The sequence below is a fragment of the Coregonus lavaretus genome (assembly GCF_964263955.1).
Source record: "Coregonus lavaretus genome assembly, chromosome: 5".
Lineage (NCBI taxonomy): Eukaryota > Metazoa > Chordata > Actinopteri > Salmoniformes > Salmonidae > Coregonus > Coregonus lavaretus.
In genome coordinates this window covers 19,884,306-20,006,749 of record NC_139992.1, presented here as the reverse complement: position 1 = coordinate 20,006,749, position 122,444 = coordinate 19,884,306, and the positions used below count along the sequence as shown (strand labels likewise).

At 43.2% G+C, this 122,444-nt stretch overlaps 9 protein-coding genes across 12 annotated transcripts; 5 read left to right on the top strand and 4 right to left on the bottom strand.

Moving 5' to 3' along the window:
- Window positions 1-2,494: 2,494 nt before the first annotated feature.
- Window positions 2,495-14,564, top strand: LOC311128884 (serine/threonine-protein kinase Nek5-like; the record flags this gene model as incomplete). The annotated part of the gene is made up of 20 exons (XM_084161106.1): window positions 2,495-2,623; window positions 2,759-2,855; window positions 4,549-4,646; window positions 4,928-5,011; window positions 5,129-5,199; window positions 5,398-5,484; window positions 8,718-8,772; window positions 8,879-9,079; window positions 9,676-9,769; window positions 10,374-10,498; window positions 10,660-10,910; window positions 11,029-11,107; window positions 11,249-11,365; window positions 11,459-11,539; window positions 11,738-11,845; window positions 11,964-12,170; window positions 12,313-12,529; window positions 13,505-13,633; window positions 13,903-14,017; window positions 14,120-14,564. The coding sequence occupies 20 exons, from the start codon at window positions 2,495-2,497 to the stop codon at window positions 14,481-14,483; spliced, it is 2,709 nt and encodes a 902-aa protein (XP_084017232.1). The 3' UTR covers window positions 14,484-14,564.
- A 433-nt stretch (window positions 14,565-14,997) lies between these two features.
- LOC311128885 (GDP-Man:Man(3)GlcNAc(2)-PP-Dol alpha-1,2-mannosyltransferase-like) lies at window positions 14,998-18,142 on the bottom strand. Its single transcript, XM_084161107.1, has 5 exons — window positions 18,067-18,142; window positions 17,442-17,663; window positions 16,934-17,305; window positions 15,859-16,442; window positions 14,998-15,750 (listed from the first exon to the last, which is right to left on the bottom strand). The coding sequence occupies exons 1-5, from the start codon at window positions 18,117-18,119 to the stop codon at window positions 15,467-15,469; spliced, it is 1,515 nt and encodes a 504-aa protein (XP_084017233.1). The 5' UTR covers window positions 18,120-18,142; the 3' UTR covers window positions 14,998-15,466.
- Window positions 18,143-23,844: 5,702 nt separating this feature from the next.
- Window positions 23,845-35,640, top strand: LOC311129762 (plastin-2-like). Its single transcript, XM_084162191.1, has 16 exons — window positions 23,845-23,974; window positions 26,616-26,692; window positions 26,882-27,042; window positions 27,186-27,315; window positions 27,622-27,754; window positions 27,857-27,938; window positions 29,731-29,896; window positions 30,069-30,211; window positions 30,317-30,412; window positions 30,896-31,091; window positions 31,216-31,294; window positions 31,383-31,497; window positions 34,324-34,457; window positions 34,598-34,718; window positions 34,857-34,981; window positions 35,111-35,640. Exons 2-16 carry the CDS (start codon window positions 26,626-26,628, stop codon window positions 35,241-35,243), a joined length of 1,881 nt encoding a protein of 626 aa, XP_084018317.1. The 5' UTR covers window positions 23,845-23,974; window positions 26,616-26,625; the 3' UTR covers window positions 35,244-35,640.
- A 231-nt stretch (window positions 35,641-35,871) lies between these two features.
- LOC311129763 (CCR4-NOT transcription complex subunit 11) lies at window positions 35,872-40,251 on the bottom strand. 2 transcript variants are annotated; one of them, XM_084162192.1, is made up of 7 exons: window positions 39,469-40,251; window positions 39,123-39,287; window positions 38,701-38,853; window positions 37,116-37,330; window positions 36,804-37,006; window positions 36,607-36,703; window positions 35,872-36,373 (listed from the first exon to the last, which is right to left on the bottom strand). In XM_084162192.1, exons 1-7 carry the CDS (start codon window positions 39,785-39,787, stop codon window positions 36,176-36,178), a joined length of 1,350 nt encoding a protein of 449 aa, XP_084018318.1. In that variant the 5' UTR covers window positions 39,788-40,251; the 3' UTR covers window positions 35,872-36,175. The 2 variants fall into 2 exon arrangements, with proteins under 2 accessions (XP_084018318.1, XP_084018319.1); XM_084162193.1 differs by having other exon boundaries at window positions 37,128-37,330.
- Window positions 40,252-40,469: 218 nt separating this feature from the next.
- LOC311129765 (large ribosomal subunit protein eL31) lies at window positions 40,470-44,969 on the top strand. 2 transcript variants are annotated; one of them, XM_084162198.1, is made up of 6 exons: window positions 40,523-40,545; window positions 41,073-41,144; window positions 41,376-41,482; window positions 42,879-43,004; window positions 43,953-44,065; window positions 44,732-44,969. In XM_084162198.1, the coding sequence occupies exons 2-6, from the start codon at window positions 41,130-41,132 to the stop codon at window positions 44,761-44,763; spliced, it is 393 nt and encodes a 130-aa protein (XP_084018324.1). In that variant the 5' UTR covers window positions 40,523-40,545; window positions 41,073-41,129; the 3' UTR covers window positions 44,764-44,969. The 2 variants fall into 2 exon arrangements, with proteins under 2 accessions (XP_084018325.1, XP_084018324.1); XM_084162199.1 differs by lacking the exon at window positions 41,073-41,144 and having other exon boundaries at window positions 40,470-40,545.
- Window positions 44,970-45,284: 315 nt separating this feature from the next.
- LOC311129761 (TBC1 domain family member 8-like) lies at window positions 45,285-63,706 on the bottom strand. 2 transcript variants are annotated; one of them, XM_084162190.1, is made up of 20 exons: window positions 63,340-63,706; window positions 59,804-59,914; window positions 59,545-59,663; window positions 59,074-59,302; window positions 58,310-58,550; window positions 57,496-57,703; window positions 56,979-57,164; window positions 56,618-56,770; window positions 55,860-56,010; window positions 54,803-55,017; window positions 54,590-54,707; window positions 50,622-50,907; window positions 50,372-50,513; window positions 50,170-50,268; window positions 49,968-50,036; window positions 49,590-49,836; window positions 48,904-48,969; window positions 48,692-48,778; window positions 48,489-48,589; window positions 45,285-46,892 (listed from the first exon to the last, which is right to left on the bottom strand). In XM_084162190.1, the coding sequence occupies exons 1-20, from the start codon at window positions 63,464-63,466 to the stop codon at window positions 46,434-46,436; spliced, it is 3,414 nt and encodes a 1,137-aa protein (XP_084018316.1). In that variant the 5' UTR covers window positions 63,467-63,706; the 3' UTR covers window positions 45,285-46,433. The 2 variants fall into 2 exon arrangements, with proteins under 2 accessions (XP_084018316.1, XP_084018315.1); XM_084162189.1 differs by having other exon boundaries at window positions 48,489-48,616; window positions 63,340-63,567.
- Window positions 63,707-66,387: 2,681 nt separating this feature from the next.
- Window positions 66,388-69,099, top strand: LOC311128863 (phosducin-like protein 3). The gene is made up of 6 exons (XM_084161082.1): window positions 66,388-66,465; window positions 66,809-66,941; window positions 67,153-67,243; window positions 67,701-67,844; window positions 68,143-68,351; window positions 68,531-69,099. The coding sequence occupies exons 1-6, from the start codon at window positions 66,460-66,462 to the stop codon at window positions 68,671-68,673; spliced, it is 726 nt and encodes a 241-aa protein (XP_084017208.1). The 5' UTR covers window positions 66,388-66,459; the 3' UTR covers window positions 68,674-69,099.
- Window positions 69,100-69,285: 186 nt separating this feature from the next.
- On the bottom strand, window positions 69,286-71,935 carry LOC311128833 (neuromedin-U-like; the record flags this gene model as incomplete). Its single annotated transcript, XM_084161058.1, has 6 exons — window positions 69,286-69,410; window positions 69,920-69,994; window positions 70,285-70,335; window positions 70,475-70,501; window positions 70,604-70,657; window positions 71,894-71,935. 6 exons carry the CDS (start codon window positions 71,933-71,935, stop codon window positions 69,378-69,380), a joined length of 282 nt encoding a protein of 93 aa, XP_084017184.1. The 3' UTR covers window positions 69,286-69,377.
- Window positions 71,936-96,769: 24,834 nt separating this feature from the next.
- On the top strand, window positions 96,770-104,117 carry LOC311129125 (LON peptidase N-terminal domain and RING finger protein 2-like). Its single transcript, XM_084161414.1, has 10 exons — window positions 96,770-97,833; window positions 99,002-99,120; window positions 99,897-100,019; window positions 100,693-100,854; window positions 100,933-101,261; window positions 101,393-101,507; window positions 101,962-102,083; window positions 102,233-102,554; window positions 102,741-102,890; window positions 103,059-104,117. The coding sequence occupies exons 1-10, from the start codon at window positions 97,113-97,115 to the stop codon at window positions 103,215-103,217; spliced, it is 2,322 nt and encodes a 773-aa protein (XP_084017540.1). The 5' UTR covers window positions 96,770-97,112; the 3' UTR covers window positions 103,218-104,117.
- The last annotated feature ends 18,327 nt before the right edge of the window (window positions 104,118-122,444 follow it).

Sequence of the window (122,444 nt, the reverse complement as noted above, 5' to 3'; positions counted from 1 at the left end):
CTGGAGACGCCGTGGAGAACGTTCTGCTGCCTGCAACATCCTCCAGCATGACCGGTTTGGCGGTGGGTCAGTCATGGTGTGGGGTGGCATTTTTTTGGGGGGCCGCACAGCCCTCCATGTGCTCGCCAGAGGTAGCCTGACTGCCATTAGGTACCGAGATGAGATCCTCAGACCCCTTGTGAGACCATATGCTGGTGCGGTTGGCCCTGGGTTCCTCCTATTGCAAGACAATACTAGACCTCATGTGGCTGGAGTGTGTCAGCAGTTCCTGCAAGAGGAAGGCATTGATGCTATGGACTGGCCCGCCCGTTCCCCAGACCTGAATCCAATTGAGCACATCTGGGACATCATGTCTCGCTCCATCCACCAACGCCACGTTGCACCACAGACTGTCCAGGAGTTGGCGGATGCTTTAGTCCAGGTCTGGGAGGAGATCCCTCAGGAGACCATCCGCCACCTCATCAGGAGCATGCCCAGGCGTTGTAGGGAGGTCATACAAGCACGTGGAGGCCACACACACACTACTGAGCCTCATTTTGACTTGTTTTAAGGACATTACATCAAAGTTGGATCAGCCTGTAGTGTGGTTTTCCACTTTAATTTTGAGGGTGACTCCAAATCCAGACCTCCATGGGTTGATAAATTTGATTTCCATTGATAATTTTTGTGTGATTTTGTTGTCAGCACATTCAACTATGTAAAGAAAAAAGTATTTAATAAGATTATTTCATTCATTCAGATCTAGGATGTGTTATTTTAGTGTTCCCTTAATTTTTTTGAGCAGTGTATGTGGGCCACTGCACTGACCCAGGTTAGGGACGGGAAGCATGGTCAAGTCTTGTGGCTGAGCCATTTTAAACAGTGGTTTATGTATTCATATGTTTCGCATCAAATAGATTGAAGTTCAAAATATCTAAGAGACGTATCAGTATGACTTCATTTTTGTTATGAAAAGGAACAGTACAGGTTAGAATCTAAAGTGATGTGCGTGTGTGTATTTCGGGCTGTACGTGTTTCCATGTTTGCATTGTGGGAACATTGCTCCCAGTTAGAGGAGGAATCTGTGAAGCGCGTATGCACACAGAGGGCTGGCCATCCACTGACCCTGTGGGAGAGCTCTGTTGATAGACCACAGAGATACTGGTAATGCAGGGGATTACATGGAGTGTTATGAGTCTGGGGATGCCTTGTAAAGAGTCACTGATCCCACATATAGGCCTTATGGCTAGCTGGTGTCCTGTCTTTCTGATCCCAGGCCTGGCTATAGGCTATAACTTACATTGACATTAGCTGGTCATGCTGCACCTTATCCACTGACTGGACTGGAGCACACACACACTCCCATGCATTTCAACTTTGGGTGTGATATAGGCTAATCTTGTAACAGCAATATGATCTCTGGGCCTTGAATAAACCTTAAAATTCAGCTGCCACACCAAGTTTTAAAAAGTGACTTGTCTTTGCACTTGCCGCAAACCCATATCAGATTACCAGTCAAAGATAAATTAAAGATAGAATTGCATTATTAATATACATTTCATCATTCATTGATGCATAACAATGTCGTCATGGTATGTATTGATATTTATAATGTGGTGTCAACCATTTCATTGGAACACATTTGTCCCTCATTAACAGTGTAATAATACCTGAATGTATGAATGATACATTTCAGGCTCTTGACACCACTAGTTTAGATGGCTCCTGTTACCTAATCCATCTCAATGAACTGTGCTTTCAGTGTTGGTAATTTTACTCAGTGCTAAACATTTGATTCAGCACTGCCAGAATATTCAATTGAAAGAAGTGTAACATTGCCATAAAATCTCTCTCTCAAATAATTGGACCTTGAAATATGACACTCCTAGTATTTGGCTACAGGTAGACAATTATGTTGAAGAAATTGCCTACAAGTCCCAGAGTACTTTGCTTTTTTGTGCATCATGACATCACTGTCAACATACTTTTCGGATAGTTTTAACTCGGTTGAGAAGCACACATCACCACACAGTGTTCCCACAAATGTACATTTGAAAGGGAACGTTTCCTCTTGGTAAGTACCACTTTTCTTTGTTTGTTTTTAATATAAAGAAAAGCCCAATACTACACCAAAGAAGGTTAGTAAACTAGCTAGCTGGCAAGCTAGCACATCGGCTCTGTGTTGCTGTCGCCATGGTAACGGGCTCGTGAGGGCCTGGCGTTTTGTTAGCTGATTTTGTTGGTATCATCTGATCCATCCTATCCCCAACCAATGACAGGAATAGCGCTAACACCCGCCATCACATCTAGCTATAAATAAATGTGGCATGATGAATTAAGCATATGAAATCCAAACCATTCTCATTTGTGTGAAATTGCATTATACAAGTTCATGCACTTAGCAGAGGTCTCTGTTGCTAAGAACACACATAATGATGAATTGTAAATGTATGATGATAGCTGTGTGTTTTCAAAACCACTAAGTCGCTCCAGCTGTTTCCTCAGGTGTGGTGTTATGAACCAGTATGAGGTGGTCCATCAGATTGGAGAGGGGGCGTTTGGAAAGGCCTTCTTGGCCCGGGACAGGGACAGAGACGGGGGTGGTGAGAGCCAGTGCGTGGTCAAAGAGATCAACCTCAGAAAGGTACCAACCATAGACTTATCTGTGATGCTCATCAAATCATAACCTGGCCTCTACACAACTGACTGCATTGTTTTAACCAGTAGACCAGTAATGTGTTATGATCATTTCCATCCCCTTTTTTGTTGTCATTCATAGATGTCACCTATGGAAAAGGAAGCATCCAAAAAGGAAGTCATGCTGCTTGCAAAGATGAAGCATCCAAATATCGTCACCTTTTTCAAATCATTTCAGGGTTTGTATCCAGTCAATATGTCTGTGTGTGTGTGCATGCATGCATACGCGCTTACAGTGGGGAAAAAAAGTATTTAGTCAGCCACCAATTGTGCAAGTTCTCCCACTTAAAAAGATGAGAGAGGCCTGTAATTTTCATCATAGGTACATGTCAACTATGTCAGACAAAATGAGAAAATATTTTCCAGAAAATCACATTGTAGGATTTTTAATGAATTTATTTGCAAATTATGGTGGAAAATAAGTATTTGGTCAATAACAAAAGTTTCTCAATACTTTGTTATATACCCTTTGTTGGCAATGACACAGGTCAAACGTTTTCTGTAAGTCTTCACAAGGTTTTCACACACTGTTGCTGGTATTTTGGCCCATTCCTCCATGCAGATCTCCTCTAGAGCAGTGATGTTTTGGGACTGTCGCTGGGCAACACAGACTTTCAACTCCCTCCAAAGATTTTCTATGGGGTTGAGATCTGGAGACTGGCTAGGCCACTCCAGGACCTTGAAATGCTTCTTACGAACCCACTCCTTCGTTGCCTGGGCGGTGTGTTTGGGATCATTGTCATGCTGAAAGACCCAGCCACGTTTCATCTTCAATGCCCTTGCTGATGGAAGGAGGTTTTCACTCAAAATCTCACGATACATGGCCCCATTCATTCTTTCCTTTACACGGATCAGTCGTCCTGGTCCCTTTGCAGAAAAACAGCCCCAAAGCATGATGTTTCCACCCCCATGCTTCACAGTAGGTATGGTGTTCTTTGGATGCAACTCAGCATTCTTTGTCCTCCAAACACGACGAGTTGAGTTTTTACCAAAAAGTTATATTTTGGTTTCATCTGACCATATGACATTCTCCCAATCCTCTTCTGGATCATCCAAATGCAAACTTCAGATGGGCCTGGACATGTACTGGCTTAAGTAGGGGGACACGTCTGGCACTGCAGGATTTGAGTCCCTGGCGGCGTAGTGTGTTAGTGATGGTAGGCTTTGTTACTTTGGTCCCAGCTCTCTGCAGGTCATTCACTAGGTCCCCCCGTGTGGTTCTGGGATTTTTGCTCACCGTTCTTGTGATCATTTTGACCCCACGGGGTGAGATCTTGCGTGGAGCCCCAGATCGAGGGAGATTATCAGTGGTCTTGTATGTCTTCCATTTCCTAATAATTGCTCCCACAGTTGATTTCTTCAAACCAAGCTGCTTACCTATTTCAGATTCAGTCTTCCCAGCCTGGTGCAGGTCTACAATTTTGTTTCTGGTGTCCTTTGACAGCTCTTTGGTCTTGGCCATAGTGGAGTTTGGAGTGTGACTGTTTGAGGTTGTGGACAGGTGTCTTTTATACTGATAACAAGTTCAAACAGGTGCCATTAATACAGGTAACGAGTGGAGGACAGAGGAGCCTCTTAAAGAAGAAGTTAAAGGTCTGTGAGAGCCAGAAATCTTGCTTGTTTGTAGGTGACCAAATACTTATTTTCCACCATAATTTGCAAATAAATTCATAAAAAATCCTACAATGTGATTTTCTGGATTTTTTTTTCTCAATTTGTCTGTCATAGTTGACGTGTACCTATGATGAAAATTACAGGCCTCTCTCATCTTTTTAAGTGGGAGAACTTGCACAATTGGTGGCTGACTAAATACTTTTTTTCCCCACTGTACTTGTGTGTGTGATGTTGATCAGTTTCTCCTGTCTGAAACAGAGAGCACTAGCCTGTACATAGTGATGGAGTACTGTGATGGAGGAGATCTGATGAAGAAGATCAGTATGCAAAGAGGGGTTATGTTTACTGAGGAGCAGGTACAGACACACACACACCACAGGAGGTTGGTGGCACCTTAATTGGGGATGACGGGCTCATGGTAATGGCTGCAGCAGAATTAGTGGAACGGTATCAAATACATCAAACACATGGTTTCCATGTGTTTGATGCCATTCCATAAGTGCCGTTCCAGACATTATTATGAGCCGTCCTCCCCTCAGCAGCCTCCACTGACACACACCACACACACACACACACACACACACACACACACAGGGTTCAAACACATACTCATGTAAATTATTTTGTTCCCACTCAGATAGTGGATTGGTTTGTACAGATCTGTTTGGGACTGAAACACATCCACGACAGGAAGGTTTTGCACAGAGACATCAAAGCACAGGTATTAAACAGCTGTCATAGTCAGACAAAAGCCACATAGATATCAAAGCACAGGTACCACTTATAACAACTTGATTTACTCTGATCATTGTTTTGTTTTTGTATTGCTTTCCTCTAGAATATATTCCTTACCAAGAAGGGGATGAAAGCCAAGCTGGGAGACTTTGGCATCGCTAGAATGTTAAACAAGTGAGTTTCTATGATAGTGGCAGAAGACTCACAGCCAGGAAAGAGACTACTGGTATTTTCTCTATGACAGCTGCTGATTACAGAGAGCTAGGACATGTTCCAAACCATGTTATTAACATTCCACATTCCACAACCATTCTGTTACATTGTGTATTACAACTCATGTATATTTATGTTGTGATGAATGTGATTGGCTAGTACCATGGAGCTAGCCAGGACCTGTGTTGGGACGCCGTATTACCTGTCTCCTGAGATCTGTGACAACAGACCGTACAATAACAAAACGTATGTACCATATTATACTCCCTTCTTTTTATTAATATTAATAATAAATAATATGCCATTTAGCAGACGCTTTTATCCAAAGCGACTTACAGTCATGCGTGCATAAATGTTTGTATATGGGTGGTCCCGGGGATCGAACCCACTATCCTGGCGTTACAAGCGGCGTGCTCTACCAACTGAGCTACAGAGGACCACTCACTCTACTCTCTCTCACTCTATCTATTGATGTCTTTCTCTCTTATTCACACACAGCCTCCGACTGGGCACAGACGTCAGTTCAACAACTAGTTTTAATTTACATTTGGTTGAGTTGTCAACTAACGTGAATTCAACGTGAAATCCCCCCAAAAATTCACCATGTCGTTGGATTTAGGTAAAGAGATTAAGATTAAATGCCCTTACGTTGATGAAATCCAATTTGTTTGTTATCACATAGACTTATTTGGTTGAAATGATGTGGAAACAACGTTGATTCAACCAGTGTCTAGACCTGGAAAAGTAAAAGCCAAAATGTCAGCGTTGTGTTTTGGTGAAATTAGCTACTTTACCTCTACCTAGCATACCCGCAGGATTTCCTGTTATGTGTTTATACAACCTAAAAATAGACCCTGTGCTACTTTCTACCAATAACATATGTCGGCGGTGTCTAATATAGTGATATTTTATCTGACGAGACACTGACTGACTGTGGGGAGAAGTTAACACATTTATTCAGTATATGGCCATAACTGTTGTGTTGCAAACACCTTGCTCCATCTGACCAACTGAGCAATCAAAACACTGTGTGACATAACATATTTCGTGTTGGAACTCGTGTGTTTGTGTAAACAGTGAAGCAAGCAGACAGGACTGTCGAGCATTAGCTAGGCGCTTGATCAATCAGCCATGTGGCTGCAACTACTCCACACATTTTTTCCATCATACTCTCATTCTGGCTAGGACAGCCTGAAATCGGTGTCCTCCCTCCATTAACAGGCACACGCACGCACGCACGCACGCACGCGCACGCACACACACACACACACACACACACACACACACACATACACACACACACACACACACACACTTTGTCTAGGTAGCTATTGTTCTGCTTTCTAGAACTGGGCTGTTTTGACACTCGCTGGGTTAGAGAGGGCGTTCCCTGGGTTTCACTGTCACACACATTTATGTGTAATTTCCCCTCTATTAGCTCCTCACGAATGGTTTACAGATCATCATATACAGTGCATTCGGAAAGTATTCAGACCCCTTGACTTTTTCCACATTTTGTTACATTACAGCCTTATTCTAAAATGGATTTAATTGTTTTTCCCCCCTCCTCAATCTACATACAATACCCCATAATGACAAAGCGAAAACAGGTTTGTATACATTTTTGCAACAAACCCCCACCGGAAATATCATATTTACATAAGTATTCAGACCCTTTACTCAGTACAATGTTGAAGCACCTTTGGCAGCGATTACAGCCTTGAGTATTCTTGGGTATGACGCTACAAGCTTGGCACACCTGTATTTGGGGAGTTTCTCCCATTCTTCTCTGCGGATCCTCTCAAGCTCGGTCTGGTTGGATGGTGAGCGTCGCTGCACAGCTATTTTCAGGTCTCTCCAGAGATGTTCGATCGGGTTCAAGTCCGGGCTCTGGCTGGGCCACTCAAGGACATTCAGAGACTTGTCTCGAAGCCACTCCTGCATTGTCTTGGCTGTGTGCTTAGGGTTGTTGTCCTGTTGGAAGGTGAATCTGAGGTCCTGAGCGCTCTGGAGCAGGTTTTCATCAAGGATCTCTCTGTACTTTGCTCTGTTCATCTTTCCCTCGATCCTGACTGGTCTCCCAGTCCCTGCCACTCAAAAACATCCCCACAGCATGATGCTGCCACCACCATGCTTCACCGTATGGATGGTGCCAGGTTTCCTCCAGATGAGACGCTTGGCATTCAGGCCAAAGAGTTCAATCTTGGTTTCATCAGACCAGAGAATCTTGTTTCTCATGGTCTGAGAGTCTTTAGGTGCCTTTTGTCAAACTCCAAGTGGGCTGTCATGTGCCTTTTAAAGAGGAGTGGCTTCCGTCTGGCCACTCTACCATAAAGGCCTGATTGGTGGAGTGCTGCAGAGATGGTTGTCCATCTGGAAGGTTCTCCCATCTCCACAGAGGAACTCTGGAGCTCTGTCAGAGTGACCATTGGGTTCTTAGTCACCTCCCTGACCAAGGCCCTTCTCCCTCGATTGCTCTAGGAAGAGTCTTGGTGGTTCCAAACTTCTTCCATTTAAGAGTAATGGAGGCCACTGTGTTCTTGGGGACCTTCAATGCTGCAGAAATGTTTTGGTACCCTTCCCCAGATCTGTTCCTCGACACAATCCTTGTCTCTGAGCTCTACAGACAATTCCTTTGACCTCATGGCTTGGTTTTTGCTCAGACATGCACTGTCAATTGTGGGACCTTATATAGACAGGTGTGTGTCTTTCCAAATCATGTCCAATCAATTGAATTTACCACAGGTGGACTCCAATCAAGTTGTAGAAACATCTCAAGGATGATCAATTTAAACAGGATGCACCAGAGCTCAATTTCGAGTCTCATAGCAAAGAGTCTGAATACTTATGTAAATAAGATATTTATGTTTTTTATTTGTAATAAATTTGAAAATATTTCTCAAATCCTGTTTTTGCTTTGTCATTATGGGGTATTGTGTGTAGATTGATGAGGGAACATTTTATTTAATCAATTTTAGAATAAGGCTGTAACTTAACAAAATGTGGAAAAATCAAGGGTCTGAATACTTGCCGAATGCTCCTGAGTGGCGCAGTGGTCTAAGGCACTGCATCGCAGTGCTAACTGTGCCACTAGAGATCCTGGTTCGAATCCAGGCTCTGTCGCAGCCGGCCGCGACCGGGAGACTCATGGGCGGCGCACAATTGGCCCAGCGTCGTCCAGGGTAGGGGAGGGAATGGCTGGCAGGGATGTAGCTCAGTTGATAGAGCATGGCGTTTGCAACGCCAGGGTTGTGGGTTCGATTCCCACGGGGGGGCAGTATAAAAAAATATGTATTCACTAACTGTAAGTCGCTCTGGATAAGAGCGTCTGCTAAATAACTAAAATGTATGTAAATGTATGTAAAATGAATGCACTGTACATCCACCATTACCACAGCTGCAAAGTATCCTTGTGCATTTTATAATGATTGCTCTATATATTCAACAGCAATTTTTGACTGGTTCTCTTCGTTCCTCAGGGATATCTGGTCTCTGGGCTGTGTCCTGTATGAGCTCTGCACCCTCAGACATCCAGTAAGCACTGCTACAAACAAACAAATGCACACACACTCACTCACACACACACTCACACAACCACACGAATGCACACTATCTCAATAGTATTTCTCTCCACCTGCAGTTTGAGGGCAACAGCCTGAGGCAGCTGGTAGTGAAGATCTGTAGGGGGCGCTATAACCCAGTCTCCACCCGCTACTCCTACGACCTGCGCCTGCTGGTCACTCAGTTGTTCAAGGTCAGCCCGCGAGACCGGCCCTCCGTCAACTCTGTCCTCAAACGGCCCTTCCTGGAGAAACGCATCAGCAAACACCTGGACTCCCAGGTAACTACTAGGGAATCCAAGAAAGGGACTGGGGGACCGGCCGGTAACCTTTCTATATGTCCCCCCCCCCCCCTATATGTGCCCCCCCCCCCCTTAGGCTTAGATAATTATAAACAGAGGGGTGACTTTCTGCTTGCAGAAATGAACATTGAAATCGTTTTGGTTGAAACGGTTCAACAAAACTTGCACAACCCAAATGTGCTAACTCCTCACACTGTAGAAGTCTTGTGACTTCTCATCAAGAACAGATATTATTAGCTTATGTGTGAGTGTGTGTTTCTGGTTTTACTTCTGGTCCCCACAAGGATAGTAAAACAAGGAACATTGTGCCAGTCCACTCAAGAAAAAAGGCTATTTTAGGCATAGGGTTTAGGGTTAGGGTTAGAATTAGAGTTAGAATTAGGGTTAGGAGTTAATGGTTTGGGGTTAAGGTTAGGTTTAGGGTTAGGGAAAATAGGATTTTGAATGGGAATCAATTGTTTGGTCCCCACAAGGATAATAAAACCAACATGTACAGTGTGTGTGTGTTATTGTATTATTGTGTTAACTTCAGGATGTCCTGTGCTGTTTCCTCGCTCTGTTCTGGGTGTTTCTAGGTAATTGAGGAGGAGTTCAGCCACACAGTGCTGCACAGAAAGAGAGCTGCAGGCCCACTGCCTAGAGTGCGGGCCATACCAGTACAGATCACCGGTACACACACTTAAGGGACATAAGCGAATAGATTGTATTGCTGTATTTCTGTCTGAGTCCAAACATCCCCTTATCATAATCGTTAGCTTTTCTCAGCATGGTTTCAGCCACACAGTACCCAACAACATAGTTTCCTACTTGCATAGGCTTGGCTCATAGGCTTGGCTTCACAGTTGCTGTGGTGAAATGTTGTCAGTTACACCACCTGGTGGTCAGTGTCATAGCATGCTCTCCAATATCCGATCATCCTCATCAGAATACATTCACTAAAACTCTTGGCATCAAAACCAGTTGCACAGAACTGAACTGTGAGCCCAGTTCAAAGATTCCTGGGCATGAAATGTAAATGACGTCAGCCGTGTCTCTCAATCTAAGAGTACAATCATCCGGTGAATGGCATTAGACTGTTGTCATTCTATTTGGAAGCATGCCAGTGCTGGCACCTGTTTTGTTATGGTACCATTATAGCAACATTGACTTGACTGGGTGTGCCAACTCAAAATCACAATGATGTTTCATCACGATCTGTTAGCTACGTACTGTATTTATCTCCTTTTTCTTCTTTTTTGTAACTTTCCATTTTTTCATCCTCTGTTGGGTCCAGAAATAGTCCCAAAAGCCAGAGTCTCAGAGAGGCCTCCTCCTCGGTCGAAGCCTGGGCCCTCGGTGAAGAAACTGCCCCCCAAACCAGAGTGGAAACCCCCTACCAGAGTCATGCCACAGCACAAAGTAACTCACCTGTCTAAAGCACAACTGTATCAGTTACTCCTACAGTAGCCTACTACTGTATAACAGCTACTACATGAAAGCATGTTCCTTGAACTGTACCACTGAAATTCCATCTTATCTTATTCCATCTAATCTTTTGGGTTTATTTTTTTGTTCCTCAGCCATTTCATCCACGAGCAGCAGAGGTGAGGGTTCCAGTGGCCAGACAATATGGTCAACAGGACCCCAGGTGGGACGGTCAGGCTGAAGTCAACCCTTATGACCACTACCATGCCCAGCTGGACGCCATCCAGAGGAGATACTCTCCTCTACCTCCTCATCCTCCTCTTCCCTCTTGTCATCCTCCAGTGGTTCATGAGAGACCTGTGGAGCGCTATGATGACAGAGAGAATCGCCCAGAACCTTATCAATTGTGAGTGTTCAGTCAAGCATAGCCATAATTATAGAATAATGAAGTGTTCTTCAAGCCTGGTCCTTGCGAGATACAGGGTTTGCAGGCTTTTGTTCATTTGTGTGTGTTCGGCCTTCAGGGTGGCTGCTGCTCGTAATGAATACCTCCAGAGGAGACAGGAGGCCAACCAGTACAAGCTGAGGGCAGAGAAACAGCTGGTGGGTCTCAGGCTGTATTACGCTGAAACAGCCAGCTATTTGCTGGCTTCTGTTAAATACTAGAAAAACTGGATATGCTGCTGATTATTAGTATTTTTATCTGTAAATCTGAACCCTGACCCTTCCCATTTTGACTCCCAGGGCCTGCGGCCCTCCACAGCAGACACTGAGCGTTACAGACAGCCTGAGCAGGACCAGGGGGTAGGGCGACCTGCACACCCACACACACCTCACGACAGGAGGCAGGATGGGCAGCAGGTAAGACGGAATGGCAGGAGAATGTGCAGAAAAGTGACTTATGTGATTTATTGTTTATTTGTCAAGCATTCAGGTTCATGTGTGTATGTGTAGGAGTATCTACGGAATTTGCAGCACATCAGACAGCAATATTATAATGAGATGAGAGATATCAGAATGAGAGCTGACGCTGAGGTAAAGACGACAACATATTGACATAAAGGTTTCTCTGTCATTCCATATGCCCTACCATTCTTTATCACAACTACGTGCTATCTGCATAACACCACTGCACGTTTCTAATACCATTCTCACTGTACCAAACACAGATTTTGCCAGAATTTAAGTCTATATAATGACATTGATATTAACAGAACAGCCATATCTTTTCAGCCCCAGCCACAAGTGAAACCAGGCACGTACCTGGTAGAGAAGCCCAGACACATAGAGCCACCAACACATAGTGGAGACCAGGACAGAGACAGACCCCAACCTGACCAGGTAAGAACAGGGGCTTATTGCGAACGTTCACATAGAAATCGATTGTGTAAAACAGAAGTCTTGCATAATAAATAAACATTTCAGCTCTATATCTTACATTTCTATCTGCAACATTTAGGACATTGAAGGAGCCCTGAGACAGATCAGGCAGGAGAACAGACTGGAGAGGAGAGAACTACAGAAGAAGCACAAAGCCAAGAAAGCTATCATGTTTGAGATCAAGTTAAATGATGAAAGGATTCAAGAGGATGAAGAGAAAGAAAAAGAGGAGGAGAAGAGGGACGAGGAGAGAACAGTGGAGGACAAAAAGGAAGATGAGCAAGAGGTAAAAAATGACATGTTACCATGTTGCCTGAGTGTGTATGTTCATTTCAATGTGGGGTCTGACTTCACTTTGGACAATGGTGGGGCTCTCAAGCATCTCACTATTTACCCGGTGCGTGTCTGTGGGTGTGTGTGTCTAGGAGGAGGACCCACTGAACCAGACCCTGAGCTTCCAGGCAGGGGAGGAGCTGAGGCACAGGGATTGGTCCAGGGCAGGATTGGGGGCAGGGCAGGATGAAGGCATGCCCAGGTCAGAGGTGAGGAAGGGGTGGGGCCAGGCAGCACCACAGACCCTACTGGACGCCCTGGCTGAGATGGACGTATCATCAATGTGTTCCACTATGGCTGTGCCTGAACTGGGTGAGTGGAAGGGACACAATGGGAGAATCTCAATTGCGAACTCCTCGCAACCTCTCCTCTCTCCTTGCCTCCTTCTCAAAACCCATTGGATGAGAAAACCAGCGGTCCCTTCTCCTCCAATGGGTTTTGAGGCAGCAAGGAGTGAGGATGTGAGGAGTATACAATTGAGATACTCCCACACACACACACCACTGTGATTTAGGCCAGGATTCATTTCGATTCACATTAGATCCGCCTTATAGTGTGATTGACATTTAAAGGTAATATCCGATTGAGCTGACATATACAGCATTTACCATGAATTCAGTCTCCGCGAACACAGGAGCATTGCCTTTAAAAAGTGCATAGCCGAAAAGGGTTGATTAGATTGAATCCCGGCCTTAGGGAGATTCTCATTTGGGAAAAGTCTGTCCTTTCCTCGACTCCTCTGTCCTCTCTCCTTCATGTCCCAGAAACCGGTAAGTGGTCATTGAGAGTGTCAATTCGTTAGTAGGCGAACCGAGGAGCATGCTTCCCTCTTCAATTACCTACTTCGGCAAAGGATCCACAAGAGTATCCTCCCGGCACCAAGTGCGGACGTGTTTTTTAATCCGCCACACCCCCATTGAATCAGCTGTCGTTTTCTTTCAGGAGAAAAGCTTAAACAAATGTAAAAACAATACGCTACTTATCCTTTAATCTATAAAATGTCTTGGACAACTAACTTCATTTGTTTTTACGACTTACACATTTATTTTGGGATTCCACCCTGTAAATATAATTTGCCTGATAACACGCGAGTGTAGAAGGATAGTCTAATTTCATACAAATGCATTTTCAACCACGTTCCCTCTCCTTGCCGCCACTCCTCGATTACATTCAACCTTTTTCAAAAGGAGGCGAGAGAGGACGCAGGAGTTGAGCAAAACCAATTAAGATTCTCCCTTAGTGTCAGTGTTCTGCAGGGTCAGTGCGGTACTCTCTTCCTTCCCCCAGGTGACGCTGCAGATCTCGAGGGGAAGGCAATAGGGGTGAGGAGACAGTGGGGAGAGGGTCCCCCCAACACCCTGCTCCATGCCCTGGGCCAGGCTGAGCTAACCTCTACAATGGACTCCGTAACGCCAGGTCAAACACCTCTTAGCCTTGAACCCAGGGTTTTAGATTGATAGGGAGAATCTCAATTGCATACTCCTCGTGTCCTCTCTCCTCTCCTCCTTCTCAAAACCCATTGGTGGAGAATGTCACAGGGAAGGGACCTCTGGCTTTGGGTTTTGAGAAGGTGGCGAGAAGAGAAGACGTGAGGAGGATGCAATTGAGATTCTCCCCAGGTCTAGGATTCTCATATAGGAGAGCACAGCAATACGAGACTAGACACCTTTCTCCTTCCCTCTTAGAACCATTGACTGAGAAAGAGGGAGCCGAGGCAGAGGAAAAAGCGGAGGAGGATGAAGACTCGGATGTGGAGATGGACGAAGAGCGTCTAGAGCCTAGGTCGGATGATGACGACACGTGAGTGTGACGCTGGGCTGATACTGACAATGTGCCTGTGATACTAGGCCAAATGTTATAACATTTAATTATTCCTACATTTTTCAATCTTTCCTTCCTCAGGAACTTTGAGGAGTCTGAAGATGAGCTGAGAGAGGAGGTGGCAGAGTCGATGATGAACCTTTTTATAATGGAGGATGGAGAGAGTGTGAAAGAGGAGGGAGGAGAGAAGGTTGTAACAGATGGAGTAGTGGGGGAAATAGAGTTAGACAGTCAGGAACCTGTAGATCTCCAGCAAATACACCCAGTGATAGAGCCCACTGGTGACACCTCCATAGAGGGTAACCCCTCTCAGACTCAAGCCCAAGGTGCAGGGTGTGAAACTCGGGCAGAGAAACCAAGGGATGCCCAGGCCCAGACAGAGGACTGTGAGGCCAATAAGAAGCAACAGCCGGAAAATGAGTGTTCAAATTATTCTTTACTGTGAGATTTAAGTGGAACGATGACAAGGACCTTGGAAATGGTTGCCTTTCTACAAAAGACAGGTTTTGAGTAAGCTATCCTTATAATTTTCAGCAACCGAACTTGCATATATTTTTTTCTTGGCTATAAGTAGACGTCACAGGAGGTTGGTGACACCTTAATTGGGGAGGACGGGCTCATGGTAGTGGCTGGAGCAGAATGGTATCAAATACATCAAACACATGGTTTCGCTACGTTCCAGCCATTATTATGAGCCGTCCTCCCCTCAGCAGCCTCCACTGCCAACCTGTGGCAAGAATAGGTATCACTTGGTACAAACTTTAACCTAGTAGACATGTCTTACATTTTTCTAAACTGCAGGTTTAAGTTTGGACCAAGTGCTACCTATTCTTGCCACAGGTTGGCAGTATAACATAAGCAGGCATTGACAAGAAGTCAAGTATTTAGGTGTTGAAAATGTTTCAGTATTGTTGTTACATGGAGCAACTTCTAAAGACTAAAAATAATAAAGTACAACATAAGGTTGAATGTTTTATTCATCAGATATATAGGAACAATACATTTACTTTTCCAAAATAAAGCATTGTTTGTATATTTACGTTTCTGCACATTTAATCAGTAACATTTCTGAGCCATGGTCCCTTACAGAGGGGGAAAAAAAGCACACTGAGAAAAAAAATTGCACAATGATATTTGGTCATTCTTCGCCAGTGAAAACAGTACAGAAACCTAATCGTTCCGGATCAAGTGCTTTTTGAGTGTAAATGTATAAATAGAATGTCCACCACCTCACTTCACTGTAACTCTATCAAGACAGTGCAGATAAGACAAGCATCCTTACTTATTCATATTAATAAAGCCAGCAAAGCTCCGATAGACCATCAGTGTTCCAACATTCAAATTGATACAACATTCTCTGCCAATCAGGCCTGTGAGTGCAGCAGAGCGGAGGGGTTTCAGTCTGAGGGGGGAGTGATTGGTCTTCCCTCATCGCTGCAGTGTTCCAATCAGAGGTTCCATGGAAGACAGGAAGCTAGCATCAAACTCCTGGTTGGAGAAACGGTCTACGGACCGCCGGGCGTTCCGCCGGATCTCCAGCCGTGCCGACGACGACAGGGTCAGGATGGTCTCCATGGCGGTGGCATAGCTGTCCTCGCTGTCAGCCAGGAATCCAGTCTGTCCACCCTCGTAGGGAACCACGATGTCTAGCTTGGGGCCGCCGGACTTGTGAGCCAGGATGACTGTCCCTGCAGCCATACATTCTACGACACCTGAGACAAGAGAAGGCAGAGAAGAGGGGACAGGGATCAGGAGTCTGGAATGTACAATACTTGTCTAAAAAACGGAAGATAATAAGATGGTAGATATAAGATTAATACCTATGCCAAAATGCTCGTTCCACATGGTGTGCAGGCCAATGGTGGCGTCCACCAGCTCCCTCTTTAGCTCCTCAAAGGAAACATTGAGTTTAAACTCCACCCTGTCAGTCACACCCAGCTCCTGGCACAACTCCCTTAGCATCAGCACTCTATCCTCATCCTCCTGGTTACGGCAGCCACCAATCAACACCAGCCTCAGAGACTCCCGCCCTCCCGGGCCCGCCCCTTTCCTCTCCAGAAGCTTCCGGAACGCCCTTATTTGTAGCCGGTGGTCTTTCTCTGGTCGGAACTGACCCACAGACACTATCGAATGGCACTTACTGTCTCCGAACCCCTCCCCTTCCACCTCGTCCTCCAATGGCATGTCAAGGAAGGAACGGACTTCGCAGGGCGGGTAGACCACGCTGGTGCGGCTGGGGGCGCGCCACAGAGCCAGGATGTGGCCCAGCGTCCAGGTAGAGTTGACCATGACGACGTCGCTGCAGGAGCCAGCTAGGCCGTAGATCAGAGCGAAGGCACAGTAGTATATCACCTTAACCGTACTAAGGACAGGGTTAGTAGAGATGTAGTCTGCATTGTTGAACCTGTTGGGATTGTAGGAGGGAGTGGATGATTACAAATACTGCAGAGGAAAATAAGAGGTTTGATAACTAGGCCTATAAAAAAAATACATCAACCACACTATTAAAAAGAGCACATTATCTTCTGTATCACAATAAATAACAATATCAATATTTTACATTTTAGTCATTTAGCAGACGCTCTTATCCAGAGCGACTTACAGGTAGTGAGGGCATACATTATTTTTTATTATTCTTTCATACTGGCCCCCCGTGGGAAACGAACCCACAACCCTGGCGTTGCAAACGCCATGCTCTACCAACTGAGCTACAGCCGGCCATTCCCTCCCCTACCCTGGACGACGCTGGGCCAATTGTGCGCCGCCCCATGGGTCTCCCGGTCGCGGCCGGCTACGACAGAGCCTGGATTCGAACCAGGATCTCTAGTGGCACAGCTACCTTAGACCACTGCGCCACTCTGGATATGCTTTGTAATTAAAATAAACAGTACTGACGTGGGGTTCCTCTCTCTCACTACAGAAAGCATGTCAGTACTGACGGTGGGGTAGTGCACATAGCTGCCCACCCTGCATCCTCCAAAGTAGCGGAAGATAGGCAGAGTGAAGGCATAGCCCATGGAGTCCACATAGAGGTCTGGTACGAAGGACGTGAGGGCCTCCCAGCCCAGAAACATGGAGCCCATGCTCTGCCCCAGCAGGGTGAAGTGGGGGTAGGTGCTACTCTCCACCAGGAGACGGTTCTTCAGGAATATGAAAGTCACTGGACGAGGCAGCCTGATGTTGAAGCGTTGTCGGGCGCCCTCCAGAATCTGTTCCCCCGTCACACCTTGGTCACCGGTGTACACAACGAAAGAGATATTTGGGTATCTACAGGAGGGAAGACACAGAAGAGACACATAACTCAACATATCAGGAGATTAAGTTATGGAAAATACAGGTTATGACGCTCATGAGCACTGAATGCATTGAAATCTAAATATAGGCTCAGACAGTGTAAACCTACCTATTCTGAAGCGCTCTGAGGGCGCACCAGAGCACACGCTCCCCGCCCCCTCCTGCATTGCAGTAGGGGTGGAAAAAGGCCACCGTTGGGGAGCTGTCCTGAGCCAGGCGGGCTTTCCGACTCCTCTGCAGCCACATTCGGACCCCCATGACGAGTAGAAACAGAAGCAGCGTCAGCACCAAGCTCAGATACACGCATGGCAGCACCATGGACCATAGTAATCTGTTTTGAAGACAATAATAATTATACTACTAGCTATAAATCAAATCAAATCAAATTTTATTGGTCACATGCGCCGAATACAACAGGTGCAGACATTACAGTGAAATGCTTACTTACAGCCCTTAACCAACAGTGCATTTATTATAACACCATGGTGGCTTACTGACTGGTTCTCAGTAGCTAGCTAGCTATGAATTTAACTCCAGTATTTGACAATGTCATGTCGATACAAAGAACTCCGATTGTAAAATGTATTTTATTAGTCATAGATATGGCTACTATCTATGACTGTCACTTGTTCTTTCTTCATATAGCCAGTTTCTGTTGTCAAGATAACTACGATCTGCATTTACTACGCCAGGTGTTAGAAACAAAGCAGCATCATTTATTCAATGATTATTACCTGATGAAGTCGCATAAGCACAGAGGCAGATGATGACGATCATGGCCAGACATCTTGACAACACAACACAAACTTTGACACTGGAAGTAGTTGTCGAGCTGGCTGTTGAGGTGCGCGTCTGTGATTGGTCCATATTTCGTTGTTTATATAGGACGTCAGAATTAAAGCGATACACTACTTGATGGCTAAAATATGTAGTTGAACACAACTAATTAGTATTCAGAAAATAAAAAATAGTATTTAGAGAGACTTTGTTTTTAATTTGAGGTCAATGGACATTTTAAAGACATAAAAAGTGCCATAAGTGTGGGAATATTCACATACACTTGCTGTGCAAAATACACATTATTCAGACAACTACTCAGACAACTACTCAAGGCTACATAAAGAGAATGACACCAGTACTGGGAATGTTAAAATTTGGCACAAGATTAGTGCTGATGAGTTAGATCTGAGATAGAGGTATTTGGCTATTCAGGCCAAGATACAGTAGCCTCAGTATTAGTTCCTTCATAGTTATGTTTGTTGTTCACTATTGTGAGTTTTGTGGAGAGACTCTCGGTCTGGTTCTTGAAGTTCCAGTGGCAGGCTGGGGTGCAGGCATAGAAGATGAAGGGCAACCTGTGTAGTCCAAAGATGTTGTAACAGGCAGCGGTCTGTGAGAGAAAGGGCCATAGTGGCTGAGTGTTGCGGCTCTTGGGGGGTGTTCCGGCTGCAGCTCTTCCAGAGTCCTGCAGCCAGAGGTGTTTTGTTACATTTCAATAATAACACAAGGTTGGTACTATACAAAGGTGGTGGAATGGATGAGTTACCCCCATACAATGTAAGACCTTGGGAAAAGCTCTATATTATGGTCTTTGCAGCCTTACTGCCTTCTCTGGACTGTACCGGAGTTTTCTGATGCCATTGGTTAGGGATGAGAGGAGGTTGTAGGAGGCATCTAGAAACTGCAGAGAGGGCAGCTGGTACAGCCTGTAGGTAGGACAGACAGCACAGGACTCAGATCTGGGTCACCGACAAAGACTTCTGACAGCAGGGTAGGTTTATAACACTGTATATAACAGGTTCCCAAAACTGTAGTGCCCCGTTGTTGCTCTTACTCAGACCGCAGGGAGGTGTTCTTGCAGAAGGAGATGACAAAGGTCTTGAACCTGTTGAGTCTGTGGATGCCGGTTGGAATCTCCTCTATGGGGCTGTCTCTCATCTTCAGCACCTCCAACTGTGTGAGCTCATACACCTGTTTAAAGAGAGGGGGGAATAAATATTTGGCTATATACATATTTCCCAGAGACATGGGAGTTGTCTTGCCATGGAATTGCAGTGCCATTTTGCGACATGCTTTCAGAAGACCCTTTTCAGATAAATAGGCTCTAAAATAACCCCAGTATATCGGTATGACATGCTTGTGGTTTGTGTCAGTTCATAAGGGATCTCACCACTGGGAAGATAGTGAGGTCATTGAAGGACAGGTTAAGGTAGAGCAGGCTCTGGGCCAGAGGAGTCAGATCAGGAAGCAGGGCGATGAAGTGGGCCTGAGAAAACACACTGTAAATCCCTCAGTAAAGGTTCAGAGAGAAAGAGCTCTAGCTCACATATTCCTCTTCTACTTCCTGCTATGCTATATTTGAGTGACTGTTGTTTTATTTCCTTTTAATGTTAGGTCGAACAAAGGATGGCTGTGTTTCTGTCGCTCTCTCAATTATGCTGCAAAGACTCTGACAACAAAGGCTTTCAATGCATAAGGAATAAATAATAAAATAATATATAAATAATTGGCAAAGGACACACACCCACAGTCAACAACACACAGCACCTTCAAGGTGAATGCCTTGCCCCCTCCATCAGACAGTCGAGTATGGCCAGCTTAGACGGGCTGATGGCCTCTCCAGAGTGCCTGAACAGGGAGTGGGTCCGCCGAGAGCACCGAAAGTGCTTGGTCAGGATCATCTCCGTTCCTGCTCAAAGGAAAGGTGGATTTATTTGCTACAAGAAAAACAGAGCTTGGCTTTGTACAAACAACTCAACAATCAAATCAAATCAAGCTTTATTTATATAGCACATTTCAGACATGGAATGCAACGCAATGTGCTTCACAGGGGGAAAAAAACAATAAAAACTATTAAAATAAAAAGTATACACAAACATAAGACGATAAAAAACAAAAGAATAACAAATCAAAACTGAACGACTAAAAAGCACCCTAAGGAAAAGCAAAGCTAAAAAGGTGTGTTTTAAGAGGGTTGGTTATGTAGTGTTGGTTATGGTATAGTAAGTGAGAAGGCAAACATGTTCTTGCCTGGGTATACGTTTGCCTGCTTCTGAACAGATTATCTTTCCCCTGGTGGTACCCAGATCTCCAGACTTCTGATCAGACCTGCAAGTCCCATCTCCCAGACAGCTCCGCCGACATATCATCTGAGCCTGCAACTCCATACGGATCAATGCTGTCAGCTTTTATCAGATAACACACACACAGCAAATACTAAAACACACACAATACGCATGAAGAAACAGTACACCACTGTAACTTACACAAGCAAGCATCCTTGTCACACAATACTCACTAAATAATACACTAGTACTGGTGCTTAATGAAAACACCACAATCTGGACTCTAGCCTACTACAATGGCAGGTCATCTTTTAACATATTATATACAGTGTGTATCACATTTGATCTGCCTCTGTGGGATCCTGGTCTTGGCCTCTGGCACTTTCTCAGTGGACATCAGCTGCTTGGACACCTCAGCCTGCTGCCCTTTGTGCAGCTCCATTAGGAAGAACCCAACCAGCTTCCTGTAGTTGCAGTGAGACAGAGCCACTTTCTTCAGGCCCTCCAGCGACTGGGGCCCACTGCTGCCATTAGGGTCTCGCAGGAAGTCATTGAAGCTAAAGGTAGGGTGAGAAGGGATGCATCTGGGGTCTGTCTTGAGGCGGTCGAGGAGGGGGATTTTAGGGAGGGTGAATGGGGGTTTACAGGAGAAGCCCTTGATTATTTTAGGCATCAGCATCGATGGGACTGAGGTCAGGGGAGTGGGGGCCACTCTGAAGGCTGCAGGGTCATAATCCCAAAGAGGAAGTGCGTGGCAGCGCGACTCACTCCCCTCTGTGGCACTGTCCTTCAGAGCCTTTCTCTCTGTTGATGGCAATGAGTCTATGATTGTACATGGAGAAAACAAATACAAATGAGATCACAAGCTTCCCATGACACTTTAACAGTTGCATCAAACATAGGCCTAGATTAAGAAGGATACGAATTGTATGCTTCCTGCAGTTCATTTCTGTGCAATGAGACATGCTCAACGAAGATAACGTAACTTAACTTACCTGAAAGTATAGGCGGAAGAAGTGGTTTCACAATGGGGGGAATCTTTTTAGGAGGCAAAGGCCTCCGAAGAAGCCTTGCATGTTCTGATGGCATAGTTACTCCACGTTGAAAGCTTTTAATTCCTGGCAAAAGGTAAAGTAGCTAAATTAACTGTAGACATTTACAGTAGCATAAATGCCAAAAACCAATCTACAAATATTTAATTAAGCTGTAAATAGGCACCAATGGTAGCAGTATGGTGGAAATAATATAAAGTAGAGTTAGCTAGCTAGGTAAATTAGAGCCATCACCAGTCTTTATAGGCTACCTATCCAGTCCCATCAGGTGTGTCTGCCCAATATAACCTAAGCTTAATTCCCTGGTTAAACGACCTGTAATCTGTTGTAAGTAGCTAATTAATCAACAGAGGGAGCAAAACTGGCAAGCCTATGTAATATGCTGCGTTTAGATGGTAAGAGGTAGACCGCAAACCGGATGTCATTGTTTCAATGAGCGCACGATTGTAAATGCCGTTGTGCCTGGCGGTGAATGCCGTCAGCCGCCACATTAGACGGGACTTAACGCCAGAGACAGTTCAAATATTTCAACTTTTGCCGTCTGTCGTAGCGTTGTTTTCTAACGGATGTTGATTTGCTGTGTTTGTTTACTGAAATCACCATAGCAAACCATATCGTTGTGCTGGCTTCCTTTTACGGTCACCCTCTTTCTTGCTTTCTTGTCCCGCTATACCAACTCTATAACGGTTTTTGCGTCCCTCGTCTAAACGTATCATTAGTTGTTGACACACAGGAAACAGATAACTTAGCTAGCTATCTAAGCTAAACAACTAGTCATAGAATAACAGCAACCAATGAATCTACCAAATAATGACATTTGAAACACGTTCAAAATAAACATCACATTCGAAATTTCACATTTAGTTAGCTAGTTTACATCATATTGTCACTTTTTGGGGGCAAATTTACCGCTGAGATTTCCTTGGCTGATATGTTTCCCCGGTTCAACAGAGTCCTTGGCAACCGCCATAGCAACCGTCAATCAGATCAAAGAATCTGAGTCAACCAGGTTCAAAGGTGCATAAAGGTCTACTACCACGCTAGAGTATGTCAATGCAAATATGGCAGAAAAGGTATGTATCAAATAAAATAAAATACAATTGTATTGGTCAGATACGGGTGTTTAGCAGATGTTATTGCAGGTGTAGCGAAGTGCTTGTGTTTCTAGCTCTGACAGCGCAGTAATATCTAACAAGTAATATCTAACAATTTCACAACATATACCCAATACACACAAATCTAAGTAAATTAAGAATATATAAATATATGGACGAGCAATGTCAGAGCGGCATAGACTAAGATACAGTAGAATAGTATAGAATACAGTATATACATATGAGATGAGTAATGCAAGATATGTAAACATTATTAAAGTGACTAGTATTGCATTTATTAAAGTGGCCAGTGACTTCTAATCTATGTATATAGGCAGCAGCCTCTAATGTGCTAGTGAAGGCTATTTAACAGTCTGATGGACTTGAGATAGAAGCTGTTTTTCAGTCTCTCGGTCCCAGCTTTGATGCACCTGTACTGACCTCGCCTTCTGGATGATAGCGGGGTGAACAGGCAGTGGCTCGGGTGGTTGTTGTCCTTCATTATCTTTTTGACCTTCCTGTGACATCGGGTGCTGTATGTGTCCTGGAGGGCTGGTAGTTTGATGCGCTGGGCAGACCGCACCACCCTCTGGAGAGCCCTGCGGTTGCAGGCGGTGCAGTTGCCAGACCAGGCGGTGATACAGCCCAACAAGAAGCTCTCAATTGTGCATCTGTAAAAGTTTGTGAGGGTTTTAGGTGCCAAGCCAATTACTATGCTAAGTGTGAAAAATAAGTGTTTTTCAAGTAAAACAGTTTACTATCTCCTCATAGACTAGACTAGAACAATAAATGTAGGCCTATATACAGTCATTCATTGGGATAAACAGTATTGTTGAGAATGCCTGGCCTGGGATCGGTCCAGACATGAGTCTGTGTATTACTGCAGCGGTGAAATGTTGACAGACTAACCAATGACAACTGAGACACTTTCAATATGGCTAAGGAGGATGATGTCAAACTCAATTGCAATAACTGCTGTTGAACTTTGCCTGAAATTCCCTCTGAAGATGTATGAAGATAATATTTCATCTAACTTAATTTTATAGGTTGTCACTAAAGTCAACATAAAATACATCACAAAACTGAATAGAACATGCACAAACCTACACAAACACAAAACTGAGTAAAATATTATTGCCAGACTGATCCACCTTGATAGCCCTGTGGCAGGCAGCAGATTGCCATATAAAGACATTCCTCTTAGTGAAGTTGAAGTTGTTGTGGGTCGCGTGTCACTTCCTTCCTCGTTTATTTGAATAGATGAATTGTCGCATGACTTCTGAGGGAGAGACAGTGCACTGCCTGCCTGTCAAGCAGTGAGAGCAGCAGACACACTGAAGGAAGGAAAGTGAGTCAGAGACAGAGACAGAGACAGACAGACCACACAGACAGACTCACAGACAGATCCGCCAGTCAACTCACCTCCCTCAGGTAATTCAATCTTCTGACCTAGGGGCCTCTCAGTGTCAGTGTGTCCCTCTGCATGTGTCTTTATTACGTTGAATCTACTGGGAAAATGGTCTGTGACTGTGTGTTGATGCTGATGAGGATGAATGATGATGATGCATTTCTGTTGCTTTAACAGTCTATAAGGGTTCACAGATGGTCCTGTGTGTGTTAATAGATAGTGTCGTCCTGGAATCTTAGGGCAGCATGTGTAGTAGACATGCTGCTCAATGCGCAGCATTGCCATGTCTTGACTGTAGAGTTTCAGAATCAGCAGAATATGGGGGCAGAGAGCAGAAGTAAACCATTGCACCGTTGTTAAACAGGAAGTTAGTTGGGTTGTGGTTAGCCTTGCTGCAACTGCTGAAAAGTATTCTAACGTGAAAGCTAACAGTAACTCAGATAGAAATGTACATTTTCTAAAAGTTTCCAACATATCTTCACTATTCACCGAATAACATGTGCATCAGCATGTGGAATTGACTGGCACATGCAGATTTGTAATCTCTTAATTTGGAAATTATGAACAATATAGAATAGATATTTTGTCTTTTAATAGTGGTTGAAGAATCAATAACAAACTACACTTAAAGGAATGTGCCTTTGCATACAAAACAATTGAGAGAAACCGAGGAAGCACAATTGATTGCTGTATAAAGATTACTTTGAGTGACAGACAGATTGGCTTTAATAAATGTCCACATCATAATATTGTTCCAATAAACCTCTCTTCCTACATATAATCCATGCAAATGTACCTTACTGTTTGATTATTTTCTTAGTACATAATGAATAAGCTGTCTGTTTAAAAGAGAACAAGATTTGCATGTGAAATCTGCAGTACCATGACTGATGTTTGTGGGTATTGCAGTTTTATTTCCATAAAGGCCCTTGATGATTTTAGTGGCTGAGTCCACAGGTAATCCTTGATGACAGATGAGGGTTTTAGGGATTTCAAATCAAGGAACTGGATTTGCCTCATGAAAGATAACGCCCCTCATGATCAAAATGCAAAGACACATTTTACTTCATCATCAAAATGTAAAGAGGGTAAATGTCGGCCCTAAAAAGGCAATAATATCCTGTTTTTAGATTAGTGAACATCACACTGTCATTGTGTCATCCAGTGTGTGGTTTATTTAATCATCAGAGAGTGTCTCGCTGCTGATTGAAATGAAATGCTTGCAAAGTGACAGAGCTGGTCATTTTGAAACATGGTGTGAAAATATATCAGTTTCACTTCTGCTTCTGACCTCTATAGCTATGGTGGAAGAAAGGGAACAAAATCTCCTTGTTCTTCCTTATTTGAGCATTCAGAAGTGTGCTACTGGGCCTCCTGTGTGGCGCAGCGGTCTAAGGCACTGCATCACAGTGCTAGAGGCTTCACTACAGACCCGGGTTCGATCCTGTGCTGTATCACAACCAGCCGTGATCTGGAGTCCCATAGGGCGGCGCACAATTGGCCCAGTGTCGTCCGGGTTAGGGGAGGGTTTACTTGGCTCATCGTGCTCTTGTGGCAGGCCAGGCGCCTGCAGGCTGACCTCGGTCGTCGGTTGAACGGTGTTTCCTCCGACACATTGGTGCGGCTGGCTTCCGGGTTAAGCAGGCGGGTGTTAAGAAGCGCGGTTTAGTGGGTCATGTTTCGGAGGACGCATGACTCGAGCTTCGCCTCCCGAGCCCGTTGGGAAGTTGCAGCGATGAGACAAGATCGAAAATTGGTGAGAAAAAAGGGGTAAAATACATACTAAAATAAAAATAAGTGTGCTACTACAGTACATACATGGTTGAATTAGACTAATAATGTTCTCTAGACCTTTCTCCATACTATAGGTTTAGAAAACCATAGATGCCATTTCTAGGAGCCAATCAGGTTTGTTCTGATGAGGTGGGTGACAATGGAAAGAGAGACATTTGTTACTCATCTCTAAACTTCACACCTCGGAGGCAAGCAGAGCAGAGCAAAGTGGGTCTCTGTATCTAACGTGACCTTTTATCTCTGTGGTTTACAGCCGTAGAGGTCTCAATGAAGCCACACAGTGAAATGGCAGCCATTCTTCCTGTCTGTTATCAATATAGCAACCTCTATTCCACTCTCGACTCAGACTGAGGCCTTAGGCCTGGAATGTATACTTAGTCCTAAGGCAGATGAGGAAGAATTCAGAGGAGTTTCAGATAAACACATCCGCACGCAAACTTTGAGTTGCTCTGGCTCACCACACAGAATGTCACAAGACAAACTTATCTGAATTGCATAATATATTATTCTCCCTATTTCACACAAGTCTTAAGCCATATCCTCATGACGACTTTGTTGTCGTGTATACTTGGAAACGCTAGTTATGTGATAATGACTTGCAGTTGCAAAGGGGTGTAATAAAGACACATGAATGGTGCGAATTACCTCATCAGAAAAAGTATGAAGTAGCTCACTAGAAGCAGGATACTTTAGAATGAAATAGACATCAGAGCCCAGAACCACTGGGTACAGCATTTATTTTGTTGCAATTATCACAGTGACAACATGCAGAAATATAATACTTTTTCCAGTTCCTCCTTGTTGAGTATGTTCAGTATTGTATGACTTTGTAAAGAAAGTTGAAGTTGAAGTTGTGTTTGATGGTTTCAGATCCCACAAAATGGCTGCTCCAGCACAGATTTCTCAGGATGAGTTGGAAGAACTGAGAGAAGCCTTTGCTAAGATCGGTGAGAGCCTGACAGGGAGCCTGAACAATCTCCAATCCTGATTCCCCTATACTAAGACAGAAACTGAAACATAGTTGATACATTATATACTCACTTCACTCTCTCTCTTTTATCCTGGGTCACTGACTCATTATGCATTCAACAAGGCTACATTTTACATGACCTTTTGACTTATCCATCCTGTTCCAGATGTCGACTCTCATGGCCACATTGGCACAGAAGAGCTCAATGACCTGTTCAAAGCTGCCAACCTGCCGTTGCCAGGATACAGAGTCAGAGAGATCATCCAGGATCTCACCAAGACAGGAGACCTGCATGACGGCAAAGTCACCTTCGATGAGTTTGCCAATGTAAGTTCAGAGGTCACGAGGTTAAAGTCAATGTCATTTACAAAAAGTAAATGTCAAAGAAGAGCAGAACTTAGCTTGATACATCTTGACATGACACCAGAGAAACATGGTATCATCTCACCACCATGTTTCCTTCCACTAAGGTGGTCCATGGACTGAAGAGTACAGAGGTGGCTAAGACCTTCAAGAAAGCCATCAACAAGAAGGAGGGCATCTATGCCGTAGCAGGAACCTCAGAGCAGTCCAGCTCAGGCACACAGCACTCCTACTCAGGTGACTGCCCCTACTTGTTTCACTGGCTGAGAATTCCCCCAAGCTATCTATTTGAGTCACTCTCTAGATAAATCTGTAGCCAACATGACACAGGAAGCACTAATTATTCAAATGAGACATACAGAACCACATCTACATCTATGTCTGGAACAATCCATAAGTACAACAACACTTCCTGGTCCGTGAAGTCACATATCTGAAGGCCTCTGATTGGCTAATGTATATAAATATTTCCCCATAAATACAAATACTCCTACATGTATATTGTGCATTCACCCCCATACCCCCACCTTTCTCCACTGACAGAGGAGGAGAAGGTTGCTTTTGTGAACTGGGTGAATAAGGCCTTGGAGAAAGACCCAGATTGCAAGCATGTCCTCCCCATGGACCCCACCACCAACGACCTGTTCACCGCTGTCGGAGATGGGATCGTTTTATGGTACTTTCTAACTGGTCTCATAGACTTACTTTAGAGTAAAAACCAATCCCTATGGCAATATTCCATTGATATCTAACTATGTATCTCTCCTTCACCTGGTAGTAAGATGATCAACCAGTCTGTTCCGGACACCATCGATGAAAGAACCATCAACAAGAAGAAGCTCACACCCTTCACCATCCAGGTAACCTTTTATAGCCATTACTGTAACACCACATGACTATCAGAGGACAGCAGCTTTTTATAACCCATTGACACAGTAGTTTATTTTCTTTGTCATTAAACAGTTGAAGTCAGAAGTTTACATACACCTTAGCCAAATACATTTAAACTCAGTTTTTCACAATTCCTCACATTTAATCCTAGTAAAAATTCCCTGTCTTAGGTCAGTTAGGATCCCCACTTTATTTTGAGAATGTGAAATGTCAGAATAATAGTAGAGAGAATGATTTATTTCAGCTTTTATTTCTTTCATCACATTCCCAGTGGGTCAGAAGTTTACATACACTCAATTAGTATTTGGTAGCATTGCCTTTAAATTGTTTAACTTGGCTCAAACGTTTTGGGTAGCCTTCCACAAGCTTCCCACAATAAGTTGGGTGAATGTTGGCCCATTCCTCCTGACAGAGCTGGTGTAACTGAGTCAGGTTTGTAGGCCTCCTTGCGCGTACACGCTATTTCAGTTCTGCCCACAAATGTTCTATAGGATTGAGGTCAGGGCTTTGTGATGGCCACTCCAATACCTTGACTTTGTTGTCCTTAAGCCATTTTGCCACAACTTTGGAAGTATGCTTAGGGTCATTGTCCATTCGGAAGACCCATTTGAGACCAAGCTTTAACTTCCTGACTGATGTCTTGAGATGTTGCTTCAATATATCCACATAATTTTCCTCCTCATGATGCCATCTATTTTGTGAAGTGCACCAGTCCCTCCTGCAGCAAAGCACCCCCACAGCATGATGCTGCCACCCCCGTGCTTCACGGTTGGGATGGTGTTCTTCGGCTTGCATAATTTGGTGTTCCTCCAAACATAACGATGGTCATTATGGGCAAACAGTTCTATTTTTGTTTCATCAGACCAGAGGACATTTCTCCAAAAAGTACAATCTTTGTCCCCATGTGCAGTTGCAAACCGTAGTCTGGCTTTTTTATGGCGGTTTTGGAGCAGTGGCTTCTTCCTTGCTGAGCGGCCTTTCAGGTTATGTCGATATAGGACTCGTTTTACTGTGGCTATATATACTTTTGTACCCGTTTCCTCCTGGATCTTCACAAGGTCCTTTGCTGTTGTTCTGGGATTGATTTGCACTTTTCGCACCAAAGTACGTTTATCTCTAGGAGACAGAACGCGTCTCCTTCCTGAGCGGTATGACGGCTGCGTGGTCCCATGGTGTTTATACTTGCGTACTATTGTTTGTACAGATGAACGCGGTACCTTCAGGCTTTTGGAAATTGCTCCCAAGGATGAACCAGACTTGTGGAGGTCTACAATGTTTTTTCTGAGGTCTTGCCTGATTTCTTTTGATTTTCCCATGATGTCAAGCAAAGAGGCACTGAGTTTGAAGGTAGGCCTTGAAATACATCCACAGGTACACCTCCAATTGACTCAAATGATGTCAATTAGCCTATCAGAAGCATATAAAGCCATGACATCATTTTCTGGAATTTTCCAAGCTGTTTAAAGGCACCTTCAACTTAGTGTATGTAATCTTCTGACCCACTGGAATTTTGATACAGTGAATTATAAGTGAAATAATCTGTCTGTAAACAATTGTTGGAAAAATTACTTGTGTCATGCACAAAGTAGATGTCCTAACCGACTTGCCAAAACTATAGTTTGTTAACAAGACATTTGTGGAGTGGTTGGAAAAACGAGTTTTAATGACTCCAACCTAAGTGTATGTACACTTCCGACTTCAACTGTATACACTATGTCATACACATCTACAGTATGCTGTGTGTGTGCTGTGCTCTAACAGGAGAACCTGAACCTGGCTCTGAACTCTGCGTCGGCCATCGGCTGCCACGTGGTGAACATCGGAGCAGAGGACCTGAAGGAAGGCAGGCAGCATCTAGTCCTGGGCCTGCTCTGGCAGGTCATCAAGATTGGCTTGTTTGCTGACATCGAGATCAGCAGGAACGAAGGTGTGTGTGTGTGTGTTACATTTTTATTTGAATATGGGCTTTCAATATGCATGTGTGTTTTATAACTTTTTAACACGAGTTTGTCTATATATCGACAGTACATCACTTGATCTCTGTAGCCTTGTTTGTATTTACGTGTGTGTATAATTATATCAATGGTGTGTGTGTGCAGCTCTGATAGCCCTGCTGAGGGATGGGGAGAGCCTGGAGGACCTGATGAAGCTGTCCCCAGAGGAGCTGCTGCTGCGCTGGGCCAACTATCACCTGGAGGAGGCCGGCTGCTCCAAGATCAACAACTTCAGCTCTGACATCAAGGTGGGTCACACACACTATGTCGGATCTGGATTGTCATATGACTATGTCGCTCCTGGATCTTCTTGTGCATTTGTGATTGTATTAATTTTCTGTTTTGCATTACAGGATTCCAAGGCCTACTACAACATCCTGAACCAAGTGGCCCCTAAGGGAGATGAGGAGGGAATTCCTCCTATTGCCATCGACATTTCAGGGATAAGGGTACATGCTCCTCCTACACTAGAAACATCAACCATTGAAGGTGTAATATGCAGAAATCACTCCGCCATTTCCTGGTTGCTAAAATTCGAATAGTTCACCACATTTATGTGACAAAACAAGCAATGCAGAGAATCATTGTACCATCTAAACCGCTGTGAAATATATTTTCAATAACAAAAAAAGATTGTATTTTCAGCTGTTTGAAGCTGGTGTACAAAACTGAAAGTAAAAGCAGAAACGAAACTTAAGAACGGGAACCATAGAAATAGTGCACATAGAACAGATCTACCCCTTCTTAGACTTGCTTTCAATGAGAATGATAGATCTATTACTCACATTTTTATGTGAATTTGGTCAGGTCGCCCAAAAAGTGACATATTGCAGCTTTAAATGTATATTTCATCCAACCTGATCAACAGACATATTATCAATGAGTGATACATCAGATGTTGCTGTTAAAGCTCCCCCTACCACCCCCTGCAGGAGAAAGACGACATAAAGAGAGCAGAGTGCATGTTGGAGCAGGCTGACCGTCTCGGCTGCCGGCAGTTCGTTACAGCAACCGACGTGGTCCGCGGCAACCCCAAGCTGAACTTGGCATACATTGCCAACCTGTTCAACAAGTACCCTGCCCTGAAGAAGCCTGAGAACCAGGACATCGACTGGAGCTCCATCGAGGGTCAGTGTTTGGACCATCCCAGACCATAACCCAGTTCCTGAGCATCCCCTCTTCCTGATTATAATATAAACCATATATACACAAGGCCTAAACCAGTGTGTAATGTTATCTCTGCCACTTCCAGGTGAAACCAGAGAGGAGCGCACCTTCAGGAACTGGATGAACTCACTGGGGGTCAACCCTCGTGTCAACCACCTCTATGTGTAAGTACAGGTCACTCCATCTTATTACACACCATTTCCAATCATTTGGAAACCGCACTCATTTGACATGTGTGTGCATGTTTTACAGGGACATAGATGATGCTTTGGTCATCTTCCAGCTCTACGAGAAGATCAATGTGCCAGTGGATTGGGACCGAGTAAACAAACCCCCTTACTCCAAACTGGGCAGCAACATGAAGAAGGTGAGACTAGGAACAATATGTTCTCCCACTGTGCGATCATGATTTAACCGATCAATTGTACTTTTTTTTTTAAACAATACAAAACATACACATATAAACGACAGCATACAGACGTACACAAATATCAACGACATCACACCTACCCAGACCCACCTGCTCACACCCCCATCTCCGGCACCCACATCACTCTCCGCCACATGGCCTCAAACTGCACCATTTTGTTTTTCTCCATCGCCCACGCACTTTCAACATTTAGATAATAAAGCATTTGACCTTGGATTGGTTGATTTCCTGTTTTTAAGTATACCGTTTTTCAAGATGATTGACGAGAAAAGTATCGTCCAACCCATCGGGTATGTCACTACACTTTCATATGCCATGTCTTGAAATATGCAGACAGATTAAAAGCACATTTACATTGTAATACTTATGACAGCCAACTTTCTAACTCCGCCGATAACCTTTTGACTTTATAGCATTCCCAGAAGGCATTGATTATTCAGTTATTGTTAGTTTTACACTTTATACATGACTCTGTCGTTGTGCTGTAGAATTTGTGAATTATGTATCTTGTATAATAAATTCTATACATTAGTTTATACTGGATTAAGCTTAAATTTTCTTTACCTCCATCTTGTGCCAATATCAGTACTTTTTAAGTCTTGGTTCCAATAGTTTAAGATGTTGTCAGTTGGATAGGCTCTCTGCAAGGTTTTGTATATCTTACCTATCATATGAATATAATTTTCTGACTCAAATAGGATTCCCTCAAGATTGCTCTGATGTCCAAAAGATTTCAAATCGAAATTTCGCAAAATGAAACTTTTAAGTTGCATGTATTTGAAAATGTCTACATTGGTCAGTCCAAAATTGCCTTTTAATTCTGTCATGGAAATAAATGTGTTTCCTATTACCAAGTCATTTATGGTTTCTATGCCTTTAGTTTTCCATGTGGACCAATTTATCAGTGAATTTTGAAAAGTTATCCAAGGATTGTGATTTTATGGAGTGATATTGGTTCTTGTAGAATACGTTTCATTTTCTTCCATATTGTTATAGTGTTCTTAGCTATGAAGATGTTAATGTTCTTAGCTTTATTCTTTGAAAATAGACACGTAAAAAGATTCTGGTTTAAGCATGCACATCTTCAATATGTACCCATTGTTCCTCTTTAGTGCATTTAACTACACTGAGTATAAAAAACATTAAGAACACCTGCTCTTTCCATGACATAGACTGACCAGGTGAATCCAGGTAAAAGCTATTACATTTACGTCATTTAGCAGACGCTCTTATCCAGAGCGACTTACAGGAGCAATTAGGGTTAAGTGCCTTGCTCAAGGGCACATCGACAGATTTTTCACCTAGTTGGCTCGGGGATTAGAACCAGCGACCTTTCGGTTACTGGCACAACGCTCTTAACCACTAAGCTACCTGCCTTATTGAGGTCACTTGTTAAATTCACTTCAATCAGTGTAGATGAAGGGGAGGAGACAGGTTAAATAAGGATTTTTAAGCCTTGAGACAATGGATTGTGTATGTGTGCCATTCAGAGGGTAAATGGGAAAGACAAAAGATATTAGTGCCTTTGAACGTGGTATGGTAGTATGTGCCAGGCGCACTGGTTTGTGTAAAGAACTGCAACGCTGCTGGGTTTTTCATGCTCAACAGTTTCCTGTGTGTATCAAGAATGGTCCATCACCCAAAGGACATCCAGCCAACTTGATAAAACTGTGGGAAACATTGGAGTCAACATGGGCCAGCATCCCTGTGGAATGCTTTCGACACCTTGTAGAGTCCATGCCCAGGCGAATTGAGACTGTTCTGAGGACAAAAGGGGGGTTCAACTCAATATTAGGAAGGTGTATATATCGCAAGTAAAAGCCTTGGTTGGCAGGTTGATACAATTCCAAGTCTGGAAAGTTAAAAGCACCCTCTGACTAAGGAAGATGTAAAACTTCTATGAGTTTTATTCGTTCTGCAAGCGGTTCAATTGCCAGTGCAAACAGGAGGGAGGAGAGAGGACATCCTGTCTTGTGCATCTTTCTAAAGCAATTTCAGCAATTAATGTATTATTTGTGTATATTTTTGCATTAGGACATTTATATAATATTTTTATTACATGTATTATTTCTGCTGCAAAGTTGAATGCTTCCAAAGTTTTTAATAGAAAAGTCCATTCAAGACGGGTCGAAAAGCCTTTCCAGCATCAACAGCCATTATTGATAAATCTATATATTGTTTTTTAGTGTATTGTATTAAACTGAAACATGTTCTTGTATTTGTTTGTAAGTGTCTATTTTTAATAAACCATGTTTGATTGATATGTATCAAGTCTGGTAAGACTTTTGCCATACTATTGCTTATGAGCGTTATTATTATTATTTTATTGTCACAATTTATTAAACTTATGGGTCTGTAATCAGCAGTGGACTCTCCAGATTCTCCTGGTTTTAATATAACTGAAAAAACTGTTTGATACATGGAACTAAGAAGCACTGAATTGAGTGACGTGTGTTGTCATTTGTGTATATAGGGGGGCTACTTTGTCCCAAAATGTTAAATACAATTATTTGGGAAAGCCGTCCATTCCTGGTGCTTTGCTCCACGTGAACGTTTTAACAGTATCTAATATTTATTTTTGGGTGATCTCTGTTTTTAGTGAAAAAATTTTGTCTGCTGATAATTGCTTCAGGGTTGTTGAGTCTAAAAAGGCTGTAGGATCGGTCCAACTGTTGTTTATTTCTGATTTATATAGATTTTCATAAAGCTTTTCAATTGATTGACTGATTACTGATTGATTGATTATGTGTTTGTCTGTGCTAGTTGGAGAACTGTAACTATGCAGTGGAGCTGGGGAAGAAGGAGGCCAAGTTCTCCCTGGTGGGCATCGCTGGACAGGACCTGAATGAGGGCAACAGAAAACTCACCCAGGCCCTACTGTGGCAGCTGATGAGGAGGTAATGCAACAGAATAGTGTTAAAATGCTTCAGATTATACATTTTTCCTGTTCCGGTCATGTGATCAGGAAAAACTCCTATGCAGGCCCAATGCATACTCCATAATTCCACATTTAGAAGGATCCATCTCTTTCTCTCAGGTACACACTGAACATTCTGGAGGAGCTTGGGGATGGGCAGAAGGTGAATGACGACACCATCGTCACCTGGGTCAACGACACACTCACACAGGCTGGCAAAGGCACCATCTCTGGATTCAAGGTAGGCTGTACCTCTGCTGTTTAACCTTTTCCTGACCATGGTAACTTTTTTGAAGTTCTAGACTTCATTTAGTCACTAAAATACAAATACAGCACCCTCCACAGCAATAGTTCAGTGTGTGTGTCTGTGCCTCTGTAGGATGGGTCCATTGCCACCAGTATGCCAGTCCTGGACCTGATTGATGCCATCCAGCTAGGCTCTATCCGCTATGACCTAATCAAGGTGGAGGACCTAACTGAGGAGGAGAAGCTCAATAACGCAAAGTACGTACCACGTGATGATAATCAAATTTGAGTACTAGCTTAATGAAAGAGAGGAAACGTTCAAGCTAACAGATAAGATGTAAAGATTGCCCCACTAACACATCCCCTCTGAATCCTACCTGTTGTCAGGTATGCCATCTCCATGGCCAGGAAGATCGGAGCGCGGGTGTACGCCCTGCCTGAGGACCTGGTGGAGGTAAAACCTAAGATGGTGATGACGGTGTTCGCCTGCCTGATGGCCCGGGGCATGAAGAAGGTGTAGGGGTCACGACCCCACAGAACAAATCACCTGAAGTTGTTATCAGCACAACAACCAGAATCAGGGAAAAGAGGATACTAGCTCACTAAGTGAAGACAATTTCAATGATATAGCTAGTATGTCAGGAAATCAGGGATTCAAAACTCAGGCCTGATATAGCGAAGAGCAGATAACAAATTATAATACTGTAACTGGAGTTATACTAGAAATATACCACAAATATCAGAAAGTTGAGCATCTTATTTTGATACGAGATTTAGCTCTTTCTAACTTTACTTTTTACTTCTTTAATTGATGCTATTAATGATGTGGTTTTCAATTTTAAATCAAGATCATTTTGCTTTCGAACTGAAAATAAAGATGTCAGGGAAACTGATTTTTGTTGTATTAAAATAATTTTAAAAGAATGTTGTGTCTTGGTTCTGTTCACACGTACTGTAATACACATACACTACATCTGTAGAGTATGAGCAGTCTACTTACAAATAGTTGTTCTGCATTAAGAACCTACTCATGTGATAAACCATCTAGTTCACGGAAAAACAGAGAACTCATTCAAAATAAACCCGCCAATCCTATATTCGCATGTACAGTATGACTCTCTGTAGAAAATACAAGCCAAAAACCCAGATAGTTCATCACATACCCATTTAATGAAACAAAACCGACAAGCTTCAACCTCTGAAGGAGGGGGAAAAAACACTGTTTCAAAATATGTCCATCTTTGTCCAGAAAAGAGGGGAAAAACAGTAACCGAGTTCAAACCTGACTCCAGGTGGGTACTGGTGAGATCGTGAGGATTGTCTGGGTGGTTATACAGCCTTGGTCAGTATCTCTTGGTTGGGGCGCTATTTAGCGGATTGTGCCTCTGTGGGCTTACTCCCCAGGGGGTGTTATTTGGCAGGTCAGGCTACTGCCACGTTCTATATGTACTGTTATTTGGCAGATTTGGTCTCAGGGGGGGTTTCTCCTGTATCTAGGGTCTTGAGGAGGCGGAAGAGGCCAGCTGCCTCCCGTATGCGGCTGAACTCAATGCAGAAGGCCTGCACCTCGATGAACAGGTCCTGCACGTTGATGATCTTGTTCCGGATCAGAGACTGCAGGAACACACACACCAGGCGCACCAGGCGGTTCTGCCAATGGAAACAGACACACATCTGGAACACTGGCTAAACACAGTGGCGCATTGACTAACATTAGTAGTGAACAGTCATCTTGAACGGGGACAACCCACAAATTAACTTCCAGTTACAATCTTCTGAGAAAGGAAGTGGCATGCATCCTCTGGTAAGACAAGCATTTTAATGTGACTGACAGGTCAAACAGTTAGCTACAGGCTCCTGTCATGGCCTTTCCTCCTCCTTACCTGCATGTACTTGTCTTTGATCTGTTCACATGTGGAGATACAGTTGGAGATGTACAGGTGAATGAACTCTGGTGGGAGGTCCACAGCAGTTGTCAGCCTGTGCACACAAAAAATAACCTCACATAAATACACAGACAAATAAACATATTTTAAAACTATACCTATATTGAAAACTGAATTCTATCCAAAGTCCCCACCTGTTGACCACCTCCATGGAGTGCAGGGACATGTCCATGTTGACCAGGACGGAGAAGTACTCAGTGATCTGGCTGGACTGCATCAGTTTGAGCAGCATCTCGATGGCCACCAGAGGGTTGTTCTCCACCAGGTCAGGCAGTTTGGCCGGGGTCAGACCGATGTGGTACACCAGCTTAGGATCCTTTTCCAGCTCACCCAGGAGCTGTAGGGAGAGAGGCAGCAATATTAAGAGAGATATTCAGGTTGAATTCACGAGCGAAGGTTAAGGATTTTTGAAATATTGAAAATACAGTTTTGAGTAGACAGTGTACCTGTCTACTCACCTGTGACTGCTGCTGGGCAGACAGTGGGCTCTTGAAGGCCTTGGCCATGATACGTTTGATCTCCACGCCTGTGCTGTTCTTCACACACATAGAGCGGTCCCACTGCACACTGTGGTCTGGCTCCGTGGGGTTCAGCCACGCCAGCTCGTCCTCACACACGTGCAGCGGAGGGGGCGGCCGGATGAACTCTGGACGGAAGTGACCTGGGGAGAGGGAGGGTCACAGGTAGCTGTTACAGACTGGGTATGTGGCTTACGTGATACTTGGGATATCCTATATACACTCAGTGGCCAGTTTATTAGGTACACCACCCAGTTCACAAAAATGGTTCGCTCCTACAGACAGTGAGTCACATGGCCATGGCTTGCAATATAAAGCAGGCAAACAGACACCGAGGCATTTAGCTACTGTTTGATTGAACATTAGAATGTGCAAAACGAGTGCCCTAAGCGACTTTGAGAGTGGTTTGATCGTTGGTGACTCCTTGCTGTCCCCAGTCCGCCTGGCCTTGCTGCTATTCCAGTTTCAACTGTTCTGCCTGCGGTTATGGAACCCCTACCTGTCCCAGACCTGCTGTTTTCAACTCTTAATGATCGGCTATGAAAAGCCAACTGAGATTTATTCCTGATTATTATTTGACCATGCTTGTCACTTATGAACATTTTTGAACATCTTGGCATGGTTCTGTTATAATCTTCACCCGGCACAGCCAGAAGAGGACTGGCCACCCCTCATAGCCTGGTTCCTCTCTAGGTTTCTTCCTAGGTTTTCGCCTTTCTAGGGAGTTTTTCCTAGCCACCGTGCTTCTACACCTGCATTACTAGCTGTTTGGGGTTTTAGGCTGGGTTTCTGTACAGCACTTCGAGATATTAGCTGATGTAAGAAGGGCTATATAAAATAAAATTGATTGATTGATTGATTGGTGCCAGGCGCGCCGGTTCCAGTATCTCAGAAACGGCCGGCCTCCTGGGCTTTTCACGCACGACAGTGTCTAGGGATTACAGAGAATGGTGCGACAAACAATAAACATCCAGTCAGCGGCAGTCCTGTGGGCGAAAAGAGCTAATTGATGAGAATGGCAAGAATCGTGCAAGCTAACAGGCGGGCCACAAACAGGCACATAACAGCGCAGTACAACAGTGGTGTGCAGAACGGCATCTCGGAACGCACAACTCATCGGTTATTTTCACAGATGGGCCATCCTGCCTGGTGTCAACGGTACAGGCTGGTGGCAGTGGTGTAATGGTGTGGGGAATGTTTTCCTGGCACACGTTAGGTCTGTTGATACCAATTTAGCAACGTTTTAACGTCACACCTTGTAGAATCCATAACCCAAAGAATTCCGGCTGTTCTGGAGGCAAAGGGGCAGTCGACCTGGTACTAGATGGGTGTACCTTATAAATTGGCCACAGTGTACTTCACTGTATCATTCCTGTATCATTACAATACCAAGCTAATGAAAATACAAAATATGTTTTTGTGTACATTAACATAGACATACTCCTAATTTATGTCCTCCATAAACATAACAGATAGACTCATAACATCGTGATTGATTAAATGCTCCACTTACTCTCCAGTGCAGGTCGAGGCCCAGTGACCAGGGACTCTGTGATCTGATTGGCCACTGAGCTGTCAAACCCAGAGTTGGAGGAATCTGGGTCCGGGTCGCTGAGGATGCTGGGGAAGCTGGCCTTACTCTGGGTGGGTAGCTCTGACTGCCGCTCTGCAGGGTCAAGGGGAGAGAGAGAGAGATAAGAGAGTTTACATATAAAGTGTTAGAAATGCAGCATAGTAAAGTGTAAAGAACTGTATGTTATACTACAGTAAATATATGAGAGGTGTTACGTCTCAACACAGGCAAACATCTGTGGGTGGAATCCTAACTTTGAGATCCTAATCATACATAACTATTTTTGAGCTGCCTAAAATTCTTGAGGTTCTATAACCATCCTCCATACAACATACATGAGTGCATACATTCAGGTACTGTACCTGCCAAGGCCAACTGCAGCCCACTAATATCTATAGACTGTGGCATATTTCCCATGTCCATGCATGACACCTGTCTGGGAGTTTTCTTGAAGAGTTCCCTTGGAGGTGCCAGCATCAGCTGAGAGAGGAAGAACTTCTCAGGCTGTGTTATGGGTGGCAAGAATCCTGTGGACAGTACAATGATCAGTGTGTAAGTATTTGAAATGTGGATGTTCTGCATAGACCTGGGTTGAGACATGACTTAACTACCTGTGGATGAAAGCAACACACTTTACACACACAGGTCGTGAAAACTTTGAACAATACTTATCACTATGCAAACTGATAGGAGTCAGGACACACTCACCTGACAGTTGTTTCTCCTGTTCCTCCCCAACTGGTGAGGGGTTCAGCAAGTGAGCAAAGACAGCGGCAAAGGGGTTGGCGGCAAGAGGCTCTGTGCGGTACATCTCCCAGAGAAGGTAGAGGGCGGTGAGGCGCTGGGCAGAGCTGGGCAGAAGATCCGGCTGTTGCAGCAGCATCACCAACACCGAACCCACTCGGAAATGTTCGGCCTTTGCGAAGTAATGATGAAAGGCGGTTGACAGACTTTCAAAAGTGTTGGTGCAAGCTTCCTCAGAGATGATACCCAAGAGGTTGGACAGCTCCTTCGGGGCGAGTGTCATTGTTCCTATGTTCAGTGATGGCTACAGTAGCAAGCTGCTAGCTTTTAGCTACGTGACTAAAATGATCAATCACTGCTTGCTATTTGTCTTTAATAATTGCAGGTAAATAGCATTACTCAGTTCATACTATCAAACTGAAAAATAAGCTAGTTACATTTCCACTAACTCCACCGGAGTGCAGATATGGGTAGCTAGCTAACGTTAACAATTAACGTTAGTAAATGCTATTAGCTCTTGCTAGTTAGCTTGCTAGTTTGTCAGTAAAGACTAAAGTCATTATAAAAGTAAGTTATAAAGCTTAACAATATCGACCTTGATCAAATAAAAATTTACCTAACAATCTTAATGATCTAAAAAGCATAAATGTGCTTATTATCAAAGGTTAAATAATAAGTAAATTAGCAAGCTTCTCTTAGCTGTCAAATTTTTCATCAGTTTCCACTTCGTTCACAACATTGGAGCGTAGAGTTTTGACCTTTGACACAACTCCGGTAACAACATGCACTATGGGAGATGTAGTAAAGAAGATTATTCGTGTTTTTCTACTTGCTCTGGACTTTTCGTGGATACAACAACACTTGTCTACAAATTACAGGCAACGCATTTGTTACAAATTCTGTGTCAATTAATTTTAATTTGAAACACACTGCAAAACATGTTTTGGGTTATTATTAACGACGCGGATGTGAACCTATTATTCTTTGCCTTTTATTACCCACAAGCCCTTGCAACTTCCTTTCCGACATTTCTCGGGCATTGTGAGTACTGTTTTGGCAAATTTGTGTTATTTATCCAACTTCATCCTGGCCCTGCGTTTATGTAATCCATCATTGTCATCACATAATTGCAATATGAGACCATGAACTCCTTAAACGATGTAATCGTGATGGGTTATGACCAAAGGATCAATTGGAAATGTATATATAAATGTGTAGCCACCAGTATGCTAATCAGTAACTTTGTCAGCTAAACGGAGTTATTCTGTCATAAATGTCTCGGTTATAGAGCGCATTAGTGCTATGTGTAACGTTTTGTCTGAGGCCCACCATTTCTGGTTAACTGTTTTTTGTTGTTGCTGTGCAATCACAGGGAAACCAGATAATTAGATCAATCTATGCCGGCATCATTAGCTAGCTGAAGTTGGCCATGGTGCCTAGCGTCATCAGATATAATTGCCATATCAACACTGTGTACCTGGCGCAATTGTTATCTGAGGGGTATTCATTAGGCAGATTATGTAGCAAAAGTTTTGCAACGAAAACATGAGTTTATATTGGACATTCAGGTAGGTCCCTCCCTACTTCATTCTGTTTACTCAACGTTTTGAAACGGAATCCGACTAATGAATACACCCCAGGTAAACCCATTACATTTTTCTATAGTAACTTAATGTACCATTACATTTCACTAGACACTGTTTCTTTAATGGCAAAGCATAACCAGTCTAGTAGCCACAAGCTCAGTCAGTGGCTTGGTAGAAAGGCCACACTATTGAGTCAAATAAACAGTGGACACTAAAGGAATGCATGTCTTACAAGCTGAATGTAAGTGAGCAAAAGGTTTATCAATGTGTTATGTATTTTCTTAGATGGCGCCAAACAAGAAGGGCGGTGAAAAAAAGAAGGGGCGCTCTGCCATCAACGAGGTTGTGACCAGGGAGTACACCGTCAACATCCACAAGCGCATACATGGCGTGTGAGTACACTGTCTGGGGGCAAGGCACCACTCTGCTACTGTTGAGTTATGGAAGTGGATTCCCTGCACTAGGTTTTCATGAAGTGCTGTATGCAAGTAGGACACCTTGAGATTAGTCAGGAGTATTTTCTGGTTGCCCGGCGATTATGATCACAAAAATGTAAATTAACTTATTTAAATGAAGAAATGCCATATACATTATTGCCAGCCTTTCACTTACACATAGGGGAGGAACCAGATGGATCAGTTCTGGAATTCTTTGTATATTGGTTGTCAGTAAAAAAATAAAAACTGAGCAGACTCCACTTGCCCGACTGCCATAAATGTCATACATTTTCTGTCTTTCATTTTTTAAATAAATGGGGGTGGAACGAGAAATATCAGTTTTAGGCTTCTGGAATTCTTTGCAGTTTGGTTGTTTTCACATTTTTTTTTACATTTTTTTTATCACTTGCCCAGTGGGGCAACCTCAGAGCAGGCTCAACTAGCACAACTGCTCAGTTCACTTGCCCCAGGCAATAGGGCAACTCTTAATGTCAATCCCTGCCTCGACGTAAAATGCTGAAACATTTAGCATTGTTTTGATTTTGTACATGCTGTATGTTGGAAGTATGCTGTTGCCTATGGAAAGAGGTGCCAATGTTATTGGGCTTAGGCTGCTGAAAATGTTGTGGCTCTATTTTTCATTTGAGTTGTTGTGGCTGGATAAAAACAGCTTGTGCTGTGTAGTTCATTGCTGGATGCTTGTTTTGGAACTGCAATTATGGGCATAGTCCTAAGTAGGGCTGTGACGATACCAGTATTGCAATATATGTTTCCATAGCAAAAATGAAAACGCAAAGCAGATCTCTCTCTTTGGTCCTTTTAAAACCTGCTATATGTAAAAGATTGTGTGATATAGCTTGGAAAATAAATAAATGTGACTCTGGATGACCCCATAATGTTTGTTTCCAACATTAGGGTTATTTTCCTAAAGAAGTTAAATCTGCTTTGTGTTGTTTCCTTGCTATGATAATAACGAGTATTGCGATACTGGTATCGTCCTGGCCCTAGTCATAAGAGTATGTTCAAACCAAAACGCATGTCCAACGCAGCAGTGTGGTGGGGTAAGGAGAACATTTTGGTAAAACCGCTGTTCTATGCTTTGGTTGACAGATAGTATACTTCGTTGCAACTTTTCTGATGAACAGACGGCGCAAGACAAAGGCCCTCCCACAATGCATTACTCCAATTGAGTTTGTCTGGTTTGAAGGCACGCTAAGGGCTTTTTTTATTATATTGCTCATAAAAGTTCCCTTTGCTTGCTTTGTCAGGAGATGCTTTGTCAACCTCTTTTGATAATCCGCGCTGTTTGGTGATGTAACTAACATTGCTTCTTGTTCCTGTATCCCTCCAGCTCCTTCAAGAGGAGGGCACCTCGCGCTCTCAAGGAGATCCGAAAGTTTGCCATGAAGGAGATGGGAACCCCTGACGTGCGCATCGACACTCGCCTAAACAAGGCTGTGTGGACAAAGGGGGTGAGGTAATTAAACCCTTGTTTCTTACATCAGAGGCCTCAAGCTTTTCTGTACCAGGGACCAGCAGGCTATGGACTTTCCTTGATTAACTGCTCAATTTTAAAACTGAGGGACCATGAGTTGCAGGTACAGTCTACTACAGGTTAATGCTGTGGCTGCAATGAGTGTTGTGATGACATGCACTTAACTGGAATATGAACCAGACTATGCTGAATTCTAAAGTCTTTGCAGCCTTGTCAAATTCATTGCTTCCTCTACAATGGACTGCACTGGCCAGAATGGCTGCTACAGTGAAACTGTAGTTCATGGGCCTCATTCATTTTCTGTGGATGTTGGGGATACATTTGTGCTATAGACAATTGATTGTTAATTTCAGTGATACACATTCTGTCCAATTTTAAGTCTAATGGATAGTTGAGCATCAGGATCTCTCCGTGTCTCTCCCTCCATCCCGTCATCTCTCAGACAAATAATAAGCACTCTCGCCCCTCTCCTTCCTATCTGCTTTATGCAGTATTGTCCCAATATCAAGTGGTAGAGGCTAGTTAGACCAACGGATAGCCACTTTGACCGAGCCAGCATCAGTGATATCCTCCCGAGTGGCGCAGCGGTCTAAGGCACTGCATCTCAGTGCTTGAGGCGTCACTACAGACCTCTGGTTCGATTCCAGGCTGTATCACAACCGGCCGTGATTGGGAGTCCCATAGGGTGGCCCAGCGTCGTCCAGGTTTGGCCGGTGTAGGCTGTCATTGTAAATAAGAATTTGTTCTTAACTGACTTGCCTAGTTAGATAAAGGTAAAATAAAATAAATCCTGGTATGCTTGGCGATGGGTGTAGAGTTAGTGCAAATAGTACAAGTTGATGCCTGTATAAAGTTTTCTGCATTGCCATGCACTTAGATGCAATGCACACAATTTCCCCATGCTAACTGATTATTTGTATGTTATTTCAGGAATGTCCCATACCGTATGCGCGTTCGCCTGTCAAGGAAACGCAATGAAGATGAGGACTCTCCCAATAAACTGTACACCCTCGTCACATACGTCCCTGTCACGACATACAAAGGTAAGCCCAATACTTGCTTGACTATGTGCTGTATTGACTAGTGTTAGTTTTTTACTCTGTTTATTTAGAATCTAACGGATGACTAGGAAAAGCTCAAACCAAGTTTATTCACCCACTGGGTCAAATAGCTGCAAAGACGTACATGTTTCCACAAGGACATACAGTAACAGTCAAAAGTTTGGACACCTACTCATTCCAGGGTTTTTCTGTATTTTTACTATTTTCTACATTGTAGAATAATAGTGAAGACATCAAAACTATGAAATAACACATAGAAACATGTAGTAACCAAAAAAGTGTTAAACAAATCAACATGTATTTTATATTTGAGGTTCTTTGCACACGCTTGGCATTCTCTCAACCAGCTTCATGAGGTAGTCACCTGGAATGCTTTTCCAAGTCTTGAAGGAGTTCCCACATATGTTGAGCACTTGTTGACTGCTTTTCCTTCACTCTGCGGTCCAACTCATCCCAAACCATCTCAATTGTGTGGGTGACACTGAAGTTGTGGCAGCCTTATTTTCAGATCAACTGCATGCAAATGGTTATACAAAGTAGAGGACCTGTGAATGCTCCTTCCAAAGCTCAGAGCTGGTTCTGTGCTGTTATGTTCCTCATTTGCCTTTTGAAGACTTGACTGATTCTGATGTTATTTTCTTTCTACAGGTCTGCAGACAGTCAATGTGGATGAGAACTAATTATTCACTGGTGTTTTAAATACATTTATAAGAGACTGCAGTCTTGGATATTTTTTAAATCAGGAATTTATACAATCACTAATTGGGATTCTTGATGGAGCAATTGATGCTTACATAGTTAAGTTTTATTAGTTGTATGTACGGGATACATGGTATACACCGTCCAATGAAATGCTTACATGAAAATAAATTATTTCTAGAGCAAGTGTCTGGTATAGTGTTTGGATATACACTGAACAAAAATATAAACGCAACATGCAACAATTTCAAAGATCACAGTTCATGTAAGGAAATCGGATGTGGAGGTTCTGGGCTGGCATGGTTACACAGTCTGCGGTTGTGAGGCCAGTTGGACATACTGCCAAAATTCTCTAAAATGACAGAGGCGGCTTATGGTAGACAAATGAACATTAAATTCTCTAGCAATAGCTCTGGTGGACATTCCATTACACAATGTGCTTTTGAGGGTCTACAGTCTCCTTAGTGAATCAGTCTTTGAAATACATTGAACAAGACATGGATGAGGCAAAGATTGTTTTAATGATTTACAAACAAACCATGTTAGACTTTTTGCACCAGACATGAAATTGATGTTAAAGAATTGATCAAAGGCCCCATTTTTGTTAATGCACCTCAAGTGAACTTGAGTGTGCACTAAAAATAAAATGTAAAAAATCAAAGGTGCATCAGTAAACTGGACTGCCTCAGTCTGGTTCTAGAACAACCCAAAACTAAATTTGTCATGACTGATTTTATTGGCAAAATCAAGTTCTCTGTAAACTAAATCTGAGGCACAGCAGTATCGTTTGTGTAGTTAGTATCAACTGATTTTGAGAAGGTGTATAGGACTTTGGTCTATAATATAATACTGGTCACTAACACTTGAATTAAGACATATGCTTGGTAGAATAACAGGCTCATAAACAGTTTTAGAACACTTAAAATAGGAATTATTAAAGAACAAAATACATTTGATCAATACAGGACAAAATATATAAGAACACATTTACAATGTCGCACACAAAGGCAAGATTCCAATGTCCATTATTGTAGGACTGAAACATTAAGCAGTAAATAAAGGTAACAAAAATATTTGGTTGGAAAATAACACTTGTCTGATCTACTTGAGGTTGGAAGATATGGCAAACAAGATCCTGCCTAGGCTGTATTACCAACCATGCAGCCAATATAAAATATTTGAATTTGTTCCCATTTCATAGACTGGATGAAGGAGAACGAAAACATGTCTACAAATACTGAGCAATGTTTAAAACAATATCCCTTTTCATGGTGTTTCATGTGTGGGACGTTCTCACAGTAGTGTATATATGATTGACTGATAGATACATGTAGTCTACATTGATTATCAAGCACGTCTCAGCCACCTCTGGTTTTGGTAAACCTGCTTTCAAACTGAGCGGTTGGTCCCAGAAGACGAGGCCACATTTCATCAGGATAGGAAGACCTACACATCTACAGTACTTCTCCCTTGTGCTTGACAGACCTACGACTCAATATAGGCACATATGGATTCTTGGTACCCACTCATCATTGTAGGATGGAGGACACAGACAACTTACTGGCGACAAATGTGCCTGGCATCTAGACAACCAACTAGATTGGAAGCCCAGTATTGGGTCACACATGGTTGTTCTGTTGGTCATGTTAAATCAGCTGGTTCCTTGCTGAAGCATAAGCAGACCGGCCCTTTCATGGTACTGTTTCACCTTCGCAACAGCCAGCTTTGCTGACAGGTCCATCGGTTTCTCAAAGAAGTTGACCAGCTGCTGTTCTGTGAGGAGCGAGGCCAGGATCTGAGCATAGCTGACCGTCCACTCGCTCTGACTCTCAGACCGCTCGGAACTCTTCCTGGTCCCCTCCTGCCTCTCTCCATCTCCCTCTTTGGTGCTGAAGACAGGGTGGTCTTCTTGACTCCCCTCCCTGTGACCCTCCTCTACCTCGTCTCCTGCCCCGCCCTCGCTGCTGACTTCTGACCGGCTGCGGTGGCCGACCTCACCGATCTGCAGCACCAGGCTGGTCACTGTAGCAATGGCCTGAAAGAGCTCGTTCTCATCTGGGTTGCCATGGAACATGCTGTAGAGGGTCTTACAGAACTGGATGAACTCCCTCTGTAGAAAACAATGCAAGTTTATTGTATCTTTATTGTGACTTTGAATGACTGTTTAATGGCTCTCTGATTGAATTCCTTCCTAATTGTACAGTGCATTTGGAAAGTATTCAGACCCCTTAACTTTCTCCACATTTTGTTAAGTTACAGCCTTATTCTAAAATTGATTATTGTTTTTTCCCTCAATCTACACACAATACCCCAAAATGACATAGCAAAAAAAAGTTTTTGCAGATGTATTAAAAATATTCAGACCCTTTACTCAGTACTTTGTTGAAGCACCGTTGGCAGCAATTACAGCCTCAAGTCTTTTTGGGTATGACGCTACAAGCTTGGCACACCTGTATTTGGAGAGTTTCTCCCATTCTTCTCTGCACATCCTCTCAAACTCTGTCAGGTTGGATGGGGAGCGTCGCTGCATAGCTATTTTCAGGTCTCTCCAGAGATGTTAGATCGGATTCAAGTCCGGGCTCTGGCTGGGCCACTCGACATTCAGAGACTTGTCCCGAAGCCACTCCTGCGTTGTCTTGGCTGTGTGCTTAGGGTCGTTGTCCAGTTGGAAGGTGAACCTTTGCCCCAGTCTGAGGTCCTGAGCACTCTGGAGAAGGTTTTTGTCAAGGATCTCTCAGTACTTTGCTCTGTTCATCTTTCCCTCGATCCTGACTAGTCTCCCAGTCCCTGCCGCTGAAAAACATCCCCACAGTATGATGCTGCCACCACCATGCTTCACCGTAGGGATGGTGCCAGGTTTCCTCCAGACGTGGCGCTTGGCTGACAGGCCTAAGAGTTCAATCTTGGTTTCATCAGACCAGAGAATCTTGTTTCTCATGGTCTGCGAGTCCTTTAGGTGACTTTTGGCAAACTCCAAGCGGGCTGTCATATGCCTTTTACTGCAGAGATGGTTGTCCTTCTGGAAGGTTCTCCCATCTCCACAGAGAAACTCTGGATCTCTGTCAGAGTGACCATCAGGTTCTTGGTCACCTCCCTGACCAAGGCCCTTATCCCCTGAATGCTTTGTTTGGCCAGGCGGCCAGCTCTAGGAAGAGTCTTGGTGGTTTCAAACTTCTTCCATTTAAGAATGATGGAGGCCACTGTGTTCAAGGGGACCTTCAATGCTGCAGAAAGTTTTTGGTACCTTACCCAGATCTGTGCCTCGACAGAATCCTGTCTCGGAGCTCTACGGACAATTCCTTTGACCTCATGGCTTGGTTTTTGCTTTGACATGCACTGTCAACTGTGGGACCGTATATAGACAGGTGTGTGCCTTTCCAAATCATGTCCAATCAACTGAAGTTACCACAGGTGGACTCTAATGAAGTTGTAGAAACATCTCAAGGATGATCAATGGAAACAGGATGCACCTAGCTCAATTTCGAGTCTCATAGCAAAGGTTCTGAATACTTATGTAAATAAGGTATGTTTTTTATTAGTAATACATTTGCAAAAATTTCAAAACCTGTTTTCGCTTTGTCATTATGGGTATCGTGTGTAGATTGATGAAAAAAACAATTTAATCAATTTCAGAATAAGGCTGTAACGTACCAAAATGTGGAAAAAGTCAAAGGGTCTGAATACTTTCCAGATGCTCTGTATGTACCTGGTTCATTAGAGGTAGTGGTTTCTCCACATTCTTCTCCTTCTCTTTCGCCAGGTCCTTCAGCATCTGCTTCAACTGCTCCTGATAGTCTCTGATCTCCCCTTCAACATGAACACACACAGCAGGAGCTACATCAACGTGATAATCTGAACAGGACAGAGCTAGAAACGTGAACCTGGAACACTTGAAGTGTGAATACTTACCATTAGGCATCTCTATATGGAGTGGTCTGGTAGTGGACAGCAGAGGGCTCTTCAGTGGAAACGGGTCATCCTCACTCTCAGTCAGAGCTACATGAGACAGTCGCATTATGAAGAACGTTAATGGATCTCTAGTTAAAGCTAGTTGCATGTCCAGCTAAAGTACATGTGTCTTAAAGAGGAGCAAAACACCATAGGAAGGCTATGTGACCCACCTGGAGGTATGTGCAAACGATACAGTAGTCTGACCTTCTCATTCAGTTCCTCACAGTATAGCGTGTCTGAAGCCGAGAGAGACACATAATTGTCACCATTACCATTGGCTTTAAATCACAATGTGTGTCAGTTAGTGTTTATACGGTCTGTCTGAATGATCGAGGACCACAGAGGGAGCCCTTCAGCTCTGTGAGTTTAAGAGGTGAATTTACATAATTCCTACTTCAGTCCTCCACTGTACACAGCAGTGACGGCTCCTCCTAAAAGCCTTGGCTGCATATTGATTCCCATAAAAGCTATGTGGGCTGAATTCCAGATGCCCATGAAAGCCTAGTGGGCAGGTTTCCAATGTTCATGACTGATACGCCTTACAAGGGAACTTGGATGTAAGCTAGCCAGGTATGTTTTCTTGGTTTTTGTATACTTGCAGGCACACAGCCAATCACACAAACTCATATTACACAAAGTCTCTCTTCAGGCATACACACACTCTCCCTACCTCTTTTAAACACACACACCCTCCCTCTCTTGCTTGCTCTTTCTCACACACACAGACACTCGCTCACACACTGCAGATGTAAATGAGCTGTTAGCTAAATCTGGTGCAACGCATCACTTCTGAGACTTATGTTTTGTTGTACATTGTCCCTCTTTCAAATAAACATATCTTAAAAAAATAAAATACCCAGCCACCCGACGAACTCTCTGAAGGTGATGAATGAGTCTCTGTCCTGGTCCAGCAGTGTGAAGGTCCGGTGGGCCACGGTGTCAGTGTGGAGGCCACACAGCCAGGGAACCAGTAGCATGTACAGGCTTTTGAACTGGGCCCGGTCCACTCTGTATTGCTCCACATAGGGCTGGCCTGGGTCATGGTGCTGGAGAGCCACTGTGGCGCTCCCATCACCCCAGTACAGGTTGATGAAGTGCTCTGTCTATAAGAGAAACAGATGGGTTGTTGTACAGTTGGACTATATGTGGAGGATATTATCATCGTGATCTGGCAATGCCTTTCTTAGTGATTCTGGGAAGATAAATAAAGTTGTATTGAATTGAACTGAAGTACCTTGAAGAGGTCGTAGACATCAGCCAGGTTTTCAGGGGAGAGAGAGACATATGGGGTCACCACTCTGAGCTACACACACACACACACAGAGAGGGGAAGGGTCAGAGCAGTTTGGAGAGGAAAAGTGTAAGGTTTCAACATTTGGTCATGGTGTATTTCATGCATGCGTGTGACTGTTTGAGATGTGATATGAGAGACCCACCGCATTCTCCTTGGTGATGTCCTCGTGTGCTTGGAGAACCTGGATCCGGTGTCTACATCGCAACCGCTCTATCTGTCTCACCGTCAGGTCTCCAAATTTCTGACACAACAGGACAGGGACACACAACGAGAACAAACATCAGTGCCACACTTTCACCACTACCCTCTGGTGGTGTGGAGGGAGTATTGCAGTGCTGTCTTACCTCATAGGAGTCAGTAATGAGGTCAGTGATCAGGGTGTGTAGTTCTACAGGCGGGCTGCCCTCCTCCTCCCCACTCTGAGACGAGGGAGGGGGAGGGGCAGGGGGAGACGGATCCTCATCGTACTTCACCTGGTCCAGAAAGCTGCAGGCAGAGAAGTTTTGTGTGAGAATGTAGACTATGCTCAAAGTTAACTGTGTAGATGCATACAGTATATGTGTAGACATGCATGCATTCCTCCATATGCATTACCCAGTGAGGATCATGAGGGCCTGGCCGTCGTCTGCACTAGCGCACAGCGCCGCTGCGTTCGCATCCAGCACAGCTAGCCCCAGCTGGAGGATGGCTTTGATGCCGTGGAAGAAGAAGCAGTCTACCACACAGACGGCGCTGCGGAAGGGAAGCACACTGAGGAAGAGGGTAAGGAACCAGGACAGGGAGATGGAAGAGAGGGGGGAGAGGTCGGGAATGTGCTCGGCCAGCTCTGGAAGACGCTCCTGGATCAGCTCTTCAAACACTGACTGGTCCACCTGAGCACCTGCAAACACACGTGAAAATCTACATTAATATAGGAAAACACATATAGAAATGGATTTCGGTCTCATGAACGTACACCTCTATAGAAGTACAGAACATCCTTTATCATCCCATAGAGGGAAATTAATGTTGGTCTCGTGGATGTATGCTGTATACTCATGTGGTCCTCTGTAGCTCAATTGGTAGAGCATGGCGCTTGTAACGCCAGGGTAGTGGGTTCGATCCCCGGGACCACCCATACGTAAAAAAAAAAAATTATGCACGCATGACTAAGTCGCTTTGGATAAAAGCGTCTGCTAAATGGCATATTATATTATATTATATGATGTCTTGACACATGCGTGTGAGAATGACATGTTCTCATTGTGCAATATCCCAGATAAGTGATCTTTTAAAACTTTATTTGAACCAGGAAGCCACATGGAGACAAAATCTATTTTCTAAGGAGAATAAGTAAAGAACTGCAATTTCAAAGCAGAACAGGCCAGACACTGTCGTTCAGAAGAGGAAATTACTTTGATGCATTTCATATGCGCCATAAATAAATAGTGGCACAAAGCACAGGAAATTAGCTTGTGTTTCAGCACACGCTTCACGCTGGCTAAAGAAAGCCTTGGGTTATTGTTGGCTCTGTTTGCAGTCAGGGCAGAAAAACAGCCCTGACGGAGAAAAAACCCACATTCAAATCACCTAAACACCAGACCGGCTCTAGACGCAAATGAACAGAACAGCTACTAATAGACCTAATAAATGATCTGCTGTGGTTTTGATAAGACTTCTCTACTGTACAGTACTAGCTATGATGTCAGTAACTGTGGAAGTGGAAGAACTATCGCTGTAGTAATAGAGAGCATCTGGTCAGCGGGGTGGTGGCACAGGAATCCTCATCTCTCCCAAGTGGACATTCTCTATTTTTCCCCTGACCCATCTGTCTATCTCCTCATTTGAATTCCATGCTGTCACAGTCACTAGCCCATTTAAGCTTAATATCCTTGTCATCTATCGCCCTCCAGGTTCCCTTGGAGAGTTCATCAATGAGCTTGACGCCTTGATAAGTTCCTTTCCTGAGGATGGCTCACCCCTCACAGTTCTGGGGGACTTCAACCTCCCTACATCTACCTTTGACTCATTTCTCTCTGCCTCCTTCTTTCCACTCCTCTCCTCTTTTGACCTCACCCTCTCACCGTCCCCCCCTACTCACAAGGCAGGCAATACGCTTGACCTCATCTTTACTAGATGCTGTTCTTCTACTAATCTCACTGCAACTCCCCTCCATGTCTCCGACCACTACTTTGTATCCTTTTCTCTCTCGCTCTTCTCCAACACTACTCACTCTGCCCCTACTCAGATGGTAATGCGCCGTCGCAACCTTCGCTCTCTCTCTCCCGCTACTCTCTCCTCTTCCATCCTATCATCTCTTCCCTCTGCTCAATCCTTCTCCCTCCAATCTCCTGATTCTGCCTCCTCAACCCTCCTCTCCTCCCTTTCTGCATCCTTTGACTCTCTATGTCCCCTATCCTCCCGGCCGGCTCGGTCCTCCCCTCCAGCTCCGTGGTGTGATGACTCATTGCGAGCTCACAGAACAGGGCTCCGGGCAGCCGAGCGGAAATGGAGGAAAACTAGACTCACTGCGGAACTGGCATCTTTTCACTCCCTCCTCTCTACATTTTCTTCATCTGTTTCTGCTGCTAAGGCCACTTTCTACCACTCTAAATTCCAAGCATCTGCCTCTAACCCTAGGAAGCTCTTTGCCACCTTCTCCTCCCTGCTGAATCCTCCTCCCCCTCCCCCCCTCCTCCCTCTCTGTGGATGACTTCGTCAACCATTTTGAAAAGAAGGTTGACGACATCCGATCCTCGTTTGTTAAGTCAAATGACACTGCTGGTCCTGCTCACACTGTCCTACCCTATGTTTTGACTTATTTCTCCCCTCTCTCTCCAGATAAAATCTTGCGACTTGTGACGGCCGGCCGCTCAACAACCTGCCCGCTTGACCCTATCCCCTCCTCTCTTCTCCAGACCATCTCCGGTGACCTTCTCCCTTACCTCACTGATCAACTCATCCTTGACCGCTGGCTATGTCCCTTACGTCTTCAAGAGAGCGAGAGTTGCACCCCTTCTCAAAAAACCAACACTCGATCCCTCTGATATCAACAACTACAGACCAGTATCCCTTCTTTCTTTTCTCTCCAAAACTATTGAGCGTGCCGTCTTTAGCCAACTCTCTTGCTATCTCTCTCAGAATGACCTTCTTGATCCAAACCAGTCAGGTTTCAAGACTGGTTATTCAACTGAGACTGCTCTTCTCTGTGTCACGGAGGCTCTCCGCACTGCTAAAGCTAACTCTCTCTCCTCTGCTCTTGTCCTTCTAGACCTGTCTGCTGCCTTTGATACTGTGAACCATCAGATCCTCCTCTCCACCCTCTCCGAGCTGGGCATCTCCGGCGCGGCTCACTCTTGGATTGCGTCCTACCTGACTGGTCGCTCCTACCAAGTGGCGTGGCGAGAAGCTGTCTCCGCACCACGTGCTCTCACCACTGGTGTCCCCCAGGGCTCAGTTCTAGGCCCTCTCCTATTCTCGCTATACACCAAGTCACTTGGCTTTGTCATATCCTCGCATGGCCTCTCCTATCATTGCTACGCAGACGACACACAACTAATCTTCTCCTTTCCCCTTCTGATAACCAGGTGGCGAATCGCATCTCTGCATGTCTGGCAGACATATCAGTATGGATGACGGATCACCACCTCAAGCTGAACCTCGGCAAGACGGAGCTGCTCTTCCTCCCGGGGAAGGACTGCCCGTTCCATGATCTCGCCATCACGGTTGACAACTCTGTTGTGTCCTCCTCCCAGAGTGCGAAGAGCCTTGGCGTGACCCTGGACAACACCCTGTCATTCTCCGCTAACATCAAGGCGGTGACCCGATCCTGTAGGTTCATGCTCTACAACATTCGGAGAGTACGACCCTGCCTTACACAGGAAGCGGCACAGGTCCTAATCCAGGCACTTGTCATCTCCCGTCTGGATTACTGCAACTCGCTGTTGGCTGGGCTCCCTGCCTGTGCCATTAAACCCCTACAACTCATCCAGAATGCCGCAGCCCGTCTGGTGTTCAACATTCCCAAGTTCTCTCACATCACCCCGCTCCTCCGCACATTACACTGGCTTCCAGTTGAAGCTCGCATCTGCTACAAGACCATGGTGCTTGCCTACGGAGCTGTGAGGGGAACGGCACCTCCGTACCTTCAGGCTCTGATCAGTCCCTACACCCAAACGAGGGCATTGCGTTCATCCACCTCTGGCCTGCTGGCTCCCCTACCTCTGCTGAAGCACAGTTCCCGCTCAGCCCAGTCAAAACTGTTCGCTGCTCTGGCACCCCAATGGTGGAACAAGCTCCCTCACGACGCCAGGACAGCGGAGTCACTCACCACCTTCCGAAGACATTTGAAACCCCACCTCTTTAAGGAACACCTGGGACAGGATAAGTAATCCTTCTACCCCCTCCCTTACCCCACCCCACCCCAAAAAAAAAAAAAAGATAATAATTGTAAAGTGGTTATCCCACTGGCTATAAGGTGAATGCACCAATTTGTAAGTCGCTCTGGTAACGTAAATGTAATAGCAATGTAGTAACAATAGCAGTAGCAGCGGTAAACCAACGCCGGCTGTTTGCCCTCTCACCTATGACTCTGCGGTTGAAGTAGTCAGGCAGCATTCTCTCACACACAGCCACCAGCAGCCAGAATGCCTCCTCCTCTTTAGTGTACAGCAGCATCACAGACGCCAGGATATTCATTGACTAGGAAGAACGACAGGCAGTCAGTTATACTCTACCTGCACTGTATACACACACACATTGTGACATAGGTTACTGTATGGTAGTGGATTCCTTACCTGGCAGTAGCCGATCTTGGGGTTGCGGTGGGCATATGCGGTGAGGACGCGGCGCAGGGCAGCGATGCCCGTGACATTCTGGAAGGCGGGGTGGTCGGGCAGCGAGCGGTGCAGGTCTCTCTCGATCTCCTCCGTGGCCAGGCTGCTCTGCCCCATAGACTCTGTCACCAGCCCCGAGTAGTAGTCTGGGTGGGACGCCAACTCTGATGATGAGTCTGTGTTTCAAGGGGGAAATGGTGTCGGTGTTACACAGCAACAGCATATAAGCACTTACATGAAGGCCTGGTCGGAAAAGATCCCCTAGGCCCTAACCCTTCTCTTTTGTTCCTACCCGTAAGTGTTTGCAGATCTGAAAGGAATGGATAAGTTACCTATCCGGTTCCATCAGATCTGCAAACACCAAAAAGGTAGGGGTTACTTTGGGACAAGGCTTGTTTGGAGAGAAAAAAACTAGCTCTTGCCCTTTGTTGACTCCCTCTCGAGGATGTGATGCGTTCAGATCATTGAGAGGGAGTAAACAGGTGACTGGGATAGTTTGATATGGGGCCAAAGAAAACAGTCAGTTCAGTTGCATCCCAGTGGAGTGCTGCCCCTCTGTTTCTGCTGCAGTCTGTGCAGTGTGTGCTCACACAGGCCTAATTGCTTGTTATTATTGGAGCTGAGGTTATGAGCTATTTATATGCCCACTAAATCCTGCTGATCTGGATTCCATATGACATCAACTCTGATACTAACAGCATAAAGCAAAGCAGGATCCCTGAGAATAGACTCTACAAAGTTGCATCAAGACTTCTGGTTCTGAAAAAAGGGAACTGCTTGCCTGGTAAAAGCCCCTCCCCAAACTCTAAGATAAAATGGCACATACCATAAATGCTAGGCATTGTGTACAGTACATAGGAAAGGAACTGAAAGTAGGCAGTCGAGCAGAACACAGAACAGCACTCTCTATCCCTCCTTTGAGGATATACAGATATATACCCTAAACATAACCCCACCATTAAATATATTTGGCCTGTTGTTATAGCAACCAATGACCTCAGACTCCTCCACCCCTCACCAGAGAAGGTCATCCATAGCTCTCCCCGTAGCGACTCTGGTATCCCCATGGCAACCAGCTTCTGGATCTTCTCTGTGCGGAACATGTGGACGCCTCGACCATACTCCGAGAAGTGGTCATCCCACAGACGCTCTTTCACCTGCTCCATGGTCTGCAGGACACACACAGGACACACACCCTTGAGCAAACCGAGTATTGTAGTACTGTAAGCACATTCTCAGCAATAGCCTTGGGCAGTATTAGAGGGAGGTAAGGTTACCCAGTGTGCCAGCCAATGGGAGAACAGGGATCAATACATGTTTAAATAATGAAAGAGATGTAACAGAATCATAACCTCATCCCAGAACTACCACTATACCACATGTACCATACCCTGGTTGCCAGTCTATTTCTAATAGGCTTGATGTTTAACATTGTAAAGTAGAACCGGTTTAGGGTTTAACATGGTTGCCAGTTTCTGGTTTAAGCAACTCCTTTGTTGTTGTCATGCTAAACATTTAGAATTCTAATTTAGCCCAATAAATGTTTAGCATGACAACAACAAAGGAGTTGCTTAAAACAGAAACAGGCAACCAAGTTAAACCCTAAACCAGTTCTACTTTGCAATGTTAAACATCAAGCCTAGACACATTGGCCAATGTAGCCCTGCTATCCCTGCAGCCACCATTATTATGGTATCTGCTATGTAAACATCATAATAAGGGAGGCTCCAGCCATATCTGGGTTATGGCCAACGGTGCACTAGTTTCCATACTCACAGCTGTGCTATTGTTGCGGTCCGTTTGAGAGTGATGGTAGTATGCCATCAGAGCCTCTGTGTTCACTGTGTGACGTAGTGGTCTCTCCTCGATCTCCACCCCGTCACAGTACATGGTGTCATAGTAGAAGGTGTAGTAGGGAGACGAGGAGGTCTGGAGCAACCAAACACCAGAATTAGTCAAACATACACAATGAATGAGTAACTTGTGTGCAAAAATACTAGCAGTAATCATATATGTTCTTGGAGTAAAGTTACATTCTGCTTCTTGGACTAGGCCTGTTGGGCATCACCATGAGATATGATGTGTGTAATTGACAACAGACATTTGGTAGACGGTTGGTAGTGTAGCTGTAGCATACCAGAGATTTCTTGCTGTGGAACATGGAGTGTTTCCACTGCAGGGCTCTGAGCCGTGATGTCAGACTGTCCACCAGGCTGTCTCTGTCCTGCAGCTCGATCAGCTGGAAGGCCTTCTTACTCCTCACACTGACGATCACTGGGTTAGGCAGCAAGCTGGTGCTCTCAGCCTTCTCTATGGAGATCACCTGGCAGCACAGGAGGAGACAGAGGTAAAAGGTCAAGAGCCAAGGAAATGTTGGTAGTATGGTACAGTAATGAAAAATATGATATGGTAAAACGGTATTAACACAGTAATAAACTTTGAATAACTTATTAATGTATGCAAGAGCCATACATCTCTATACATGACTCCGGTATATAGCAAATAATGTAGTTAACCATGGTAAAGCTTAAGGCTAAAGGTGTATGCTCTAAAACTTCAAACAACACTTGTACACCGTAAACAGTGGTAAGCCACATTCCCCCAGCATTAAAGTTTAACCAGCAGAGTCAGCTGCAGTATGGTATGATGGCTACCTCTGAAAGGGGGATGAGCAGGCTGCAGTGGCCCTCCTCTCGACTGGCGAAGCATAGGTAGCGGTCGGTGGTGTAGAGCGTTCCTGCCGTGTGGCAGCGGGCATGGGACGTCCACACTGAACACAGCGCCACCTCCTGGAGACACTCGCCCCGCGGTAGCCGAAATAGAGCCAGGACGTACGCCCTCAGCGCCTGCTCCTCCAGAACCCTGAGGGGAAAGGGGAAGAGTTACAAAAAGGGCCAAAAATATCACTCACTTGGCAAGAGTTGCATGTGAGGAAGTTACCAAATAAATAATACAACTAAACAGTCTGTTACACCCATAGAGAGATAGAACTGAATGCTTTAGCTCAGCTCTCAAGTACAATCTTTACCACTGCAAACCTTCACTTTACACACAAAACCTGAAAATGTTATGGTGAATGTACTACAGGTGGAACTGAAACACACACACATTCAGTTGCACTATGGGGCAATGGTTATACAGAGGATGGTCTGAAACTAGAGGGAAGTAAATTAGTCAAGATATCAGGGATTTTCAGGAAGTGCATGATGAGGTCTCTTTTGACCAAAGCAGATTACAATGACAACCTTTTTAAATGACTGTTTATCAAACTGTTTAATCAGGAAAGCAACCGATCAATCAGATTACTGATGCCAATCCAATCCTCTCAGATCTGTGAGGCAAGTCAACAAGGAACAGATAATGTGAATCTGAACAAACCGAATGACAGACCCACACAAAATCCCCTGCCCTCCTTTATGCTACAATACGCTACAACTTTATCGAACTTATTCTGCGTTGCCCTCTGACCTCTTGGTGATGTTGGAGGACTGCTGGAGGACTCGGTCCAGTTCCAGACCTCCGCTGTCCAGCAGGCGTCGCAGTGCGATGTCAGCCAGCTGACCCATGACCCCGAACACCTCGTCCAGGCTCAGGAACATAGAGAAGTCCCGCTGGTGCCGCCGCGTTGTCACACGCACCATGTCCGTCATGAGGCCAGTGGAGACCCGCTCCAGTCTCGTCACCTCTGCCCACGGGATCACAAACTTCACTGAGGGAGATAGAAGTGGTCAAAGGTCAGGGGTTAGGTTTAGAAGTCACTGTACCCTGAAGACATTAGGGATTTGAATGGTTAAAGAGATTGAACAGGATCTTAAGCACTTACAAATTCGTAAGATATTGTACGAATTGGAATTCGTAACATATCATACACATTTTTATTTTATTTCGTAACATGTCATACGAAATGGATGACGTTGCACACAATTGTGCACAATTTTCGGGGACCTGTTTTGGCTCGAGGGCTACTTTCAAAACTACTGGCTGAAGTTATACAAAACCTCTGTAGCATCACTTTAACTGAAAAGGCACAATGTTTACTGTGGAAAGTATGTCACAGTTCACAAGACATATAAAGGGCTTGTGATCTTTACAACTGGAAAACAGAGGTTAGAGTTGCTAATTAACAGACACAAACAGTTCAGACTAGTTCACAACCAGTAAGACATTTTTAAAATTAAGACTGGGGACTAGTCAGTGTGCTAATTAAAGGAGGAGCATTTAAGGGGACGGACCTTCCTTTCCCAGCAGGAAGGAGTAGAAGGCCATGTGGTTGATGCTGAGGTAGAGCCAGCCCTGCCGGGGGACCCGCCCCTTCCAGCAGCAGCAGGAGTAGGTGGTGACCAGCTTCTCTGAGGAGGGCAGGCCGAAACGCAGCTCAAACTTCAGCAGCACCTCCCGGAACTTCTCTGGGTCCTCCTCCTGAGCCGCCTGCTTCCCCCTCACCTCCTCTGCTATCAGACCCTGGGGAGAAAGATAAATAAATGGGCAATGAGAGAAAGAGAAAAGAGGAAGAGAAACGAAACGAAAATGCAAAACGGGTTGCGAGCAAGATACACAGAAATAGAAAAGAAAGTCAAGAGGAGAGAGACATCAACATTTAAGAGTCAGATTAGGTTGAACACAGTGGTTTTTGATAGTAGGCCTACATAGTATTTACAGAGTATCACAGGTCTATAGTAAGACTTATTCTAATAGTACAGTACCTTGACTTTCCCTTTGACGAAGCTGGCGACATCCTCCTTGTTCTCAAACACTGAGAGAGAGTGGAGTAGGTTCTGAACCAGCCAGTCCCAATGTCTGTTCATGTCCTCGACAGCAGCACCTGTATAACAACACACAGACACACACACAACGCCCGTCAGAGAGATAGATACACAGAGAGAGAGCCAGAGAAAAAGAGTAGAAGCAGGGACCTACCGACCGACAAATATGAGAATCGGAGAGAGGAAAAGGAGAGCTTACCACAGGCTATGGCCCAGCTGACCTGTGACCCAGGCACCTGTAGCAGGATACGGAACGGTGTGACCCGGGCGTTGGAGTCCAGCACTGTGTCCAGAGCTCCCACCAGAAGACCTGGATAGAGCAGTCAGACACAGAAAGAGACCAGAAATTACTGAGAAATACCGTCTGACAACACACACGTCAATGAGCTCATTGACACATCGGAGTGAGGCAACATTATACCAACCCATATGAACTGTTATATCATATATTTTCATAGGGTAAGACAATTGTACTAAGCTCATAAGGCATTTTCTACAATAATCAATGGTTATCATTACTTGAATGACATTTGAACAGCAGGAAGTTTTACAGATTGTGCCTTTAAGCAGATGGGACACAACGGCACCTATTACACATAACGCCAGAAAGCTAAAGGCATTATCATGTGTATAACAGACCCAGACATTCCACAGTGAGCACTGGATGCTGGCCTTTAGGCATTACAAAAGACATTGGACATAAACTGGTACCACTAACAGTCTCATAATGGCCACATTATGTGAGAACATAACATAGACTTAAAACGCTATTAAGAGGCTCAACACAAGTATTGTTCTTCTCTGTTTGTCACTACATTGGTCCACTAGAATCATAGGGTAACAGTATTGGAATCGAGACCCTCTCCCTCTCCACAAATCCTCCACATGTGAAGCCCCAAAGCCATGGCATAAAAACTACAAACTTAAGAGAATCCCTAACATCCCAAACTCAATTTCAATTTCAATTTATTTTTATTTATTTATTTAACCTTTATTTAACCAGGTAAGCCAGTTGAGAACAAGTTCTCATTTACAACTGCGACCTGGCCAAGATAAAGCAAAGCAGTGCGATAAAAACAACAACACAGAGTTACATATGGAATAAACAAAACGTACAGTCAATAACACAATAGAAAATGTATATACAGTGTGTGCAAATGTAGTAAGTTATGGAGGTAAGGCAATACATAGGCCATAGTGCAAAATAATTACAATTTCGTATTAACACTGGAATGATAGATGTGCAAATAGAGATACTGGGGTGCAAATGAGCAAAATAAATAACAATATGGGGATGAGGTAGTTGGGTGGGCTAATTACAGATGGGCTGTGTACAGGTGCAGTGATCGGTAAGGTGCTCTGACAACTGATGCTTAAAGTTACTGAGGGAGATAAGAGTCTCCAGATGGGCCAGATGTATACAAAATGGTGTCGTCTGCATAGAGGTGGATCTGAGAGTCACCAGCAGCAAGAGTGACATCATTGATATACACAGAGAATAGAGTCGGCCCGAGAATTGAACCCTGTGGCACCCCCATAGAGACTGCCAGAGGTCCAGACAACAGGCCCTCCGATTTGACACATTGAACTCTATCTGAGAAGTAGTTGGTGAACCAGGCGAGGCAGTCATGAAGCGAGGCAGTTGAGAAACCAAGGCTATTTAGTCTGCCAATAAGAATGCGGTGATTGACGGAGTCGAAAGCCTTGGCCAGGTCGATGAAGTTGGCTGCACAGTACTGTCTTTTATCGATTGCGGTTATAATATCGTTTAGGACCTTGAGCGTGGCTGAGGTGCACCCATGACCAGCTCGGAAACCAGATTGCATAGCGGAGAAGGTACGGTGGGATTCGAAATGGTCGGTGATCTGTTTGTTAACTTGGCTTTCAAATAATTCCGAAAGGCAGGGCAGGATGGATATAGGTCTGTAACAGGTGTTAGGTGATGAGAAGGCTAAATTAACCCTGGAACAAGCATTTATAGACAACTTCAACCTCCTCCACCTCACCAGTCATCAGCTTAAAGGAACCAGATAAGCTCTCTAATATCCTGAGATACCATAACAGAGCCTAGACTCATCATCATAGTATCTCTTTAACTCCACTGCTAATCAGGATCATGATTTTCCACTGAGGCTAAAGCCACCAAACACTAGTCCCTCTTGTCTAGTTTTAATGCTGGGTTTCCTTTGCTATGCACAGCCATTTTCAACAGAATGGAGCATTTAGGGAGAGCTGGTAAAAATAGTCCATCAAAGTGAGGCTAACAGTCAACTGCAGCACATGGCCTCAACTCCAATAAAAAATTACGTTTGCAAGAACAGTCTGTTAATGATTTGGCTAATAATCAAATGCAAAAAAACCACACAGCAGGCAGCACAAGGCATTAGGCTTACTGCTTTCAATAGGCTACAGTCTGGTTGCTGTGAGATCACTATCTAGTGTTTGGCATTCCCACTCCCACCCAACCGCTCCGCCACAAAGGAGGAGAGGGATGGAAGACAAACTGAACACCAGACAAATAACCCTCTCCTGGAGCACTGCCCATTCCAGACCACACCACAACTATCAAGCTCTGCCTGTCTGCCGCTCTGAACCATCGCACCCTGGCAACACAAACCTATGTGTCACCTAATTGTCACCTAATCGCTTACTTCACAGTGCTTCCATTGTAAGTCCCAATGTAAACTACTGTAAATCATGTATTTTGTTCTTCTTATGTTGTTCACTGAGTTTGTATCTCTGTGGACAATGGACGTGTACAGTGTGCTCAGAGGTCGAGAGAAAGGAAACCTCAAATGTCCCTCACAGGAAAGTGTTCTTTGTGAAATAGGAAGCAGAAGTTATTTTAGCTAGTGACAGAGTGCTAGAGGTTGCAGATGTTTCAGTGCTGCTCAATACCCTTTTTATGTTTTATCTTAATCGAATCATGGATTTATTTTTTCCACTTGATATTGTACTTGTTCTTCTCTTCCCATAACAAAACTAGGGTGTGGTTTTGTAAGAGGCAAACACTAGGGCTTCATCTGACCTTTCATCCCACAGATTGACTTTGGAAACCATGGCAACAAACAAATAGCTAAACTCTAGCCAGGAAGTTTTATATTGTTTTTATGAGATAATACTCCCTATCATCTCCTGTGCCTGATGTATACAGTTCTATAGGAAAGTGAAAATCCCAATGAAGATTAAACAAAAACAAGACCAGGTGACACCTTATCATTGTCCATCATCAGACAAAAATGGTATGGAAATGAAAGAAATCAATGAAGACTTGAAACAAAATAAACAGTCAAAATAATAAGTTATATGTTAACAAGTTGCCTGTTATTGCTCCAAGGCTTCATGGCACATATTATTTTAAGTTGCAAAGAAAGCATTGTTTTGATGATCCCAAATATGGGGGAAAACACTTGTTTCCAAGCTTTGTAAAAACCGGATCCTACACTGTAGCCAAGGCTATGGCAAGTTGCAACATACTGTAGCTGCAATTCAACCAATTATTATTATTATTATGCTCGGAGACATGCTGGGAGACACTCTGGGATACATACTCCCAGCACAATGTCCCCCCCAAAAATGTTGGTTGAATCGCAGCTAATTGCAACATTGTTTATAAATTAGTTGTTACTGTGTTGCGTAGCGTAGACTGGTGTGTCCAAGTGGTAATATAGGCTACTAACGCTGCTGAAATCAGACGAAAGACAGTGAGATGAATGGGAGCAGGTAGCGTATTACCTGTAAATTTCCCCTCTGAATCCCCATGTCCTCTTCTGCGCTGCAAAAGGAAGAAATCGTTAGATCTTTCGGTAACCCAAAGCTTCAGCGCGTTTTTCAGCAAAACTTCTTCTGGATTCAACCACATTCTTTCAAAAGAAGAGATTGACAAAGAGAATGGAACGAAAACTAAATAACGCAGATTGTCGTTGTTGTTGATAGCATGCAAACTTTTTCAGCAGTTCCAACCGCCGGAGAAAAAAAAAAGATTTTCAGAATCATCCATGACTGATCTCAAGCGCTGCCCGAGATCGCAGGCGTCTTCTGTTGATATTTTCTCTCACCCTGTACAAGTACTCCTCTCAGCGAGAGTCTTATTTCCGCATTCAACCTTACCTTCCCATATTTCCGGCGAAAGCAAGGAAGTTTAATTTCACTGGCCCTTTGTGATTGGTTATTAGGTCAAGTATTCATTTAAACAGTTTATCGTACACAACTAAATCTGGGAATAGAATTGGATTGTAAACACATTGTTTATTTGTCTATAGTAAATGGGTTTAGTCATGTGCCATATGTTGTCTGGTGTGTGCAAAAATAAATCAGAAGATGAATGTTGACGACATCTATTATATCAATTCTGCATTATGCTTACAATGACTTATTATCATCACTACTATGCATTTCAGTTAGATGACCTAGTGACCTATTGTCAAAACCAACTGTACCTCCCTCACATTAAATGGAATCATATGTGTAAATACAGATTTGAGATTTTTAGATGCATTTTCTTTCTCTTATAGTTTACAATTTAATAGTTTTTGATCATACCATATATTAATTTAGTGACATATCAATGCAATTTCAGTGAAGTACCCATACAGTCTATTTACAGAATGTTCTATATGGAAGTAGAAATATAGCCTTAGCCTACTTCTGTGGTAAAATGGTGGTTGCAACATGCATGCTGGGCATGATGTAATTAACAAAGACATCATTTCTATAGGATTTCTGTTTTAAACTATTATGAAATTAACACACATGTCAGTAATGGCCAGTGTTGTCAAAGGCCCCTATTATAAGATACTCCACTCATCATAATTAAGAGAACAATTATATTTTAGAGCAAAAATGTCATTGATCATCACAAGATCAAGATTGACATATCCATATCCATAATCAATTATTTCAAAATGTATCTGCAAAGTTTGTAGAAAATTGTCCTAAGAATATGATTAATAAATGCATAGCCTATACTCATCATTACTACATTGAAAAAAATCATGAAAAAATAAATAATAATAACTATATAACTATAATAACTATATATATATATATATATATATATATATATATATATATATATATTAGAATATAGAATAACTATATAAGTGTCACGCCCTGGCTCTGGGGACTCTTTAATGTTGAGCCAGGGTGTTAGTTCCTATGTTTAGTTGTTCCTTGTTTTCTGTCTAGATCGTTTAGATCTATGTTGGCCAGGGTGGTTCCCGATCAGAGGCAGCTGTTGCTCGTTGTCTCTGATTGGGAAGCATACTTAGGCAGCCTGTTTTGCACAGTTGATTGTGGGATCTTGTTTCGTAGGGTTTTGTGTATAACCTAGGACTTCACGTATCGTTTGGTTTATTGTTTTGGTTCGTGTAAGTACAATAACAAAGAATGTACGCTTATCACGCTGCGCCTTGGTCCGCTTCATGTGTCGACGATCGTGACAATAAGGGTGGCAGCATAGCTGTTATGAGCATTGGGCCAGTAACCGAAAGGTCACTGGATTGAATCCCTGAGCCAACTAGATGAAAAATCTGTCAATATGCTCTTGAGCAAGGCACTTAACCCTAGTTGCTCTGGATATGAGTGTCTGCTAAATGTAAAAATGTAATATATACAGTGGTGGAAAAAGTTTGAATTGTCATACTTGAGTAAAAGTAAAGATACCTTAATAGAAAATGACTCAAGTGAAAGTCACCCAGTAAAATATTACTTGAGTAAAACTCAAAGTATTTGGTTTTAAATATACTTAATTATCAAAAGTAAATGTAATTTCTAAAATATACTTAAGTGTCAAAAGTACAAGTATAAATCATTTTAAATTGCTTATATTAAGCAAACCATATGGCACCATTTTCTAATTTTTTTAATTTACGGAAAACCAGGGGCACACTCCAACACTCAGACATCCTTTACAAACGAAGCATGTGTGTTTAGTGAGTCAGAGGCAGTAGGAATGACCAGGGATGTTCTCTTGATAAGTCTGTGAATTTGACCATTTTCCTGTCCTGCTAAGCATTCAAAATGTAAGAGTACTTTTGGGTGTCAGGGAAAATGTATGGAATAGTCCCCTGTAGCTCAGTTGGTAGAGCATGGCGCTTGCAACGCCAGGGTTGTGGGTTCGTTTCCCACGGGGGGCCAGTATGAAAATGTATGCACTCACTAACTGTAAGTCGCTCTGGATAAGAGTATATGTAAAAAGTACATTATTTTCTTCGTAAAAGTAGTCAAAAATATCAATAGTATAGTAAAGTACAGATACCCCAAAAAACAAAATAAGTAGTACTTTAAAAAACAAAATAAGTAGTACTTTACTTAAGTACTTTACAGCACTGAATGTATTGGGATATCATATCGGAACACAGAAGCACACATTCTACACACAAAAAACAGGCCAGCAATGTTTAGAGATGTTTTGGACCTCTGTGTAACCCCACCCCCATTAGCTTGGTCACCCCAGAGACCGACAGCACGGTGTGATTGTTAGGTGCAACTGTTGACTCACTCAGCTGCCACAAATGGAAAGTAGCTTTCCCACTCCTTATATGGACATATTGGAGATCCAAACCGGATATCAGTGCAACCTTTATTATTGTCCCTTGACTTTCTGGCCCGCGCCAGTGTTCTGATAAAAATGCAAATAAACACCCGACAAAATATTATTCGTCCTCAGAAAAATACATTATTGTTGAATTATTCTGTAATAAATTTATATTTGAGATAACTGACAAGTATTTACGTTTTATCACATTTAAAGATCTTGTTTTACTCCGGAAGAAATGTGGGGGAGGTCCTTCTATTTCCGTGTCTGGGGAGATAAGTGGTGTGATTTCAGCGTCTGTTTTGAACAGTTAAAAAATGCAGGTTTGTAAAATTATATCACTTTTTCCAGCTATAGAAAAAGTATTAATGAAGGTCATAGCTGACGTTTCGAGCAATATGAGTATATATCTGTTCGCACGCCACCTTGATTGGGACATAGCTAGCTAACGTTAGCTGCATAAACGTTAGCTAATGTTCGCTAGGTGTAATAGCACAGATTAAAAGGTGGTTACCGGTAGTTATAAGTATCTTTGGTAATGCCAAAGAGCCTAGCTATAGATGGTTTAAAAACTCTGTGGTAGTACAGAATGGCAAACCAACAACACTGTTTGAGTGCAGTGAAGATATAATAAAACTCCAATGATCTGTTATTTCTCAATCTCAGGACCCTAACGCAGATACCGAGTGGAATGACATCCTGAGGAAGAAGGGGATCCTTCCTCCCAAGGAGAAAACTCAGGATGAGGTTGACGAGGAAGCTCTAGAGCAGCAGATTCTTCTTCAGCAAGAATCTGTTGGTAAGAGATGGCTATTAATATCATCTTATAGCTACTAGGTTTCTCCTAAAATGGTATAGGAACAGTTTTTCTGATGTTATTCTTAATTTTTAACTAACAGGACATGGTTTTGGAAGGCTGATCCTTGGCCAACAACATCCTCTGTTAGTAGTTTTAATACCTTAAATGGTACTTTTTTGGACTTTTTCTGACTGTGGTGTTTTGTGACCAGTAAAAACCTATGAGAGTATGACACTGGACCAGCTGGATGAGAACGAGGATGACTTCAGTGAAGAGGATGAGGCCGCCATCGAGATTTACAGGTCAGTGACCGCTCAAAGCATTACTAAGATGGTACATTATACATACAACAGGTATTGGCTGCCCTATGGCCCGGGGCCAAAGCTGAGCAATCAGGGCAAGTTGAGCCGGTTCTGTAGTTGCCCCATTGGGCATATGAATTATTTTACTGAAAACAACCTAACTGCAAATAATTTCTGGTTCCTCCCCTATGTCTGTGTAAACAGCTAATTTTAAGTCTTTGGGCAACCAAAAATACTCCTCACTCGATGGGCAAGTGACTTTCAGACCTTAATGTCAGTCCCTTAATAAAACCTACTGCCATTAAAAGAGATGCTGAAAATGTAAAGCACCATTGTGGCTACCATGTTAATGGTGATATAGCCTTTTACATCCAAAATAGAGAATGACAATGTTATGACCTTTGTTATTACCAGGATTAACCTACATTGCCTTAACTCTCCATTTCCCTCTCACCAGGCAAAAGAGGCTTGCAGAATGGAAAGCCACCCAGATAAATAATTGCTTTGGGGAGGTAGTGGAGATCTCTGGGCAGGACTACATCAAGGAGGTGAACAAAGCTGGAGAGGGCATCTGGGTCGTGCTGCATCTCTACAAACAGGGGTGAGTGTTCTGCCATTTACTTCCCTCTGTCGATAGATAGATGGCGGTAGAGCACACCGATTCATGCTTCCAAAAAGTGATGTTTTGATTTTATTTGAGATCTGATGAAAACCAGTCAATGGTCAAAACTTTATTGGCCAAGACCTTATTTGAAAATCATGAAGCAAGGTTTTCATATAAGCCTGATTAACAGTGGTCCTTTTTAAATTGCTCTGAATAGGTCGATCTGCCAAATATATAGATTTAACTAATTGACCCATTGTAATCGAATCTCTGTTTCATTCTCTCACCCTCCCAGCATTCCTCTGTGCACCCTGATAAACCAGCATCTGTCAGAGATGGCCAGGAAATTCCCCCAGACCAAGTTCCTCAAGTCCATCTCCACCACCTGCATCCCCAACTACCCCGACCACAACCTACCCACCATCTTCGTCTACCACGAGGGAGAGATGAAGGCACAGTACATCGGGCCTCTGGTCTTCGGGGGAATGAACCTCAAAGTTGAAGGTAAGAGACAATCGCCTCAGCTACTTTCGTAGGATACTATTAGCTACATGATATGGTAGTTTGTGCTGTCCAATGTGTATACTTCTCACCTTCAGATTTGTGCATTGTCAGTTTTGAATGACAATTCCTTAGACTTTCTCTACTAGATATTTAAATCTGCTGTATACTATCATCCTCAGAGCTGGAGTGGAGGTTATCAGAATCTGGCGCTGTCAAGACAGACCTGGAAGAAAACCCCAAGAAGCAGATTGAAGACAAGCTGATGTCGTCGATCCGATCTACTCTCCCCACACGGAAAGACAGTGACTCCGATGAGGACTAGCCACGTAACACCAAATAACATTATTCTAACGCTCAACCATCACTGTGTGTGAGGATGGCTCTCTCCTGTGGTGATGTGGTAAACTGCACACCTCTCCCTCTCTCCCTATGTACCTCAGTCAGCAGAGAGGCTCCATCAGAGTACTATGCCACCCCGGTTGAAGGATCTCTTGTGTTACGAGATTGTTCTCCTAAATCAGATCTGAACTAAAGTGTTTTTACAGAACCTTTGGTTGAAGAAGATTATTTGTCCTTTTTTATTTAGCATATACGTTTGATAATATATGACAATATAAATGTATACATTTGTAATTGTTTAAATTAAATGTAAGTAGCCATTCACCCATGCCATAATCACAGTTGACGGTTTTTATAAAGTGTTCGCCCTGATCTGTGTAACCATCACATAAAGGACTCCTTTGATGTATTTGTGTATGTGCAATTGTCTACAAAATGGCAAAGTACAGATACCTCATCTTAAATCACTAAATATTTACATTTACCAACAAATCAGGAAGACACTACAATCTGCAATGCAGTTATATTTATCTCCAATAATTTATTTCTCAAAAATATCAAGTCCATTGCCAGAGACCACTGAGGATGCTGCTTCTGGCTGTCCCTCAGTCTGCCATTTTGTGCTCAATGTTCAGGGGGGTTGCAGTGTGCTGGTGTCTTCTGTCCAGTTATTCCAAAGTCAGATTTTTACATCACACCATCAGGGACATCCCGGAGCTTCTGTGTAGCAAGGAATAGAGAGAACCTCAGTCCTAGTTTGTGGCATTTCTTGAATTGTCTACTTTGCCCTAACTTTTAATTATGTAGATTCTAATCAGGGGTAGTATATACTGTATGTCTAAAGTACATATTGAGCCTTGCGGACTGGCCACAGAAAGACTGTGGTCCTCAACCTCTAAGAGAAAGGCACTGGAGAAGCTTTCACAAACTCTTGAGCTTCAATCAGAAAAGGATACACGGATACTGCTGACCTGCAAACCAATATTTAATTTCAGAATTGGTTAAAATGACATTAAGGTTAGGGTTAAGGGTTTGGTTAGGGTTAAGGGTTTGGTGAAGGTTAGGGTTAAGGGTTTGGTGAAGGTCAGGGTTAAGGGTTTGGTGAAGGTTAGGGTCAGATTTAGAGTTTAGTTAGTCGTCTTGCAGGTCAGCAGTGTCCTTGTAGTCTCTCCCGCTTCAATATTGATATTCTGCTAATCATCAGGGTTGAAACAGCACTGGGTCCTTACCAAAAGCATGTGCTGCTTCTTTCTCCTCTGAGACAGTTTGGGTGACAGGCGCATCAGCGGGTGCACTGAATGGGACTAGAGAGGAGAATGCCTGTTAGATTCCAATCACATTGAATTACTAAATAATCAGATCAATGAAACATTATAACAAATACAGACTAAAGACAAAATCCCATACTGTGCCGTCCAGGAAATCCAATGACACTTGCTTATATGCCACATTGTATGTGATGTGAACAATCAAAAATAACATGGTTGTTTAAGGGTGTATACATAGTTCTAATTTGCTCTCAGACATAATTCACTAACATTCTGAAGCAATATTGAAATACAATTTGTGCACCGAGGAGTGTTTCTCTACTTACCGCATGCTCTACAGAGTCTACCGAGTTGTCCTTTGAATAGTGAAACAGGAACTGACGAAAAGAGCATATACAAAGTCAACACTGTTCCAAAGACAATGAATAGTACGCCTGCAAGTTTACCTCAGTGTTTTGAGGAATAAGGTATAAACAAGTATTTAGGAATAGGGTGTGATATTGTTGAGGAACTTACTCTTTTGAATACATTCTGAACTTGCTCCTGTGATGGGGAGAGGGACAGGGAGAGAATAATTACACTGGCGTCAGAACTGCTATCGTATACCATCTGATAAGATTGAGTCATACGGTAGCTAAGCCTTACCTCATTCTGATCCCTCCCCATCATATCACCAACATCAGTCTGGATCCCAGGACCCTGCAGCAGACAAATCAATGGTCAATGATAAAACGCAAGTCTATAACACATCACAAGGCACTAAACCTAAGCAAACATAAAAGCTGTTGTACATGACATCCACTGTATACCTATTGCAAAGTAATGATCGTGTTTCAGTCATCGGCGTGTCTAGTTGATAGGAGTGGGTGGAAGTCCTATATATTCTTATCCCCCTCCAGTCTGATTTAATTTACAGTGACTCACTTGTGTCCGCAACCCCCTCACCACGTATAACCTAGCCCAGTCACAACAAGTAACAAGAAGCACCATTTCATTTGGTTGGAATCACCTGCTGACCCCCAATCAGACACAGATGAGATTTCTCCAGTGGTGCAAACAAAGCAGATAACACTAATGCCGTCTGTGACCAGAACTCTCCTCTGATGAATGCAGTAGAGGACTGAGATGTTTAAACAGTGAAAGATTGACACACATATACAGACAGAGTGATACATATTCAAGGGATGTATTGATTGATTTGGGTCTAGAACACCTTCATACTACATTTTAACACTTTGTCTCTGGTATCAGGTAAGGAAATGTAGCCTTGTTGTCAATCTAATAATTAATTCATAAGTAATTAATAATTAATTTAAAATCAAATTTCACAATATTTGTTCGAATTACACAATTGCCTTTTATTTGCACTTTTCATGTATAGGCATGCATAAAAAACACTTAAAAAACAATGTCCCATACCCTTCTGAAAGCAATTCCATGTTCACGCTCTTTGTACGGACTAGCCTCTATAGAAAAAAAAAAGTATGTTTCAAAAGTATATTTTTTATTTATTTTATCAATCTATAACATACAATAAATGCATGTAATAGCCAACAACAATATAAATAGCTAATTCAACAACAACAAAAATCGATTTCAGATTTTAAGAAGACAGATAGCTTAAGTTATACAGAAATGTTGAAGTTAATTTAAATTATATAAATCATCTTCTCTCACCTGTCACCTTCCAACATCCAAGGCACCAGACCAATTGAAGTAGGCAAAGTTGTTGCAGATAAGAAGCGCTCATCTCGAGCTATGAGATTCTAATGCGCTTTGGTGAGGGTATATGCGCTCTGTGTGTGGTTTGGTGGTGTTGCGGGAGGAAGTCTTGTTATATTGCCACGTCAGGTCACAGAATTGAACCCTACTGACTTTCTCATCCGACACAATTATATAGGCTATAACTTTGATGGAAGAAGCATAATCTCCTACGCAGAGGTGACCAATCAACGTCCCACTGGTCTCCTTGGTCATCATCTGAGTGTTTGTGCGCAAGTCCCCTCTCCCTCGTCATTTTGAACGGTTTTAAGATATATTTAGATATGGAAAATAAATCAAAGAAATCCATCAAAAACAGGATATCAACCAAATATCGAAATGAAAGTTATAAAACTCGTGTCAAATATTTTTCCAGTGCACTTGATTATCGGAAATTGTGATGAATAATGACCTCGTGATGTTCAAGTTAATTGAAAACCATAAACAACCAAGTAAATGTCACATACAGTGCCTTCGGAAAGTATTCAGACACCTTCACTTTTCCCACATTTTGTTATGTTACAGCCTTATTCTAAAATGGATTAAAAAATACAAATCCTCCGCAATCGACACACATGACCCCATAAAGACGAAGCGAAAACAGGTATTTAGAAATTTTAGTAAATTTATTCAATATAAAAACCAGATATACCTTATATACATAAGTATTCAGACCTTTTCCTATGAGACTCGAAATTGAGCTCAGGTGCATCCTGTTTCCATTGATCATCCTTGAGATGTTTCTACAACTTGATTGGAGTCCACCTGTGGTAAATTCAATTGATTGGACATTATTTGGAAAGGCACACACCTGCCTATATAAGGTCCCACAGTTGACAGTGCATGTCAGAGCAAAAACCAAACCATGAAGTTGAACAAATTGTCCGTTGAGCTCCGAGACAGCATTGAGTCGAGGCACAGATCTGGGGAAGGGTACCAAAAAAATTCTACAGCATTGAAGGTCCCCAAGAACACAGTGACCCCATCACTCTTAAATGGAAGAAGTTTGGAACCACCAAGACTCTTCCTAAACCTCGTCAAACTGAACAATCGGGGGAGAAGGGCTTTGGTCAGGGAGGTGACTAAGAACCTGATGGTCACGCTGACAGAGCTCCAGAGTTCCTCTGTGGAGATGGGAGAACCTTACAGAAGGACAACCATCTCTGCAGCACTCCACCAATCAGACCTTTATGGTAGAGTGGCCAGACAGAAGCCACTCCTCAGTAAAAGGCACATGATAGCCCGTTTGGAGTTTGCCAAAAGGTACCAAAAGACTCTCAGACCATGAGAAACAAGATTCTCTGGTCTGATAAAACCAAGATTTAACTTTGGCCTGAATGCCAAGTGTCACGTCTGGAGGAAACCTGGGACCATCCCTACGGTGAAGCATGGTGGTGGCAGCATCATGCTGTGGGGATGTTTTTCAGCACAGAGTACAGAGAGATCCTTGATGAAAACCTGCTCCAGAGCTCTCAGGACCTCAGACTGGGGCGAAGGTTCACCTTCCAACAGGACAACGACCCTAAGCACACAGCCAAGCCATCGCAGGAGTGGCTTTGGGACAAGTCTCTGAATGTCCTTGAGTGGCCCAGCCAGAGCCCGGACTTGAACCCCATCGAACATCTCTGGAGAGACCTGAAAATAGCTGCGCAGCAACACTCCCCATCCAACCTGACAGAGCTTGAGAGGATCTGCAGAGAAGAATGGGAGAAACTCCCCAAATACAGGTGTGCCAAGCTTGTAGCGTCATACCCAAGAAGACCCTATGCTGTAATCGCTGCCAAAGGTGCTTCAACAAAGTACTGAGTAAAGGTCTGAATACTTACGGTATGTAAATGTGATATTTCCATTTTTTTATTTGTAATAACTTAGGAAAAATTTCTAAAAACCTGTTTTTGCTTTGTCATTATGGGGTATTGTGTGTAGATTGATGAGGAAAAACTAAACATTTTAATCAATTTTAGAATAAAGCTGTAACGTAACAAAATGTGAAAAAAGTCAAGGGGTCTGAATACTTTCCGAAGGCACTGTATCTGTGTGTGTATCTATTTACAATTCTTTTCAATCTGTGATCTTGAGAATGAAATCTGTGATTTTTTTGAATGAAAATGTGTCATCTACATTTACATTTTTGTCACTTAGCAGTCGCTCTTATCCAGAGAAACGTACAGTTAGTGCATTCATCTTAAGATAGCTAGGGGAGACAACCACATTTCACAGTCATAGTACAAATAGCCTACAGTTTTTCCTCAATAAATTAGCTATTAGCAAAGTCGGTGCTGGTAAGAAAAGACAAGGACCATGGTTATCTTAAGAAAAGCAAGGGTGTTAGTCTCATTTGCCTCTTCTAATCTCACCTAACTGAAGCTACAGTTGAAGTCGGAAGTGTACATACACTTAGGTTGGAGTCATTAAAACTCGTTTTTCAACCACTCCACAAATGTCTTGTTAATAAACTATAGTTTTGGCAAGTCGGTTAGGACATCTACTTTGTGCATGACACAAGTAATTTTTCCAACAATTGATTACAGACAGATTATTTTACTTAAAATTCACTGTATCACAATTCCAGTGGGTCAGAAGTTTACATACACTAAGTTGGCTGTGCCTTTAAACAGCTTGGAAAATTCCAGAAAATGATGTCATGGCTTTAGAAGCTTCTGATAGGCTAATTGACATCATTTGAGTCAATTGGAGGTGTACCTGTGGATGTATTTCAAGGCCTACCTTCAAACTCAGTGCCTCTTTGCGTGACATCATGGGAAAATCAAAAGACCTCAGAAAAAAATTTGTAGACCTCCACAAGTCTGGTTCATCATTGGGAGCAATTTCCAAATGCCTGAAGGTACCACGTTCATCTGTACAAACAATAGTACCCAAGTATAAACACCATGGGACCACGCTGCCGTCATACCGCTCAGGAAGGAGACGCGTTCTGTCTCCTAGAGATGAACGTACTTTGATGCGGAAAGTGCAAATCAATCCCAGAACAACAGCAAAGGACCTTGTGAAGATGCTGGAGGAAACGGGTACAGTAAAACGAGTCCTATATCGACATAACCTGAAAGGCCGCTCAGCATGGAAGAAGCCACTGCTCCAAAACCGCCATAAAAAAGCCAGACTACGGTTTGCAACTGCACATGGGGACAAAGATCATACTTATTTTTTCTGGTCTGATGAAACAAAAATAGAACTGTTTGGCCATAATGACCATTGTTATGTTTGGAGGAAAAAGGGGGAGTTTGCAAGCCGAAGAACACCATCCCAACCGTGAAACACGGAGGTGGCAGCATCATGCTGTGGGGGTGCTTTGCTGCAGGAGGGACTGGTGCACTTCACAAAATAGATGGCCTCATGAGGAAGGAAAATGATGTGGATATATTGAAGCAACATCTCAAGACATCAGTCAGGAAGTTAAAGCTTGGTGGCAAATGGGTCTTCCAAATGGACAATGACCCAAAGCATACTTTCAAAGTTGTGTCAAAATGGCTTAAGGACAACAAAGTCAAGGTATTGGAGTGGCCATCACAAAGCCCTGACCTCAATCCTATATAACATTTGTGGGCAGAATTGAAAAAGCGTGTGCGAGCAAGGAGGCCTACAAACCTGACTCAGTTACACCAGCTCTGTCAGGAGGAATGGGTCAAAATTCACCCAACTTATTGCGGGAAGCTTGTGGAAGGCTACCCGAAACGTTTGACCCAAGTTAAACAATTTAAAGGCAATGCTACCAAATACTAATTGAGTGTATGTAAACTTCTGACCCACTGGGAATGTGCTGAAAGAAATTAAAGCTGAAATAAATAATTCTCTCTACTATTACTCTGACATTTCACATTCTTAAAATAAAGTGTTGATCCTAACTGACCTGAAACAGGGAATTTTTACTAGGATTAAATGTCAGGAATTGTGAAAAACAGAGTTTAAATGTATTTGGCTAAGGTGTATGTAAACTTCCGACTTCAACTGTACATGAATGTCAGTGTTGTCTGTGCACATTTAATGATATTTAAGTGTAATTTTTCAGTCTTCATTAGTTTGACCACAGAGAATGACTGTGATTGCTGGGGCCGGTTTCCCTATGTAGGTGTGAAAGGTGACTGTGTGGGTCGGTGGATCGAGTTTCACCTGGAGACAATATTCCAGAGAGGCTGGGGATTTGCTGTACCTGTTCGATTGACCATGGATGGAAAATAGGGCAGAACACTCAAGGAGACCCAGACCCCCGCCTTGGAAAATGTAAAACACAACCACATGTAACTTCTCCATGCTGTCTGTTTAGTCTATCCTAATTAGTAGTTATGATTGCTTATAACATGGTTATGAATGCTTATTACATCCTATAACATCCTGCTTCTGACAGAGTCACTATGCTCTATGATGGAAAAACAAAAGATTTTGCAGTTAGAATTCATCTTTACATATCCTTACTGTATGTGCTTGTCTTTGTTCTAGGTTCCCTGAGCAGTGATTCTATGTTGTACAGTGAGGGAAAAAAGTATTTGATCCCTTGCTGATTTTGTACGTTTGCCCACTGACAAATAAATGATCAGTCTATAATTTTAATGGTAGGTTTATTTGAACAGTGAGAGACAGAATAACAACAAAAAAATCCAGAAAAACGCATGTAAAAAATGTTATAAATTGATTTGCATTTTAATGAGGGAAATAAGTATTTGACCCCCTCTCAATCACAAAGATTTCTGGCTCCCAGGTGTATTTTATAAAGGTAATGAGCTGAGATTAGGAGCCCACTCTTAAAGGGAGTGCTCCTAATCTCAACTTGTTACCTGTATAAAAGACACCTGTCCACAGAAGCAATCAATCAATCAGATTCCAAACTCTCCACCATGGCCAAGACCAAATAGCTCTCCAAGGATGTCAGGGACAAGATTGTAGACCTACACAAGGCTGGAATGGGCTACAAGTCCATCGCCAAGCAGCTTGGTGAGAAGGTGACAACAGTTGGTGCGATTATTCGCAAATGGAAGAAATACAAAAGACCTGTCAATCTCCCTCTGCCTGGGGCTCTCACCTCGTGGAGTTGCAATGATCATGAGAATGGTGAGGAATCAGCCCAGAACTACACGGGAGGATCGTGTCAATGATCTCAAGGCAGCTGGGACCATAGTCACCAAGAAAACAATTGGTAACACATTACGCCTTGAAGGACTGAAATCCTGCAGCGCCCGCAAGGTCCCCCTGCTCAGGAAAGCACATATACAGGCCCGTCTGAAGTTTGCCAATGAACATCTGAATGATTCAGAGGAGAACTGGGTGAAAGTGATGTGGTCAGATGAGACCAAAATCGAGCTCTTTGGCATCAACTCAACTCGCCGTGTTTGGAGGAGGAGGAATGCTGCCTATGACCCCAAGATCACCATCCCCACTGTCAAACATGGAGGTGGAAACATTATGCTTTGGGTGGTGTTTTTCTGCTAAGGGGACAGGACAACTTTACCGCATCAAAGGGACGATGGACGGTGCCATGTACCGTCAAATCTTGGGTGAGAACCTCCTTCCCTCAGCCAGGGCATTGAAAATGGGTTGTGGATGGGTATTCCAGCATGACAATGACCCAAAACACACGGCCAAGGCAACAAAGGAGTGGCTCAAGAAGAAGCACATTAAGGTCCTGGAGTGGCCTAGCCAGTCTCCAGACCTTAATCCCATAGAAAATCTGTGGAGAGAGCTGAAGGTTCAAGTTGCCAAACGTCAGCCTCGAAACATTAATGACTTGGAGAAGATCTGCAAAGAAGAGTGGGACAGAATCCCTCCTGAGATGTGTGCAAACCTGGTGGCCAACTACAAGAAACGTCTGACATCTGTGATTGCCAACAAGGGTTTTGCCACCAAGTACTAAGTCATGTTTTGCAGAGGGGTCAAATACTTATTTCCCTCATTAAAATGCAAATCAATTTATAACATTTTTGACATGCGTTTTTCTGGATTTTTTTGTTGTTATTCTGTCTCTCACTGTTCAAATTAACCTGCCATTAAAATTATAGACTGATCATGTCTTTGTCAGTGGTTAAACGTACAAAATCAGCAGGGGATCAAATACTTTTTTCCCTCACTGTATCGACAATATTATACTCAACAAAAATATAAACGCAACATGTAAAGTGTTGGTCCAATGTTTCATGAGCTGAAATAAAAGATCTGAGAAATGTTCCATAAGAACAAAAAGCTTATTTCTCTAAAATGATGTGCACAAATTTGTTTACATCCCTGTTCCTGAGCATTTCTCCCTTGCCAAGATAATCCATCCACCTGACAGGTGTGGTATATCAAGAAGCTGATTAAACAGCATGATCATTACACAGGTGCACCTTGTGCTTGGGACATTAAAAGGTCACCGCTCTCCGCTCCAGACCTCCAGTCCGCCTTCGCAGCCCGGTCTGGCCTGTTCCTGTCCCTCGCACCAAGCCAGTGGTGCGCGTCGCCAGCCCGGCCCGGCCTGTTCCTGCCCCTCGCACCAAGCCAGTGGTGCGTGTCGCCAGCCCGGCCCGGCCTGTTCCTGCCCCTCGCACCAAGCCAGTGGTGGGCGTCACCAGCTCGGCCCGGCCTGTTCCTGCCTCTCGCACCAAGTCAGTGGTGCGCGTCGCCAGCCAGGCACCGCCTGTTCCTGCCCCTCGCACCAAGCCAGTGGTGCGCGTCGCCAGCCCGGTCCAGCCTGTTCCTGCCCCTCGCACCAAGCCAGTGTTGCGCGTCGCCAGCCCGGCCTGTTCCTGCTCCTCGCACCAAGACAGTGGTGCATGTTCCTAGTCCGGTTCGGCCCATGCCTGCTCCTCGCACCAGACCAGTGGTGAGTGTGTCCAGTCCGGCATGGCCCGTGCCCGTTCCAACGGTGCCTTGTCCAGCACTAGTCAACAGCTCCAGTCCGGAGCCAGAGCAGTCCGCTCCACCAGTGCCTGATCCAGCTCCGGTTCCAGTCAGCGGTTCCAGTCCAGACCCAGACGTCAGCCCCTCTCCAGGTTCGGGGTCTCCCACACCAGGGTCCAGACAGGGCTTGGTACTTCGTGGGAGGAAGGAGAGGGCAAGCAGCGCGCCGAGGTCCAGACCAGACCAGGGGCGCAACAGGGAGGCGGAGAATCGGTGGTTGTCACGTCCGGAGCCGGATCCGCCTCCGAGGCGGAATGCCCACCCGGCCCCTACCCTGTTATGTTTATGTTGTGCGGTCGGAGTCCGCACCTTTGGGGGTGAGGGGGGGGGGGGTGGGGGGGGGGGGTACTGTCACGCCCTGACTCAGGGGACGCTTAAATGTTGAGTCAGGGTGTGTATGTTCTATGTTGGGTATTTCTATGTTGGTGTTCTATTATGTGTATTTCTATGTTGGCCGGTGTGGTTCCCAATCAGAGGCAGCTGTAGCTCGTTGTCTCTGATTGGGGACCATACATAGGCAGCCTATTGGCACTAGTGGGTTGTGGGATCTTGTTCCGTTTTAGGTATGTTGTTTGTGTACCTTGGACTTCACGTTTCGTTTCTTGTTATGTATGCATATCACGCTGCGCCTTGGTCCGTCCCGTCTATAAACGAACGTGACATTACCTGACTGCAGTTCGGCATCGTAACTGACTTCAGTGGGCAAATGCTCACCTTCGATGGCCACTGGCATGCTGGGGAAGTGTGCTCTTCACAGATGAATCCCTGTTTCAACTGTACCTGGCAGATAGCAGACAGCATGTATGGCATAGTGTGTGCGAGCGGTTAGCTGATGTCAACACTGTGAACAGAGTGCCCCATGGTGGCAGTGGGGTTATTGTATGGGCAGGCATAAGCTACGGACAACGAACACAATTGCATTTTATCGATGGCAATTTGAATGCACAGAGATACCGTGACAAGATCCTGAGGCCCATTGTCGTGCCATTCATCCGCCGCCATCACCTCATGTTTCAGCATGATAATGCAATTCCTGGAAGCTGAAAATGTCCCAGTTTTTCAATAGCCTGCATACTCACCAGACATGTCACCCATTGAGCATGTTTGGGATGCTCTGGATCGACATGTACGATAGCGTGTTACAGTTCACGCCAATATCCAGCAACTTCGCACAGCCATTGAAGAGGAGTGGGATAACATTCCACAGGCCACAATCAACAGCCTGATCAACTGCGAAGGAGATGTGTCGCGTTGCATGAGGCAAATAGTGGTCACACCAGATACTGACTGGTTTTCTCATCCACGCTCATACCTTTTTTTTAAGGTATCTGTGACCAACAGATGCATATCTGTATTTCCAGTCATGTGAAATCCATAGATTAGTGCCTAATTTATTTATTTCAATTGTTTGATTTCCTTACATGAACTGTAACTCAGTAAAATCTTTGAAATTGTTGCATGTTGCGTATATATTTTTGTTCAGTGTAGAAAGGACACTTCAGTACATTTCAGAGACGAGCCTCAGAGACAGGTGGGGCATATTTATACCTCTAATAAACCATTGTATTGATTTGCCAACACTGTAATATGGATTGAGGGACCCACTACAGCCAACCCAGAGGCATGGATGAAAAAGGGGCTTAGGTGGTGACCTTGGCAGGGGGCGTGGCAATGGGCGCGGTCGGCCCATCGGTGCAGCTGAATTGTAGAGAACATTTTGGCGGTGTAGAGAAATGTTTGCATTTTTAAGCAAATTTCCTGCAATTCTTTGCATTTTGCCATGGCTTATGCTGTGTTATTTTGCTCAAACATAATAACAAAAGAAATACTGCTAAATTAATTGTTTTTTGAATTTTCATTCTCCCTGACTGTTTAGCTTTTATTTCGGTGATTGTAAATTCTCAAAGATAATATTATAAAAAAATATATAGGTCCATTATCTTTTCTATATACTTTATATCTGGTTTTAGTCGTTTAAGTTTACACGAAAAGCGTTTTCCATCCCAAAATGTATAAAAAAATATATATATATTTTGCACTGTTTGCACTTAGGCAACCCGAAATAATGCTTAGGCATCCCACCCAAGAATTTAAATGGCAGAAAAATCCATGGGTGTACTGTCTCAGATGGCTTGACCCGCAGCATTGATCTGCCCCCTGCATTGAACCAATTAGCCCATCTGATTCTAATCCCTGCTAGCCAACAGGAACCTTTCCTGTTCAACTTTGTTGATGGCTCCAACTGTTCCCACAGGAAACTCCAGAGAGATTCCACACATAAAGCTAAAGCCTCACATGAGAGTGATAAAGGGAGAGATAGAAGGCTATACAGAGAGAGAAAGAGAGAAAGAGGGAAATAAATGAACTGAGAAGCAGAGAAAGAAATGCCAAAAAGGAGATAGGTGGAATGAGAGAGAGTGCAGCCACCTGATAGCCTATGCTCATATTCCCCATCAAGGGGGAACCTTGTTTTGTATGAGCATCGCTGAGACTGCGTCAGGGTCTGAAGAGTCCTCTAAAGAGGGACACCATCTATCTCAAAATGAGCCTCAGAACAGCACATTGGCCCGGACGCTTTTAAATGGCCTCTTCAGCACTAGTTTCCTATTTTTTCTGTTGCTGTTCTTTTCAGGGCAATCACACTAGACAGTCAATGATTACAGCACTTATATATGCATGAAACTCTGCATATACATGACATCCTGCATGACTATTGACAGATGCACAGACACAAGTGTTTATGACACTGAACTCATCCCTCCTCTGTTAGATGAAAGCACACTTGTTCCTTTGTAAATATCAGAATACCTATTAAACCAGGGTTAGGGTAAATTCCATTTTAATTCCAGTCAATTCCGAAAGCAAACCAAATTCCAATTCCACATTATTCTCATTGAAAGTCATTGAAGAGAATTCAAATTTCAGTGTGCTTTCTGAATTGACTGGAATTGACATGGAATTGATCCCAACACTGCATTAAACCTGGTGATTTTTGCATGATGCAGGGCAGTGTGTGTGTGTTTGTGTGTGTGTGTGTGTATGTGTGTGTTACAGTGAGTGAGAGCAAGAGAGTGTGTATGTTTGTTTTTCTGTCAACACAGAACGTGTGTCCTTGAAAGGATGTGTTTGTATTGGTGTGAGTGTATCGCACTGTTGTGCTCTCTAGTAACGATTAGGTAAGCCTTCCCTTGGGCAGACGTGTCAAACAGCGAGCGACCAACAGCTGGGGGAGAGATGGATGCACAACAATACATAACACAAAGTAATGACCAAACCCACTTCAGGGAAGGACGTAAAGGACAGTAATGCACCTCTTCCACAGTGCTGTAACCCAACACGCTGATGTTAGGCTGCATCCGGAGTCCCTCATTGGCCATGGGCCTTTATGGACCTATGGGGACGGCTGAGGAGGTTTTGCCTCAGGCACTCCACTGGAATCTCCCATGAGGATACCCTTTCAGTTGCATCTACACCACTATTTGATGTCATTTGATCCTGATCTCCTAAGCTCCCTCAGATGAGTAGTAAAAGTTAACATCACACAAACGATTGACTCATTCTAATGAGTTTCCTTAATCGTGTACTAATTATTGGCTCCCAATCTTTTAATTACCTGTGTTTCCCTCAGTACTTGAAAATGATGTTACAATATTCACCTCCCTCTCCCTTTCATTGCTCGGTATTAACCTCTGAGGCAGTAGTGAGTGTAAATGCCTACCTGAGTGAAGGTGTAAGGCCTTCAGCACCGTGTTAATTAGCCTCACAGAGAGACATGGCTATGACGAGGTATGACGTTAGCACACAGCCACATGCCCAGTTCCAGGGATCCAATGAATCACAGTCAAATGTCAGGGGACACCCTAGAAGGTGTCAAATCACCTGTTCCTAGATTAGACGTTTTATAGGAATTAGTGGAACGTAAACATCATTATACGGGCATTATAGGGGGCAGCTTAATGGGGGCTGTCAATGTTTGACAGCAGGGCGCAGTAAACCCACAAATACTGCTCAGGATTTGTTTTTTAAACGTTTGATCCCCTTTTGACTGATTTCTTTCTATGAAAAGTGGTAATGTGAGTGTCCATGGTAATAAGATTAAAACATCCCACTGTGGTAATTTAATGTTTGAATTAATATCCTTTAGAATGTTTTTCTTTCAGACAGTGAATATTGTTGTATTGACTAAATGACTCTAGTATAAACACACTATATCACAGCTGAACATTTAAATTGTCATACCTTAACTGATTTTGTCTTCCCTCTTTTGAAAGTTAGTGGGCAACAAAGCGCCATCTTGCACACACAATGCTGTGTAGTCTCACTGAAATGTGTCTATGAGCAAATTAGGTAGCATTTAATGTTTATCTAGTCATCTGTAGTTAAACTTTCATTAGTCACATAATCAACCACTTCTTCTGCCAAGTCACCACAACAAATATTTTATGCACAACACTAACTGCGTTGACAGTACGGGTCAGGCTGGACAGGGATGGGCCAAATCTAGATTTTATGATTTAGTTTATTGACGATGATAGAACTTCCTTCCAGGAATTTAACACTGTGATGCTGTGGTCGTGAGTCTGTAATAGATTGACTAGGTTTGTCATCCTAGCCCAATCAATGACAGACTTCTCTCGTCAACAAAGGTCATATTCTCAATTTATGCTGGATGACTCGCTAGGATGAAACCTACACGTCTGTTGATGACTCAGTAGATTGTCTTACAACCAACCGCAAAAAAGGGTTTAAAATGTTTAATGAGAACGAAACTGGAATAAGGCTGTAAAGGACAGGGTGCCATCATGTGGTGTATAATGGTAGCAGACAAACCTCTTCTGTATAGATTCAGATAATGAACACGTTGAGAGTCCTGAACGAGCACTAGTGTCTGCTTGAGCTCTGATGAGACTTGCCAAGTGTCTCACCAAAGCAGAACAAGTGCACGTTCATTAAAATGAGGGACAGAGAATGCTAACCAATTAATTCATTATTATTACTCTAAGGCTGCGTTCACACAGGCGGCCCAATTCTGATCTATTTTCGACTAGTTGGTCTTTTGTTTTGACCAATCACATCGAATCTTTTCACGTCAGATCTTTTTCAGAGCTGATCTGATTGGGCTGCCTGTTTCAGTCTTCCAGAGATTTGAGACTGGGACAGAGGTTCACCTTCCAGCAGGACAATGACCCTAAGCATACTGCTAAAGCAACACTCGAGTGGTTTAAGGGGAAACATTTAAATGTCTTGGAATGGCCTAGTCAAAGCCCAGACGTCAATCCAATTGAGAATCTGTGGTATGACTTAAAGATTGCTGTACACCAGCGGAACCCATCCAACTTGAAGGAGCTGCAGCGGTTTTGCCTTGAAGAATGGGCAAAAAGCCCAGTGGCTAGATGTGCCAAGCTTATAGAGACATACCCCAAGAGACTTGCGGCTGTAATTGCTGCAAAAGGTGGCTCTACAAAGTGTTCACACACAAAAATATTTTGAATCTTCAAAGTGGTAGGCATTTTGTGTAAATGAAATGATACAAACCCCCCAAAAATCAATTTTAATTCCAGGTTGTAAGGCAACAAAATAGGAATAATGCCAAGGGGGGTGAATACTTTCACAAGCCACTGTATGTCAGCAACGCATCACAACAGGAAAACTGGGCTTTTACTGAATTTAGATTAAGCACTACTGTGTGATTTCTATGCAGATTATATCAAAATGGACCATGTCGTTTTGCCCTGAGGAGGTTGAGATAGTCAACCCCAGTACAAAACATGTAGGCTGTAGACACAGACGTACACTCCCCTTCATATTTATTTGGACACTGAAGCTACATTTTTAAAAATTGGGCTCAAATGTTTTATATGAGGCGACAGTACAGAATGTCACCTTTTATTTGAGGGTATTTTCATTCATATCTGTTGTAGCATTTATAAATGAAAGCACTTTATATACTGTATCTAGTCCCCCCCCATTCGAATAATTCATATTTGGACTAATTCACTTATAGTGTATTAAAGTAGTCAAAAGTGTAGTATTTGATCCTATATTCCTAGCACACAATGACTACGATATCAAGCTTGTGACTCTACAAACTCGTTGGATACATTGGCAGTTTGTTTTGGTTGTATGTTTTGGTTGTATGTTTTGCCCAATAGGAACTGAATGGTGAATGATGACTGGAGTAATTTTCATTCTAAGCGAGTAGAAATGTATTCTAAATTAATTCTGATAATGCATTGATTAAGACAAATCATGAATAAATCATGAATAATGATGTGTGAGAAAGTTACAGAGGCTACAACAAAACATGCCAACCTCTCACCATTACCAATAACAGGGGAGGTTAGCAGGGGAGCTTTGTGCCTCTGTAACTTTCTCACTCATCATCATCCATAATCATGGTAGCATCCACATTAATATAGAAGAAACATCTTCTATTCTTATTTACAATAAAAGTGACTCCAAAATGACACAGGATTTAACATTTGTTTAACCTAATAGCAGGAATAGCACCATCTAGAGGTCAGAACCTGGTAATATCAGGATGTAGGAGGGACATAAACCTAACAACTTCAATGACTAATTTCTCTAAAGGGGGGGGGGGGGGGGATGTTCTCTGTGGTAACTTGTATCTGTACAGGGTGAACTCTAAACTACTATATGCCAAAGGGTTTTATTGTCTTTAGGAATTCTGCCCTATTTGCATTGGTGTCATCTCCCACTCAAGCCTTTAGATCAGGGATCATCAACTAGATTCAGCCGCGGCCAATAATTGTATTTGCGGATGGTCAGGGGGCCGGAACATAATTACAAATCATTTGTAGACTGCAAATTGACTGCAAGAAGCCCAAACAGATATAATATTTGACTAAAACATAATCATTTCAAACCTTGCTTACATTTGTATCTGATCACATATATCTCTCTATTATATGCGTGGGAATACTTTGGAACAGATTTCCAAAATTAAAATCAATAGGAGCTGATTTGCTGGTGTTTTTAGTCTTTTATGTCCAACAATAAAAACATCTTTTTTTGCTCATAAAATAAAATAAATAAAATCTTAATTTGGCCCGCGGGCCGCCAGTTGGGGAACCCTGCTTTAGGTTACTGGCCCAACGCTCCTACTCGCCAGGCTACCTGCCGCCTATCTTAAGCTTATGCCTTGTATGTGAATCCATTCATTTTACAAAGTTATTAAATAATACGTTTTGCATTCACTACTCATTACCATTTCTTGATCTTTGTCAGCTAAACACATAATACTTGCTTGCACACTGCTACTCATCTTTATGGAGTCAGATAAAATGTTTAATGGACTTTGTCATATTAAATGCATAGACTTATTAAGGGTCGCATGTGAGGTCCTTCAGAAAGTATTCACATCCCTTGACTTTTTCCACATTTTGTTGTGTTACAGCCTGAATTTAAAATGGAAACTGAGGATGGATCAACAACATTGTAGGTACTCCACAATACTAACCTAAATGACAGAGTGAAAAGAAGGAAGCCTGTACAGAATAAAAATATTCCAAAACATACATCCTGTTTACAACAAGGCACTAAAGTAAAACTGCAAAACATTTGGCAAATAAATGAACTTTATGTCCTGAATATGAAGCGTTATGTTTGGGGCAAATCCAACACAACAAATCACTGAGTACCACTCTTCATATTTTCAAGCATTGTGGTGGCTGCATCATGATATGGGTATGCTCTTCATCAGCAAGGACTAGGGAGTTTTTTAGGATAAAAATAAATGGAATAGAGCTAAGCACAGGCAAAATCCTAGAAGAAAACCTGGTTCAGTCTGCTTTCCAATACTGGGAGACAAATTCACCTTTCAGCAGGACAATAACCTAGAACACAAGGCCAAATATACACTGGAGTTGCTTACCAAGACGACATTGAATGTTCCTGAGTGGCTTAGTTAGAGTTTTGACTTAAATCGTCTCCAAAATCTATGGCAAGACTTGAAAATGGCTGTCTAGCAATGATCACCAACCAACTTGACAGAGCTTGAATACTTTTTTAAATAATAATATGCAAATATTATACAATCCAGGTGTGCAAAGCTCTTAGAGACTTACCCAGAAAGACTCACAGCTGCCAAAGGTGATTCTAATGTGTATTTACTCAGGAGTGTGAATACTTATGTAAATGAGAAACACATGTTTTCACTTTGTCATTATGGGGTATTGTATACATGGGTGAGATAAAAAAAATATATTTTATCGATTTTGAATTCAGGCTGTAACACAACAACATGTTAAATAATTTGTGAAGGCATACAGCATATATGATACATTTTGCCCCACTACAGTAGCTCCATTCTACTTGTCAGACATAGATAATTTATACTGTATACTCGTTGTTGGGTTGGGATTGGGATTGGTGTGGGTTGTGGGGTGTCCATGCGAGGCTTTTGACAATTTATTTGGATACCTTGTGTCTTACTCATTGTTAGAAAAAAGTTAGGTCCAAATCGGATGTTTGGTACTATATTTATTGAATATTATATGAATCCTATCAATTAAAATTGCCAATTTGGGTGCAATCAATTAGCTTAATTTCTCAGAGATCAAATTATATTTCAACAAAATAATGTTGTAGGAATGCTAATCTTATCTGTTTCTAACAACAGAAACAATTTCAGAACAATGTGAGATTGGTGGGTGTCATGGCCTGCTGAAATGACATGGAACGACCCAGCCTCCTGTCAGAGGCAACCAGGTATTTGGCTAAAATATCCTGGTACTGGGTAAAGTTCATGAAGCCGTTGACCTTAACAAGAGCCCCAGGACTAGTGGAAGCAAAATAGCCTCATAACATCAAAGATCCACCACCATATTTTACAGAAGGTATGGGGTTATTTTCTGCTAATGCATTCTCATTTCGACACCAAACCCACCACTGGTGTGTGTGGCCAAAGAGCTCTATTGTCATGTCATCTGACCAAAGCACCGGATCCAATCCAAGTGCCAATGCCGTTTAGCAACCTCCAGTCATTTACATTGTTGAATGACATGAAAATAGAGCTCTTTGGAATGGTGGGTTTGGCGTCGAAATGAGAATGTTAAGGTAAACAGCATCATAAACTTTACCCAGGCCAAAATCATGGTTGCCTCTGCCAGGAGGCTGAAACTTGGCTGCAAGTGGATCTTTCAGCAAGATAATAACCCCAAGCACACATCAAAGTCCATAAATATTTTTTTTATTGGCCACAAAATCAAAATTTTGCAATGGCCATCTCAGTCTCTGGACTTAAAACCCATTGAAAACCTGTGGTTTGAATTGAAGAGGGCAGTCCATAAGCGCAGACAAAAGATATCAAAGATCTGGAAGGATTCTGTTTGAAGGAATGGTCTAACATCCCAATGTGTTCTCCAACTCATGAAACATTTTAGAAAAAGGGTCAGTGCCGTTATCCTCGCAGGGTGAGGTATTGAAAGGTATTGAAAACAGGGGTGTCAATAATTTATACCCATTTACATTTACATCATTTAGCAGACGCTCTTATCCAGAGCGACTTACAAATTGGTGCATTCAATTTATGATAGCCAGTGGGACAACCACTTTTTTTTTATGGGGGGGGGGGGGGGGGGGGGGGATGGGGGGGGGTAGAAGGATTACTTTTCTACTATTCCAGGTATTCCTTAAAGAGGTAGGGTTTCAAGTGTCATACCCGTACCTTTTTGAGAAAAAATATTATTACTTGTTAAACAAAATATATTTCTCTGAGCAATTGTATTAGTATAAAATAATATAATTCCCCTTTTTTTGTCTTTGTCTTTGGTTCTCAGTGAAAGTGTTGAGAAATCATTTTCTAAATGAAATAATTGATATAAATGTAATATATCAAAGTGTCAATTCAATTACATTGCAATCACTGACAATCAAAATAATAACTATGTCAATGGCATTCTGCAAATCCAAACAAATCTTTCTGAACAAATCATGCAACCAAATAGACAAAGCAGCCTTGATTAGAGGGGATTACATGGGGCCAGCCCAACCCAGGTAGCTAAGCCTTCACTTCCTCCCTGAGAGAGAGAGAGCGAGGCCTGACCTCTGGGATTCAATCCAACCAACCGTAGCAATGTTTAGACAGTGTTTTTGTTTACCTACTACTACCCATGCACACTCTGTATTCTGGAAGCATCTACCTGTGAGGGTATCTACCCGGGCTGGTAGTGGTGGTAGTATGTTTTTAAAGTAAAACCTGTCATTTTATTTGAACATGGGAAAAATAACTAATGCCCTTAGAGGAAGTATAGCTGTCTTCAGCCACAAGCCATCTGTCAGCCCAGCCACCAGAGCTGACCGTGTCATGTGACCACTCAGGGCATATCCCAACCCTGGCTAATCACCTCATCAAGTGGTCACAGCTGGCAATTTGAGGCCAAAGAGGCGCAAAACCAACATGACTGTAGCCCTGTTTGAATCTCAAGCTCAACAACAAGCCCCTAGTTATGTTGTTTTCCTTCAGGGGGAGATGGTTATTGCATCTCTCACAGAACTAAACAAATGAGAGATTGTCTGGGAACAGCTTTCTCTTGTGTTAGAGTAGAGGAGGACTCCTTATTTTAGATGGTGTTTGACAAGAACAAGTGATTTCTTGATACCATGGAGAAGATTGTTTCTTTGAATTGACAATTGCGCATTGAAGGTGACAATAGAAACAAAGTCTCTTGGGGCTGAATCCATAGTGAGAGTGGAAGGTTTGCATGCATATATAATACGCCATCCACACAACCGAAAGGTTGCTGGTTTGAATTCCTGAGCCAACTAGGTGAAAAATCTGTTGATGTGCCCTTGAGCAAGGCACTTAACCCTAGTTGCTCTGGATAAGAGGGTCTGCTAAATGGCGAAAATGTAAAAAAATATGTGATGCATGAGGGCAAATTAGTTAGTATTGTATAATCACTGTTTTAACCAACAGGTACAGTGGGGAAAAAAAGTATTTAGTCAGCCACCAATTGTGCAAGTTCTCCCACTTAAAAAGATGAGAGAGGCCTGTAATTTTCATCATAGGTACACGTCAACTATGACAGACAAAATGAGAGAATAAAACACAGAAAATCACATTGTAGGATTTTTAATGAATTTATTTGCAAATTATGGTGGAAAATAAGTATTTGGTCAATAACAAAAGTTTCTCAATACTTTGTTATATACCCTTTGTTGGCAATGACACAGGTCAAATGTTTTCTGTAAGTCTTCACAAGGTTTTCACACACTGTTGCTGGTATTTTGGCCCATTCCTCCATGCAGATCTCCTCTAGAGCAGTGATGTTTTGGGGCTGTCGCTGGGCAACACGGACTTTCAACTCCCTCCAAAGACTTTCTATGGGGTTGAGATCTGGAGACAGGCTAGGCCACTCCAGGACCTTGAAATGCTTCTTACGAAGCCACTCCTTCATTGCCCGAGCGGTGTGTTTGGGATCATTGTCATGCTGAAAGACCCAGCCACGTTTCATCTTCAATGCCCTTGCTGATGGAAGGAGGTTTTCACTCAAAATCTCACGATACATGGCCCCATTCATTCTTTCCTTTACACGGATCAGTCGTCCTGGTCCCTTCGCAGAAAAACAGCCCCAAAGCATGATGTTTCCACCCCCATGCTTCACAGTAGGTATGGTGTTCTTTGGATGCAACTCAGCATTCTTTGTCCTCCAAACACGACGAGTTGAGTTTTTACCAAAAAGTTCTATTTTGGTTTCATCTGACCATATGACATTCTGCCAATCCTCTTCTGGATCATCCAAATGCGCTCTAGCAAACTTCAGACGGGCCTGGACATGTACTGGCTTAAGCAGGGGGACACGTCTGGCACTGCATGATTTGAGTCCCTGGCGGCGTAGTGTGTTACTGATGGTAGGCTTTGTTACTTTGGTCCCAGCTCTCTGCAGGTCATTCACTAGGTCCCCCCGTGTGGTTCTGGGATTTTTGCTCACCGTTCTTGTGATCATTTTGACCCTCGGGGTGAGATCTTGCATGGAGCCCCAGATCGAGGGAGATTATCTGTGGTCTTGTATGTCTTCCATTTCCTAATAATTGCTCCCACAGTTGATTTCTTCAAACCAAGCTGCTTACCTATTGCAAATTCAGTCTTCCCAGCCTGGTGCAGGTCTACAATTTTGTTTCTGGTGTCCTTTGACAGCACTTTGGTCTTGGCCATAGTGGAGTTTGGAGTGTGACTGTTTGAGGTTGTGGACAGGTGTCTTTTATACTGATAACAAATTCAAACAGGTGCCATTAATACAGGTAACGAGTGGAGGACAGAGGAGCCTCTTAAAGAAGTTGTTACAGGTCTGTGAGAGCCAGAAATCTTGCTTGTTTGTAGGTGACCAAATACTTATTTTCCATCATAATTTGCAAACAAATTCATTAAAAATCCTACAATGTGATTTTCTGGATTTTTTTCCTCAATTTGTCTGTCATAGTTGACGTGTACAAATGATGAAAATTACAGGCCTCTCTCATCTTTTTAAGTGGGAGAACTTGCACAATTGGTGGCTGACTAAATACTTTTTTCCCCCACTGTATGTTCTGTTTTTTAATTCTAGATAAGTGGCATCTGGAACTTTTCCCTAATACTGTGATATCATGAATGTAATTTAGCTCTGGTAAATCCTGACCATGTTTAGATCCTAGGCATAAACATCCTACATAATCCTGATAATATCAAAGGCCTGTTCTGTGTTTCTGGTCCCCAAATACCGGTCAATAACCCTAACTGTATTACTGAACTTTTTTGTGCAATTTAATGGCCCAAATATGTCACTTTGCTCAAACAAGTTCAGCACCTCTTCGCATGATCTTATCCCAACTCTTATGCCAACATAACTCTTATGAAATATAACTCTTATGTCAACATTTTATAACATCACTAGTCATGGTGACTCATGAGATACTGTGTAGATACTCATTACCTAACTGTGGTGAAACGTGCATCACGTACTGGGAGGCCATTCCCACTCTGTCTAGGATAACAGTGAGTTTCTTCCTGAGGGGGAATCCTATAGATTACTCTTCTTAACCAGAATCTCAGGTTAGCCACGGATTACTATGCTTCAGGGATTAAAGGGTTCTTACAAAGGAGGTTTGGGCTTTTCTTCACCTCTTTGACATCTGCATGGATGCTGACCAGATGAGACCCTAAGAGCCTGTTCTCATGTGCTCTGCTATAAACTGTTCTTTCCATGACATAGCCTGAGCAGGTGAATCCAGTTGAAAGCTATGATCCCTTATTGATGTAATTTGTTAAACACACTTCAATCAGTGTAGATGAAGGGGAGGAGACAGGTTTAAGAAGGATGTTTAAGCCTTTAGACCAGTGGTCACTAACCGGTCGATCGCGATCGACTGGTCGACCTCCAAACCATTCCTAGTCGATCACCAAACATTTCTGTAAAAAACCCAACGATAAAACCTTGCGTTCCAATTATTTTTATTTGTTTCACGCTGTTGATGGTAGGTGCACTTGATTCACTAGCGCCTGGAAGTCTATGTTCGTCACGCCCTGACTCAGGGGACGCTTATATGTTGAGTCAGGTTGTGTATATTCCTTGTTGTGCTTTTTCTATGTGTGGGATCTAGCATGTATAGATCTATGTTGGCCAGTGTGGTTCCCAATCAGAGGCAGCTGTCGATCGTTGTCTCTGATTGGGGACCATACTTAGGCAGCCTATTGGCACTGTCTAGTTGTGGGATCTTGTTCCTTTTAAGGTTTGTTGTTCTGTACTACCTTGGACTTCACGTTTCGTTTAGTTTGTTGTTTTGTCGTGTTGTTTATTATGTTAATAAACATGTACGCATATCACGCTGCGCCTTGGTCTGACCCGTCATTAAACGAACGTGACAGAAGATCCCACCAAACAAGGACCAAGCAGCGTGCCGAGAAGGAGCAAACGCCTGGGACTCAACAGGAGGTTACATTAGTAGATGTCCTCCTCGGTTGGGGGAGAATTACGGAGGAGGAGGCCGTCCGTTATCGGAAGGCGATGAAGGAGGATGCCCAGGTAGGAGAGGAGAAACGGCGCCAACAGTGCCGACGACGGAGACCCGAGAGGCAACCCCAAGAATTTGTTTTTGGGGGGGCACACAGTGTGGAAGACGAGGCAGCAGGAGGCCGTTAAAGGGCGGATCTGCAGGTTAGGAGAGGAGGCCACCATGTTACGGGGGCTATTGGTTCAGAGGGAGCAGGAATTATTCGGTCAGAGGGAGGCGCTACAGGAGGCTAAAAGGGAGAAGGAAAGAGTAGAGGCACGGCGAGAGGAGCTGGTTAGGCAGCAGAAGGAGCGGGGGTTAATAAAGGAACCCAGTCCTGCTCCTCGCACCAAGCAAGTGGTGTGTGTCGCCAGTCCGGTCCGGCCCGTTCCTGCTCCCCGCACCAAGCCAGTGGTGCGTGTTCCCAGTACGGCCCGGCCCGTTCCTGCCCCTCGCACCAAGCCTGTGGTGCGCGTCGCCAGTCCGGCCCGGCCCGTTCCTGCTCCTCGCACCAAGCCAGTGGTGCGCGTCGCCAGTCTGGCCGTTCCTGCTCCTCGCACCAAGCCAGTGATGCGCGTCGCCAGTCCGGCTCGGGCCATTCCTGCTCCTTGCACCAAGCCAGTGGTGCGCGTCGCCAGCCTGGCCCGGCCCGTTCCTGCTCCTCGCACCAAGCCAGTGGTGCGCGACGCCAGCCCGGCCCGGCCCGTTCCTGCTCCTCACACCAAGCCAGTGGTGCGCGTCGCCAGCCCGGCCCTGCTCCTCGCACCAAGCCAGTTCCTGCCCCTCGCACAAAGCCCGTTCCTGCCCCTCGCACCAAGCCAGTGGTGCGCGTCGCCAGCCCGGCCCGGCCCGTTCCTGCTCCTCGCACCAAGCCAGTGGTGCGTGTCGCCAGCCCGGCCCGGCCTGTTCCTGCTCCTCGCACCAAGCCAGTGGTGCGCGTCGCCAGCCCGGCCTGTTCCTGCTCCTTGCATCAAGCCAGTGGTGCGCGTCGCCAGCCCGGCCCGGCCCGTTCCTGCTCCTCGCACCAAGCCAGTGGTGCGTGTCGCCAGCCCGGCCCGGCCTGTTCCTGCTCCTCGCACCAAGCCAGTGGTGCGCGTCGCCAGTCCGGCCCGGCCTGTTCTGGCTCCTCGCACCAGACCAGTGGTGCTTTTGTCCAGTCCGGCAAGGCCCGTGCCCGTTCCACCGGTGCCTGGTCCGACACCGGTCAGCTGCTCCACTCCGGAGCCAGAGCAGTCCGCTCCACCGGTGCCTGATCCAGTTCCGGTCAGCTGTTCCACTCCGGAGCCAGAGCAGTCCGCTCCACCGGGGTCTAGTCCAGCTCCGGTCAGCGGCTCCAGTCCAGACCATGACGTCAGCCCCTCTCCAGGTTCGGGGTCTCCCACACCAGGGTCCAGACAGGGCCTGGCGTATCGTGGGAGGAAGGAGAGGGGAAGTAGCGCGCCGAGGTCCAGACCAGACCAGGGGCGCAACAGTGAGAGGTCGTCACGCCCCGAGCCGGATCCGCCTCCGAGGCGGAATGCCCACCCGGCCCCTACCCTATTATGTTTATGTAGTGCGGTCAGAGTCCGCACCTTTGGGGGGGGGGTACTGTCACGCCCTGACTCAGGGGACTCTTATATGTTGAGTCAGGGTGTGTGTATTCTTTGTTTGTATATATTCTATGTTGTATATCTAGCATGTGTGGATCTATGTTGGCCGGTGTGGTTCCCAATCAGAGGCAGCTGTCGCTCGTTGTCTCTGATTGGGGACCATACTTAAGCAGCCTATTGGCACAGTCTAGTTGTGGGATCTTGTTCCGTGTAAGGTTTGTTTTCTGTACTACACGTTTCGTTTATTGTTTTGTTGTGGTGTTTATTCAGTATAAATAAACATGTATGCATATCACGCTGCGCCTTGGTCTGACCCGTCATTAAACGAGCGTGACAATGTTCCCATTTTTAACCATTTAATGTGTCTGAAGGTAGAACTCCGCCTACCCGGCAGGCCCGTAGAACAAATCAAGTGTACCTATACGCCTACCGCTGGCCAATCAAATAGCTCAGATCATCGTGTCTCCACAGTTTCCTCGTGCCATAGACTATAAAAAGAAGCATGGAACGCACAGCAAAGTTAATAATGTGAGATTTCAAAACTTTTAAAACCATGACTAGAGAGTGACCCAAATATTACAGCAACGAGCTGCTATTTGTATGAGTAAGTTAATGTTTAAGTTGTTATTCAGCACTGTCAACACTTTGTTCAACAGTTTTATAAGCCATAAAATGTGCGCGTTTCGATAAGCTTGAACGGGGTATGGTAGTAGGTGTCAGGCGCACCGGTTTGTGTCAAGAACTGCAATGCTGGTGGGTTTTTCACGCTCAACAGTTTCCCGTGTGTATCAAGAATGGTCCACCACCCAAAGGACATCCAGCCAACTTGACACAACTGTGGGAAGCATGGGAGTCAACGTGGGCCAGCATCCCTGTGGAACACTTTCCACACTTTGTAGAGTCCATGCAACTCAATATTAGGAAGGTGTTCTTAATGTTTTGTACTCAGTGTGTATAGTTCTATATGATTGTTCTATATTCAGGAAAATAACCCTGAGTGTTTCACAAGATGTGAACAATAGACATCCTCAACAGGGAACACAGTGGTCCTATGACGGATGGATTGTGTCAGACTAGACAGGTGAAACAAAATGAGAGACTGAATGAGTTTACCTTGAGGGGTGCAACATCTGTGTGAAATAATCTTAAAACAAAACATTGTGTCTGAAAGATAAAGGAAGTATCTTCCCTGTGCTTGCTTAATGTCAGAATTCCCATTTTCTTTGTTTAGTTTAGACCATTGAGATGCGTAGAGCAGCAGCCAGTGGTTTACCGCAGATTCGCGAGGCCCCCCTGCAAGGGCCGAGAAAGCACCCCTCAGATTACTTCCTGCAATTCTACACATGGGGCAGACAGAACATTTTGCAGTTTTATAGCTAAACTCATGCTATAAAAAAAATCCCATGAGGCTGATAGAAAATGTTGCAGTTTTAAAGCTAAGTTCCTGTCATTCTAAACATTTTGCCAGTGGCAGCATCATCATACTGTAAGTATGCGAAACTTTGGGAGATGAATATCATCATAAAAGCTGAGGTCAGTCTTATACAACTTTCAAATTACACAAACACTATTGTTACCTGGCTGAGAGATGGAGAGAGGAATAGATAGTTAGGGAGAGTCATCCACAGCCATTACACAATTATAAATTTTATGGCTACTTAGCCTGCTATCTGAGTTGGTCATATTCTTGTTATTATCATATCGAATAATGCCTAAAGTTTCTGTTTTGAAAATGACATCCACCAGCAATTTTGACCACATTTTCAAACGATAGGATTACACCCAGTATAGACATCATTGCAAATTAAAGAAAAAATATGTCTATATGCAAAACACATATTTCAAGAATGACAAAGCTTTTTTTGAACCACAATAAAATAAATATCGAATTATTCAACAGATAATTTACAGTAGCCTATACAAATAGCCTCCTATATACATTTCAGAGGCACACATATTTTATATGTTTCTCGTTTATCTAAAACCAGAACCTTTTTGCAGTTTTCCGTGTCTTTTAAATCACTGCAATATGTTTGACAGTGTTCTCAAAACAAGGGTAAGGGTAATTCTAGCTCTGCTTCTTATGTAAATGGTTACATAAAACAATACCCCCCCCCCCCCAACAGTGGTGACATAACCAGTGCAATTATAACAATCTAGATAACATTAGCATACCAGGATAGTCTCTCTAGTGAAATAAAAACATATTGTTACAATAAGAAGCGTCCAGTTGTTACATGAATTAGGTGTCGGGCGATTTACAATGTTGATGGTATTGGGTTATATACAATGTTGCGTCGTAGCCATATAATGGACCAATAACGTTTCACAGATAGCGACACGTGCTTCTGTGCGCTTCGTTCCGCCATAAGTCTCTGAAATTGAAGTCATCAACTGAACAGCAAGATAGAGTACGGCGAGGACCAGATACTTGCCTTTTAATTGTAGTTTTCTAACTGTCAGAAGTTAATTTGGCTATTTAAATTGCAAACCTCCGATTAAGGATTTTAGTTGCCAACATTTTTTTGCTAGCCAGCAGTTGCCTTCTTGCTGTATTTTTAGGAGGCGTAGCTAGCGAAGTTATGTCACAGATAGGAGGTTTGGTTATGTCAGCCAACGAACGTTAGGTACACGGGGAATGGGCATTACGGTGCTGTAATGCAGAATCGGTATATATAGGTTTTGAAAAAATGGGATGTCTTCATACGAACTATTTTAACTTTAGTCACCAGCTTGGTGGGTGTTCTATTCGGCTCTCGCGGAATAAGGCCTACTAGCTCTTCTCTTGGAAAACAACACGAGTCTTTCACAATGGCACATGTAAAAGATAGTCTGAAGTATTTTTGTGAGGAGTAAGGAGTGTTTTTGTCTGATTATCAGTTCACTTTTCAACACCGCTAGCTAGCTATACGTTATAGTCCGAGACGAAAATGGAGACGGGAATCCAAACTCACCAGTTTGTCCACGCCGTATCCAACCCTGGAGCAGCGGGTATATGCACTGAAATGCTCGAGGTGGCAGAGGAAGCAAACCGGGCAGGTGACTACGACCTTGCCGCGGAGATCTATAGCGCTCAGCTGGTGGACCTCCAGCATCCAGACCGGGGCATCTGTTTGCGCAAAGCTGACGCTCTGTCCCAGGCGGGGCGGATAGCAGAGGCGCTTGACTCGTACTGCACCGCGGCCAACATTGGCAAACTTCGACCGGACGAATTGCAGCTTTTGGTTGTAAACATAGCACGGACCCTTCGCGAGAAGGAGCTAAACATTCATGGGAAGGCAACGAGTTGTCATAAAAGTGGGAATGGAGACGATGGTTTTGAGGACGAACCCCTGGACTTGTTTTCATGCCGCCTTTGTAGGTGTTTACTATCCGAACCAACCACCTTGGAGTGCGGCCATACATTTTGCAAACATTGTTTAGAAAAAGAAACGGTCAAAAACTGCATACAATGCAAACATAAACTGAACAGAAAAGACGTACAGATCCTTCCCATTGGGCTTAGAGTAAATGTCATCCTCAGTAGTTTGTTGGATAAATGGTTCGACTCTGAAAGTAAAGCCAGGAGGCATTGGATAGAAGGTGAGGTCTCACAGAAGAAGCACAACTACACAGATGCTTTGGAGAAGTACAACAAAGCCGTAGAACTGGGTAAGATAATGTAACATTTACAGTTGGGATAAGCAATTGTCGGATTCTTGTGTTTTAGAACAGATTGTGTATTTTATGTGACCATTTTACCGATTTAAACCAGATAGATCTGGTAGACCAGATGACCTACTTTTCACTATTCCACATCGTGTCACGGATAGAGGGCGACAGTGCATTCGAAGCAATAATTTCATAAACCCAGGAGCCCTACCCCCTCCCCCGGATTACCTAACCCACATTTCTACTCTGACTCCGAGTCTCATACCCCATGGATTGATATAATATTATTTGCATAATGGTTGTGCTGTTACATTAAAATGGACTGAACTCTAAAATGTAACTCCATTCAGTCTTTCCCCCACCAGCTATCATTTTCCCCAACATGCTCCATGTGGTTCTTATTTAGGGAAGCTGCAGGGATTTAGGTCACTCCCCCCCCCTCCTTCGTTCTACCATTGAAACACCCGGTCAGCCCTGAGCAGTTCACTCCCTATAGATATGGCCAGGGGTTGTTTTCCCCAACGGTGTGACCTAAGTTTGACAAGGAAAACTCAGGCCCCTAATTAGCCCCTAGAAAAAACGTGTGTCCTGACCCTTACTACAGAGAGAGCATTGAGTCACTGTCAGGAGTGAGAGCGAGCCAGCATCAGTGTGATTAAGCCCTTTGGTGCTTCAGTGGAGGCCGGCCCCACAGCATAGCAGATCTGACTGACCCCATTCTTTCTGCTTTAATGTCAGCTACTGACCCTGTTGTGTAAGTCTGGGCACAGAGGCACAGCGGAGTCATATCATCCACAGAAATTAGCCAAAAATAGACAATCATTAATCAGAATTTCGACCTTATCGTCTCTCCCCTTCCCACTAGCCAGAAGGGTGATACATGTTATTGTAGGCCTAATTCCCAGCACAGATTGTGCATGGTAGATTACAGTGCACTATTTTCATTCAAGGGAGATGTTTAATATTGTCTTCTGTTTGCACATGATAAAAGCATTTGGTTGTTGTCTGACTCAGTGTAGTCAAGTCTGTGCATTTACAGGCTGTCTGCCTGCCCTCTGTTCAGTAACAAATGTCATATTGTGAAAAACATCTAACTTCACAACAATGTACCTGTTTGAAAATGTGTAAATTCCATTTTCTCATTCTGCCTGTTCTCTCTGTTCTGCAGCGCCATCTGTAGGTCAGCTACTGGGACAGCGTGCTGAGCTGCACTTGGACAGTAGCAACTACAGCCAGGCCATCCAGGATGCAGAGAGCATGTGTAGACTCAAACCTCTCTGGCCAAAGGTGAGAGAAATAGATATGTAACTCAATCTACCCAGCACAGTATAGACATATCTGGGCCTAAAATATTAATGTGTCTGTCTAGTTATTCACATTTTACATTTTAGTCATTTAGCAGACACTTTTATCCAGTGCGACTTACAGGAGCAATTAGGGTTAAGTGCCTTACTCAAAGGCACATCTACAGATTTTTTTAACCTAGTCGGCTTGGGGATTTGAACCAGCGACCTTTCGGTTACTGACACAACGCTCTTAACCACTAGGCTACCTGCCGTAGTTATGTAATGAATACCCATGACCTGTCTACAGCCACAGGCTGACCCAGCTAGCACCCAACACATTATACATGCTTAGGACTGTGTGTAGGTATGTATGTGTTAAAGTATTTTGGATGCTGCTGAGTTTGTGTTCACAGGTGAGATTGGATGCTACACGCTTGTGTGTGCATGTTAATATGCAAATGACCACCGCTGACAGACATGCAGAATAGATCAGATAGAGCTGAAACCCAGGCATCGTGAATAGGGAAGAGCTTATGTTGACCTGGTTGAAGAGCTCCTGGATGTTATGACAATGATTACCAAATTGGGGATTAGATTCTCATGTTTTGCCATAAAAAGAAAAATAAAGTTAGCTCTTAAGTTGTTTAGGAAGGTCACTGTAACAATATTCAGATGACCCGTTATCAGCGTTTTGAATATATACTTTAGAGGTATAATTGAAATGCCAATAGAGTAGTCCCTACTCAAAATGTTTTTCCTCTTGCTGTGTTTTCCCAGGCCCACTACATCAAGGCCTCAGCCCTGAGTAAAGCCAACCGCAATGATGAGGCCTTAAAGGAGTACTTCCTGTGTGTGGCACTGAAACCTGATTGGACGATGGTAAAGCTGGAAGCCCAGAAGGTAATGCACAATCCCCCCCCCCCCCCCCCCCCCCCCCCCCCCCCCCCCCTCCCGTTTCAATTTAGTATTCCTGTTGAAGCGAGTTCAAAAATGTAAAAAGTTTCAAACGCTTTTGTCCATTTACTTTCATTATGCAAGCTCAACCACAAACATATTGTCACATCACAATAGTATAAATAATGACAGTACAACCACAGTTGCTATGGTACTAATGCAGTATCACTATGTACGATATGACAGTGTAAATCTGGCTCTATGCTTACCAGACAGGATTAGTTTGGTTTTAAATCCTGCTCCACAGTTGGTGATGACGCAATGCCCCCATTCCAGCTATCTTAGCAGGGGAGTTACGCCAGCCCTATCCACTGCTGTCACTGTGGCCTGTTTTAGTATCTCCACTGCTGTTACATATTCACTGCAATATGTACTGTCACTATGACAAGGCAGTCTGTTCAGTATGTGAGCCATGTCCTGTATTTCCACTGTCACATATTCCCTTTAAACTATGGGTACTAGTTCAAATGCCTTTCTTACAGAGAGAGCATTGAGGCAAGTCAGGAATGAGAGAGAGCCAGCGTCAGAGGGTGATTTTAAGAGTTATAAGCTACTTATGAGTGCTATGACATTGTATGAGCGTACTTACTGACAGTGTGTGTTCTCTCTGTTTTTGTAGGTGCTTAGTGAGCTGTTCTCGTCAGTGTTTGAGAAGGACGGTCAGCCCACTCCCAAACATCCTTTACAGGGTGGTCCTTCCACTCGCCTTCTCAAGCCGTCTGCCCTGCTCGGCTCTCTACACCCCTTCACCACCCCACCGAGGCCTGGCTGCTCCTCACAGGTCAGTACACACACACACATTTACATCCCCACACACCTATTTCTCCTAGTAACCCCTCTCTTCTCTTCCATTCTCCAGGACTCAGAGTTCAGAGTGAGGAAGAGTTCTCTGTGTGAGGTTCCCTCAGACTCCTCCAAACCTTCCCTGTCCCCCAGCAGTGAGGCTGAGAAGCCCTTGCTAGAAGACGCCAAGAGCCTAGCCAGTGTCCTGGCTGCCCTGCCTGCCCCCCCAGGCGGTCTCAAGAGGAGACACAGTGGGGACGGCCCAGCCTTCAGCCCTCCCTCCAAACTGCTCAGACCAGATGAAGCCTGCTCCACCTCTCACCCTCCTGCTGCTTCCCTCTGGGGGAGGACGGTGGCTGCAGACCTGCTCGACAGTAGAGATATGGAGTGCTCCCTCTGCATGAGGTAAGAGGACCACCAACCAACCACCACACAATTATATCTTTACGATTAACTACTCAGGGTGTTTGATTTTCAATCAATACTGATAATTACCTCTACTGATAAAGCTCATGTTATTGTGTTGTTTCTTCCAGGCTGTTCTTTGAGCCTGCTGCCACCCCCTGTGGACACACCTTCTGCCTCAAGTGTCTGGAGCGCTGTCTGGACCACAACCCCTACTGCCCTCTCTGCAAAGAGAACCTCTCCGAGGTATATACACACACACAGACACACACACACACACACACGAAGTAGCTGTGCTCTATATGTGGATGGAAGGGTAGAGCTGGTGATTATGAAAATGATGGCTTACTGGCTGTCTGTAATAGAATGTAATTTATGTTCTGTGTTTGTTGTAACTGAGAGATGGTTTAGCGTGACAAAAACAAAGCTGGCACAAAGCTTCCTCTGACACAGGGATTAAACTAGGATATTAGACCAATGGTCCTCTGTAGCTCAGCTGGTAGAGCACGGCGCTTGTAACGCCAAGGTAGTGGGTTCGATCCCCGGGACCACCCATACACAAAAATGTATGCACGCATGACTGTAAGTCGCTTTGGATAAAAGCGTCTGCTAAATGGCTTATTATTATTATTATTATTATTATTATTATTATTATTATATTATAACATTAAAGGAAAAACTCTGTTCTCTGTAATTCCAGTATCTGGCCACTAGAGGGTACAACAAGACCCTGCTGTTGGAGGAGGTGCTGCAGCGTTACCTGGGAGACGAGCTTGCGGAGAGGAAGAAGATCCACGAGGAGGAGATGAAGGAACTGTCAAAGTGAGTCACAGATTTGATCACTTTACTTAGCCATTGATTTAATGGTAAATTAATCCTGTAGTAGTAACCTCAGTGAGTTAACTGCACTTCAACAGTCCTGCTTTTTATGCTAATCACTGACCAATCTCGTGTCCCTCCTTCCACCCTAGCTTGAACCAGGAAGTGCCGATCTTTGTGTGCACCATGGCCTTCCCCACCATCCCCTGTCCGCTGCACGTCTTTGAACCGTGCTACCGCCTCATGATCCGCCGCTCCATGGAAACCGGCACCAAACAGTTTGGCATGTGCATCGCTGACGAGTTGAAGGGTTTCGCAGATTACGGCTGCATGCTGGAGGTCCGGGACGTCAAGTTTTTCCCTGATGGGAGGTCTGTGGTCGACACCATCGGCGTGTCTCGCTTCAAAGTACTGAGCCATGGCCAGAGAGACGGATACAACACGGCCAAGATCGAGTACCTGGAGGATAAGAAGGTGTGTGTGTTGGTGTGTACTGGCAAACGCTGTGTGAGGAAGGTTATGCATGTATGTGGATACAAAGAGTGCATTATAGATATTCATATCCTCACTTTTGTAAGTTTAATGTGTGTGTGTATGATCCTCAGTCTTCCATTGTGTGTATACTGTGTATGCTAACTGTTTTATATTGTGTGTGGGCAGGTGGAGGGCCAGGAGTTAGCGGAGCTGCAGAAGCTTTATGTCTCTGTGTACGACCAGGCCAGCAGCTGGTTCACCTCCCTCAAAGACGACATGAAGAGCCAGATAATCAGCCACTTTGGACACCTGCCTGGGAAGGACCCTGACCCACAGGTATGACACTAAACTAACCATCTCACACACACGTCTCTCTTGGTGAGACTCACGCACTCATGTCATATAGTGATTGAATGTGTTGCGGTTATCAAGCTCTCTCCCTCCTCTTCCTCCCTCCCTCTCTTCCTCCCTCCCTCCCCCCTCCTCTTCCTCCCCTCCCTCCAGGGTAATCCCAGTGGTCCAGCGTGGGCTTGGTGGCTGTTGGCTGTACTGCCTCTTGACAACCGTGCCCAGCTCACCATCCTGGCCATGCCCTGCCTCAAGGACCGCCTCATTGCCATCCGCAGGGTCCTGATCTTCGTCACGCGCAAGAGACCCCGATGACCGCTCAACCACAACCGCTAGGACCATGCATAGTCATTCACTCATTCAGTAAACCCACTCATCAGCTTTCATATCAGGGCAATGCCTTTGACTCTTTTACAAATGTAGCTCTCTGAATCTGAAGAAGACATTGGGAGACATTTGGTTGGATTGTAGGGGGTGGGATAGGGAGGTCATCGTTTCTGGTTGTCCATCCATCCATCCACCTATCAATGTCCAGTTCACCTGTGTCCTCTGTCACTGTGTCACAAGAACTCACTGGAACTATGGACTTTGTCACGCCATCTCTCAGCTTCTTCTATTCCTTCTCTCAAGGGAGGGAATAAGAGAGCACGATAATCAGACTGGTGACTGTCATGATGCACCAGAACTGGGCCGACCGCATAACTGTGTTGGGTCCGCAATGTTGTAACTTAATGTAAAAACTGTTTTCTAAGAAAAAGAAAATAAGACCTGACACGACCAAAAATGAATTTGTATGACTGAAAAAGAAACCAATGCCGACTGTATTGGGTTGTCTTTAGTTTGGGTGTCGTTATGTTTCTGTTGTTCAATCCCTGCTGACTATGGTGCGAGACTCATGTAAGACCCAGAGCGATAGAAACCTCCAAAATGGAGTAGAAGGTGTACATATGAGGATGTGCTCCTGCTTAAATGGCTGCTTCTCACTGATTTCTACATGACTGGGGAAATGGATGCAAAACATGAAGCTATGCATCTAACCCAGTCATATGTATATGCCTCAATAATAGTGGAAAAGTAATAATTGCGCATCTCAAATAAACGCTAAAGAATCCTAAAATTGGTTTGCATGTAGATTGAAGAGATTTGGGTTAAACTCAATTAATTAAATTTTAGTAAACTTTCAGTAAAATAAAGACTTGCATTTCTCCACTGTAACTTTACGTTGTTTATGAACATACTTTTATACTTTTGTGTGTGTATATACACACACACACACACTACTGTTCAAAAGTTTGGGGACACTTAGAAATGTCCTTGTTTTTAGAAAGAAAAGCAATTTTTTTGTCCATTAAAATAACATAAAATTGATCAGAAATACAGTGTAGACATTAATGTTGTAAATAGCTTTTGTAGCTGGAAACAGCTGAATATCTACATAGGCGTACAGAGGCCCATTATCAGCAACCATCAGTCCTGTGTTCCAATGGCACATTATGTTTGCTAATCCAAGTTTATCATTTTAAAAGGCTAATTGATCATTAGAAAACCCTTTTGCAATTATGTTAGCACAGCTGAAAATTGTTGTGCTGATTAAAGAAGCAATAAAACTGGCCTTCTTGAGACTAGTTGAGTATCTGGAATATCAGCAATTGTGGGTTCGATTACAGGTTCAAAATGGCCAGAAACAAATAACTTTCTTCTGAAACTCATCAGTCTATTCTTGTTCGGAGAAATGAAGGCTATTCCATGCGAGAAATTGCCAAGAAACTGAAGATCTCGTACAACGCTGTGTACTACTCCCTTCACAGAACAGCACAAACTGTCTCTAACCAGAATAGACAGAGGAGTGGGAGGCCCCGGTGCACAACTGAGCAAGAGGACAAATACATTAGTGTCTAGTTTGAGAAACAGACACCTCACCGGTCCTCAACTGGCAGCTTCATTAAATACTATTTAATAAATAGTACCCGCAAAACACCAGTCTCAACGTCAAAAGTGAAGAGGCGACTCCGGGATGCTGACCTTCTAGGCAGAGTTGCAAAGAAAAAGCCATATCTCAGACTGGCCAATAAAAATAAAATATTAAGATGGGCAGTCTGAGATTTGGCTTTTTCTTTGCAACTCTGCCTAAAAGGTCAGCATCCCGGAGTCGCCTCTTCACTGTTGACGTTGAGACTGGTGTTTTGCGGGTACTATTTAATGAAGCTGCCAGTTGAGGACATGTGAGGCGTCTGTTTCTCAGTGCCAACTGTAAAGTTTGGTGGAGAAATAATGGTCTGGGGCTGTTTCTCATGGTTCGGGCTAGGCCCCTTAGTTCCAGCGAAGGGAAATGTTAACGCTACAGCATTTAATGACATTCTAGACGATTCTGTGCTTCCAACTTTGTGGCAACAGTTTGGGGAAGGCCCTTTCCTGTTTCAGCATGATAATGCCCCCGTGCACAAAGCAAGGTCCATATGGACTTTTTGTTGTTGTTGAGATCGGTGTGGAAGAACTTGAATGGCCTACACAGAGCCCTGACCTCAACCCCATCGAACACCTATGGGATTAATTGGAACGCCGACTGCGAGCCAGACCTAATCTCCCAACATCAGTGCCCGACCTCACTAATGCTCTTCTGCTGAATGGAAGCAAGTCCCCACAGCAATGTTCCAACATCTAGTGGAAAGCCCTCCCGGAAGAGTGGAGGCTGTTATAGCAGCAAAGGGGGGACCAACTCCGTATTAATGCCCATGATTTTGGAATGAGATGTTCGACGAGCAGGTGTCCACATACCTTTGGTCATGTAGTGTATCATAGTTTAATGTAATCAAACTATGATAATCCAAATGATAGTCCAAAACAATGATAATGTACTGTAAGTGTCTCTGGGGAGGAAATGGGGTTGAACTATTCTGTTTCATGTCTTATGTTTCTCTGCTATGCGCTTAAATGCATATTATGTATGGTGAATATAAGTTGGGTGATTTAACTGTTATGAGTATCAATGTAAACTCTGAGGCCTTTACAATGTCTTTATTTAAGTAGAATTATTTTGTTTTTCCTTGATCTGTTTGAAACGTAACTCTTTGGGTAGTGATATGACATGCTGCATTTGCCATTTATATTTGTAAAAGGAGCTACATCAATTTTGTATCTGGAATAATAAAACACTCATGTTCAGAGATGTCTGAAATGTATTTAGTTTCTGGTTGTTTTCCTTGAACTGGTCAGAAAGATTAATTATCGGCATTTCAGTGTGATGTTAACTGAACAGGAAGCTGAACCAACTAAGCCACAGTAGAGATAAATGGTTTGAGAGCATGTTTTGCTGAGACAGACACAGAGTACATTACTTGCAAATTACTCTCATTGAGGAAAATAAGTCTCCTATAATATTTATTCAGATCTTTGTAGAATATCCCCAATTTTAGGACCCATGTATGTATACTTTTTATTTTGTATTATTTGATAAAATATTTAATTTGGCCTTTACTACCATAGTCCATAGAAACACATTGAATAACACGTTCATAAATGGCTAACTTTATTTGACTGTCTGTTTTGCCATTTATGAACATGTTACATTTAACCCCTTTTTATTTTTTTTTTTTTGGGGGGGGGGTGCAAAACTACTTTCATTCATTTTTGATACGGGTACAGGTTACCTTCATACTAGTCCCGTGACACCTGTGGCGGTCGTAGAGCAAAACGGAGAACACCATTGTGTTTGTGAGAGTGGTATATTAGTTTGGACGCTACAGACGTTTTCGTGAGAATCCAGATTTTTTTGGGATGTCTCTAAAAGGCACTACATGGTCAATCTGACGTTGCGTTTGTTGTATATGATGAATGGTGGCAATTATTGCTGTCAACAAAAAGAGTCCGCTCATACTGAACTTTGATCATAAAGTTTATTCAGATCACAAGCTTCAGCATTGATGACAGACTCGCGAGGTCTGGAGAGCAGTGTCCTCCCATTCTAGGGGCTGCTCTGGGGTTTATTGTCTAAAACCCTTCTTATATAGACAATACCAAAATAAGGGTTACCCCCTCTTCTGGCCAATCACCAGTCTCCCCTCGGGCGTCACCCTCCAAGCGGCACATTTCAAATAACATCATAAAACATCCCCCCTCTGGCCTGAACAACCAACATTCTTTCAGTTCCCTCTAAAACATTTAACAAAGGCATAATCTTCAGATACGATATTCCCCCCTTTCGAGACGAAATAAACGTCTCGAAAACAAACAGAATAAGATTATGACTATTAACCATTTATCTTATTGAGTATCTTTAACATTAAACCAAACACATTCTCCTCTAGAGTGTAAATACCTTTCTATGAAATACCTGTTTATGGAGTGTAAATACATTACTATGAAATATGAACAACTGTTTTATGAAGTATGGATACATTACTATGACATATGAAGAAATCTCTATGGAGTGTAAATACATTACTATGAAATATGAACAACTGTTTATGAAGTGTGAATACATTACTATGACATATGAAGTGTGAATATATTACTATGAAATATGAAGAAATCTCTATGGAGTGTAAGAGCGAAAAACTGTCTGGCAGCCATCCATCCATATCAATCAAGACAGTAAAATTCTCTCACGGTCCCTCTGCCCCAGGCAACCACCGTCGGTACTCCAGATAAACTCATAAACCATGTAAATACATTTGAAACTATGATGCCATTAAATACACATGTTTCCCCTGCAAACAAAATCCTATCCAGAAACATCCACTCTCAGGCTGGTCAACCCATAGGACCTGAAAGGGAATCTCTCCCTGCCTAACGTCCTTTCCCTAAACCCCATCGAAATAAACAAAAGCATCTAAGATCCTCATCTGCATTCAATAACATCAAACATCATTCTACTAAAATCAATACCTAAGAATATGACACAATTATGTATTACACATCAAATATGTCTATATTTCATTGCAGACACTGGAATGTAGTCCACTACACTTCATCTCCTCCGTAGTCTCGACTTCCAATGGACTTGTTAATGATGGAATCAGCCACACCCTCCTTGTTTCATCTCCTCCAGTCATATTGTCCCTTCATATTGTCTTTGAGTCACATGTTCCCCCAAATGCTTCTGGAATGAAAAGAAAAGAAACGACCAAACAGTATCCTTTGCAAAACAACCACTTTCAAATTAAACCTCAATTTCACCTAAGAATTTAAAAAATGATACATAAATGATGCATGAATCACATTATCCATTCCCCCCTTTGATTCATAAATCATACTAAAAATCATACTAATATTGGAAAAAAATTTTTTTTTGAAAAATCATCAAATAATCCAAAATGATATTTATCCATCAGTTCCACTTGTCCATCTTTATCCAGATCAGGAACCGTCAACACCGGCATCTGAGTGTTGTCTCCAGGCATCACTCTTCAACCTATCTCAATCTCATAGCTCTCTCCAAAGTCAGTAACATATTACACAGTGCTATCAAAGCTGTCATTAACCCATCACTGCCCCTACTGGCCTAATTGATCTTGCAACCAAATCTTCTCAGATCTCCCAAACACATCCCTTATAATGCATATATAACCCCAGTGATCTTATCTAAACTATCTGGACTCAAAAAATAACTAATATTTATCAATATGATCTTCCCAAATGTTACACCATACCATGAATAAAGTCCCCCCTTCTCCCTTAGACTTATTCTTCAATGATAGGCTTGAAGACTATGACATGTAGCCATGTCTCTTTTCACCCCATTTTCAACCCTAGCTTCAGATTTCTGTGTTGGTACCACTCCTCTTTTAATGGTAAAAAACCTCATATGGAAGCTTAAACGTTGACATGTAACCAAATCCTGTTAATTCATAATGTAAGAATATATATTTTATCATCACAAACCCACCCAATATCTCTAAAATTCCCCATAGTCACATTGTCAGTCAAAAGCTAATCGTTTAACCATCAAAGTCCTACTCTTCTTACTACCTGGTATATTAAAAATTACATTATATTTGTCATCTCTAACCTTATGTTCATGCTTATCCAACATTATCATCTAACATCCCAATCTGATCTTCCCATAAACACACCCTTTACCTCATATGTTTTATTAGAACAAAAACAACTTTTATCCCTCAATATTTCACCTGAATACTTCAGGATTCCATTGTTACCTGATATTCTTTTCCCATTTAACAATTCCCATATTAATTCACTTAACCCAATTCCACCTAACCCTAGGCTTAAACCACTGTTCTGACAACTACATTATTTTATCTGTCAATGACTGTTGCCAATAACTCAGTCATGACAAAGCATAAGACTGACCCACACCTGATAGAGGCTGCGCAACCGTCTAACACGTTTGGGATGGAATTCTCAACAGACATGGACCCTCAAGATTCCTCACTGATCTTACAGAATGAGTTAATCTATCTCTAATTTCCACAACAGAAGAACGAGCGGCACTGATCAGATACCTCTCACCATCTGTCATTAAAATCAAAGACCTCATCCTGTATCTCCATGATGAATCTATATTCTCTCTACTACTCTCTGTTCTCCTATTTTAACCCTATTCGTACTATCATTGACAGCACTCTCCATCCATAACATAACCCCCTGAGTCCTTCTTGCTAACCCCCTTTAATTTCAGAACAGTTGTTGTCGATGCCATACTCCCTACATCGTATCATTAATCCCTTCCAAAGTTACCATTAAAGTAGTTGATTTAGTAACCTTAATTACTTCTAGTGCAAAAGTTCCCATTATCCTCTGTGTATTATCTACTGTTGGAGTGACTACTGTCCATTCAGTTCTACTCCTCCTGAACTCCCTCAATGACTGTGGAGGCTACAACAGACCTCAACTCTTCCATTATAAGCGTTACTTTATGAATTACATAGCCCTTTAACCAATAATTCCTAACCGGAACAAATTCTAATGCTTGCCCTAAATAAGTACACATATATTCTCCCTGACCTTTCTCTGTAACATTACGCAACATAAGTGAACAATCACTCCTAACCCTCTTCTAAACTATACCTCCTTTTACTCCTGGTCCTGATAACAATACTTATTCTCCATAATTATCTCTCCATATGGGAGAAACGTCCCCATCCTAAACCCTAATAAGTATTTTTCCCCCTAAAATTGGTGCTGTATTGGTTCCCTTATAATCAAATGCAATATATTTATGACTTTAATACCTATCAATGTTGAAAGAGTTAAATTGCTTCTCCCTGTTGTTCTAATAGACTGAAGTGTTAATGTCCTTATTTACTCCTAGTTTTCCCCCAGTTTTCCCCTAAGACTTTGAACTCTTTCCTTGTACTTCCATCCATCACCACTAGTGTCACTTTTTCCCCAAATCTCAGTCCTATCTCTAAATCCCTGACTTTCAAACTTTTGATTACACAAAATACACCTATAATGACCTTGATCTCCCTGCTGGAAACTGTAAATATAGATACTCAATCACCCTCAAATCATTCAGCAACACATACTTTCTCAATGCATCTGCTCCTAACCGATTTAAACTCCTACCATATCTTCCCACTAAACTTTAAAATGTCCTTCCTCACTGTTCTCTCTCTGTCTTACTACTAACTTTGAAACTTAGCTTACTGTCTCAGAGTTCTTCCAGCCCTAATCTACTCCTAACTTATTTTAATCTAATCTTTTCTCTCATAACATTTAAAACCTTTTCCCCTGATTTATTGACAAAATCTCTTACCACCAAATTTTTGGAATATGTGATTGGGAAAGTTCCCCACCTGCTTCTGACTCATTACACACAGACTTGGCAAAACGACTAACCACCTTTTAGCCTAGCCTGAAATCCCTTAATGTAAGAATGTAACCCAGAATAATAATCACCCCTTTTAACTTTTCAGACAGATTGTCTTAATAAACAGTCTAGTGTACATCTTATTGTACAATTCAATTCTCTTCCCAACACTGCAATAAAAGCATCTTCTAATATTAGTATGTCTATTTTGATTAACTGTTTTACTACCTCAAATCCCTATCCTAATTCGTTATCAATTAGTGAGATGTTTAACCTCTTTAGGCCTAAACCCAAATAAGTTTTTCCCCTATTCACTATCACTTCTAATGGCCGATTGTTTCAACTGTTAGCTATTTTCTCTTCTCCTCTAATCGAGGCTCTCAGCAATGCACCCCCCTTCCGGATCTCCTCTAGACACTAACAGGTGATCTTGAATTGCCCCTGTATCTTCCTTAAAAATGTTCTCTGTTCTTCCTCCTAACTTGTTGCATGAACAGGTAAAGTACCCAATCTGTCCATAATTATACCAGTCTTCTGAAAGTTGCTGAAAGTGTAGCTGAAATATTCCTCCTTCTTCTTTGTTCTTCTCCCTCTCCAATTCTGTGTCTGTCCAGAAACTGGCGGTCGATATGGAACATCTGGTCCCCCCTTGGCTGGTACAATTGCCTTTGATATTGTTCAGTTAAAGCTGTAACAGTGATTGTTGATTTGATTCACTCTGATTCTTCATAACCAACACTTATTTTCTTCTTCTCCACCACCAGTTATAAGTTGTATTTGATTGAGTTTTCTTCGTCCTGTTGTTCTCGTCGTTGACATATCAGTATTCTTCAAAAGGTTCTCTTCTAAGTTCTGTCCTCGAAATATCATCTTCCATCATCTTCTTACTAGTGGGCTCTTCTTGACCTCAATGTGTTCTTCTCCTTTCATTCTTGAATTCTTCATCCAATCGTGTATTCAATTCATCCAGGCATGATAAGCAATCTGCCTATATCTCCATTTCTTCTTTGCTCTTGTACCCTTCTTTCTTCAACCTTCATCAGAGATCAAGTCTCCAGTATCCTTCTTTCCTCTCTTGCCACTTCCTTCTGATCACAGAGTCACCTCCACCCATGGCCTCTCATCAATCACTCTCATCTTCATCATCCTCTTCTCCTTCATGTTCCAGACCTCTCATTTTCTTCCGTCTTCTGGATTCATCTTCATCATTGTTTCTGCTGGTACCCTATCTATTATTTGTTCATCTTAATTTCTGATACAATAATCACTCCTAGATGATCATTGTAAGCTGAGAATAAACATCCCTAAGCTCTACTTTTTAGCCTATCTTATCGCTGGAATATTTTATCAATTTCTGTTATCAATTTCTGTTTGAGAATGAAGGGCAACTTTTGTTTCACTTGCCAGATACCCTAGCAACACTTTAATTAAAGGATTACCACTATTTCAATCCGTGTAATGACTTTCATAGTCCTGATATCTTTTTCCCCATTGTAACAAGCCTTTCTATTCCTTTATTGTGAACTATCCTATTTTAGACTATATAAGTTATATAGGCTTCCCCCCTGTAATTCTTAATATAACCTAAACAAATCCATTAACAATCCTGAATAATTAACCCCAATTCCTATTCCTATGTCACCAATATCAATTAGTGTTGGCTATCTTACCACAACCCATCAAATGCAAGTAAATGAAGTTAGTAAACTTCAGACTAAAATACCCATAAACAAAGCCTTCTAACCTTACAACCCTTCAATACTCCAATTCCCATAACCCCTTGCTCTATTAGCTCTAATTATCTTAAATTTACAGAACAATCCTCAATCCATCCTTGATTCCCAACACATCTGTAATCAAACCCCAATGATACACAGCCTCCAAAATGCAATTTTTAATGAAATAGTATTTGCCAAGCCCATGTAAAATTGTCATAACATCACATATCTTGTAACAGTAACCTTTTTTATGACTTGATCCTCTGCTGCGTCACGTGATCACTTCCTGTATCTCCTCGCTCCCCCTCTCTCCTGTCTCTCATGACAAGGGACAAAGACACAAGAACAGCTTTTAGTAGTTAATGCCATCACTGAGTATTTCCAACCATTCAATATTCATTCGTTCTACATTATTCACTCTAAGACTAAACTCAGAACTAAATAGATCGCTCAAAAACATTATTTTAATCCGTTATTTAATTATTTAATTCAATCCATTATAATCCATTATCATATATTTAATTTATAACTTCAATAGGTCCCAAAACAAGTTTCATCTTAACCCACCGCCGTTTAAACTTATAAGATTCGTGTTAAAATCTCTTTATGCGTATTTGTTCCATCGTCTGTGTTCCTCTGTCTCCCCCTGCAGTTTAACCAATGTGTTGTTTTACAGAAATCCACGCATGCGCAAATATCATTTTAACCTCATGCTTGAGTTTCAGCATCCCATCGTGGTGCCGTCTAGTGCCGTAAAACAAAACGTTCCCTAATCTCGTGCCATAAACTCCAACTCCCCCGTTCTGTAGTGTAATGTCGCAAAATTAAACACATGCCCATACATTTATTAAATAGATCGCTCCAAAACATTTCATTTAATTTTAATCGTCTTTTAATTTAATTAATTATACTCCGTCAACATATATTTGATTTATAACTTTACTACATCTCGCCAAATAGTTTCACGTTCGAACAACAGCCGTTTAACACCTAGGAGATTTTTCCCAAAATCTCTCTATTCTGTGACTATTGTCCCTTCCGACCCCCACATGGGACCTATGACCCTTACCCATAATGCTGTGCTTTGTAGGCTTAGCACATAACCACATGTTGTAGTTTTAGCCCCATAAAATCACGCACATGCGCACATCCAATTTTAAAGCCATGCTTCCCACACCATAGACCGATAGCATTACGCTACAGCTTCACCATTTTATACCTTATACTCACACAATTACACATAACAGAGCTCACATTTGCGTAGAACTTTCAGTTCCACCACATACAAACAAGTTTAAGAGGCTTGAATCCATCGCAGTGGACCTCCAAGGTTAAAGTTATCATGTAGCACGCAACACAATTAGCATTTAGCAATTAGCCTTTAGCATTAGCCTTTAGCTAACTGCAGTCTACAACATGTAACAAACCCAGCATTGCGTCTTTAATTGATTACTGTTTCGTTTGCCCTAAATTTATTCTGCCGTGGGTATGGCTATTTCAGTGAGCGATCCCCCCCAATGCAACTATCCCGTCGAACAGAAGTTGAGTAAGCCATCCCCAAGAAATGTCCCACCAACCCCCAGTCCCAGACTGAACCTGAACACTCATAATGCATGTCCAGGATTTTGGCCCACCCTGTGGTCGCCCCGTGTGTCACGAGGGCTTATCTAAACCTGCAATGCTCTAAAGAATGCGCATATCTGAATTTACCAACCATTGTCACCCGTTACCAATGAAAGAATTTACCAACCATTGTCACCCGTTACCAATGAAATCATCGCAATTATACCGTTCCTTTTGCTCTAAATTTGTCATTGCCCATAGTTACCAATGAAATATATTATCATTGTCTATAGTTACCAATGAAATAACATTTTAGCAGACTCCAGTCGACCAGCAACAACGCCACCGAGGCCAGGTCGAAATGGAACATCCCTTCAGTGTACACAAGTCATATCCAATCTAACAAACTCCGAAGCGGTAAGGACACTCACCCTTTTTCGGCCATGCTTCAGAGAGAGTTAGGCCGGCGGTTGACTGAAACAAGGAAGAGACGCAAACCCAGCCCCACGTTGGGCGCCATTATGTCGTATATGATGAATGGTGGCAATTATTGCTGTCAACAAAAAGAGTCCGCTCATACTGAACTTTGATCATAAAGTTTATTCAGATCACAAGCTTCAGCATTGATGACAGACTCGCGAGGTCTGGAGAGCAGTGTCCTCCCATTCTAGGGGCTGCTCTGGGGTTTATTGTCTAAAACCCTTCTTATATAGACAATACCAAAATAAGGGTTACCCCCTCTTCTGGCCAATCACCAGTCTCCCCTCGGGCGTCACCCTCCAAGCGGCACATTTCAAATAACATCATAAAACATCCCCCCTCTGGCCTGAACAACCAACATTCTTTCAGTTCCCTCTAAAACATTTAACAAAGGCATAATCTTCAGATACGATACGTTGGCCGTGCAGCATTTACAGTGATATGGCCTCTGCAAGAGTCAGGGCATTCATACTTCTTGCACTTCGCAGAGCAGCGCAGAGCTGTTGACAAGGAAGTGAGTGGGCCTCCTGCCCTCACCTACCGTCAACCAATCATGTCAATGCGGAGCTATACAGAGCCCTCAGCATTGTTAAAAAGTTTGAGAGGCGCACGGCGATGCAGAGCTCAATTTGCCTCTGCATGCCTCCGGGGGCTCCGAATTGCGTCACACCATTCATATGGCTCCTCCGACCACATTTTAGGATCAAGCATAAATTGTATTTTAGTCTGACAAATAGTGCTGTAGCCATTTGCAGAAGGCCGACATAGGCGGATGTGATGGATTGAGACGCAGCGCATACAAAAAAACAGACATATTTTTTATTATTATTTTATTTAGATTGAAGGATTAAATAGAAAATCTTCAATTTTGGAACTCTTGTTCTTCTGACATCATCTGCTGCTCCCTTTGGCTTGTTCCACTTAAATATCTGGTTTTATAACCGGGTTACTTGGTGTTGTCTGTTTATCCAGGAAGGGCAAATTAAATGTTACCTTCTGGCCTTGATGTGGACCCAGTTCTACATTTACTGGGAAGGGGGGTGGGGGGGCTGGTCCAATATATACACATGACCCTCCCCTTGGTCCAATATTTTCACATGACCCTCCCCTTGTACTGTAAAATAATGTACACACCCTCCCCCCTCATAAAATTAACGCAAAAATCATTATTACCGCAAATAATAAAAATAGCTATAGCAACCCTGTGTTTATAAACGTGGATATCGAATTTACCACTTCAGCATGGTTTTGTGGCACAGTCAGGGCTAACGGGCCAGAAGGTTTGGGGTTCGCCGACCACGTCAGAAGAGCTCACTCTCAGAGCCGGCTGCAGACAATGATCAGCTAGGGGGAAATCCGATTTTCAACATTTTGATGCTATATTTATAATTATATAAAATATAGGCAAATAATTTTCCACCAACAGGTTTCTGTGCCAATGCACCACAATGTTGACATAAAAACACCAGCAAATCAGCTCCAAGTAATTTTAATTTGAGAAATCTGTTCCAAATGATTCCCACACAGACATACATTTGTAGGCTATGTGATCAAATCAAATCAAAATGTATTTGTCACATACACGTGTTTAGCAGATGTTATTGTGGGTGTAGCGAAATGCTTGTGCTTCTAGCTCAGACAGTGCAGTAATATCTAACAAGTAATATCTAACAATTTCACAACATATACCCAATACACACAAATCTAAGTAAGGAATGGAATTAAGGATATATACATAAACTCAGCAAAAAAATAAACTTCCCTTTTTCAGGACCCTGTCTTTCAAAGATAATTAATACAAATCCAAATAATTTCACAGATCTTCATTGTAAAGGGTTTAAACACTGATTCCCATGCTTGTTCAATTAACCATAAACAATTAATGAACATGCACCTGTGGAACGGTCGTTAAGACACTAACAGCTTACAGACGGTAGGCAATTAAGGTCACAGTTATGAAAACTTAGGACACTAAAGAGGCCTTTCTACTGACTCTGAAAAACACCAAAAGAAAGATGCCCAGGGTCCCTGCTCATCTGTGTGAATGTGCCTTAGGCATGCTGCAAGGAGGCATGAGGACTGCAGATGTGGCCAGGGCAATAAATTGCAATGTCCGTACTGTGAGCCTAAGACAGCGCTACAGGGAGACAGGACGGACAGCTGATCGTCCTCGCAGTGGCAGACCACGTGTAACAACACCTGCACAAGATTGGTACATCCGAACATCACACCTGCGGGACAGGTACAGGATGGCAACAACAACTGCCCGAGTTACACCAGGAACGCACAATCCCTCCATCAGTGCTCAGACTGTCCGCAATATGCTGAGAGAGGCTGGACTGAGGGCATGTAGGTCGGTTGTAAGGCAGGTCCTCACCAGACATCACCGGCAACAACGTCGCCTATGGGCACAAACCCACCGTCGCTGGACCGGCAAAAAGTGCTCTTCACTGACGAGTCGCGGTTTTATCTCACCAGGGGTCATGGTCGGATTTGCGTTTATTGTTGAAGGAATGAGCATTACACCGAGGTCTGTACTCTGGAGCGTTATCGATTTGGAGGTGGAGAGTCCGTCATGGTCTGGGGCAGTGTGCCACAGCATCATCAGACTGAGCTTGTTGTCATGCAGGCAATCTCAACACTGTGCATTACAGGGAAGACTTCCTCCTCCCTCATGTCAATGCCACCAGCCATAATGCTCGTTCTGTGCGTGATTTCCTGCAAGACAGGAATGTCAGTGTTCTGCCATGGCCAGCGAAGAGCCCGGATCTCAATCCCATTGAGCACGTCTGGGACCTGTTGGTTCAGAGGGTGAGGGCTAGGGCCATTCCCCCCAGAAATGTCTGGGAACTTGCAGGTGCCTTGGTGGAAGAGTGGGGTAACATCTCACCGCAAGAACTGACAAATCTGGTGCAGTCCATGAGGAGGAGATGCACTGCAGTACTTAATGCAGCTGGTGGCCACACCAGATACTGACTGTTACTTTTGATTTTGACCCCCCTTTATTCAGGGACACATTATTCCATTTCTGTTAGTCACATGTCTGTGGAACTTGTTCAGTTTATTACATTTACATTTTAGTAATTTAGCAGACACTCTTATCCAGAGCGACTTACAGTTAGTGAGTGCATACATTTTCTTTTTCATACTGGCCCCCCGTGGGAATCGAACCCACAACCCTGACGTTGCAAACACCATGCTCTACCAACTGAGCTACACGGGGCCACGTCTCAGTTGTTGAATCTTGTTATGTTCATACAAATATTTACATATGAAAATAAACGCAGTTGACAGTGAGAGGACGTTTCTTTTTTTGCTGAGTTTATATGGACAGAGCAGCATGGACTAAGATACAGTAGAATATTATAGAATACAGTATATACATATGAGGTGAGTAATGCAAGATATGTAAACATTATTAAAGTGACTAGTGTTCAATTTCTTAAAGTGGCCAGTGATTTCTATAGGCAGCAGCAGCAGTTTGAAATTATTATGTTTTAGTCAGATATAGTGCTGTGGGATTAACCAAATATGGTTCAATTACTTTCATTCCATTTAGTTCGGTTTTTTTGTGAGCCCAACGCGCCGTTTCTCTGGAGAGAAATCAAATAATTCACGAGAGAAATCAACTCTAGAACTATGTGGGACGTGTAGTTTTCATTAAACAAATATTCAACCTAGTTTAGCGCAGAAACGTGGTAATTAACTACAATGACAATAACCCATTGCGCCAGTTTTTCCTGGCTCAGATATGTGTCAGAGAGGAAGTGATTTATAATGTTTTTATGGTATAATGATGTCATGTCATAGTGTTGTGAGGACAGAGGAAGAGTTAAGAGATGAGTGGTTTGGGGCCATGAAGTCTACATTCCATTATGTCAAGGTAGATTAGTGATGTTTAGAATAGCATGAGTGATGGGCAGGATACTGACTTGGGGTAAAAAGTGATGAACATCAAAGACAGGGAGTGCCCATGGAGACTTGACAGATGTATGCCAAGGAAGATGGTAATAAAGGCTATATAAGATAGAGTGTCTTCTTTGTCAGGTTAGTTCAACTGACGAAGAGCAAAGCCATGTCCGTTTGTTAGATGAACCCACAAGCTCGTGATTCAATAAATACTTGGTATGAAATCTCCACAGAATGTCTAAGTAAATTCTTGCATCCTTGATTCTTTGATACCTGAGAAACTCATCATAACAGATTGGCGTCTAAACGAACAGGATGCAGTTCACAGCTCAACTAACAGGTAAGCAGACTTTCATTTTTTTGAATTATGTCAAAATCTGCTTATCTGTGGTAAGGCTTAGCTGTAACGGACCTTTAAAATTCAATATTTTTAAAGGGGGACGATGAGTGGTATTGAATTATGTAAAGGGGTGTAAGGAGGAATATATAATTTGACTATTACATGGTGCTATGATTCAAATTAGAGTGTGGTCGAAGTAAGGAGTAAATGCAACAGAATAGTGAGATAAGGCGCAGGGCACCTTTAATATTATTAAAAATATTATATTATAAAGAGATTAGGCGCAGAGCACCTTTAATATGATTTAAAACATTATATTATAAAGAGAGTGGATGATTCCATTGGATGGGCTCAGGTAAACCCTTGATGTTAAAGACATCATAAAGAGAGTGGGCGGAAGACACCCTTAATGTATGGTACATTATAAAGTAGTGGGTTTTTAGTCCCGTAGTGTGAAAGACATTACAAAAGAGAGAAATATGTTACGGACCTTTGATGTGGTAAATCGTCATAAACAGAAGGGAGAATAAATCCCTTTGTAATACTCAAAACGACCAGGAGATGGAACCAATGACATGTAACATATTGAATCATAGCACAAAAAAACGACACAATAGGAACTACATTTTAATACAGCATGGGGATTTCATGTAAAGTGTTACTAATAAATGCATGAACTAATAGTGATTAATGACCAGCTTAGTAGAGTGATATCTGGAAAAATAGTCACCATTAAAAGTAAAGCAGAGCTTCATTTAACTCGAAGAGAGAGACAGGAAGTGATACAATTATTAGAGGCAAATCCGCAGTTAAGAAAAAGTATTTTGTAAAAGTAATGTAAAGTTAAGTAATTGAATGGGACAAAATGGGCTATATTATGAACAAAGAGCAGAAAGTAATTTGAATCTGAAGGGTGCAAAATAAGTTATAAAAAATTGGTATAATAATTTGATGTAAGTATGGATAAGAAGTTACGATATATAACTTAATTAATTCATAGAATAATCAAGGACTGGTATGGAGATTGACGTTATTTAGAGAGCAATTTAGGCTATATTTTCTGGACAGGCAGAGTAGTGTCCGGGAAATTAGTCTATTTATTTTTTTGGTTCCGCTGGGAAAATGTTTGTAGAGATTTGTGTCGATTAAGAATGTTTAAAAACACTACGAAGGGATTATTTCATGTGAGTATATAGAACTTTCTAACGTTCTATAAGGAGTTGTGACGATTTGGAAATGGTACTGACAAAATCATAATTAGAGTGCCATGTCTGTATTATACTTTCTCACCCAAACGTAGATGTACGTCGTGGATGAAGAAAGTAATTAATATGGGTTTTCTAAGTTTATACCGTTGTTGGATCATGTGATGGTGGAATAAACTGACCATAAGTAATGTTGTTTTAGACGTAATGTATAATATAGTAAAAAAGCCAGAGAGTTCAATTGAAATAATTATCATGGTAGAGCTAACGTAGTAATGTGATGGAACTTCATTTTATATTAGAGGGTAAGATGAGATCGGAATAGGAGCGTCTGCTAAATGACTAAAATGTTAACGGGTATGGAGAGAACAGTGCGTGATAGTAATTTTTTGGGCATTGAATAAGGTTTTGCTAGATTAAACGAGTGACAATGGTGGAATATGTCTATAAATAAATTGGATAGTGATGAAAAGAAATTGGATGATTTCAATATATGATGGTAAACTACAGCAAGTGTTTGGTGTTACTTGTAGCCTACTTAGAAAGGATAGTTGACTAGATCTTATTCATTCTGATAATGGCGGAGTGATGGTTTCATTGCGTGGCTATGATTTTAGTTGATTACAAGAGAAATAGGATATAGTTCACAACGCAAGGAGAAGTGAATGTCTTATATCTTAATAGATCAACTGAACCAAACATGACGTTACTACAGCAATTTAGGATGGTTAATGTTGTTAAGTTCATCTTTAAACCTTATGATAGAGGTAAATGCAGAACACTGTTTGAAAGTGTGTTTTATTAGGTCTGCTAGTAAAAATGGAAGAATTTCAATTTTTGTCTGCGGGTGTTAGTCTCCCGAGTGGCGCAGTGGTCTAAGGCACTGCATCGCAGTGCTAGCTGTGCCACTAGAGATCCTGGTTCAAATCCAGGCTCTGTTGTAGCTGGCTGCGACCGGGAGACCCATGGGGCGGCGTGCAATTGGCCCTGCGTCATCCAGGGTACAGTTACATTTAGCAGACGCTCTTATCCAGAGCGACTTACAAATTGGTGCATTCACCTTATAGCCAGTGGGATAAACACTTTACAATGTTTTTTTTTTTGGGGGGGGGTGGGGTGGGGTAAGGGGGGGGTAGAAGGATTACTTTATCCTATCCCAGGTATTCCTTAAAGAGGTGGGGTTTCAAATGTCTCCGGAAGGTGGTGAGTGACTCCGCTGTCCTGGCGTCGTGAGGGAGCTTGTTCCACCATTGGGGTGCCAGAGCAGCGAACAGTTTCGACTGGGCTGAGCGGGAACTGTGCTTCCGCAGAGGTAGGGGAGCCAGCAGGCCAGAGGTGGATGAACGCAATGCCCTCGTTTGGGTGTAGGGACTGATCAGAGCCTGAAGGTACGGAGGTGCCGTTCCCCTCACAGCTCCGTAGGCAAGCACCATGGTCTTGTAGCAGATGCGAGCTTCAACTGGAAGCCAGTGGAGTGTGCGGAGGAGCGGGGTGACGTGAGAGAACTTCGGTAGGTTGAACACCAGACGGGCTGCGGCATTCTGGATGAGTTGTAGGGGTTTAATGGCACAGGCAGGGAGCCCAGCCAACAGCGAGTTGCAGTAATCCAGATGGGAGATGACAAGTGCCTGGATTAGGACCTGTGCCGCTTCCTGTGTAAGGAAGGGGCGTACTCTCCGAATGTTGTAGAGCATGAACTTACAGGATCGGGTCACCGCCTTGATGTTAGCGGAGAACGACAGGGTGTTGTCCAGGGTCACGCCAAGGCTCTTCGCACTCTGGGAGGAGGACACAATGGAGTTGTCAACCGTGATGGCGAGATCATGGAACGGGCAGTCCTTCCCCGGGAGGAAGAGAAGCTCTGTCTTGCGGATTTTGGTATGGTGTGTCGATGGTGAATGTTGTTGATATGTGTAGAGGGTCCCTGGTTCGAGCCCAGTAAGGGACAGAAAACAAATATTTTACATTGATGCTATTGACGTGAATTACTGGTTTCATTGATAACATTATAGGAAAGATGTTGTCCTACCAATCCATTTCGGATAGGATAACATAGTAATTAAAATTGCATATCGGTGAATGGATGTTTTATTGGTTTTGACTATAACTTTAAATTAATTTCTCATCTGTTGAGGTACCGTTATGAGGAAAATTAGCGGTAGAGTATGATAGATATTGTAGAGGGTTTACAATGTATGTAAGTTAATTGGGTGATGAGACCGGTTGACTTGATGTTGAATGGGATTGTTTAATAGAAGTCATTATTTATATTTAGGAGAATGAGAATATGTTATTAGGTAGTATTGCTTTGTGGAGACGATTTACTAATGAAGAACATGCCTAGATAGTGAATAAGGAACGATATTTGATAATTGATCATTTTATTATGACATTATATAGTTTGTTTAAACAGCAGTGAGTTAGGATGATGGTTCATTACTTAAGATAACGATAATTTGTTTATAGTACGTTGAACGATGGGAGATAGTTGTTGCTGTTGGCTTGATGGATTAAGTAGACATCTTTTTATGGGTTTTGGATTATGAAACAATAGGT

Bases quoted from the DNA above. Each gene is read 5' to 3' on its own strand.
- LOC311128885 (XM_084161107.1), bottom strand. From the start codon at position 18,119: ATGTCTGGCCATGATCGTCATCATCTGCCTCTGTGCTTATGCGACTTC. The intron at 17,306-17,441 runs GTAGGTTTACAC...TCCCTCCTGTAG, and splicing joins CTCAGAGCGCTTCAGAATAG to ATACCCAAATATCTCTTTCG. The intron at 15,751-15,858 runs GTATTAATCTTA...CTCTTGTCTCAG, and splicing joins GAACGAGCATTTTGGCATAG to GTGTCGTAGAATGTATGGCT.
- LOC311129762 (XM_084162191.1), top strand. From the start codon at position 26,626: ATGGCTGCTCCAGCACAGATTTCTCAGGATGAGTTGGAAGAACTGAGA. The intron at 30,413-30,895 runs GTACATGCTCCT...CACCCCCTGCAG, and splicing joins TCGACATTTCAGGGATAAGG to GAGAAAGACGACATAAAGAG. The intron at 31,498-34,323 runs GTGAGACTAGGA...TGTCTGTGCTAG, and splicing joins TGGGCAGCAACATGAAGAAG to TTGGAGAACTGTAACTATGC.
- LOC311129763 (XM_084162192.1), bottom strand. From the start codon at position 39,787: ATGACACTCGCCCCGAAGGAGCTGTCCAACCTCTTGGGTATCATCTCT. The intron at 38,854-39,122 runs GTACAGTACCTG...TTGACCCTGCAG, and splicing joins GCTGCAGTTGGCCTTGGCAG to AGCGGCAGTCAGAGCTACCC. The intron at 37,007-37,115 runs GTACACTGTCTA...CTCTCCCTACAG, and splicing joins AGTCACAGGTGAGTAGACAG to CTCCTGGGTGAGCTGGAAAA.
- LOC311129765 (XM_084162198.1), top strand. The intron at 43,005-43,952 runs GTAATTAAACCC...ATGTTATTTCAG, and splicing joins GTGTGGACAAAGGGGGTGAG to GAATGTCCCATACCGTATGC. The intron at 44,066-44,731 runs GTAAGCCCAATA...TTCTTTCTACAG, and splicing joins CCCTGTCACGACATACAAAG to GTCTGCAGACAGTCAATGTG.
- LOC311129761 (XM_084162189.1), bottom strand. From the start codon at position 63,466: ATGTGGTTGAATCCAGAAGAAGTTTTGCTGAAAAACGCGCTGAAGCTT. The intron at 50,908-54,589 runs GTGAGAGGGCAA...GTGTGTTTGCAG, and splicing joins CTTCAACCGCAGAGTCATAG to GTGCTCAGGTGGACCAGTCA. The intron at 50,514-50,621 runs GTAATGCATATG...CTCTGCCTGCAG, and splicing joins GCCCTCATGATCCTCACTGG to CTTTCTGGACCAGGTGAAGT.
- LOC311128863 (XM_084161082.1), top strand. The intron at 67,244-67,700 runs GTCAGTGACCGC...CCCTCTCACCAG, and splicing joins GCCGCCATCGAGATTTACAG to GCAAAAGAGGCTTGCAGAAT. The intron at 68,352-68,530 runs GTAAGAGACAAT...TATCATCCTCAG, and splicing joins AATGAACCTCAAAGTTGAAG to AGCTGGAGTGGAGGTTATCA.
- LOC311129125 (XM_084161414.1), top strand. From the start codon at position 97,113: ATGGAGACGGGAATCCAAACTCACCAGTTTGTCCACGCCGTATCCAAC. The intron at 97,834-99,001 runs GTAAGATAATGT...TCTGTTCTGCAG, and splicing joins CAACAAAGCCGTAGAACTGG to CGCCATCTGTAGGTCAGCTA. The intron at 101,508-101,961 runs GTATATACACAC...CTGTAATTCCAG, and splicing joins GCAAAGAGAACCTCTCCGAG to TATCTGGCCACTAGAGGGTA.